This window comes from Ochotona princeps, chromosome 14 (genome assembly GCF_030435755.1).
Source record: "Ochotona princeps isolate mOchPri1 chromosome 14, mOchPri1.hap1, whole genome shotgun sequence".
Classification (NCBI taxonomy): Eukaryota; Metazoa; Chordata; class Mammalia; order Lagomorpha; family Ochotonidae; genus Ochotona; species Ochotona princeps.
Window position 1 is genome coordinate 30687618 of NC_080845.1, and position 121896 is coordinate 30809513.

Genomic DNA, 121896 nt, shown 5'->3' on the forward strand with positions numbered 1-121896 from the left:
TCCAGGGAGTTGGATCACCCCTGGGCCAAAGTGCCCACACTGGGGAGCTTGCTTCCAGTTTCAGGACAGTTTCCCTCTGGAGTGAGAAGGCCCTTGGTGAGAAGCCCACCACCATCCCTGCCCCGGGGGGCAAGAGGGGTTCTCCAGGAGCACTGCAGCGAGGGTACAGCCTGGCCAACATCCTGTGACATGATAGCCTTGGCCAGACAGCCCCAACAGGGCATGCGTGCCAAGCAGCTGTCTGACTCAACCACATCTGTGGTCCCTAGGAAAACAGAGACACCAGCCTCTCATCTGCAGCCAGACTCAGTACTCAAGAGGCAAGGTCAAGTGCCTGGCCCAGAGGAAATGCTTGGCCAAGCCTGCTAACAGAAGGAAGCAACGCAACAAGAGATGACAGAGGAAAGCCAACACTAACTGAGCACAGTTGGTGACAAGCTGCCACTCCCCGTTGGCCTTGAGCTTGCCTTGAACTTGCCTCCGCTCCCCCACCTCCCCCCAGAGCAGCAATCCAACTGCAGCTCAGGGAGGAAAGGCAGTGTGCCAGGGTCACATCAGACACAGAAGGGGCCATTGGGCCCCGCAGAGCCTGCACTGAGAGTGCCAAGCAGGCAGGTATGACTCTTGCTTGCTGCTATCTGCCAGTGCGCAGCATAGGCCCTGACCAGGAGGAAATGCCCTGTCGTGCTGAAAGGTTGTGGCTATAGTCATGATTGCCTCCCCAGGCCAGTAGCCTGGCAAGAATAGAAGACGAGGGCAGGCAAGTCCCAGACTTTGGGCCCCGGGCCAGGAGGGCTCTTGAGCCAGGGACCCTCTCTGTAGTTGCCTCTATCTCCCCACATTGCCCACACACACATACACCAAGAGATGCTGCCAGCAGCAGCAACCCCCCCCAGGTGGTTGGCAGAGGGCCCCCCACAAGGCAGGGCCCCCAGAGCCAGGCAAACTCTGAGGCCCCCAAAGTTTCTGCTTCCATAAAGTGCTCTGCTCTTGTCAAACTGCTACCAGAGGAGTCATAGCTGAGTGAACACTTGCCAGGTTCCGCAGCTCTCTTGAGAGCTGTCACCATCACCATCCATCATAATTGAAGTAGTCCACCTGCTCCGGGTCCGTCTTTCAACCACAATGATGACTGAACTGCGAGAGATGTGTCTTGCTGTCACCTTGACTTGTTTTGGAGAACACAGAGGTCAGCAGGGATCCTGGGGGTGGGTGCAGGGGCCATGAGCCCACCCTAGTGCAGGCCCCAATCCCTGGTGCCCCTCTCCTTGAGCGCCAGTCCTTAACACGACCATCTGCTTTGGGCCCCAAGCTGCCTCTCTCGAGCAGAGATCTGGAGATGACTGGGAGACAGACACGCTCCCAAGGGGCAACAGGGTTTGAGATAGGTGGGGGTGGGGAGGCATTGGCTTCCATGCCAGACAGACTTTGGGAATGACCTCAGAATAGAAACTCTGCCTCATGCCTCCCCTCAGCCCACACCTGTGGCTCTGACCTTGGCTCTGTTTTTCTGGGAGGAGAGATGGTTCTTGTTGACTGTCCCTCAATAGTGGGATTGTTAGTAAATAAAGTCATTCTCACAGACCCACTGTGGCCTGGTGGCTAAAGTCTCCACCTTGCATATACCAGCATCCCATATAACGTGGTGGTTTGTATCTTGGCTGCTCCACTTCCCATCCAGCTCCCTGCCTGTGGCATGGAAAAGCATTAGAGGACAGCCCAAAGCTTTGGGACCCTATACCCTATGAGAGACCTGGCAGAAGTTCCTGGCTCCCAGCTTTGGACCAGCTCAGCTCCAGCCATTGCAGCCACTTGGGGAGTAAATCAGCAAACAGAAGAGCTTTCTCTTTGTACCTCCTTCTCTCTGTATATCTGCCTTTCCAATAAAAATAAATAAATCTTTTTTTAAGTCATTCTTATTCATGACTTAATGACGTTGGGACACACAGTCCCTATTCTTCCTTCCTCCCAGGTTCATGAGAACTACTCAGCACAGCCCAAAGGAATGCTTCTTGTGTCCTTGGGACCAGATAAGAGCTGTGCACCTGTACCTTTGGGGGAGGAGTGGAGAAGCCGCACTGTCCATTGCTGCACACGTGGGCAGAGCTTGGGGCCCCTGGCATGGAAGGCACTGCAGGCCTGAGCAGAAATGTCTAAAACAAGAGTAGGAGACCAAAGACGACAGGTGGATGAGAAGGCGGCTTTCTGTAGGAATTTTTTTTTAAGATTTATTTATTTTTATTGGAAAGGTGGATATACAGAGAAGGAGGAGAGACAGAGAGGAAGATCTTCCATCTTACGACTCCCCAAGTGAGCGCTATGGCTGGTGCTGTGCCAATCCGGAGCCAGGAGCCAGGAGCCAGGAGCTCCTCCAGGTCTCCCATGCGGGTGCAGGGTCCCAAGGCCTTGGGCTGTCCTCAACTGCTTTCCCAGGCCACAAGCAGGGAGCTGGATGGGAAGCAGGGCCACTGGGATTAGAACCAGCAACCATATGGGATCCCGGCACGTGCAAGGCAAAGACCTTAACCACTACGCTATCACGCCAGGCCCTCTGTAGGAATTTTTAAAAATTTTTTTCATTTCAATTTTATTTGAAAGACAGAGACAGATAGTTTGTCTCTATGCTCAGTCCCACAAAAGCCCACAAGAGCCAGGGCTAGGCCAGGTTGAAGCCAGGGCCTGAAACTCCAGCCAGGTCTCCCCACCAGGTGGCAGGAACTAAAGCACTAGAGCAATCATCTGCTGCCCCCACTCCCCAGGCACCTGGGTCAGAAGCAGTAGTGACTTAGCCCGCTGGACAGATGCTCACTTGTCTACCCATATCAAGATGCCAAGCAGGCACCAGTGTCCAGTGAGAATGCTGAGTGCCACTCTCAGTAGGATCTGCGATTCTTCGAGATTGACTCTCTGGGCCATCCAGACTCCCTACCCCGAAAGGGGAAGCCCTGGTGGCAGCTCTCATCTCCTGCACTGCAACAGACGGAGCAGGGGCCAGCCCCCAGCTGCGTGGCTGGGGGTTAGGCCTCACCCTTTCTGCTGGCAGAGAGAACGGGTTGGGTGAGGGTGCACACTCCAGCTGGACTATCACCACCTGGCTGGCTTGAGATTCTTCCAAGCTTGCTTCCACTTCTGAGAGATACAGAGCTCAAGTCAAATCTGCAAGACTGTACTGATAACGAGACAACAGGTATTTCCCCAGTGGCAGACACAATGGGACTTCTTAAGTGACCAAGGCTTTGCGTGGGCCTCAGCTTCCTAGTCCCTGCAATGCAAGAACTGCCTTTCCCCAGCAGTTTTGTGAGGACTAAGTGATGATTCTTATGAAGGATTTAGTGTAGGGGCTGGCGGTGTGGCGTAACAGGTTAAGTTGCTGTCTGCAATGCCAACATCCCATACAGAAGCCGGTTCCAATCCTTGCTGCTTTACTTCCAACCCAGCTCTCTGCTAATGTGCCAGGCAAAGCAGCAGAGGATGGCCCAATGATTTATCTACTGCATGCACATGAGAGATCTGAATGAAGTTCTTGGCTTCAACCCAGCCCACCCCCAGCTGCTGTGGCCATTTGGGCAATAAGTTAGCAGATGGAAGAGACTCTCTTTCTCCCTGTATCTCCCTCTGTCTATAACTCTGCTTTTAAAATATATAAATTTTGGGGTGGCATGATTTAGGAAAAAATTATTTAGGGCAGGGCCTGGCTCCTAGAAGTGCCTAGCATATTTTCATCAACATTATCCACCCCATTTTAAAATTAGAGACACAGGGGCTGCAAGCCTTGTCTGAGGTTCCGTGGTGATTAGGTGGAGGAGCCAGAATTCAAGCCAGGTCTGATCTCAGCCCAACTGGTAGACGGTGTCGATGGTTCTTGGGGCAACAATTGCTTCTGGGCTGAGTCCTCCCCGGCTCGTGTGGGGAGAGGCCGGGGTGTGTGATAGGGAACAGGCTCCCCTGCTCTAAGGCCCTTCAGGCCTCTTTCACTTGATGCAGGTCGCAGTTGCTGCCTTGCTGCCTCTCCTACAGCCCGTGTTCCATGTGCCACCAGCCACCACCCAGAATGCACCTGCTGCCTCCCAGAGCACATCTGCCACCTCCCAGAATGCACTTACCACCTCCCAGAATGTACCTGCATCCTTATCTCTCTGTAAGTTAAGGACGCTCCTGGGGCATTGGGAGCCTGCACTTCTCAGCCGGGCTCTCAAGGCTCTGCATGGCCAATTTCCACCTGCCTCTTAACTCCTCTCCCCTACACCACCCTCCTCCCCTCTACTCAATTGAGCCCACCCCCATGACCTGCTTGGCTTAGCTGCTCTGCTTCCAGTTATTCCATTCCTCTGTCTCTTCTGGGAGCAACAGGAGGCTCCCTCCTGCTGGGAACTCCTTGTGCTGTCCAGCCCAGGGTAGGGCTGCGGGGAGGAGCGTGCTCCCTGTCTGGCTCCCCTACCCGCTCTTAGGGTGTAGCTGCTGCCTTTTCTGCAGTTTTGACTCCCTCCTACCTGGGCCCTTTGCTGGTGACCCTTCAAATACTGTTCCCAAGTGCTGGATGGAGACACCAAAGCTTGGGGCGGTAAAATCCCAACTCCCAGATGACACAGCTGAACAGGAGTGGCATCCGACTGGTAAATTCCACCAAGCAGGAGTGCAGTAGTTAGAAACCTTGGGGAAACCCCCGGGCATGGGCAAGTTACCTGATGGCTGTGATCTGGCAACTGTGACTCAAACTGTTCTTTAAGGAAACTAGGAAGTTGGTCCAGACTAGAGACCAGAGCCTGGACGTGGCCCCACACAGTTGAGAGCAGCAAGAAGAGATGGATATCTGTAGGAGGATGGCAGAGACCTCACATGCACATCTGCCAAGGTCAAGGCTTCACAGATGGCAGCTACGGTCAGCCACGATGATCTGTGACCAGGAAGTAGAATGTAATGCCGTCGCTAATGCCCGGTTCTTCCCTTGCTGCCTGCTGAGCCTTTGGTGCTTGTCTCAGCTAACTACATTCAGCCACATCGTGTGTGTGTGTGTGTGTGTGTGTGTGTGTGTGTGTGTGTGTGTGTGTGTGAGAGAGAGTGTGTGTAAAACCCTCTAAATTGCCCAGTGCCAGCCAGCTCATCCGAGGGCTCGGGGCCTGTTTCTTAATGATGATTGATGGCTTTGGAGCTGCAGCCGATCAATAGGGTCTGAATTCCTAAACTCTTGACAAGACCTGGAGAGAACTCACATCTCAATGCCTGCCACAGGAGAAGAGTGGGGGAGGGGAAGGCCTGCCCTGCCCCAACCCCCACCTGGAGAGATGGGGAGCCGTGGAGCCACTCAGAGAGATCATCATGGAGCCTGGTCCACAGGATGGTAGGTAGCTGCTTCGTTCATTCCACAACCAAATGTTGGGCCACCCTGTGTGTACAGGGTTGGGCTAGGCAACCAGGTTGAAGCAAGGAATTGGCAAGGAAGGTCTGCTGGCCGCTGTCCCAGGGGAACACAGTGTGGTGGAGGAGGAGGGAGAGTTACAGCCCCTCCCCAGTACAGAGTGGGACTCAGACTGGTCGCAGAGGCTGATATGGACTGTCCGCACGCATCTTTCCTTGGCACCTCAGGGAAACCTTGTGGGCAACCGTTAGCAATTCTAGAAGACTCAGAGAAGGTCATTGCCAAGGTCACAGACCCAGCAAGCATGTGGAGGTTGGGATAGAGCCCAGATCCTCCCTTTAGCACAGATTGGTAGTACCCTCTGGAGGGGAACATTGTCAGGGCCTGCAGCGGAGTAGGGAGGCAAGGAGAAAGAAGAGGTTGGGAGCCTGGTCTCTAAGGAAAAGACCAGACCTGGGAACAGAGAGAGGAGGCTGGGCTTGAGACACCCCACTGATAGCAGGAGGGCAGGGGGCAGCAGTGTCTGCAAGGGGCAGTGACCACATCCAGCTGGGCTGGCAGCAGGCATGCTCAGTGAAGCAAAGGCCCAAGGGGGCTGTTAGTGCATAGGTGTGCCCCATGAGCTTCTTGGCTCCCAGTCCTGTCTGCTAAGAAATCCCGTACCAGGGACTGGTGCCTGTCCCTCTGGGAACCTCCAGGCTGCTCCCACCCATGCGTGGGAGCTGGTGGAGAGAAGGGAGGTGCTGCCTTTGACTTTCTAAAGTTGTGATTATAGCTGCGGGAAGCTGCTGGGAAGGCCCCAGTCCTCCAGAAACAGCCAATTGTCTGCTCAGCAGCTGGGATTTCTCTTTTCTTTTCTTCTCTCTTATGGTTTCTCACCCACAAAGGTGTGGGGAGTGAGGGGGTGAAGATGGGAACAATTTCTGTCTGGGCTCAAAATCCAAGCCTTCTGATACCCCAGAAAGAGGAGGTTCACAGGTGCAAACCCAACTCCCCACACACAACACACATGCAGCACACAGCATGCTTGCAACTCTCAGCATACATACAACACAGTACATGTGTAACTCACAGCATGCAATACACAACACATATACAACACACAGTACATGTGCAGTTCACAGCATGCAGACACCGTGCAGCACACACAACACATACAGCACACATGCACCAACACAACACACATACAACATTATGTAACATGAATGCAACACACAGTACATGTGCAGCTCACAGTAAGCAGACAACAAACAGCACACAATCAATACACAATACGCAAACAACACATAGCATAGACGCAACACAGCACACATACAACACATATGCAACACGACACACCTACAACATGAATGTGCAACACAACATCGTAATACAATATGAACTGCACATGTACTGTGTGTTGTATATGTGTTGTGTATTGCATGTGTGCTGTATGTTGTCTGCATGCTGTGAGTTACACATGTACTGTGTTGCATGATGTGCACAGACAACAGCACTGTACAACACACACAGCACACACATACCACATACAAGCACAGTTTTTCTATCTGTGGGCAGTGTGTGCAAGCAGAGTTGAATCTCACACACTTTCATCAGATCTAGAAGAACCTCCAAGGGCATTATTAAATATGTGAAATACGCCAGAAATGTTCAAGCAATCCCCATTGGCCCTGAGAGGGAGGAAGAGAGGACTGGGAAAGTAATAAAGTGTGTTTATTTTTTAATCTAGATGACATGTTTTACATCATTAAAAAGGACAATTATTTTTTTAAAATCCGCCTGCACGCTTCGCTGCTCCGAGAGGCCCAGTGGTCAGAATCTGCCAGAATCACCCCTCTCCCCAGCCAGGCCTGGGTCCACTCTGAGAGCCACGTGGCCTTCTTATATGTTCAAAGCCCCGGAGGCCATGGTAAGTCCCTTTCAGGGCCCCAGTGGCCACCTGCTGAGCTCCAGGCTCCAAGAAGCCTTCCCACTTCAGGCAGTTTCAAAGCCTGATGGAAATCTAACCGGGCTCATGGTGGCCAAGCCTTTGCTGAACCACAAACATCTCCTACCAACCACTGTTTGTCATGCTGAGTGCCCTCCAGAGTAAGAGCGGCTCTTCTGAGTACTGTTCATAGTCCAGGGCCACAGCCTGTGAGTCTGGCAACCAGGACTTCGGCCTCGTCCTCCTAAGGTCAAGCCCAACACCTATCGCCCGCTACCCAGACTAGTCCCCAGCCTCATCTCAGCGCTCCTCGGTCTGCTGGGACCCAAGCCAGGAAGCTAGCGTCTGAAAAGATGGGATCTGCTCCCCTCTCCCAGCCCCTTCCCCCTGGACAGGCACCTCTCTGGGTGTAGCAGGTGGTTGTCCAGGAAGATCATTGAAAAAAAATATATATATATGCAAAACAATTCACATATTATCTGAAGATCAGGCTCTAGGATGTTCATCAGAGTGTTATTTATGTTCAGTGGAGTTATAGGAAACAGCCGTTTCTGGGGTCAAGTGCAAATGTGAAACATCTCATGTTGCTCAATGTGATAAAATGAGGTCACAAACAGCAAACCCTTGGAGAGATGGGCACTGAAGTGAAGTGGGGAGAGAGTCATGCCTCTTCCTGGGAGGTGAGGGAGGGATCCCAGGGAGGCAAGAGTGAGGTGCCCTGCCCTAAGTGCCATGGGTCAGGTAGAGCAGAAGTGCCTGTGGAGTGTGCCAGGCCCAGAGAGCATGGGGGAGCTGGAGTCACTCCCTATCACAGGATTTTCCTATGCACCTCAGTGGATTGCATCACTTTTAGAGACGTCAGCCTTGGGCATGAGGGGCAGCACAGCTGGAGCTGTGGCTGTCAGCCCCGATGGGTCTGTAGAAATAGGTCTCACCGGCCAGCAAGTTGGGGGTGTCTCCCAGAATATAGGCGGCCCTGGCTTTCTTTAAAAAAAAAAAAAAAAGCTGGGCCTGGCAGCATGGCCTAGTGGCTAAAGTCCTCACCTTGAACGCGCCGAGATCCCATATGGGTGCCGGTTCTAATCCTGCCAGCTCCACTTCCCATCCAGCTCCCTGCTTGTGGCCTGGGAAAGCAGTTGAGGATGGCCCAATGCACTGGGACCCTGCACCACCTGCGTGGGAGACCCGGAAGAGGTTCCTGGTTCCCGGCATCGGATCAGCGCAGCACCCGCCCGTTGTGGCTCACTTGGGGAGTGAGTCGTAAGATGGAAGATCTTCCTCTCTGTCTCTCCTCCTCTCTGTATATCTGACTTTGCAATAAAAAATAAATCTTTTTAAAAAATAAGAGAGGAAGATCTTCCATCCGATGATTCACTCCCCAAGTGAGCCACAACGGGTGGGTGCTGCGCTGATCCGATGCCGGGAACCAGGAACCTCTTCCGGGTCTCCCACGCAAGTGCAAAGTGCAGGGTTCCAAGGCCTTGGGCCATCCTCGACTGCTTTCCCAGGCCACAAGCAGGGGGCTGGATGGGAAGTGGAGCTGCCGGGATTAGAACTGGTGCCCATATGGGATCCTGGTGCATTCAAGGCGAGGACTTTAGCTGCTAGGCCACAGCACCGGGCCCAAGCCCTGGCTTTCTTTTGCCGAGATACTCAATGAGTCCCCCTTTCCTGAATTCAGATACAAACTGGTAGCTTTTGAGTAACCGGAATGGGGTGGGGGGTACTTAGAATGCCAGAGTTGCTACTCTCGCAAACCTGAGTGCATGACCTGAGACTAGAGGCAGACATGATGTTTCCCCCAAGCACCTGCTGCTGTGGCTTGGTGCCTCCTTGGGAGGATTCAGACAGTGGGTAGCAAGAGAGGGAGTTGCCAGGGGCTGACAGAGCCTGCAAGAGGCTGGCAGCATGTGGTGTGCCTGCTCACGGCTGCACAAGTCGGGGAGTAAATTCTGAGAGAAGCAGCTCATGGTCCATCCTGCAGAGCCAGAGGCAGGGCACAGCTCTCTCTAAGCCCCTCCCCTGGCACTGCAAGGAGCCATGAGACCAAAGGGGCAGAGTGGGGCCATGGCAGGTTGGATGGGCAGCCCCCAGGAGTGTGGTTGGGCTATCCCCAGAGTCCAGCAGCTGGAAAACGCAGCTGCTCACCAGCGCGCTGAGCTAGCTCGCCTCTGGCCATGTGTCCTGTTAATAATCGCGCTAACTGTCTCCACACGCGTCAGCACTAATCTCCCACACAGCCTTCTGGGGCCTGATTTATCAGAATGGAGGGCACGCTCTTAAAGGGTCACAGCCCACCGTGGGTCTTGGCTCTTTCAGTGGTAAGTGGCAGAACATATTTTCTCTGCTAACACTACTATATGTTACAGGATAGATTATTTTAAGAATCAAGACTAAATTGAAACAAGGCTGCCTTGATTTTTTCCCAGAACTGTGGAAGAGGGTCATCCATTAGAATAAGCCATGGGCCAAGGACCAGAGAGTGGTTCCAAGGCTGGCGTCCGTGCCAGCCCTCCTGTACCCAGGGCGACCTTGGGCAAGTCACTCACCCTCACAGAAGACCAGCTTCCTCATCAATGAAGTGGGGGGTGACTGCTGTGCATGTGCAGCGTGCTGCCTTACAAATGGCCAAGGCAAACACACAGCCACGAGGTATGGGGAAGGGGGACAACTGGAGATATTTTACCCAGGAAAAATGTCCAAGAGAAAAAGGTATTCAAAATCCTTGATTGCCTTAGAAACACAGCTGACACCAGTTGGTGACCAAATTGGCAAAGACACAAAGAAAGACTGAGGGGCTGATGCGCTAGCTCAACTGGCTAATGCTCACCCTGCAAGTGCCAACATCCCGCTTGGTGCTCGTTCAATTCCTGGTTGCCCCACTTCCAATCCTTGCTTATGGCCTAGGGAAACAGTTGAGGACAGCCCAAAGCCTTAGGATCTTGTACGCATGTGGGAGACCCAGATGAAACTCATGGCTCCTAGCTTTAGTTCAGCTCAGCTCCAGCCATTGCGGCCATTTGGGTGTGAACCAGTGGTTGGAAGACCTCCCTCTGTCTCTCCTTTTCTTCATAAATCTGCCTTTGCAATAAAAATAAAAAAAAATCTTAAGAAAGAAAAAAGAAACACACACAAAAAATGGAGAAAAGCCAATGATAGGGCACACTGGGCAACCCAGGCAGCCCCAAACACATGTAGAGACCAACAGAACAAGGCTAACTTTGTGGGGGCGGATGTGCTATTCGAATGACCTTGCCCTTCAACCCTGCAACTCCCAATGGAGGAGCTCCATTGGAGGAAATAACTGTGTGAAACAAAATACAAGGATTTCATTCCAGATTATTTGCAGTAACCGAAGGAAACAAAGCAGCTATCTGATCAAGAGGGGACTTGATGGAAGATTATGGAGCCAGTTTAACAATCAGTTTTAGGGCCCGGCGGCGTGGCCTAACGGCTAAAGTCCTCACCTTGAACACCCCGAGATCCCATATGGGCGCTGGTTCTAATCCCAGCAGCTCCACTTTCCATACAGCTCCCTGCTTGTGGCCTGGGAAAGCAGTCGAGGACTGTCCAAAGATTTGGGACACTACACCCACGTGGGAGACCCGGAAGAGGTTCCAGGTTCCCGGCTTCGGAATGGCGCAGCACCGGCCGTTGCAGCTCACCTGGGGAGTGAATCATCGGACAAAAGATCTTCCTCTCTGTCTCTCCTCTCTGTATATCTGCCTTTGTAATAAAAATAAATAAATCTTAAAAAACAAAAAAAAACAATCAGTTTTACAACAGCATCAATAACACAAAATTATTCATCGCTAAGTTTCCTGAAAAGCAGGCCAAGTAAAGGATGGGAAAAAAAAATTATAAGAAGGAAATTCACTGAAATGATGACCTTCAGGTCCTGAAAGCGACATCTAGGCAAAGGGATTCTAAGTGTTTGATTTTATTATTGTTTCTTCTTTTTTGCTTACATACATCTTTTGCATGTTATACGGAGATCACTACCTATTTATTTGATTGTTTCAGAGACAAAAATAGCTCCTATCTGCTATTTCACACCCCAAATGCCTGCAGTGGCCACAACCAAGTCAGAGCTAGAAACACAACCCAGGTTTCCCACATGGTGGTGAGACATCCTTGCTGCCTCCCAGGGTCTGCAGTGGCAGGAAGCTGGAATCTGGAGAGGCACCAGGACTTGAACTCATGGGATGTAGGTGTCCCAAACGGCATTTTAACTGTTAGACTTAGTACCTGCCCTTGAATTTTCAGTTATGAAATGGTGATTTATGGTAAAAGGTGAGAGTGAGGTTCAAGCTGAAGAAGCTGAGTCCCATTTGTTCTGCTTCCGACCCAGCTCCCTGCTGTTGCACCTGGGGAAGCAGCAGAAGATGGTCCAAGTGTTTGGAGTCCTGCTACTCACGTGGGAGACTGCATGGAGTTCCAGGCTCCTGGCTTCAGCCTGGCCCAGGCCTGGTGTTGTGAATGAAGGGATGGAAAATCTGTCTCTTCTTCTCTGAGTTTCAAATAAACATATAAATCTTTTTTTAAAAATAGACTTTTAGAAAGCTATTTTTAAAGAGAATGTTCGTGCAGGAAAACTGAGGAAAACAGAGTATTTAAAATATTTAAGGATTCTGTACACATAATGGTGGTTCCTGAGACGCACACTGATGAGCACTAATTAAAAATGAGACTTCGTGGCGTGGGCTTGAGTCTGGAGGACCAGAGTTCGAAGTCCCACAGAGGAGTACTTGGATTTGACCCACAGCTTCCTGCTAATGGGTACAGTGGGAGGCAGCAGGAGTGGCTCACGTGCTTGCCATCCTACTGGAGAGCTGGGCTGAGTTCCTGGTTCTAGCTTCAGACCCGGCCATTGCAGGCATCTGAGGAATCAATCAGCAGGAAGGTCTCTCTTTCCCTCTGAAATAACTTTTTAACATTAGACCTTAGAATTTTAAAAGAAATATGCTTATTTAAATTGTAGCTATACATAGATGTGTGTGTGAAGGTACTTCCAAAAGTTCATGGAAACTCAAAAGTTTATTATGAAACAAACAAAAGTATATACATGCAGTTTTTCCTTAATATGCAATTTCTGTGAAATTCTGGGAGACCCCTCATATGCATGATTTTCTTGTTCTGATGCAAAACAATCGTCTCATTCCACTCTCATGTGTGCACGTGTGTGTACCCTTGTACCTGGGCAACCGCAGTCCCTGCCTCGGGTCTGGGATTTGGGGCGTCTGCAGGTGCTGAACACAGCCAACACTGATGATGGAGAACATGGGCCATTTGCTGTTTCTCCCGTGCTCAATGCTGTACCAGCTAACACTGAACCTTGCCTTGGGTCGGACAACCCGCCTGCTCCCAGGAAATATAGTTCCCAGCTCTTCCCTTAATCTTCAAGACAAAGGGAACAGAATCCCAGAGCCCCAGGCCCATGCGGGCTGTGCTGCTGTTGACATCAGCCGCAGCTGCTGCTTCCGAGCTGGCACCGGGAAGATGGGAGCGGCGGGTGTGCTTCAGCGCGGAAGAGAAGACAAATTGATTTGTCAAATACTTCCTCTGAGATAGCGTGAAATGCAGTCTTTTCCCCTGGAACAATGGGACTTGTATCAAAGTGTCCATTTCTTCCTATCCTAATTTGTGGGGCTAGAGACACTCATTAATTAGCAGGACATCGGCGACGGCTGAAGAACACTTGGCCATAACAAACAATGCATTCTACTCTTAAATCTGTCTGTGTGCTGATCTGGACATACGAGGCTCCAAGCACAGCCACTACCAGCTCCTTACAGTGACAACCACATAGACCTTAACCCTTCAGCTAGAAGCGCATTTTAATATTCCTAATAATTAAATGCGGGCAAATGTTTAAAAACTAAATGCAAAATGTCAGCTTTATTGGAATGATTCTGATCTCATGTTACGTGGATGAGATATTTTTCATCTTTGTCAGTAATGTGGAATGTTTTAAAAGAAAAAATTACACTTTGGGAAAACTGATTTAGATATTAAATATTTGGGAGTCTCACTGTGCTGTGGCCCTGGGCCCCGCAAAGCTGAGAGTTGTGTTTGAAAAAACTTAGAGAAAATGCACCCTAATTTTAAAGGAGGTTGACTCTAGGTTGTGGGATGGCCATGAGTTTTGTTTTTTACTTTTGGCTTGGTAGTTTTCCAGATTTTATATAATGAAGTAATATCCAGCCAGGAAGGAAAAAAAAGAAAAACAGCAAGCATGTATTTCCGAGATCAGGCGCGTTCAGGGTGGTATGGCCATAGACGCAAGCATGTATGTTCAAGTGTCATAGCAACTTGCCAGCGCCCAGCCCCTCTCCTCCAACCTGGCATGACCCTCAGCCCCTGGGGAGCTACGGCAGCTCCTAATTCTGTCCCTGTGCTGCAGACACCCATGCTCTGAGCTTGGAGGTCTGTGCTCTGGCCTACAGCCATTCTTGGCCTCACCCAGTTGCAACCGCCACCCCCTCGCTCCCCGCCAACATTCTTCAGCCCTTGTCAGTTCCTAATCCCTCCTCCTGACCCTGAGGGAGCCAGCTGCCCTGTGGGCCTGTGCACTGTCCCCAGGACAGGGAAGAAGCCAGAACACCCCCAGCCCCCCATCTTCTAGGAGCCTCCTGCAGAGGATGACCAAGCACTCGGGGTAGAGAAGGCATTGTTGTGATTCTAGGCTAGGAACCAGCTCCAAGGGGTCCAACGGAACTTGATGGGGGATTTTCTTAAAAACCCTGTGCTGTTCAACCCCGGCCCTTCTCTTTTTCCTGCCCTGCTGATTCTGCCGCAGCCTCGGCTGCAGCTGCCCCTTCCCCACCCAGCCCTGCTCCTCAACAGTGGAGGAAAATGCAGAGTCCCTTGTGAGCAAATAGCAGAGGGGACAGAGCCAGCAAAGGAATCCAGGTTCCAGGACTGTCCCTGGTGCCCATTCTCTTGCTAACGGGTGTGTGCCCTGATGCCTGGAGCCTCTTGTGCAGCTACCCTCACCCTTCCCCCACAGCCATCACGTCACAAGTGGAGCCAAGAATGTTCCCTTCCAGCACACCACACAGCCCAGAACTTGCTGCACGTTTCACCAGAACGCAGGGCACCTGCCCCATTCTTCAAGGAGACAAGCAAGCAACTTTGAAAATTTCATAAACAGGCGGGCATATGGCCCAGCGGTCAGGACGCCTGCGTTCCAGACCTGGCCCCTGACTCCAGCCTCCTCCTGCTGCTGGAGACCCTGGAAGGCACAGTGATAGCCGACATGACTGAGTCCCAGCTAGCCACATGGGGTCAAAATCCCAGCTCCCAGCCAAGGCCTTGACCCTGGCCCAGTCACTCAGAGCGTTTAGCTTATGGATAGGACTCCATCAATCTAATTCTGCATATTCAATATTGTAAAGTCCATGGAAAGTGAGTATTTAGGAAAAACCTGTACAACAATTTTGAAAATGTGTGCACCAAAATAAATGAGCCCTTTAATTCCATCTTCCACAAACTTTTTGAGGTGCCCTTATACTTATGCTGTAGGGGATTTGGGGGAAGACTCCCTGCCCAGGAGCCTGCACCAAGTCACAAATGCAGCCAAAGTGAAGACTACAGGTGGACTCATTCACCACAGCGGCCTCACAGATTCCCCATTGCGTGGTCCTGGTCCCTTGATGCTAAGGTAAGCATTTGTTCACGCCCAAACATGCAATTTGGGAAACAACTTGTAATCAATCACAGGGGAAAGCATATACTGACAACACATCACAAATCAGTCATTGCGCAACAATCGATGCCTTCTGGGTTCAACGAAACATCACAAAATGCAGTCAATCGTGGCCCAATCCTACTTCCCAACTGAGTGGTGTGCCAAGCATTATGCTAAAGGTCCTACACATACCATCTCATTTCTTCCTCCCCAAAATTCTTTGATGGAGGAGGCACTATTATCCCCATGTTATACACGAGAAAATAAAAGCCAGGAACATTTGGGATCCTTGCCCAAGATGACACACAGTGAAGATGCAGCCAAGATTCAGCTCAGGGTGGGAGGAATTTCAGTGGGAATTACAGAAATTCAGCTTCGGGCATCAAGTCGCGTCATCAGGCAGACCAGTTCCTCACCCATCCCGGGCAGAAGGGAATCTTGGAGCATGGGGAACTAGGAATGCTCCTGAAATACCAGGATGCTCGGTCACCCTGTCTGCAAGAGACCTTCCTCCACTCCTCCTGCTCTCTCCCCACAGCCCCGCCGCCCCATCTCTCTGATGCCTCAACTCAGCCCTCAGGTCTCAGGCCTGGCCTGAAGATTCCTCCACATAAGCCATCTTTTGGCTTGTCAGTGTTGGCAGAGTGGCTGTCGCCCCTTCTTTTCTGTGGGTGCCAGGGGCAGGTGTGTGGGGGCCAGCTGGTGTTGGCTGACGTTCCACAGCAGAGGGGGCATCGGCCAGCCTCTCTTTGCTGTCTTGCTGTAGTTACCTTCTGGCCACAGCTCCTTGATCCCATTCACCTGCTGCATGAATTTCATGGAAATGCTCCTTTTTTTCAGGCTCTGGGGCATGGCTGAAGTAGATGAAAAGAAGCCATTCTCAAGACCAGCCCTGACAGAGGGTTATCCAGAAGGTTAAGCTAAGGGCTATCCAGAAGTCCCATGCTAGAGCTCTTGGCTACAATGCATGTTCCTGAGCCCTGGCCCAAACTTGCCCTCCTGCAGCTGAACCCTGAGACCCAATACTCCCACACTGGGACCCTTGGCCATAGCCCCTTCCTCCGGGGCTGTCCTTGTCATCCCACAGCTGCCAGGAGGATTTTAAAAGGTCTGTTCCCATGGGGCAGGGAGGTGTCTGGGATGAGCCTGTAGGTATAGTGCAGGATCCCAGCCTGGTAGCTCCTGGGCCGGGGCAGGGGTGGGGAGCCAACACACACACACACACACACACACACACACACTCCTTTGCTACCCCTCTGTGACCTGGCCTCCTACTGCCCTATCCCACCCACACCTGTCCCCCCCACATACTCTCCACTCTTCACCCAGGAGCACCCTGAATTCAAGGCTGTAATTAATTAATGTAATCAATCAATGGGTGGGCGTCACCCCAGCCTGATTATAATGCTATTATATTATATTATATTATATTATATTATATTATATTATATTATATTATATTGCCATGGTATGGATTTTTGCCATCCCTCCTATTCCCCATATCCCCAGAGCTTGGTCATTGAGGAACTTAATATGTCGCTAAGTGAGTACATGAAAGGGTGAGCAAATCCCCAAAGGTTCCTGTAGGACGGGGACTGTCATCCTCCCTGTGCTTCCAGAGGGAGAATTGAGGTCCAGCGAGGCTAAGGACTCGGCTCCCACGGCTCAGCTATTAACTTGGGGCAACAGAACTGGAACCCACCCTGTTGTGGCCAAGCTCCCCACGGCCATCACCTCTGGGAGCCCTTGGGAGCAGCAACCCAGGTCTGGCCAGATTGTCCTCCATCCGGACACGGGGCAGTGTCTCCCATGGCAAACGCCCCATCCTGTTTTCACTCTAGGCATCCATGTCTGCTTCCGCTTCCTGCTTTCTCAGACCTCTGCCTTCTGAGAGAGCCACAAAGACCGAGTGCGTCCTTAACAAGCGCCTTCTCAGGAAGGAAAAAAAAAGGTTGGATCATGGTGGAAACTGCCCAGGGGGCCACTAGCGCAGGTGAGTCAGGGAAAAAGAGGCAAAGATGTGTCTAAAAGAAAAGATGCTTTAAAAGTCTGTCTTCAACTGGTAAGAAATAGACCAAACAAAAAATAAAAACAGCCCCTTGAAGATAAAGAAAATAAGTATTTGGAAAACTTGGAAAAACAGAATAGTAATAACTGGAAACTGCCTTCCACTGTTCATAGAAATCCTGATGAGACACATCCTGAAGTGTAAACAGATTTAAACAATAAACTTATTGAACCATACACAATTATTTCTGGAAAGAAATGGATGAGTGGTTGGTTAGACAAATGGAAGAGATGTGAATGATTCTCAACACCCTGATCTGGCAAAATGGTCCTTGGAAATTAATGGAACAAAAAATTATACCGGGGATGGGAGGCATCATCAGGAGAAAGCACTAAACAGGAACCATGAAATGAGAATGCATTCTTATGAATAAGAGAATTAATGAAGTGAATTGGAGAAAAGGTCAAGTTGAAGAGTATCACATGGGCCGTGGCTTCACAAAATCCCCTCAATTTTCTGTAGCGTTTGACGCACAGAACTCCGGAAATGCCCAAGTTCCCTCAGAAATCATCATATATACTCTTGTGTAAGATGAGGGACCTCAGGCCCAGAGAAGGCGAGTGACTTGCCCAAGGCCACACAGTAAGATGATGCCATTGCTTGAGCTGCTTCCAGGCCACATGTGGCCTCCCATCTATTGTTTGCAATGACCACGCTTTGGTGATGAATGCTCTGCTTCATGTGGTCCCAAGAGGCGAGACGAAGGCCTAGAGGAGCTAACTCAAGAGTCTCAAAGCAGAGAACATACTCTCTAGGGTCAGAGACCCAGGTTCAAAGTTTGGCTCCCTGAGACCCTTACAAATCGCCCCCATGTTTCTGAGCCTCAGTCTTCTCATCAGTGAGATAGAGCCAACCCTGCTGCTTTGCAGAATAAGATGAAAATGTCTTAGGAAAGGGAGAAATTCAGGAAATAGTGTTAGTATTCAATTCATTGCCTTACAATTTTAAATGCTAAAACAAAAGGCAAGGACAATGAAATGCCACAGCCGAGTGAGAGAAGCAAAGCATAGAGAGCAGTGAAAACCGGGTGTCCTTTCTCTGAGAGGTCACCTTGCTCAGGGACATGAAAAGGGGCTCTGAGGGTGGGAGCCATCTATCCCCGCCTCACCCCTTTCTTGGCCTTCAAGCTACCTGTGGGGAGCAGGGCTGCCTTCCCCAAGCCCGGCCCCTGAACAAAATTCCATCTGCCCAGCAACTCCCTCCTTACTGGTGGTATTCCTTGTTGGGGCACGGTCCTGAGCCAGGTTCCCACCTGTCCAGGTGTGGTTCAGGAAACAGGCGGTTAGAAGGCCCCCTGAGGAAGTTTTCCCTCCTCATCCCAGGGAGACACCACCCTCCCCAGGCTGAGATGGTCAGAAAGTAGGATTTTATGGACACCACACTTGCTATCAGCAACGCAGTCTGCAGGGACCTGAGGGGACTCCATGCAGCAAGGCCCAGTTGTTCCAATTTCAAGGGAAATGAGAAGAGTGACTTGCTTCAGGGCTGGTTCTGTGGCATATCAGCATAAGCCTCTGTCTGCAGTGCCAGCATTCCATATGTATACCAGTTCAAGTACCCGCTGCTCTGTTTCTCATCCAGCTTCCTGCTAATGCATCTGTGAAAGCAGGGGAAGATGGCCCAAGTACTCAGGTCCCTGATATCCATGTAGGAGTCCTGGATGGAGTTACAATGTTCCTGGCTCCTGCCTTTGGCCTGGCCCAACCCCTGGCCATCATGACCATAAGGAAAAAGGAGTTAGTTCTTGTTCTATTCCTATTAGGAGTCAATGTATTTTTTAGCAGAACTTATTTCCACCAGAGAATACTATGAACAGTACACTAGCAAATCTCAAGCTCTGCATGGACATGACCCAGGATTCACCCCATCAGCAGAACCGACAGGCTCAGGCACACACTCCAAGGGAAAACCATCTGGTCGTGGTTCTGCCTGTTCGCCTGAAATCAACAACACAATAATGACACCCCAGTTCAGGTTCTGCCGTGTTCATGATGCCTTTTCAGCGCCCCACTAGAGTCCCTTTCTCTTCCCCAGTTCCTACTGCTCTAGCCCGTCTGTCACCCCTCTAAAAGGTAAGAGAAGACACGGCTACATGTCAGAAGACGGCATCCGAGCTCAGAGACTACCGTCTCTGCACCACCAACACCTTCAGTTTGCATCTGACTCAGGTTCTAGGACATGGCCAGGGCTCTGAGCATCCTTGGAATTAAATGAAGTGAAATAATTATGAGATATATGGAGCCAGGCCAAACAGCCACAAAGCCTGGGCTTTCCAATGGTGGCTTTTCATGTTTTTACATCCCTTTCTTTTGTTGGAGGAATCTGAGGCTGCTGCAAGTCCAGGATGTACAGCTAGGGATACTATACTCCACCCAGTCACAGGCTTGGCAGTTACTGGCCTCAGGGAAGGAAAACAGGCTTTCCTTTGGGAACGATGGATCCAGGTCCAGAATCTATCTCTGCTGCTTACTACTTCTGATGTCATTTTCCTTATCTGCAACAAGAAGACAGCTATATGCACTTTGGAGAACTGTAATGGGATTTAAACCTGACCATGTGTGAGGGGCAGGGGTGGCACAGTTGGTTAAGTCACTGTTTGGGACACCCAGCGTTCGTATGTGGGATCAAGTCCCATCTCCATTTCCCATCCAGCTTCCTGCTAATACATCTCAAGAGGCAGCAGGTAGTGGCCCAAGTATTTGGATCCCTGTCATGCCTGTAGGAGATCTGGGTGGAGTTCTGGGCTTGTGGTCTCAACCTGAGCCAGCCCCAGCTCTTACAGGCATTTGGAGAAGAAACCAGTAAATGAAAATCCTCTGTTTCTCCCTCTCCCTGTATAAATTAATACATTTTGTATAAATAAATACTTTTTTATACTGACAATGTGCACAACTCTTGGATCCCAGTAGGCCCACAAATACAGTAGTCTCATTCTTCTGTTATATTTTTAAAGAGACATAATAGGGTTAGGGTCCAGTGCAATGGCTCAGCCGAACTAAATCCTCACCTTGCAAGCACTGGGATCCCATATAGGTGCCACTTTGTGTCCCAGGTTCTCTACTTCCCATCCAGCTCCCTGCTTGTGGCCTGGGAAGGCAGCCGAGGATTGCCCAAGTCCTTGGGACTCTGCAGCCACACAGGAGATTTAGATAGAAAGGGCTATCTGGCTCCTGGCTCCATAGGCCCTCTATCTTAATATGCAATAAGAAGCATCTGGCTCCTGGCTTCGAATGAGCTGAGCTGTGACCTTTGCTGCCACTTGGGGAGTGAACCAATGGACAGAAGATCTTTGTTTCTGTCTCTTCTACTCTCTGTAAATTTGCTTTTCCAAAACAATAAATACATTTTTTAAAAAAAATGATGTGGTAGGATTAAAGAAGGACGCCATCTTCAGAGTCAGGCTGAGATGAGTTAGATTGAAAACTCCACGCTTCATATACCCTGTTTGACTTTGGACAAGATACTTGACATTTTACAGCCTCTATTTTGTTATCTATAAAATGAAAATTAAATTGCTTATTTGATATTGTTTGGGAGAATGGGTAAATCAGAATAAATGCTAAGGATGTTGCCCTGTATTTATATAGTTCTAAGGGCATGGGCACTGTTACGTTCATCCTTAGTCTGGGATGAGGCATCTACCAGTCCACAGCCAGGGTCAAGCCTTGGGTGGGCTGTATGTTTGGAGCTCTTACTCAGAAAGCCAGCCAAGATCAAGCCACGAAGGACCTGGCTGATGTTGGACAACGCCCATGGTTTCAGCACCATGGATAGCTCCATAGGCCCTCTATCTTAATATGCAAAACATTTCCAATAAAGTTTGACCATTTACGCCAAAACCTGCAGTTACATCCATCTTGTTTTTATAAAGTTTGTGTTACTAATGGTTGAAATTATAACTCAATCCAGAAGAATTTTTTAATACTTAGAGGATTATGGGCACAGGAAATAAAAATTCAATCTATATACTTTTTTATTGTTGAGAAGTATGATAGGAAAATCAATAAAAAACCTTCAAGCATAAAAATACATTACATTAAGATAAAATTCTATGGAGTAAACGGTTTATAAATACAATTTCCTACTGCTAAATAAAAGCTCATTTGTGTATTTTTTTTTAAAAGGATGGTGGTAGATATCAAATTTCTATGAAATCTGTTTATTATTGACTACATTTAAAATAATAATGTAAGAATTCTGCCTTATAATGTCTATATTTAAATATTCCAGATATTGTATACCCTGTAATTATTTAAATTTGTTATAGAACATCCTAGATATTTACCAAGTAGTCACCTCCCTTTGGGCTCCAACAATTTCCCTCTCTAGGGGATGAAGGGGTTCAATCAAGTCTCCTCCCATACAGACCCCAGAGGATTCCAATGAGAGCTTGGAACTATGGGTTCTTCCTCCCAAAGCATCTGACACCACACCTGGAACACAGTAGGTCCACACTAACTGTGACTAACCATTGGATAAGCTCAAGTTATATATAGAGTTCTGCCTTCTTCCTGGGGAAAAGATCAAAGCTTGCATGTATAAGATATCAGGAATCAAGATAATCAAAGGTCTATTTACACTATTTAATTAATTCACAATTTTCATTCCATATGGTTACTCATCTAAAATATACTAACATAACAACATAACAATTATAAGTCAGTGTTGGAAATTAAAATATGAATATAAAGCGCCAAGCCAATCGTAAATCTCTTCTAAAGCTCTGCCCCTTTTCTATGCTCACATTTCCTGCATGAGCCAAATCACACTCACTGTTCACATCCATCTTTGGGACTGGCATCTTTGTCATCACTAGAGCCACTTCTGAAGTCGTCTAACACAGCTTTCAAGAGCATATCATCTTCAATTCCGTCTCAGCCACTTAAGATACAGGATGTTTTACCTCTGTGGATGCTGCTGTCACTGGAAATTATACTCCTAGCCCCAAGTACCCATTCTCTATTCATGAGCTCTGCAAACTAACCACTTAGTGTATTGTTTTTTAAAAGGAATCTTTAAAAGGCTTGTTTATAATATCCAACACTTGCAATTATAGGAAAAAATGGCCAAGTCTGGGCTTGGTGTTTTTGTCTCCATTTTGGCCCAGGAAATAACCTTGGTAAGCACGTGAAACACGGATTTGATTGAAGTTGTTTTGGACTAACGTATCGTTCCTAAATACTGCTTAGCGGGTTAAAATTAAGTGATTGAGAGGAAGTCTTGTAACATGACAGATTTAGTAAGGATTTGAATGGAAAGTCAATCTTTCCTGAGAGATAAAGAGTATGTGAACGAACAGTCAGATGTCGGAGTCTTTAGCTAAATGCAACACTGGGGAAGCACCAGCTGTTGTAAGGGGTCCTCAGTGTTGGGATTTCCCTTAACCCTGGGGTCCAGTGAGTGCTGAGACTGCTGATCAGGGTTGTAACTCAACCCCGATCCATGAGAGGGCAGGTATTGAGCAGGTGTGCCCTCCGTACAACAACACATGGGCACCCTCTGCCACACCTGACACTCCCAGGAAACAGTGAGGTGGGTGTTTTCCCACCTTTAGCCACAAGGAAACTGAAGTGTTCTGTGTTTTTCACATTTATGGAGACATGAAAACCTGGTCAACAGTTCATGTCCCATGTGCTACCAAGCATCTGCCTGGTGGCTCTGAGCTAGCTTTAGAGTGAGACACTTGGGTTTCAATCCTTGATCTTCCTCTAAGGAGACAGAGAAGCAGTCCCGAGTCCTTTAACCTCCCTGGACATGCTGAGAATGCCTGTGCCCAAGGACTGTTGCATGGGTTTTAATAACGGTTCCCAGCCCAGGACCATGTCACTCATGTACACTCCTGTCAGAGCCTCAAACTGCCAGATCCAAGCTCTGAGGGCAAAGATAATTGAATAAAAGAGCCACTAGGTCCTGGAGACAGTGTGCAACCGTAGCACTTTTCTCTGCACCCAGACACAGTACCAGTGATGTTAGCAAAGGTCTCAACTGTGAAAAGCATTTTTGCAAATGCTCTTGACTTGTTTTTTTTTTTTTTTTTTTTTTAGGATACAAATGACTCAACTTCAGATTTGGGTAGCAGAAAGAACTTTCTTCAACTTGGAATTTTTATCATTTCAGAAAATGACATCATTAATGGTAACACCATGGCTTGAATCCCTAGTATCTTTTTCAGTCTATCCTTGTGGCTATCCCATGCAAGGCAGTTCCAAGGAGAGTTAATAATAATTTTTAGCTCCTTTTTTCAAAATAGCAGAGATAAGAGAGATTGTCATCAACCTTCATTTGGATGTTTGCTTCTTCTCTTAAATTCAAACATTCACAAGAAGCAGGTGCAAGCCTCTGAAGGCCCCATGATGCTTTTTCATGCACTTAGGACCAAACATCTGAACACTGAAAATGTATTATTGTATTAAAAGTGATTGCTTCTTAAGGGCTGGTGTCATAGCTTAACAGGTAAAATGGATTGTCTTTTATTTCTCCATTGTGTGACAGCTGCAATGTTATATTGATTTCTTTTGATTATGTGATTATGTGGACTACTGCATCTATGAATTTGATTTCAGATTGATACAGGAGAAGTTGGGAAAAACCATGCCTTTGGGTCAGCCTGTACCAAGAACCTAGGGCGCAATCTGCCTGATCCATGAAAACTAGCGTCAGGGCCTGGCGTGACCGGGTCACCACCATGGTCTGCCAGCACCCAGAAGAGCATCCAACAGGGAGCAGTTGAATGGAGAATGACAGGCACCATGGCAGGTGCATTGTAAACAGAGCCAAGTCTCAGGCAAATCGACAAAGGTCTGTTTCTGCCACCCCTGCCTCCAAGTCCTGCTTGGGGTGGGACCCCTGATGGGCCTGGCCGTGGCATGGCTTCAAAGAGATCCTGCCCAGAGCTGAAGACGGCTGGCACAGCGCCTGGCAGAGGGAGGTGAGTAAACGGTTGCCGCTGTTGTCATGATTAGACTTCTCAAGCAGTAAACATGAACTCTCCGTTTTCAGCGACTCCCCCTTCCTGTCCCCCAATCCAGCGACTATTGTTAATACATTTTCCTAAGTGCCTCCTGCTCCCATTTGTTTCCTTCCACCGCACCCCCCACCCAGGCCTGGGGGGCGGGGGAGGGGAACTCTTCAATAATCTCGCTCTAATTGGAAATCGGGCTTGTCAGGGTGACCTTCCTCTCCCCGCTCCACTTCTCACCTTGGTCCCTGTCCCTGACAGATGCAAACTCCTCCCCACATTTCCCAGCAGAAACCACAGGCCTGGAGCATGCCACGAGACTCCTGTGGGCCCCTGGCTGGCAGACCTGGGGGCACCCTCCTCCCCCCAAAACTTCAGCAGCCACTTGGGGAGCAAGCCTGGCCTCTCCACCGCTGCTCGCAGTGGGGTGGGAGAGGTGGGGGTACTGAAATGGCATCACCCCCAGGGGAGCCTCTTCAGCCTTCCACAGTGGCTGGAAGGAGGCAGGTTTATCACGCTGGCTGAGAGAAGACATAATCAATTCCCCAGCTGGCACTTTGCGCTGAATACCCACTTTTTCAGCTTGATAGCAGGACTAAATTAGTTATTTAGCAAGTAGGCCCTAATTTAGAGCGAGCGCAAGCCCTGACAAGGATCATTGTTCAAGGCCATCCCCTCTTTGCCTTCAGCTGGGAGGCCCACGAATCCCCAGAAGGTGATAAATAGACAATTAGAAAATAGATATATTTGGTTAGATCTACAAGGCTCCCCCAGCGCTGTCAGGCTCACAATGGAGGGGGCCGGGGTAAATTGGTGGCCACTGAACAGCAGCTGTACGGCCATTCGTCCTGCAGACACTCAGCCATATGCGGCCATTTACAGGCCATCCTGAAGAATAGAGCGGACCAATAAGACCAGAGGGAACTAAAAATACTTGACAAAGTTGGCTGCTCTTCATTTAACAAGAATAAAATATCTAATGGGGTGTAATGGAGACCATCAATCACCCGCTACCAGGGCCGACCGCCACATCACACTTTTTAACTATTAATGCAACTTTCTTTCTCTAATAAGTGGGACAGGAACGTCCGCTTTGTGCACAGGCTAGATGTTTGGGGAGTGAAAATGAATTGAAGATGCCAGAGAGTTGTGGCAGAGGATGAATTCCAGTCTGGGAAAAAAAATAGGACAGGGACAGTGGGAGTGGAAAAGCAAGTGACAGTCACAGAGAACAGTATGGTGGACAGCATCTTGCAATAGCAAAACCATAGAATCTCCACAACAATTCCACTCCCAGGTATTACACAAAAGTGAAAGTAAAGAACCAGACAGATGTTCAATCACCCATTGTTAGAGCCACATTATCCACGATGTATGAAAGGTAGAAACTATCCAAGGAACTCTGGATGTGTGACTGGAAAAATGAGATATGGTAGACATGTAGTGGAGTACTATACAGCCCTTAAAAGGAGGAGGTCTTCTCTGGGGTCACCACTGTGCAGCTGTGGTGCCGTGAGTGACCTGGACTCAGCGTGAGCTGGCCAGCCTTTGCAGCCCTTTCCCTTCAAGTCACCTGGAGAAGCACACCATGGAGAGGAGGACATGGAGGCTTTTGCCTTTCAGACCAAAATCACTCAACTGCTGTGTCTCACCACCAACAACTTCTGCTCCAACAAGGAAACCTTCCTACAGGAGTTGTACCCAATGACCCTGAAGCCTTGGGCAGGAATCTCTCTGAAATCTTGGATTCTTCCAAATTGGACAGTGAGAGCGAGCCGAAAACTGGCATCATCACAGTTCTCAGGGAGGCCCTCTGACTTGGGTGGGCACAGCATTTGCATGATCAATTTTGGTCATGTGAACACTTGGGAGTGTTCACCTACTAAAGCAGGTGTGGAGGCTCTTCAGGCTGAAACAAGCATCTCCAGGATTGGGCGATTTGGCATGTTACTGGTTATTCTGTCTACCCAGTGGCAGAGAACATGGCTGAAGTCACAGAACACAATGATGATAAGTGGTTGGCCTGGAAGTCTTCTGCTGGGTGAAGCTCCTTCACTGCATGTCCAAACCACACTGAGCTCATGGCACCAAAATAATCTCTTACGTCTGAAAGGACGGCAGGTGGATGTAGCTCCCACTGGTGTACATGAGGGCCTAGTGTGTGGTGGGCACGGGTGGGCCGGGCTGCAGCATCCATTGATTTGCATAAGAGATGAGGCTGGAGACAGAACTGACCTGAATTGCAACTGTCCCTGTGTATGTAGGCTGATGTGGACCCCGTACTGACTAGTACACCCAAGAATCATGTCTGGAATCACCTTGGATGAGGTTTCTTTGGAGATCCCCCCCAACTGAACCACTGGACTCAAGAACTCCAACCATGCAGAGGATGGCAGGATCTGTTGTCTGACCATTGAGTACATGTGTCAAAACTGGGCCTCCTCAGGGGCTAAGACTGAGCAGTGGACAGCACATGCACTGCACATGGAGGCTATGGCAGTCCATTGGGCCTGCAGGGGACATTGATACCATAGCAGAGGAAGGAGGGCAAAACAAATTGGTCAACTACCCCAGCAAAGTGTTGACAGAAAATACCTGGGTGAATGGAGACTCTGAGGTGGATTATGTCAGCCAATGGACCTTGGAAGGATTTACTCATCCTTGGAGCAACAAAATTAACAGCATTACAGAATTATCAAAACCACTTGAGCAGAATACTCAGAGCACACTTCACATTGGGGACCCTTGGATGACATCGGGTGACAGTCCCCATCCTGAGTACTGATGCAGTTGGGTTGCTAGAAGAGGCTTCTCTCATTCTCTTGTTCTCTCCCCCCAGATACAAGAAGAAGAAAAAGAAAAGTTGAAACAATGCTCTCATCCACTTTCCCCTAATCCTCAACCCTTCCCACCTAATCAGTGATTGGTGATCCACATGAGCATGTACCCTTCACAACTATGTGAATATCATCATAAATATATTTTTAAAAGTGGAATACTTGGAGGAGAGGTGGGTCCAAGAAGTGATGAAAAAGGCCAGCATAGTAGCTCAACAGGCTAATTCTCCATGTGCTAGCACTGAAATCCCACGAGGGTATCAGTTCATATCCTGGCTGCTCTACTTCTGACCCAGATCCCTGCTTATGTCCTGGGAAAGCAATGGAGAATGCCCAAAGTCTTGGGCCCTGACACCTGTGTGGGTGACCCAGAGGAGGTTCCTCCACCCTGTATGTGGAGAATGCGTGATAGCAGGAAGCCAGTGGTGATAAGGTGAGGAAGAGCAATAAGAGGAAGATAAGGATGATAAGAAGCCTAAGATTAAAGTCATGTGTGCGATCAGATGATGAGGATGATGGCATTAAGGATTAAGAAAAAAGAAAGCTAAAGAGATGGAAGGAAAAGACATCTATCAGGAAGAACTGAACAGCAGCAGGCTCATGGGACTAGAGACCCTGATGAGATCGCCCAGGAAGGACATGGTGATCCCTACAGGAGCCTAGGCAGTGGCTGGGAAAACCCTCAGCAGTCAAGCACTCCTCTGGGCCAAGTGAGCTGACATTCAGTGTGTTGCTACCCGTCTCTTGCCTTGCTTCCCTTGAGCTCTTAGAAAACATAGAGAAAAAGAGCAACATCAAACACTTTTCATCAGCTATGAAGTGTTGGTACCAGAGTATCACAAATTTATCCATGGAGTGATGGACTTTGAAGACCTGCACCCCAAAACACCTCCTGAAAAACAGTCCAGAAGAGGGAAAGATCTTAAAGATCATTTGAAAAGTATTAAGAAGTATCTTGAGGGCCTCCGCCTGTGGCACCAGTGTCCCACATAGGCACCGGTTTCTGTCTTAGTTGCTCCACTTCCCATCCAGTTCACTGTTAATGTACCTGGGAAAGCAGTGGAGGATGGCAGAATTGGACCCTGAATTCGGGGGAAGGCCTGGGAGAAGCTCCTGACTCCAAGATCTAAACTTGCCCAGCTCCAGCCATTGTAGTCATTTGGGGGAATGAACCAGTGGATGGAAGACCTCACTTTCTCTCTGTACCTCCTTCTCGCTATACCTCTGACTTTCCAATAAAAATAAAAAATTAAAAAAAAACAAAACTTTAAAAATTTATTTTAAAAAGTGCTTTGAATTCTTCTCTGAACCTGCAGAGGACAAGGAGAGCTACAAGGAGTTTTCCAAGGCATTCTCTGAATACTGGAGGCTTGGCCTCCACAAGGACCTCCCCAGCCACAGTCTCGCCTTTGAGCTGCAGACTCCAGCTCCCTCAGCGGGGGGCTGAGGCAGGCCACTGTCCGAACCCGCCTCACATGTGAGGGAGATGTGGTGCCCATATCATACCTCACTAGTGAGAGCAGAGAGCCCATTCATTCCCCAGATGGCCACAATGGCCAGTGATGAGCCTGTGGCAGGGTCTCAGTGAGGTGGTTAGGCTGGGCCAACAGGTGCTGCATGCTGAGCTGTCTTCAGGGACTGGGTTGTGTTTTGTGTTCTGCTCAGTGCTGGCTGTGCCCTCGTCGGTGCTAGTCAGGCAATGGACTGAAGACACAGCCTGCTGGAGATGACTGCTGTCTCATCCAGGACTTCTTCCATGAGCTTGCAGAGGTTCCCAAACCTTGCCTGGCTCTCTTCCACTTCCTTCTCCTCCCCCTCCTCATGTGGTGCCAGACCCTCCTGGGGAACTGACACCAGGCTGTTCCCATGAGGCTCCATGAGCTGCCACGCACAGTCCTTGTCGCCAGGCCCAGTCACTCCTGCGTGCTACTGCAAGGCTGGGCTTCCACATTTTGGCCACAAAAGCAGAATCGGCTCTGTGTTCTCACCAGCAACGTACATTCCATGCTTGTATGCCCCAAATTCTCTTTGTATATGCACGGTTTTTTCTTCTAAGAACACCTGTTTCTTGATAACAGCTCCCTTCTGACTCAATGCCTCTTCCAAGCCCCTCCCTGACCCCCATGGTCTGAAGTCCTGAGGGTAGGACTTCTGCACTTTGAGGAGAATCCCATCCAGTCACCATCACCAGATGAAGGACCTTTGACACGGCCTCCTATTCAAGTTGACATGGCTCAGGAGTAAGCCTCTATGGTGTTAGAGCCTTAAAGTTGGAGGGTTTGTGAAGCAGCCCATGTCATTAGCAGGCAACTGGACCAGAAGTGGAGCAGCTGGGTCTCAAACTGGCACTCACGGGATTCTGGCAATGCAGGTGATGCCTTCCCTGCTCCACCATAGTGCCAGTCCTTGCAAGGACAGTGTTTAAAGAGACCTGTAGAATATGAAGACTGGATGAGGTTTGTGGGATAGCTCCTTTGTTGAATGAGTGAAGACGGGGAGACCCAAGGACACCTGGACCAGAACAAGGGGACCTGAGCCACACCCCATGTGTGCCTGCCCCCCTACTGTACCTTGCAGCTCCTGGGGATCCCCTGGGAAGTGTGTGGGAACATGGACTCCCAGAGTCTGCTCCAGGCTTGCAACCTCCAGAAGAAGAGGATCTCAAAGTTCTGACAGTAAAGAAAAATTTCTTGAGTTTATTTTGGTTCAAAGAAGAATATCACATTTTTTCTTCTTTTTTAAAGATTTATTTTATTTTTTTATTGGAGATTCAGATATACAGAGAGGAGGAGAGACAGAGAAGAAAATCTTATTCCCCAGAGCAGCCGCAATGGCTGGAGCTGCACCAATCCAAAGCCAGGAGCCAGGAGCTTCTTCCAGGTCTCCCACATGGGAGCAAGGTCATCCTCAACTGCTTTCCCAGGCCACAAGCAGGGAGCTAGATGGGAAGAGCCACTGGGATTAGAACTGGAGCCCATATGGTATCCCAGCATGTGTGAGACAAGGACTTTAGTCACTGCGCAATTGTACCTGGCCCCACACTTTAATTTCTTGAAAAATACATCTTATAGTCTAATTTCCCTAAGAAAACATCATGAATTCATTTCATCCAGGGGAGATATTAAAAATATTTTTTTCTTTTCCATTTGAAAGGCAGAGTTAGAGAGAAGAGAGACAGAGAGAGAACTTCTAACCCCTGGCCTACTCCCCAGATGGCCACAACAGCTGGAGCTAAGCCAATGCAAAGCCAGGAGCCAGGAACTTCTTCCTGGTTTCCCACTTGAGTACAGGGGCCCCGGCACCTGGGTGATGCTCTGCTGCTTTCCCAGGCCATTAGCAGGGAGCTGGATCAGAAATGGAACAGCTGGGACTCGAACTGATGCCCACTTGGGATGCCGGCAGCACACATGGAGATCTAGTTCACTATGCCATGGAGCTGGCCTAGGGGGCACTTTTTAAAAGGCAACCCAGGAGGTCAGTCTTCTCTTGGGCAGCTCATATTTTGGAGGCCTCCATTTCCTTATCAGTAGAGAACCAATCCCTGTTTCCACCTCGCCAGCCACTGAAAGTCCACGTAAGAGAAGCAAGACAGGTGAATCCTTGGCAAACTATTCAGTTCGGTGCTCTAGGTTTTCTATCTGTACCACCTCCCATTGAAGGAAACAGGCTAAAGGTTCTTCATCCTTGGGGGGACTGAGCCATCAATCTGAGAGATTCTGGGGTTGCGCAGTCAGGTCCCCGCCGATGAAGACCAGACCCTGTCCTCAACCCCCGCCTACTTGGGGAACTTCCTACTCAGTCTCTGCTGCGTTCATGCATTATTCAGTCATGGGAGTCAGCCAACAGTGGCCTGTCGATGTCCTTCACACAGCCAGACCCGTGTCCCAAGGTAGGACAGACTGGGAATGAGACGCTGGATGACTTTGTGTGCACCTGCAGGATGCAGATGAGCCAGGTGCTTTGGCAGCATGGGACCGGATGCTGTGCGTGGGGAAGGCAGACGGGGTCTGGGCATCGGAGGGGACAATGACAGCTGCAGTACGTTCGCCATCAGCTTCTCAATAGTGCCTGTTCTTCTGCCTCCCCCCACCACCAATGCATATTTGGGATTATCATTACTGTAAAAAAAAATTATTTCTATTTTGGGTTTTAAGCACACTTGTCTCTCTTAACTCACGCAATGCTCCCAGCCACCTTGTGCATAAACAAACTGCAAGGCCCCTGCTGCTGAACTTGACTCATTCAGCATGAGTCCTGATTTACCAAGTCTGCATTGAGCTCCGTCTCTTAGCTCACTGTTTCCTGTGTGGTCCTGAACGCCAAGACCCTGAGGCCCCTTGCTTTGTTCATCTGATACTCAATAATGAACTCACTTAGCAAATTACATAAGGTAGGATTCACCAGGAACAGCAAATCAACTGAAAGGAAAAAGGAAAAGAGACTCTCCCGGAACCCAAGGACAGAAAACACAGCCAGGTTCTGGTTCCACCTGGAGCCCAAACTTTGCCAGGACACTCTCACATCTCTCTCTCTCTTCTCAGCTTCAGCAACCTTTGCTTCTTACGTTTCTATCTACTGGGAAGGAAGAAATATTTATTCAGTCTTCTTTCTAGTCCACATTTTATTCCTTTTTTCTTTTAAGGATTCATTTATTTTTGTTTGAAAGGCAGTTACCGAGTGAGAAGGAAGGATGGAGAGAGTTTCTATCTGCTGGTACACTGTCCAAATGGCTGCCATAGCTGGAGTTGACCTGATCCAAACCTGAGAGCCAGGAGCTTCTTCCTGATCTCCCACGTGGGTGTCAGGGCCCACAGACTTGAACCATTATTCACTGCTTTCACACACACATTAGCAGGGAGCTGGATAGAGCTGATGCTGGCATCCCAGACAGCAACTTAATCCACTGTGCCATAATAGCCACTGCCCCCACATCGCCAAAATGTATTTTAGAAACACAAGGCTGGTCAACACTCAAATTTTGTTTTTCCTGCAAAACTAGGAGATTTTTACATGCATGGTCCCGAGAGTCTCCAGAGAAATCCTCTTCCCAGTCAAAACAAGTCTTTATAAGTAGTATCTTCAAATGTGAGCACAAGTACCACACTGGCCAACTCTGGATTTGTGGCGTGTGAGCCACCTGCTCACAGATGTACAGATTGCTGATGTAACAACTGCTGACCTCACCGATGGCCATTTCTCTTCCTTTTGTCCTCGTGGGACACAGGTTGTAGCTGTCATGATTACCATGTTCCAGCCCCTTTCCAGTCCTGGAACCCCATGGAACATGTTACTACTACATGTGACTTCATCTTGAAGGCTTACGAGGAAGACTGGGCATCTGGCAGAAAGGCAAATAGCATATGTTCTCGCACAGGCTTCTTTCCTGCTTTGGAGCCTTGTGAAGAGCAGATGTGGTGTTGGAGTGACTGCAGTTACCTTGTGATCATGAGGGGGAGATTTCACAACCAATGTGATAAAGCATAAAGCAAGTAGAAATGCACTAGTCCTTGATTGCTCTGTTAAACCCCTGGGCCATTTCTGGAACCATAAACCTCTGAGTTTCTTGCTACAAATACTGACTTTCATGGGGTGTTTTACTGACATGGTTCTCAACCAATCTTTTAAAATACAGAGCTTCTTTTCCCTGTTTAACTTTTTCCTATATAAGGTCTCTTCATCTTAATGTCCAAATTTCTTTATTATTTTTTTTTTAATTTGAAAAGCAGATTTACAAAGAGAAAGATCTGGTGCTTGTTCATTCCCCAAGTGGCTACAATGGCTGGAGCTGTGCCAATCCGAAGTCAGGAGCTAGGAGCCTCTTCCAGGTCTCCCATGTGGATGCAGGGTCCCAAGGCTTTGGGCCATCCTCAACTGCTTTCCCAGGCCACAAGCAAGAAGCTGGATGGGAAGTGAAGCAGCTAAAAGAAGAACCAGCACCCATATGGGATCTTAGTGCTTTAAGGGGGGGATTAGACAATTGAGTCACCACGTCAAACCCTCATGTCCAAATTTCATGAAAGTTGTGCATCAATCAAACTATTATTTCAGTCAGTATTCATTGAGGAGAATTATATTTACATGCTTGCTTTAGCAGCACATATACTAAAATTGGAACGAGAATTGTACTTATGACACCAAAAACTCACCACGACATTCTGAACAAAACAATGCGGTAAGAGTCTGGAATGACAAGCCAACTTTGCAAGATGACCGGGACCAAGGTAATACTTTGAAGAGCTTGTTAGGAAATAAGAGGAAGACACAAATGAGGTACAGCTGGTCCCAAAAGAAGCCTTGTCCCCATCCACAACCCAGCAGCCCCAGTCGATCCTGGGACACATTCTGAGCCCCTCCTACAGTGGCTCATGCCATCTGTGAAGGTCTATCGCTGTATAGTACAACCGCGATAGAGACAAGCAGTTCAAGGGTCTGGGTTGATTATAGCACATATGTCTTCTTCCCATTCAAGATCACAGAAAGCAGGTTCCCAGGGAGCATATTTGAGTAGGCTGTGGAATTTTCCTAGAATAGATTTTACTGGAAGTGCAGACACCTGAAATGTCCAGTCTTCGCTGAAATACAGATCAATACTCCTCTTGTAGTAAGAATCAATGTGATAATTTGGTGGACTCAGAGCCTCTGTGTCTTCCCCACAGCAACAATCACTCATTTGTTTTGCGTAAATCACTGGACCTCGGTTGTGCCTTCCAACATTACCAAAGCACGTGCCCCACCCCAGGCAAATTCAAAGGGATCTCTAGGGGGAGGCTTGTGTGTCTGTATTTTTGAAACTGTCCAGATCATGTAGCCTTTGACAATCATTGTCCTAAACAGCACATTTCCCCAAGAACATAGGAATAGGACAACAAGAAAACAAAAACCCACTAATTTCCCTTTTGTCTTGGCTACCAGGAAGCTCAACCACAGGCTCTCATCCCTGGTTCTTATTTTCATTAACTCTCCTTTCTCCAGATGCCCACATGCTGCTACTTTTATCTCAATTTTCTAGTGCACAAGAAAAACCTCAAATTGCCCACATCCTACCATCAGACCACCCATCCATCCTGGCCAGCCCCTATTGTGTCCAGGCCAACACACCCACACAGACACACACACACACTCATAGACACAGCATGGATTAACTTTCAGGAAGTCACACTTCTGCTTCTGATGTTAACTGTGGTTTCCTTCTCCAAAAGTTTGGTGGCCTTAAACACGTTCAACAGTGATGAAAACCTTCACTTGTATGATAGTCTGTGCAAGAGATATCAAATATTACTGTCAATGTACTTCATGTGGCTAATATATATGTATATAGATAGATATGTGTGTGTATGTGAGTGTGTATAAGAAAGAAACATGTGGCCTCATGCAGGCCTGGTTCATCAATCAGTTAAAATTCCTTGTGTTGTTCTTTTCATCAACTCTGACAAAGTAAGATGGAATTAGACACCCTGTGAACTGTTTCTTTGCTCTAATGTGAGAGCCGCGCTTCACTAGAGGGGATAAAATAATCCACTGTCATTTCTGTTTTTATCATATTCATTTTTGGCAGAGAATTTATTCACTCTCCACCATATAGTTATTTATGTGCTCCGGGCTCACATTTTTGCATTCCCCAGAGAACGCACCATTAAAACTCTTAATGTGACACCTCATATTTTTAGTAGACTAGAAAATAGTTACAATTTTAATTTAAATTGAAATGACTATGTAATAGCTGGACAAATCAGTTTGAGCTCCCCAGAGCTCTTAATTGTAATTCTCCATTGTTTTCTATGCATAAATTTCTTTTCCAAAGTGCTCATTCTGAAATACTCACTCATTTTTTTCAGCTGTTCCATGCTCATTCCAAACTCACTTATTTAATAATTTTCTATGGTTAACAACTTCATGATTAAACTTTAATGTTAACTATAAATGGTTGAAATAATAAGCTTATGAGAGTGTTTAGAAAAGGAAGAGGAGCTGACATTTAAAGAATCATTAAGTTCAGGACCCATGAGAAGAAAAGGAGAGAACAAAGCAGACACGGCCTCGGCTGGCTGAAACACACTTGTTCGCTGCTATCTAGTGTACACGTGTTAGAGGTATACACAGCAGCTAGGGAGAGAGCAGTGTGGCCATGACGGAACTCAGGCCAGAAGGTGCTGTGAGAATATCTCCTGTCATCAACTCACTTTGCAAAGACAGTACCAAAGGTTCAGAAAAGGAAATAGCGCTCGCTCGCTCTCTCTCTCTCTGTCTCTCTCTCTCTCCTTTCAAAATCAGATGGTTTGGGCTTGATACAATGGCCTAGTGGCTAAATCCTTACCTTGCAAATCTGGGGTTTCATGAGTTCCGGCTCATGTCCCAACTGCTCCACTTCCCATCCAGCTCCCTGCTTGTGGCCTGGGAAAGCAGTCAAGGATGGCCCAAAGCCTTGGGACCCTGGACCAGCATGGAAGACCAGGAAGAAGCTCCTGGCTCCTGGTTTTTAACCAACTCAGCTCTGGCTGTTGTGGCCACTAGGAGAGTGAACCAGTGGACAGAAAATCTTTTTCTCTGTCTCTTCTCTCTGAAAATCTGCCTTTTCAATAAAAATAAATAAATCTCAAAAAAAAAAAAAAAAAAAACCCGGAGGGGGACAACGCCAGAGTCTGATGCATGGAATTAACATAAGGGAGGCAGACAGGAAGCACGGAGGGAGTAGCAGGAAGAACGGAAGCGGGCAAAGCAAAACAGGAACTCCTCCAAGGAGGAGGTGGCCAGAAGCCTGGAGGCATGGGCAGTCACTGCGTCCTATAGGCCAGTGGCAGGGAGTCCTCTCCACAGTCACAGGCTACAACACCCTTAGAGCAGATCCCCAACTCCTAAAGCTGCATGGAGTCTGCGCATCTGAGCGTGGAGATGACATTCAAACACCAAGTCCCATCATAGATCTATAAAGCCCTTTGCTAGTGCTTACATGCGGTACTGAAGTTCTCGCTTCTTTCCTGCTTCACACCTGTTTCCTTCACACCTGTTCTGCCTCTAGCACAACACAGGTTATCCTCATTTTCATCCTTTCTCCATTCTGCTTTCATTCTCCGTTCAATTTCCATTTCATTCCCATCTTAGGGCTTACTGATTTAGCCTCCAGGCTGCCCTGTTGTAGCGGCCAGGATGAGCCTGCGGCTTCCACTCTCCAGCTAGTCTCTGTCTTCCTGAGGTTGCGTTTTCCACTCCTGCTGCAACACAGCAGCCACGCCTGTGTCCTCCTGGACAGAGCCAGTGCTCTGCTCTCTTCCTTAGCCTGCTTGTCCTCCACCACCTCCTGGGCTTCCTCCGTCACACCTCTCCATCTTGCTGTCCACAATTCATCATTCATTCCCCCTCCCTGTCTCTTCAGCTCATCCACCCACTTCTGAGAGCCGTGGCTGGCAATGGGTGGAGTCCAGGCACAGCCTGCCTGGGGCTTGATGGGAGAGAACCTCAACTGCTACAGTGTAAATGGCACCTGATCTTTGGAACTCCTCCTCCAAAGGCCTGGTGAGGGGACCTGTCTGCCTCTGCGCCAAGCACTCAGGGACAGGCAGTTGGCAGTTCCAGGGCAGACAGCTGAGAGAAATGTCCTACCTCCCACCAGGCCAAACCTGCCTTTGTGTTAACACCTTGCCTTTGGTCTCTCTGCTCCCCTGGATGCACCCAGCAGAACTTGAGTCCCTCCGCGCTGTATCTTCTTCAGGGAGTTCTGACCACCTGCCGCATCAACTGCTGTGCGGTCTCTGCAAAGTCTGGACACCTCTGCTATTCCTGCATCCCTCACATCACACAGCTAGCGATGGTCTCGTGGTCCTGGCCCATATCCCTGGCTACAACCATTTCCCAGAGCATGAAATGTGTGTGTGCATCCGCACGTAGGGTAAGAGAATGAAAGGACTCTTTCCGTTTTCCTTGAAGTAGTTCATTTTTGCAAACACCAGGGACAATTTCCAAGAGGCAGCATGACATATGATGACATAGACACAAGGTTATCCAGAGCCCAGCGCATCAGACAGTCTGGAAAAACCCTTAAGTGAAGAATGCTTGTCTCCATGAAACCTTGGTAATTTAAAAGGGACAATGACCATCCGAAGCAGTCAAGGTCTCCGTTAAATCCGGTTAAGCCAGGAGAGTGTTGCTGGGGGGGGGGGAGGGGGCTCCTCACTCAAGGGGACCTTTTGGTCTTTAGCGACATCATTATCTGTGGGTTATTATCATTACTACAAATACTAATACACTTTTATTAAGCACTGGCAATGACCCAGGGCAAGTGAGTTTAAGTTCATATTATATCCATTTTCATTATCGAGAGAAAAGAGGAGAATGAACAAAGGACTATAATGTGAAATTCTAAAGGAGGAAAAATGAAAAAAGGTTAATTAAAAAAAAAAAGCCCACAGTGTAAAGAGAAAGGCTCCAACTGTTCGTGGTCAGGAGCCATGATAAATGGCAGATCTCGTCACCCTGGCCTTGTCCCTGTGATTTCTTTCCATCTCTCTAAAAAAATTCCTCCTCCCAGCTAAGGACACGGCAGGGACAGGCGAACTCGGGGAAGCCCAGGGAAGTAGGTGGCTCCAGAATTCTACAAATCAGTGCTTCCTAATTCCAATCCCTAGCCCCAAACAGCATCAAATTTAACATTAAGCATCCATTTAAAAGGGGGAAGTAAAGGGCCTAGCCTTGGGATACAGCAGGCTAAACCACTATTTGCAACACCCACGTCCCATAGGAGCACCAGTTTGAGTCCTAGATGTTCTGTTTCTGATCCAGTTCCTGCTAATGTGCCTGGAAAAGCAACAGAAGAGGGTTTGGGTACTGGTGCCCCCTGCCTCTCTAATAAATAAATAAATCTCTTTTTTAATATATGTAGAAATAAAAATATTGAAGCGGCATGGTGATATAGCTGGCTAATTCCCCGCATGAGGGACCGGTATCTCATGAGTGCTGGCCAGTGCCCTGGCTGCTTCACTTCTGATCCAGCTTCCTGCTTGTGGCTTGGGAAAGCCGTAGAGGATGGCCCAAGTGCTCAACTCCTGCTGTTGCGGCCATCTGGGGAGTGAACCAATGGATGAAAGATCGCTCTCCTGCTCTCTCACTCTTTCAAGTAAAATAAATAAAATTTTTAAAAAGAAATATAAAATATTAAATCCTGAGAGGTACTCACCTCTCTCAAATACATTGTTGAATCCATCGCTGTCCCTGGTTGGTGTCCCTTGTTCTGCCTGCTGACCAGTTTCCGTCTCTTGGGACGCCTAGGGGAGATGAAGCACCCAAGTTCTTGGAAAGTCTCTTAGGAAAGTGCCCCTCTCTGCTCTGTGTGACTCTGGGTTTTGTAACTTCTTGCATCAAAGGGATGCCTGGACGGAAGTGCAGAACACCAAGCAGGGCAGAAGGATGGACACCTAAATGTACAGGAGGTGTGTTGTCCAGGCTGGGGTGTCCGTGAAAGGAGTGCTGAACGGGGAGGTGTGTATGAAGTCACATAGTGAGGTTTATAGCCACCTGAGTTTAGTTTTCCCGGGAACAGGGCATGCGCAGCTGGCAACCCAAAGCTGTTAAGAAATCAAGCAATTGCTGCAAGCACCTTCCAGAGCTCCTAGCCTGACACTGCCATTATTTCAGATGTCTTGAACCTATATTAGCTGCCAATAATAGCAACTTCTCTTCCCCCCAGGACACTCCCACCACTGTGTGTTTTGTTACTGACACTACTAGATGTTCCAGACTTACCTTACCTATTTGCCGCCTTCCACCGTCAGCCAGCCATCTCTCCCAGGCGCTCTGTCTCCCTTTACTACAGAATGGTATCAGCAACAGAGACCTGATTACTTATCACACTTGGGCTGTCGTGTCATCCGTCAGCCAGCAGAGCGAAGGAATGGACAGAACAGCAGACGCCAGGGTATACACATCTCTAAATCCTGCTGTTAGTCATCAGCTGTGTCCATACTGATTTGAACATGTAGTCCCATGTTCACCTGTTACCACATGCATCACTCTATCCACCTTCCCTTACTTAACCATAGTTTTCAACTTTTTATGGTTTTTATGTGGGTATCAAATCAGTTAAGACCCACAAACATAAATATCAAATTGTATACCTAGATTATATGTAGCTTTGTTGCAAGCACGTTTTCCAAAGTGGATGGACTATTTTGTACTTCTGCTAACAAGGAAAAAGTTCCAACTGAAACACATTTTTGTCAGGCTTTGTGATACTTGATATTGTCGTGTTTTTCTGAATTTTAGCCTCTCTGCTATGTATGTAGGAGTAGCACATTGTTTACATTTGAAATTCTCTAAGGACAAGTGATGTTATACATCTTGTCCTGTGTTTATTTGCTATCCATATATATCAGGTAAGACATCTGTTCAGATCTTTTGCTTATTAAAGTTCATTTTGTTTTAAGAAGGATTTATTTGAAAGGAGTTTGAAAGTCAGGGTTATAGAGAGGTGGGAAAAATATATAAAATAGAAAATAACAAACAAACAAAAAACAGAAAACGAGCAAACAAAATAGAAAAAAGAGACGGAAGTGGGGAGAGAGATCTTCCACTCACTGGTTCTCTCCCCAGATGGCACCAATATCCAGGTCTGAACCAGACCAAAACCAAAAGCCAGGAGCTTCTTTCTGGTCTCCCATGTGGTTGCAGGGTCCTGTGTTCTGGTGTTATCTGGCACATTAGGAGGGAGCTGGATGGAAGCAGAGCAGCAGAGACTTGAGCCACTGCCCATATGGGATATCAGCATCCCAGGTGGTTGCTCAAACTGCTACCACACGATCCCGACCTCAGTCAGCTGAGATTTTGATAGGGGTGGCCTTGAATATGTAGAATAGTTTGGGAGTACTACCATGTTAACCACATTAAGTCTTCCAATCCATGAAAATGGACTGTCTCTCCATCCATTTGGGTCCTATCTCTCTTATTCTTGTTTGGCAGTTTTCAGTGTCCACATATTACAAGTCTAAGTATTATCTTCTTTTTGAATTGTTCCTGGACTTTTAAATTTCACTTTAAGATTTCTCATTGTCAGGCCTGGTGGCGTGGCCTAGCGGCTAAAGTCTTCACCTTGAATGTGCCAGGATCCCATATGGGTGCCAGTTCTAATCCCGGCAGCTCCACTTCCCAATCAGCTCCCTGCTTGTGACCTGGGAAAGCAGTGGAGGACGGCCCAAAGCTTTGGGACCCTGCACCCGCGTGGGAGACCTGGAAGAGGTTCCTGGCTCCTGGCTTCAGATCGGCGCAGCACCGGCCGTTGCGGCTCACTTGGGGAGTGAATCATCGGATGGAAGATCTTCCTCTCTGTCTCTCCTCCTCTCTATACATCTGACTTTGTAATAAAAAATAAATAAATCTTTAAAAAAAAAGATTTCTCATTGCCAATGTATAGGAACCCAATTGATTTTTACATATTGATTTGTTTTCCATAACTCTGTTGATTTCTTAGTCGTAATTCCATGTATACATGTGTTCCTTAGTGTTTTCTACAGACAAGATGAAGGGACCTGCAACTGAAGTTCCTAATTAGTCCTTTCCACTCGAGCAGCCTTTCATTTCTTCTTCTAGCCTAATTTCCCTGGATAGGTCCTCTAGCACAAGTTTGAGTAGATGTGGCAAACACACTACCTTTGGTTTGCACTTGATCCTGGGGAGAAAAGTGTAGCGTATGATCTTAACTTTGTGTGTGTGTGCGTGTTTATAGATGGCCTTTATTAGATTGACAAAGTTCCCTCTTACCCTAGTTTATGGAAAGCTTCTATTACAGGAAGGTGTTAGATTTTTTGTCAATGCTTTATCTGCAGCTCTCAAGATGAGCATGAGTTTTTTTCTCTTATTCTAATAAAATGGCATGGTACATAAATTTATCTTTGGATCTGAACCCAACTCCCAGGATATTTTTTTTTAATGTTTTAATTGATTTTATTTATTGAAAGGCAGAGAGGCATTGATCTCCCATCTGTGGATTCATTCCCCCAGATGCTCACAACTGCCACATCTGAGCCAAGAGCCCAAGCTGGGTCTCCCGTGAGGGTGGCAGAGACCCAGCTCCTGGAACCATCACCCACTGCTCCCAGGGCATGCATTAGCAGGAAACTTGAATTAATCTCTGAAGTGGAATACAGCTGTCCCAGTGCTGCTGCAGGCTGCACCAAATGCCACCCACCCCTCACGCCTGGGACCGTTCTCAAAACATTTACTTTGTATGAATCTCATACATGGCTTTGGGTCATTTAAAGGACATCCCAACACATTTTATTCTCCAGAAAATCGCTGCCTCATGGCACCACATTAAAGCAATTATAGAGCTAAAGATCTTCCTCAAGGACACATGACTAATGCTGGCAAGCACATCACACCCAGCTGGAACACTGGGTTACCTTCACCCTGTCACTTACCTCCACGCTCTTCACCCTCCGGGCCACAGCCAGATAAGTCCAAAGGCACAGAAGGCCCTGCAGGGCCAAGGGGCCTCCTGTCACTCAAGTCCTTTTTGCGCCACAGCTGACAACATCCAAGGGTTGATGGAGACACAAGTGGCTGCTGAACCCTCCTCGCAATTCTCTTCTACACATGAATTCCAGAGCCCCAGGTCATCCACCTGTCAGAAGTGTGAACTCTTGCCTTCGGCCCTGCTGCTCCCGGTTGTTCTGAAGATCAAGGCTGGTGAAGAATCAGTCTGGTCTTTGACAGTCAGTATTTGTGCCTGAATCCCAGATTATGTCCCTTTTACTTCCAACGCCTCCAGATGTGTTGCCTGCAGCCACACTGCACACAGCCACTCCTTGAATACTGATGAAGAACCTGATGGGTGAGTGTTGCCCTGAGGTGGGCACTAGGGCTCAATGGACTAATCCTCCATCCCCAAGTGCCAGCAGCCCCATATGGGCACTGGTCCGTGTCCCGGCTGCTCCACTTCCCATCCAGCTCCCTGCTTGTGGCCTGGGAAAGTAGCAGAGGATGAACCAAAGCCATGGGACCGTGCATTCGCATGGAGACTTGGAAGAAGCTCCTGGCTCCTGGCTTGAGATTGGCTCAGCTCCAGCCATTGCAGCCATTTGGGGAGTGAATCAGTGGATGGAAAATCTTTCTCTTTGTAGACCTGTCTTTTAAATAAAAATAAATAAATCTTTTTTAAAAAGAAAAAGCAAAAAAAAAGAGAGAAGAATGAAGGAAGGAAGAGAGGGAGGAAGGAAGAAGTGTACAGGGAAGAGGGGGCAAATATGCATCTCCCCATAACTTGGGGAGACGCACCCCACCTTCACTGTGGTCAGCATGAGCCCCCGCATGTGACAACAGGCACCACCTCTCTGTTCTGTTTAATAAAAAAAAAAAAATATGCAATAAGAATTAGTAATGCCACCACTTTCCACCCAAATATCTTGATCTCTTTTTATCTTTATGGTCTCTAAAAAGATCATTATATCCACCATCTATTTATAGGACAAAGATTTTTATTCCATCACAGAAATGAGAAAAGTGGTGGTTACAACAGAAGGAGAACTTACCCACAACTTGTACACAGTAAGTCTGGGTCTGAAGCCAAGTCTTCTGACTCCTTGCCCAGTGCTCTCCTGCTGTTTTCTGCTGAAGCTGCTCTTCGGCGTGGCTTCACCAGTTCCCATAGACCTGGAAATCCCTCAGCCCACAAGTACTCCCAAGCCAGTGATAATTATCTAATCATCAGTAGAGAGCATATTTTTCTTTTGCAAAGAGTAAAAAATTGTAACAAGTTGCATATTTTTCCTCAGGACATTTATGTGACAATTTAAATTAATGAATCCAGATACACTTAAAATACATAATGCTTTAAAAAATAACCTAAGTTGGGCCCAGCACAGTAGCCTAGCAGCTAAAGTCCTGGCCTTAAATGCACTGGGATCCCATATGGGCATCGGTTCATGTCCTGGCAGCCCCGCTTCCCATCCAGCTCCCTTGCTTGTGGCCTGGGAAAGCAGTCAAGAATGGCCCAAAGCCTTGGACCCTGCACCCACTTGAGTGAATCAGTGGACAGATCTTCCTCTCTGTCTCTCCTCCTTTTTGTATATCTGCCTTTCCAATGAAAAAAAATCTTAAAAAACAAAAAATAATCAGAACCCTAGGGCCAGCATTATGGCAAAGCAGTTGAGCCTCCATCTACGATGCTGGCATGTCATATGGGGTCTAGTTTGAGTCCTGGCTGCATCACTTCCAATCCAGCTCCCGGTTAATGGCCTGAGACAAAGCAGCAGAAGATGGCCCAAGTTCTTGGCCCCCTGCACCCATGGGGAAGACCCTGAAGAAGCTCCTGGCTCCAATTTCAGCCTGGCCCAGTCCTGGCTTTATAACTCTATCTTTCAAACAAGTAAAAATAAATCTTAAAAAAATTTCTCTGGGACCAGTGCAAGGGCTCAACAGGGTAATCCTCTACCTGCCAGCATCAGCATCCGATATGGGTGCTAGTTCATGTCCTGACTGCTCCACTTCCCACCCAGTTCCCTGCTTGTGGCCTGGAAAATCAGTGGAGATGGCCCAAAGCCTTGGAACTCTGCACCCATGTGGAAGACCTAGAAGAGATTCCTGGCTCCTGGCTTCAGATAGGCTCAGCTCCAGTTGCTGAAGCCACTTTGGGAACAAACCAGTGGGTCGAAGATTTTTCTCTTTGTTGTAAATCTGCCTTTCCAACAAAAATATTTTTATAAATGCATTTAAAAATTTTCCAAAAAAGAAAAAAAGGCCATGGACCAGCCTGTTGGACACTGTTGGACAATTCATGCTACAAATCCACCAGGGTACATAGTGTCTGGCATACTCTGGATGCTCACTACACAACAGGTAACATGATTGCTATTTTAGTTCACCCTAGTATAACCACTAATATGTTCCATCATTCCCAACCTTCAGACAACGCAAGACTGCCTAAACTCCTGGACTCACTCACTCCCAACACTCATACCCTGATCCAGCATCACCCATAGTGCTGCTGGCTCACAGATGCTAAGGGTGACAGGGGCTCGAGGACAACGGGTATTTCATTCAATGCCTGATACCCGCTATGACCCAACATGAAACACCACCTACACTGACAAGGAAACCCTGGATGGTTATGTAACCCTTCTTATCAGAGAGCCGTGAGTGTTTTTGAAATCACTTCACTGAGAACCTATGCTCAATGTGGTTCAACTTTCTAAGTATGCGACAAGTTCCTGCTATGTCCCAGACACTACTACCTGTGGGGAACACAGAGGAAGCCTCTGGCTTCTCACTGCAAGTACTGTGTCTGTTACTGTCACTCCCAATCAGTCCCATTCACGATCCCTCCTCATGACTGCTGTTGAAGTCTTCCCCAGGTTCTAAACACATGCAGGCTTAGTCTAAGGGCAACAACCGAAGTCATCTTTGCCTCTTAGGAACTAACCCAGCCTCATTTACTCAACTCACAGGGCTATCGCCTTTAATTTCCCAAGTGATCCTATAGAAATTGGAGCTAAGTGATAGATTTCAGATGATAATGGCAACCATTGACACTTTACTGTCCTTTTTCACAAAGCAAGATTCAGTAGAAACAGGCGCGCATCTCTTTCTATTTGATTCAGTCAAGTGGGTAGTAAAACAAATAACATTTCTAGTCCCAGTGGATGTTGCAAATAAATGCATAATATATATATATATGAAATATATAGTTGAATTCAAATCTTCTACATATCCACTAAAAAATAACAAATTCCCATCTCTGGCTCCTAGATCTCTCCCTCTCCCTCCCTCTCAGGTTTTAAATCAATGTTTTATTGCGTATCAGAAATGTCCGCCTGGCTATCACACCCGTACCGTTAAAGCAACATGTGCCAAAGTGAACTTAAGTCTTAACTCCTGAAAGCAGACCTCCTCCCTCTGTATTAATTACTCTGTATCTTAGACATTGGAGTACTCTTTAACTAGAGACATCGGAGTACTCTTTATTCTACCATCTCATTATCTCTGACAACCAACTCCTTCCTAAATCCTGATCATTCTACCCACTTCCTGTTCCCAGACAATAGCAGTAGCTAATCAGCTTCTTTCTCAGTACCAATATTTCCCCATTCCAGCCCAGCACATTATAAACTGCAGTTTGCACAACTCAATAGGGGGTCATAAAATAAATTTAGTAAGCTTCCACTTGTTCATTTACGAGTAAAGTAAGACTTCTGTTTCTCAAACTGGGATGGAATGGTGTGTGGCAAATCAATGCTCCTGCAAATGAGAAAAACTGGATTTACTTTGTGAAACAGAAATGGCACCAAGGATCTACAGACAAGATGAGACCAGGATTTACCCCAAAGAGGGGCACTGTCGAGGACCACAGACACAGCTGAGCATGGAGGCATGGCAAGGGCTCCAGTCAGAACTGCCGACATCACTGGCCCCAGCCCAGGGTCAGCTTCCCCTTTCAGACAACCTGCCCATTTGAAGCTTTAAATGGTGGAAGCAAAAAATGATGACAAAACTAACCTGTATCAAACAGTCTTTTAAGTACTGAGGAGACAAAACTGAAGATTGCTGGGCACGTGCTCCTGGGCGGCAGGCTTTTAGTGGAAAGCCCTGCTTCAAGTCACAAGATCAGCTCAGTCCTGTAGAATTCAGCGATCATCTTTGGCTGCCCCTCCCTGACACAGAAATCACTGAATCCCCCTTGACGAAGAGATCATTTAGAGCTTTGACATTAACATACAGTGTCTAGCACTCCACTAAAAACATTACCAGACATTTCTAGAAACATGGTGAAAAAAAACAGGAAAATACAGCACTGGTCAGTAAACCAGGAGTCAGGAATTCCGTCTGGTTCCATGGACAGCAGAGGCCAACTGTTTGGGTCAGCATCTGCTGCCTTTCCAGATGCATTAGCAAGGACCCAGATTGGAAGCTGAACAGCTGGGATTTGAACTGGCATCCATCTCATCCAGCTTCCCGCTAATGCATCCGGAAAAGTAGTGCTGGCCCAATGCCTTGGGCCCTGAACCCGTGGGAGAGCAGACAGCACTCCAGGCTCGTGGCTTCAGACTGGTATAGCTCCTGCCAATGCAGACATTTGAGGGGTGAACCAACAGACAGCCAATTCCTGCCTCTCCCTCTCTTTTTGTTTTCTTTCTTTCTTCTTCTTCTTCTTTTTTTTGTAAAGATTTATTTATTTTTATTGGAAAGCAGATTAGCTTTAGAGGGGAGAAACAGAAATATCTTTCATCCACTGGTTCAATCCCCAAATAGCTGCAACTCCTGGAGCTGAGCTGATCCGAATCCAGGAGCCAGGAGCTTCTTCCAGGTCTTCCACACAGGTGCAGGATTCCAAGGCTTTGGCCCATCCTCTACTGCCTTCCCAGGCCACAAGCAGGGAGCCAGATGGGAAGTGGAACAGCCGGGACATGAACCACCAATGCCCATATGGGTCCCCGGCACTTACAAGATGAGAATTCAGCCATTAAGCCATTATGCTGGGTCCTATAAGTCCACCTATCAAATAAATCTTCACATACATATCAAAATTTAATAAAAGCTGAACCCAAGAAAAAGGGGCCCAAAAACTTCATCAAAAAAATTACAATGAAAGCAAGTGTAGGAAAGATGTTCATGTTAGGAGTTGTTAGGGAAACGTAAATTAAAAACTGAGGTGAGATACTACTATACACCCTAGAGTGGGTAATGTTTTCATGAAACCGACAACAACATGCTGACAAGAACAGAATAATGGCAAATGGCAACTTCCACATCCTGCCTGGCAGTGGAGAAACAAAATGATACTATCACTCTGGCAAACATGCTGATGGGTTTTTAAAAGACAGTTTAGGTAGAATGATTTGCACTTTATTTTTAGAAAAGGTAACATATTTGTAAAGTTGCAAACTTAAAAGGGAATTTTAAGAAGAATATGCATTATATGGGGGAACCAGGAATAATCCTAACAACCTCTTAACAGGAGGTCATATGCAAAGAGCAGGGGGGACCCCAGAGTGGAGCAGGTGGACAGGAGGAGGTTTTTATCCCAACCCTGAAGACTCCCAGATACTCACCAAGGACTATCAGTACCAAGGAGCACCGAGGACTACATCCCTACTGCCATGGAGACCACGAGGAAATGGAGTGCCTTTGGAGACCAAGAACTCTGAGGTCAACCACCCCCATTTGAATCTACCACATGGGATGGAAGAAGCTCAAGTCCTGCCTTGCAGGATCCAAGGTCATCAGAACAACAACCAGGAACCCTGAGTGGTCCGCAGAAACAGAAGAACAGTAAACTTCCTTCGGGACTAGGGAGAGGAGCTTTCTCTGGTCCTTGCCTGCTTCCAACTTTGGGTTCCCACCCCCTCTCGTAATAACCATCAGGAGCACTCCAGAAACCCCTCAAAACAAACAAACAAACAAACCACACTAGAATAGATAGACGGAGAACAACAAGAAAAGCTTAGAAACAGACAGGAAACGGTCAGCGGGGATGCACTTATAACTCACTGGGTGGGACACAGATTAGTTACTCCTCACTGGGGTATGGAAGATTTCTCTGCACACCCCTCCTAAACATGCTCACCTAAACTGTTGACATATATCCTGTTAGACTTATAGAGTTAGACCACCTGAAAAACAGCCAGGTTCAGCGAAATCATGCTTCAATGCTATAAACTGCTAACGACTAAAATTAAAATAGGCATGACACAACTGAATAGCAATCTAAGTCATTTTAAGGTGTACAGAACACGGTTGAATGTAAACCAAAATTGAAATGTCTATGAAGAAGTCACAGGTTGTGGTTGAAAACCTGCATTTTCCTATTAACATATTGGTTAATCAATACCATGTCAATTAATGCCATAATGTCGTAAATGGTTGGAAATATTATGTTGGGGCTTTTAATTGATTGGGATGATACTCTGCCGGCTCTACCTTCAGACCACAGATGGTCTCACCAAGAAACCATTGAACTTACCAGGACAATAAGATGCTGGACTTTATGCTTGGTAGATGCTTCCAATGAAAGAATCTCAACTGAATTTGAACTATGGAAATGCAACAAGGTGGAGCAATCCACCATGGGGGGAGGGTTTGGGGAGGGGCGGGGGGAATCCCAGTGCATAAAAAAATGTATCACATAATGCAATGTGATTGATTTTTTAAAAAAGGAAATGCAATAAAAATAAATGTTTAAAAAAGAAGAATATGCATTAAAAAGACTAGTCTAATTCCTATGTCCCCAGAGCCCACTTCTGCTCCCCATTTCTATTACTGATTTGTGTGACAGCTCCATTCATGCCAACAATGACATGTCCACATTTGTATTTGTACTTTACAGAATCTCCCATATGGAAAGAGATCGCTAATTTTTAAAAGGCAAATTAGACTTCACCATCAGGAAGGTAAACAAAACCAAGCCAACACCATGCAGAGAATGGGAAAAACTTGCATATGTTTAATAATTATATATGTGATACATTATAATTAATAATGGATTTAAAGGTAGCCTATTCATGGAACTCCTAAAACTTAACACAGCATATTTGAAAATAGACAAAGGATCTGGGGTAGATTTCTCCAAATGAGATATATAAACAGTCAAAAAGCCCATGTCAATCAACACCACAATGAAATATCATTTCAACCCATTAAGATGGCCAAACAAAATAACAAGTCCTGAAGAGAATGCTAGACACCTCAGAAACTTAGACCTTACTGGTGGATCATAAAGTGGCATAGCAGCTTCAAATAAGAATTATTTGGTGATTCTTCAAAATGTTAAATAACGCAGAAATTTCACTCCTAGGTGTAAACACAACACACACCCCACATGTTTACATGCAAATGCTGAAAGCAGCAGTATTCATAATAGCCAATGTCCATCGAGTAATGAAGAAATGTAGCAGATCCACATACAGTGCTGTAAAATGGAATGAAGTACATTATAAATCTCTAAGGTCTACCTATTGTATGATCCCACTTGCGCAAAACATTCAGAATATTCAGTCCACAGAGACAAAAAAGAAATTATGTTGGGGCTTTTAATTGATTGGGATGATACTCTGCCGGCTGTGGTGTAGAGAACCAAGAGGTACCTCCTCCGGGGATGCTGGACAGATTCTAAAGCTGAGTTGGGTATTGGTTGCACTACCATAATTAGACCAAAAATCGGCCGCATTGAGTATGTTTTAAAGGGATGAATCTTACAGAACATAAAACATTAAGTGAAAACTTAAAACCTTTGAAAAATCTTCTTTGCCACAGCTCTTAGTTTGCTGCGGCTTTTAAGTTCCCTTCTGACTTCCAACTACGTTTTCAACCTGCTGTTTCTCACACCATCTTTGCTTCTACTCCAGACACTTGATGTTGATGCATAATTGATGATTCTGCACACACTGTTCTTACTGTTAAGGTGTAACACTCTCTTCTCTTGCTAATAAACTCCTACATATCCAAGAAGAACAAAGGTAGTTTCTCCCAAGAAATCATTCCTAACGCCAAAGTGGCTCCTCCCCTCTGCAGTATTGGTTTATGCGCCCCCCTACCACAACAGACCCAAACTCCCTGAGTTTACCAGAGTTCCATTTTACAGCCCCAGGCTCAATGCTTGTTAAATACTTAGTAAATGCTTACTGAATAAATGAATAACAAACCATTCCCTCACTACTGACCAGAAACAGTGCTATTTTTTTTTTCTTCCATGCAGTTTAATTGGTAAAATCCATACAAATACAACTTGAGTTCTGGCCTTCAGAGACCCATAAAATGAAATAAAAATACAAATTTGAGGCCAACATTGAGACTTAGGGAAATTACCATAGGGTAACATTTCATGTGGGTTCATAGTTGGGATACTTATCATTGTTGACCAAACACACTTACTGGAGTCAATACTCTTATTCAACATATTAAATGTGTTGTTTAACTCTGGTAACCACAGCTGTGACTTAGTTAACGATCTCAATAAATCCTACTTAAATCAGAGACAGGAAAAAATTATGCAAATGAATTCTTATCTGTTTTTCTGCCCAAGGCATATTTGATAACAGATAAAACATACTCCAAATAGTCTCTACTTAATAGTCAGGAAGCCATTTGAGGCTTTATTTGGATCAAAATCAAATACAACAAAAAGGCCTGCTATATTCACAAATGGCTTTATTTCAGAAAGAAATTGTATGTTAAAAGAAACAGTTAGGAGCTTACATTCACATACGGAAGAGAATCTAGGAAAGTCAGCAGTTATTAATATACGAAGTCCATGATTAGAAAAGACAGTAACAGATAATGACAGATGGGGTTGCCTTAGACTCAGCCACAAAATGCTATCTTTTGTTTAAAAGTAAAAAAATAATGGTCTTTAAAATAGCTCTTCAGAAACGAGTTTGTAGTTGCCATGAACTTTAAAATCAAACAATCACTCGGATCTCCATGTAGCCACTGTACCGCTTCCACACTCCTCTGGCAGGATGGAAGCCATCCATCAATTACACCTTGCAACTAGAAAGTATATCTTCTACTAATCTCTTGTAAACCCAGGCATCTCCCTTAAGACGCTGCCTCCGGATACCCACCACGTCGGGCTTTTGAAGCTGGCATACTTCTAGTTCAAACTGCATTGTCACTTTGCCAAAGTCCGACTGGGTTTGACATTTCAGTGTGTAGCTGCGAGAAACAAGAAGCCAGTTAGTGGGAGAATCATGAATATTCTGCTTATTACAAGGGGCTTCGGCCTCTAGGAAGACATTGGAGAAAACAAGCCATTATCTCACATGAAGCAATGTATTACTGCTTACAGTTTCCAAATGGCCATGTTACGCACTGGTGATAGAGTATGACTGGTGTTTTCCCAGAAGCTGAACCACGATCCCAAGAAAGAATAAGGATAAAGGGTTTTACCAGAATTCTCCCTTGCTCCAAAGAAAAGCACAGCTATGCGTGCCATTCTGGCATTCTCTATGTAACCTTTTCAACAGTATAATCCATGAACACTCAGCCATTTGCACAATGTTCACAATACAGGATAAGTGCAGAGAAGATTTAGAATATTTTGTGAGGTCAGGTCCAGGGCCTTGGAGGAGAGGAAGATGGACGCTTTCTGAACCCCATTTCACACACAGTTCACTGTTTGCATGTACTAGATGGACTGGCAAAGCAAGACCTTGCAGTTGCCAAGACAAGAGGAAAGAGGGTTTCCCTCTACTTCTCTGCCCAGACCTGGAGAGTGGAGGCTGCAGGCCATGCTCCCAGAATAGGACATGATCATCGCTGGAATACTGTCATTCAAGACATCTCTTTGTCAGTTCCCCTTTGCCCCCCTCCCTATGGACATGATTATGAAAAACAAAAAAAACTTAAAAAGGTCCAAGCCGTTTCCCTTAAAGCCAGTGGCTAGTCACACTCCACTTCCCTGCTTCTTCGAGGGACACTGCTTTCCTATCGCTTTAAACAAAGAATCTGTTACACTTGCACTTGTTTTTTCGCTTTTCATTTCTATACTAAGCTGAGAGAAGCCATAGAGATTCACCAATAACATTTCGTGCGTGTACCTCGTCAGAAACTTCTTTCATATAAATAAAACTGGAGCCTGTCAGAATAACACATGTTTTCTGAGGTTCTTCCTTTTTTTTAGGATTTATTTTATTTTTATTGGAAAGGCGGATATACAGAGGGGAAAGACAGAGAGGAAGATCTTCCGTCCAATGGTTCACTCCCCAAGCGGCCACAATGGCCAAAGCTGAGCCAATCCGAAGCCAGGAGCCTCTTCCTGGTCTCCCACGCGAGTGCAGGGTCCCAAGGCTTTGGGCTGTCCTCCACTGCTTTCCCAGGCCACAAGCAGGGAGCTGGATGGGAAGCAGGGCCGCTGGAATTAGAACCAGCAGCCATATGGGATCCTGGTGCGTACAAGGCGAGGACCTTACCCACTACGCCATCACACCGGGCCCTCTGAGGTTCTTCTAATACAGGATGAGAGACCCTGATCATCATGATACCTCATAGCAGAAAGAAAAGCAAAAGTGATCCCCAAAGAGACTGCACGTTTGCAGAGATGAAGCACAAGGCATTTCCAGCCAGGACTGCTGCATCACCTGCTCTGATGATGGCAAGCCACTCGGAGCCTTAAACTCACCTCAAGAACCTGAATTCATGTCAAGGATTTTCATAATTACAATTACATAATATTTAAGGGTTGCTTCTGCCATACAATGGAGCACTTACCGTGTATCTGTTAACATGTCCTGAAGTTTCAGAAAGTATCATCTTCTGTCTCACTAACTTAGCTATGTGTGTTGGGGAAGGAACTTGATCTGTTAAACAGTTGATATCAAAATACCAAAAGCACCGCAGCTGTAGGCAACTGCCTAGGCTACCTTGTACCTAGACAAGTGTTACAGTGCTGGGAGAAAGGCAGCCAGTAGCTGAAAGTCATTCTGAGCCTGGTTAATGCCAAATTTGTGTTAACTATACCAGTGTGCCAGCACAGCTGCCTATCCTATTTTTTTTTAATATGTGGGGAAGGCAGGGGACACCAGGCTGTGACATGCCACCCCAACCCCCATGTTGGGGGGCTGCAGATTGCCCAGTGAAGGGGGTTTGGGGAAATGTTGGAATGGGAGCAGCTGAGGGCATGTTTGACAGGAGAGGAATAACTTCTGGGGGCTTCCACACACTGTACTCACAAGTAGGCAAGGGAGCTGAAACAGTGCTTTAGAGGGGGGAACTGAAAGGCAAGACACCTGTCCATGTGGGAGACCTGGGCTGGGCTAAACAGCATCTAGTACCACCCTTCACATGTGCAAAAGCTGGTGTTGGAGGGCATATCTGGTTCGGCCAGGCCGCAGTATGCACTGTCACACACAAGAACCAGGTCATGGTATGGGCTGTGCCCGGCTGGGCTGGGATGCAACATTCTCCAGGAAGAGTTGAGATTGTGGATAGGCCACGTCAGGCTGGGTTGAAGCACCACCAGCATGTGCAAGATTTCGGGCTGGGAACAGGCCTGCTAGGTGGAACTCTAGGGTCTCCCCTGTTCAGCTGCAGCTCCCACTGGTGACTGCAACAACCCAGGGTGTGGGTGGACTGGACTGGACTGGCCAAGGCTACAGTGCCGCTGTCAGCATGCTGTAGTTAGGTCTGGGGGTGGGTCAGACCAGGCTAGGCTCTAACACGTGCTGACACTCATGATAGCCAGAATGAGTGTAGAACAGGCCAGGCTAGGCCACAGCACCTGCCGGGTCACATGAGAGCTGGGTCTGGGGGTGGACCAGACTCGTTTAGGGTGTAGCACCTATCAATGAGAACCAGACTGGGTGTGGGCTGGCTGGACTAGGCCCAAGAACCCACTGATGAATGCCAGAGCTAGTAGATGGTCATGTCAGACTGGGCTTTGGCAGCACCTACTGGCAAGTGCATGGTACACAGCATGTCAGGATGGAACACAGTACATCCTGGCAAGCGCAAGATCCAGGCTGCGAGTGGGCCCAGTAGGGGAACTATGGGCACTCCTTTGCTGGACAGCAACTCTCGTTGGTGTACATGAGAGCCAGGGCTAGGGATGGACCAGGCTGGTCAAGGCAGCAGCACCCACTGGCATATAAGTAAGCCAAGTCTGGCCCACCTGTGTGGTGGGGGCTGGGTCGATGAGCCCTAGGGGAGCAGAGTCTGACATGGCCCTGGTCACCTGGCTCGGGTCCTTGGCACACCTGCATGATGAGTCCTGGGTCTGTGAGCCCTGGGGGTTCGGAGTCTGGCATGGTCCTGATCGCCTGGTCTGGATCCTTGACCCACCTGTGTGGTAGATGCCGAGTCCATGAGCCCTGGGGGGTGGGGGGGGCAGTCTGGCAGGGCCCAGGTCATCTGGGTCCTTGACCCAACTGTGTAGTGGGTGCCAGCACCAGCAGCCACAGGGGTGGGGGGTCCGACAGGGCCCTGGTCGCCTGGCCTGGATCCTTGGCCCACCTGCACAGTGAGGGCCAGGTCCAAGAGCCTCAAAAGTTGGGGGTCCATTAGGGCCTGCATCACCTGGCTCAGGTCCTTGGCCTGTACAACTACCCCAGCCAAACAATGACAGCAAATATCTGGGCAAATGGGGACTCTGAGGTTGACTATGTCAGTCAATGGACATTGAAAAGGTTCCCTCATCCTTGGATCAGCAAGCTCAACGTAATTGCAGAACTATCAAAAACAGCTGGGCAGAACCCTCACAGTATGTACCACATTTAGACCCTGGCTTGATATCTAATGGCCACTCTTCATCCCTGAATACTGGAGAAGTTGGGAGGCTGGGTATGGCTTCTCCCCTTATCCCTCCACTACCCCCTGAAACAAGGAGAAACCGATATTTGGAGACAATGATCACACTTTTCTCTAACCCTTGATCCATCCCACTCTGGTCAACTATGTTATCATCATCTAAAATTAAAAATAAATTAAAAAAAAAAGTGGGCCAAGTCTGGGGTAGAGGGCGGGCTGAGCCAAGCTGCAGCATCCATGTGCGCATGAGAGCCCTGGCTCTCACAGGAAGCGACAGGCTAAGCTAAGCTACAGCACATGCTGGTACAAAGACTGAGGCTGTGCCCCGTGGTAATTATTTGGGGTCACTCCTACTAGGGCACAACACATAATGGTATGTGTGAAGACTGGGCCTGTGGTGGTGAACTGGGCTGGGCTAGGCCATAGCACCTGTCAGTTCATGTGAGAGATGAGACTGGGGTGGAGCTGACCAAGCAGTTGTATTCACTGGTATGTATACTGGCTGGTGCAGATGACAGACCAAATCTGACTCTGCACTAGTCAGTCAACCCAAGAGTCAAGTGTCAACCCAGGCAAGGTTTCTTGGGGAACTCCCCAACCAGAATGCTGGACTCAAATCCTGATGCAGCGAAACTCACAAGATATGTGATCATCCTTGGAATGCATGTATCAGGGCTGGGCCTCCTCAGTTGCTGACGCCTGTGCAGCGCACAGCATGCCCACATGCACATGGGGGACGTGACAGCCAGTTCACCTGGGCCGGCAGAGGACATCCAGCTCCTCGTCAAAGGATGGGGAGCATAACAGGATGGACAACTCTCCTGGCCAAGCTTTGCAGCAAGTGTCTGATACACACTGAGGCGGATTTGGTCAATCAACAGACCTTGGAAAGATCTGTCTCAATCCAGGTGCAACCAAGCCAACAATGTCTCAAAACTATCAAAACTACTCATGTAACACCCTCGGAACATTCTTCCCCACACTGGGGTCTCTAAGGTGTGATCAAATGACTGTCCCTCATCCCTGGGTGCTGATGTAGTTTGACAGCAAGGCGTGGTCCCTTTCCCTTCTCCCTCTGCGGTCACAGGAGAATAAAAAGAAAAGAACTGAAGTCCACCCACCTTCCCCTACACCTCGATCCTCCCCATCCTAATCAGAGGCCCACATGGATGTGCACCACTCTCAACTTTGTAAATAACAAAAATAAAAATCTTAAAAATAAAAATACCAAAAGCAGCACCCCACTGCAAGGATCTCTCCAGGAAGCTGGAGCATGGAACAGTTTAGTAAAATGGAAGATTAAAAGCAAGTCCCTTTGGGCCCGGCGGCGTGGCCTAGCGGCTAAAGTCCTCGCCTTGAAAGCCCCGGGATCCCATATGGGCGCCGGTTCTAATCCCGGCAGCTCCACTTCCCATCCAGCTCCCTGCTTGTGGCCTGGGAAAGCAGTTGAGGACGGCCCAATGCATTGGGACCCTGCACCCGCGTGGGAGACCCGGAAGAGGTTCCTGGTTCCCGGCTTCGGATCGGCGCGCACCGGCCCGTTGCGGCTCACTTGGGGAGTGAATCATCGGATGGAAGATCTTCCTCTCTGTCTCTCCTCCTCTGTGTATATCTGGCTGTAATAAAATGAATAAAATCTTTAAAAAAAAAAAAAAAAAAGCAAGTCCCTTTGATTGGGAAAAGATAATAATAAGTTATTAGAAACACCATTTCACCGACAAGCTGAACTTTCATCTTTTTGATTTTTCATAAACAATATAAAACAGAAAGGTAAGAATAGAAAGACTCCAGACCCAGACCTGTGGACAGAGCAGGAAGTGAGGATGAGGTGTTGATTAGCAGTTAGTGACGGACCATGTACTGAAGGGAAGATCATTGAAGGTCAGTGGCAGACCTGGCTGGAGGTTCTGGAACCAGAGATTAAGTCTCAAATACAAAAAAGAAGTCAGAGTGATACAGAGACATGTCCTAGCAAAGCCCAAAGAAGAAAATTTAGGGTTGTCAGTAATGCTGGCCAATATTCACAGACATTTGCAAGACAATGTTTCTTTCAACAGTATTGTACTGACTATTCTATATGCTGGTCTTCGGTAAATTTACTAGTGACCCTACACAACTGTTTTAACAAAAAAATTTTAGAGATTTAAATTGGTGGAAATACTAACAGGCACGGCTTGGGTAAGCAGAAGAGGTCAGACCATGAGATCACCACTAAAGAGCCTATTACAGCACTCACTCGGCAGCAGGGAAAGGTTAAGATGGAACATCCTCCTGACGCACGGAAACCCAATGCTGTGAGACAGAAAGCTGTCAACAGGATTCTACACCTTGCTCATTTAGATTACAATGTATAAATACTACTGCAAGTGGAAAATCAGAAGAAAGTAGAGGATTTAAAAGAACTTCAGATTTTCCTACTCTGAAGTGTCTAACCTTGAAAGTGGCAACAACATGGGCCCTTAAAAAAAACATTCGTTCACAGCTCATACAAAAGAGAATGAATTATGAAAACAGCACTACCATAATAGTTGTTTGTAACCAAGGGGGAAAAATATATAGACATATACACACACATATATATTTAAATGGTGAGGTGAAAGACAAGAAATCGACCCATGCTTTCTAGAATGTCTAGAAGACAGTAAGTAACACACACAAGAATCTCTAAGCGTGCGGCTTACCCCTTCTGTACAAAGTCAACATGCTTCTTTGGAAGAACAGCCATGATTTCACTCAGGAGTTGGTCTGGATTCACTAATCTGGTCGTCGTCACATTATAGTGAGGCTTAGAAAGAGAGAAAGGAATGAGAGGCAAACCTGTACATCAGCACAAAGAGCATCCTACCTGAGAGACTCAACACCCCTCAATATGGCACCTTTTCAAATGGAAATGTTTCAAGAAAAATAATGAAAGAATTTACAGCCAATTCTTGGCAAATTGGATTAAGACAGTCCTAGAAAAGCTTAAAGAAATGACATTTATTGGCAATGACATCCATATCATCCCCTCCGTAACTTTATTTTCCTTTCCTATTCATCTTTTTAAAGAAAGATAGTAAGTAGCAGTGGTCTGTTTGAGCTTTACCTTTTTATTCCTTCCTATACTGTGACAGACACATTAACTACCCTAAAGGTAAACTATGGGAAAATGAAGCAAATGCCCCAGAAGGCCACTCTGTAATAGTTGGATATATTTAATTCGTTATGGATTAAATAATAATAGAGAATTCCAGGACTTGATTCTAAGACAAATCTATGAGAGAATGAATATAACAGAATTGCTTCTAGAAAAGTAATGTTTGGGTTGTCTCACTGATTGAGAGCATAAGTCTAAGATGATTTTATTCTTGAGTGGTTTTCTTCTAGTCATTCAACAACTACTGGCTGCTTGCCATGTGCCAGGCACTGATTTTCTCAGTTCCAGAGAAAAGGCAAAAAATACTTCCTTCCTAGTAGCGTCTTCCTTGTCAAACTAGTCTAGCAGACAAACAGATGTCAATCACATAACGCAAGGAGGAGGAATACACGGAGGACACATTTATTAAGTGGTCTCCAAAGTGAAGATTGAGTAAGATCGTCAATTCTTTTAATGGAATAATTGTCAAGTATAAAAACATTTTTGTATTTAATTTGGTATACTCATTGAATGTTCTTTAAATGTATTTCACCATCAAAAAACAGTTTTGACACCTTTTAGATTTGAACTGATTCTTCAAAACCTGGAAAAATGGGCACGGTGCTGTAGTCTGGCTAAAGTCCTCGCCTTGCATGCCCCAGAATCCCATATGGGCACTGGTTTGTATCCCAGCTGCACCACTTGCCTTCCAGCTCCCTGCTTGTGGCCTGAAAAAGTAGTAGAGGACGGCCCAAAGCCTTGGGACCCTGCACCTATGTGAGAGACCTGGAAGAAGCTCCTGACTCCTGGCTTTGGATCGGCTCAGCTCAGGCCATTGCAGCCACATAGGGGTTGAACCAGCGGATGAAAGATCTTTCTCTCTGTAAATCTGACTCGCCAATAAAAATAAATAAGCCTCAAAAAAAATTAACAACACAGCAATTCCTTATTGAAAGATACATTCTGGTTCCAAGCAAATTCACAACTATCTTTAGAACATTTACCGTAGTGTTTGCTTACTGCTTAGCTTCTCAGTTATATATACATACAATGTGGATAAGTCTCCTTAATTCTATTTAGGGTTTTTCAGTTAAATGGTACTTATCATTTTCTTAATCCCAAAGATAGGATCTGAAATAATCTCAAACTATGAGAATACTTCCAAAAGTTCACAGAAAAAAATTAATTAGAAGGTAAATTTAGGGACAGGTGTTGTGGCACAGCACCTTAAGCCATTACTTGGGACACTGGCATGTCACAAGGGTATTAGTTTGAGACCCGGATGTTCTACATCCTACCCAGCTCCCTGCTAATATGTCTGAGAAGGCAGCAGAAGATGGTCCAAGTGCTTGGGGCACTGTCACCTACGAGAGATCAGGAAAGAGTATCTGGCTCCTGGCTTTGGCCTAACACAGACCTGATGCTTGCTGAATTGAGTACACCAGTAGGTGCAAGATTCTCTCTCTGTCCACTCCCAGACTGACACCTTGTCACTCTGCCTTTTAAGAAAATAAATAAAACTTAAAGAAGAAAAAGCAGTCCAGCCAGTAATCAGCTCCTGATATCCATGGAGAATTCACATTTATTTACCTTCAGCCTTCTTGGACCATCTTTGGTAGAGCCCTTCCTTTTGCTCCGGGTAAGCACAGTAATCACCTTGTCCAATCCTCTTTCAAGACTCCCGAACACTTTGGTTCCTTTTCTTCTTGGAGTATCCTCCATATGTGCTTGGTGCAGATCCAGTTCCACTGAACGGCACCTTAAAAATCCAAATACCAGAGCACGTGTGACACTGGGGTATCCTGCCTGCCAAGGCTCTCCAAGGGCTTGCCAAAGGGTCCCACACACATTAGGGTGCCAGGTATGCCAGGACCAGACCTCCAGTCAGCCACCTCCCACTGGAGAGGAGACATCACTCTTCTCAGCCAACTGCCCCTTGGGAAAAACTATCATTTCCTTTCCTTTTTGCTTGGACAATCAACAGGAGGGTGAAAGGCAAGGACTCAAGCCACTAGGCTACCATGCGGGGCCTGAAAATAAATAAATCTTTTAAAAAAATTAACGATTCTATAGTGTCATCTAATACCCAATTCATTCTCATTCCCCTCCGAAAATGACCTGCAAGGACCAGCACTGTGACATAGCAGGTAAATCTACCACCTGGTCACTGACATCCCATATGTTCACTGGTTTGAGACCCAGCTGCAACACTGCCCTTTAAAATGCCCTGGAAAAGCAGAGAGAGATGGCCCAAGTGCTTGGGGTCCTTGGGGCCCTGCACCTACCGTGGAGACCCAAAAAAAGCTCCAGACTTCTGGCATCTGCCTGACCCAGCCCCAGCAGTTGCAGCCATTTAGGAAACGAACCAGCAGATAGATCTCTGTCTCTTCCTCCTCCCTCTCTCTCTAATTCTGAATTTCAAACAAGTAAATCTTTAAAATTCTCTATGTATAAATCTTTCAAATAAATAAGTAAAACTTAAAAACAAAACTATAAAGAGGAGAGGTGGGGTTTCTCTGAAATGTCAGTATCTTTACATTTGGGAGGACACCTGTTAGTGGATGTACCCTGCAGAGGAGTAGGGAAGGACAAGGCCGACTACTTCTCAGTCCTACCGCTGCTCAGATCCATGATTTTATTCCCACGAGAGCTAGAGACAAGGGGCAGCGGATTCAGTAACGGCCGTACACTATCCTTGGACAGCAAGACATTCGTGCAGTCTCCACTAGAACCTATGGATGACTCACCTTAGGTTTACTGCATATGAAAAAAGCAAGCTGCTTGAATGACGGACTTAGGACAGCTCACCAAGGACTACTGGGGAAACCACTGGGGAGAGGGGTTTGGGGGAAGGGGCTCAGGGAAATCCCAGTGCCTATGGAATTGTATCATTAAAAAAATTTTTTAATAATAATAATAAAACTGTTTACACACACACACGCTAAAGATCAGTCTAAAAAAAGGGAACACTTACCGCCTCTCAGGGCTAATGACACCTGTTGTTAACTTGTCTGCTCCTGCTGCATTTGCTGGTGTTTTCACTGGAGTTCCCTTCAGGCACTGATTTCTAGCTACTAGAAAAAAACAAACACAAACCACATGTAGATGACAGAATACGGTTGCAAAATCAATAGTGCATAAATAACCTCATTCACTGACCCACAGATATTGTACAACTTGGCCAGGAATGTGAAAGAATACAATTCTTTAGGGAAATTTTCCCAGGCTGCTGTCAAGGCATAGGTTAAGCCTCCAGCACAGGACCAGCATCCCTATGGGAGCCAGTTCAAGACCCAGCTGCTCCACTTCCCATCCAGCTCCTTACTTGTGGCCTACGAAAACAGAGAAGCATAACCCAAAGCCTCGGGACCCTGCAGCTGCATGGGAGACCCAGAAGAAGCTCCCGGCTCCAGGCTTTGAATAGACAATTATGGTCACTGCGGCCATTTGGGGAGTGAACCGGTGGATGGGGAGTGAACACAGTGGATACAAGATCTGTCTCTCTGTGTCTCTCTTTCTCTCTTAGTAAATATGCCTTTCAAATAAAAAACCATGAATCCTTTTTAAAAATGTTCCCATGTGATTTATAACAAAAACAAAATTATTTGGCTTTGCATGTGTATGGTTTTTCTTTTCTTCATTGCAAACTAAAGCCATGTTTATAATTTAGTATATCATTTAAATATAGATTTCATGATTACTAATTCTTCTACAAACAAAAGTCAGCTTGTATTTATACAAGTACCCAGTGTAAGCCTTTATTTGTCACAGTATTGAAAGGCATTAACTGGATTCACAGTTTTACTGGACTGCTGATAGGCAAACAGTCTCCTGTGAGAGCCTGACAGAAATTATTACAGGTATGAGCTTTGTATTTTTTCATATTGCTTGTTCCAGAACTTTGTGTTCTACTTCAGGAAGGGCATTTATGTTCTAGATAGCTTGACAAAAATTTACAAGGCCAAACACAGCATCTTACTGTTTTTTTAAGGATTTATTTATTTTTATTGGAAAGGCAGATTTACAGAGAAGAGACAGAAAGATTGTCCATCCACTGGTTCAATCTCTAAATGGCTGCAACAGCCAGAGCTGAGCTGGGCCAATCCAAAGAAAGGAGTCAGGAGCTTCTTCCAGGTCTCCCACGCAGGTGCAAGGTCCCAAGGCTCTGAGCCATCCTCTGCTGCTTTCCCATGCCTTAAGCTGGGAGCTAGATGGGAAGTGAAACAGTCAGACACGAACAGTGTGCATATGGGATCCTGGCACTTGCAAGGTAAGGATTTAGCCATTGAGCCATGGCACCAGGCCAAAGACAGCATCTTATACTGGAGTCCATGGGTTCAAATCTCAGTTCCTCCCCTGATTAGCTTCCTGCTACTGTGCACCCTGCAGGGTAGCAAGGGATAAATCAAGCACCTGTGTCCCTGCCATCCACATGGGAGACAAGTTCTCAGCTCCTGACTTCAGCGTGGCCCAGCTCCCAACTCCTGTAGGCTTTTGGGGACTCAATCAGAAGAAAAAACATCTCTGTCTCTTTCTCTGCCTTTAAAACAAATCAGTGAAATTACCTGAACAGACGAATGAGTCACCACTGATTAGCTTTTACTCATAATCCTTTACATAGACTTTAGAGAGAATATTCAGTTTATGGTAACAAAGATATGACACGAGGCTTTAAAAAAGCAATTGGAGCATGGTTTTATGACTAACTTCATTATCACTACTTCCACAAGAAGAAAATACGTATAATCAAAAATAACTGAGAAAACAGTTTTTATTCTATCCTAGGAATCTCCAGGACGAAACAAGCTTGCCCCTCCCACTGTCACTAAATGGACTGTCACAGGAGTCGCAAACACAGAATCAATGGAATGTTTACATCAAAAGTAACTCACGGTGAAAGCAAAACGCTAAGTAGTAATAGAAGCTATGGATCATGGCTCCCCAAGGCAGCTTTTACATTTAAAGAAAACTGGCAATAAACACTTTGACCAACACAATCTCTCACAGAAGCAAGGTCTGTGAATGGATGATACTTCAAGACTACCAGGTGGGTCTCAGGACGGGGTGTCTCATGCTCGGATCCCTGACCAGCCACCGCGTGAATGTGGTGAGCTGTCCCCGGGGCAGTCAGTGTGCCATTAGGTGCCAGGCTCTGCCTGCTGGCCACCTGGCCAGAACCTCTGGGGTTTTGGTTCTTTGAATCGCTGTTTAGATAGCTCCAGGTTGAACCCACTGTGCTTCTGGGATGTGAATCAATCCTACAGATTCCCAATGACAGTAACTCTTCCTTTGAAGAACTTGTAATCACTGAACAATGCTGACCACCGAACACCAGGCCATGCAAAAGCTAAGGCTCGGGGCTTGTCCAGCAGGCTCATATCCTATTACCTGACATGATGATGGATCAGGAGAAGGGTCACATTATGCAGGGCCTTGACATTAACTAGCACTCGGAACCATATCCGGGGGTAGATTCTGTGGGGGATGTGTGGGCCAAATCCTATGGAAATTCTAGCCCCACTGGTTAGAGCTCAAGAGTTCGTGTGGTGATGGACTAAGCTGGGTGTGACCAAGGAGCCTGTCATCAATCACAGGTAAAAGAACCGACAACAATCTGGACTGGTCAAGGCAGTAGCACCCAAATGTGCATCCTGAATAGGGTGTGGGGTGGGCTGGGCTGCAACATTCACCAGCTCATACAAGGCCAAATGAAAGGCCGGACTTCACCAGAATCTGGCCTAAAACCCAATGGCATGTATGAGAACTGGGTCTGGGAGTGGATCAAGTGGAGGAACTTGGGAAATTCCCCTGGCGAGTCATAGCTCCCCCTGGTGAACATGTGGTCCAGACCTAGGGGTCGGATAAGCTGGGCAAAGTAGCTCCAATGGCTGGCGAATGTGTCAATTGGTAATGGAACGAGGTGTACTGGGCAGGACTGAGCAAACCTTATCCCACAAGCAAAACTAGAGACCAGAATGGAGCACAGGTTATGCCAAGCTAGGCTCTTGCACCTACTGGTCTGCATGAGCCAGGAACGCTAAGACATAGTGTCTAAGGCAGAGGCTGGGACAGGTGAGGGGCTGAGCCAAGCTGAGTAAGAGCAACCACTGGCATGCATGTGATCTATGGCTGGGAACAGGCCCGGTTGGGGAGCTAAGGGAACACCCTAGCTGGGTTGAGGTTCCCACCAAGCGGCGCATGGGCAAGAATGGGGGCTGTGTAGTCTCCCTTGGCACAAGTGTGGACTGGGATTGGACACACCGAGCTGGACCAGACTCCAACACCGTCTGGTGTCCTAGGGGGACTAGGCAAGGTCTCAACCCCTACTGAGCCACGTGTGAGCTGTACGTGGGTACGGACAAGCCGTGACTGGGCTGAAACATCCAACAGCAAGGACCAGTTTGGGTTGAAGGCCAGTCAAGAAAAGCCACTGTTCCTGCTAGGACAGGAGGTTGAGTAGGGCTGGCTCATGGACCCAGTGGTATGCGCAAAATCTGGCTTTGGGAGGAGTTCTGATGGAGGAGTCTGGGCAACTTCTCTGGGAGGACACAGTCTCTGCAGGTAAGTGCAAGAAACATGATAGGAAACAGCCCAGAACAGGCCATGGTAAGCTTCTCACTGGCATACATTTGGCATGGGTCGGGGGCAGACCAGGCTGACCAGTTCACGTCATCCACTGGCAAATCCGAGCACCAGAACAGTGTGGGTCGAGCCAGGTTCGGTCACGACAAAAACCAGTGCACATTACAGAATGCCAAGGTGAGGTTGCCTGTACCGGATGTGACCACAGCACCCAACCAGCACACATGAGAACCAGGAAAGGAGGGGGTGGAGCTGGTGGGGGAATGGGGGGGTTCCCTTGCTGCACAGCTACTCCCACTGGAGAGCATGAGCTGGGATGGGGCAGACCAGACTAAGCAGGGCTACAACACCTGTGCGCCTCATGTGGACTAGATCAGGGAAAAGCCAGGCTGGGCTGATTATTCCTACTGATGCAAACAAAATTAGAGTGGGTGAGGGCTGTTTGGGCTTAGCCACAGCATCAGCTGACAGAAGCTGGCACTAAGGGCTAATTCTGTCAAGTCAAACCACAGAACCACCTAGAGAGTGCATAATCCGGGAGTGAGAGAGGCCTGGGAGGGAAATAGTCGGCTCCTCCCTCTTCGGTTACCACTCCTACAGGAGGGCACAAAAACTAGGACAGGGGCTGGAGTGGCTAGACAGAGAGACACCCAACAGCATCGGTGTGGGCTGCATAGTGGAGCTGGTTAGATGGATCTAAGTTTTAATACCCATTCACGTGTACGAGAGCCGAATGGGATGTGGACAGACTGGACTAAACTGCTACACATACACATAGGGTAGGGGGCGGGTCTGGTGGGGGTTATTGTGGGTCACTCTGACTAAGCTACAGGTTTATGCAAGGGCCAAGTATGTGCTGGGCAGAACCAGGATGGACTGCAACACCCATGGGTTGCAGTGGAAGTCGGGCTGAAAACAGAACTAACCCAGCAATTGCAACCACCAGCTGACTGGGGCAATGGACTGTGCCGGGCCCTGTACTTGCTAGTACATACAAGAATCTGGTCTGGGAACACCTCAGACAAAGTTTCTTTGGGGATCCCCCCAATCGAAATGCCGGACTCAGAACCCTAACCAAGAAAAGACAAGACAGAACAGGTCAATCTACCACCTCAGCTATATGTTGGCAGCGAAATACTGGGCAAACAGAGACTCTATGATGGACTATGTCAATCAGTGGATTCTTCAACGACCTCATCATGCTTGGAGTGGCAAGACTGTCAGCGATTCATAACTAGTGAACTATCAAAACCACTTGAGCAAGAACCTTGGAGCATGCCCAACATCCGGGACCTGGGGTGGGTGGGAAACTGGGTGGGGCTCCTCCCTTAATATCCCCATTTAAACATGAAGGAAACTATATGGAAATAATAGTCTTACCCACCTTCATATAGCCCTTGAACCTTTTTACCCTAATTAACTATGTAAAGATTGTCAAAAATATAATAATAATAATAATATAAAAAATAATTATCCTCTGAAAAAAAAAGACTACAAAAAAATTCCAAACTACTCACTTTACATTCTTCAGAATTCCATAAAAAAAACCAGAAAATAATCAATACTAAAAAGAACTATAATGTCAAAATGTATGTGTGTGTATATGTTACTGTTGTTTCAAATCTTCAAATGATCTTAGGTAAGCTCTTAAGGTCCATCTTATCTCTCTGCCCAAACTGTGACTGTTTAAATACCTGTTGGTAATCAAAGCCAGGAGGACACCCAGCCCAGTGAGACTTCTGCCATCTGTACACGGCCCTCCTGGAAGAGCGTCCAGGCTGACCCTGACTGCAGGAAACGGGAAGTAACACGACAGGGCAGAACAGGACCAGGCCAGAACCAGAGAGCAGGTGGGTAGGAAGGACGTGGCAGAGACTGCAGCCGGAGTCATGAAGAGAACAGATGGGGGAATGGACACGCACGGTCTGACCTCAGGCATGTCACTTCAATGACGCTCTGAGTCTCAGGCTCCTAAGCTGTGGAGACCCGGGTTGAATTGGATGACCAACTGGATGACCGCTAACCTGACTTTCAGATTTGTTATTCTTTGACACTAAGATTCAATTTTGTAAATGTGCAAAAGCAAGGTATCATCTGAGAAAAACTAAGCGTTGACTAACATGCTTTTACTGAAGCCGATGTAAACAGCATTTGAATTAAGAAAAAAAAAAGGCAAGGGCAGGTGTGGTGACACAGCCGAGGTCAGGATCTCCACACTACACAGATGTGGGAGATCCAGAAGCTCCTGGCTACGGACAGGCTCAGCTCTGTTTGCTGGGGCCATGTAGGGAGTGAGCGAGTGAACGGAAGGAAGATCTCTCTTTCTCTAGGTCCCTCCCTCTCTCCCGCTCTTTCTGTCATTCCATCAAGTAAAATCAAATCTTCAAAAAAACCAGCAGCTTGACTTTGGGAAATTTCAGAGAACCATGCTGGTAGTTTCTAACAAACTACATGTTTATTTACCATGAAATAAAATGTTACGTTTTTCCACCTTTTTTAACTACCACTTAATCCACTTAGCAAATACCTTTTGAGGATGCAGAGTAATGATTTGGTGTAGTGAGGATTTCCCTTTTATGCTGGCTCTTACTAACTGGAGTCTTTGGCTCTGGATATGCAAAGTACTCCTCATTCCTCGCAGCAGGTTTAGGAGTACATACATTCTCTTTGTTCTTTAGTTTATTGGCAGATTCTCTGCATAATACTGGAGTTAATGATTTAGATTCCAGACCATTTGATTCTGTCCAATGCTTGGTAAACTGAAAAAAAAAAAAAATAGGAATAAAGCCTGCTGAAGACAAAAAGTCGGTACCTTTACAACATTCCCTAATCATCTGCAAATTACCTTGGACTATTTTTTATTAAAATTAAATAGTAACAAAAGAATATCTTTGGCAATACCAGGAAATTTAACAATGCATATTCAGGTCTCCTAAATACATACAGATTACTTAAGTCTGTTCTATTGACAGGTAATTTTCAACATATTTCAGGCTGGGCATTTAAACACACCTAGAATCCTAAGGCAACTCTGAGAACAGTCACAAATAAATCCCCAAGAAATGCTTTCTGTATCTGGGTTGCCTCTAATACAACCAAAAAGTAACAGTCACCCAGTCAATCAGCAGGAAAAAAAAAAAAAAACATGTTAAAGTAACAGAAATGCTGGATAATAAACATTTTCTAATCCTCTTAAATTTATGATTATATTTATCTTTTTAAAAAGTATGGAAAATCCTGAGGTCAAATTAAAAACTGGAGTGTGAATCCAGAGCTGGAATACTGTCTCTGATGACTCACAGTTTGGGTTGATCTGGTCACGGAGGCTTAGGCTTATGGAGGATGGTTAAGTCAGATCCAAACCCCCCTGGCCAAGTCAGGAGGGGCTATAATTAAAATGAAAAGGATGAATTAAATATAAATCTGTTCTTCAAAGGGAATCTGTCTTGGCCAAGTGAGAAGAAAAAAAGTTTCTTAATAAGTTGTAAACAGGAATGGGCATTTGCTGAAGCGGTTAAGACGCCCTTTGGGGAGCTCACATCCCATTATCAGAATGCCTCGCTCTGAGCTGGGGTTCTGCTCCCAGAGTCCAGCTCCCACTAATGGCCACCCAGAGAGGCAGCAGTGATGGCTCCTGACTTCAGCCTGGCCCAGCCCCGGCTATGCAGGGATTTGAGGAGTGAACCAGCAAATGGGAAACCTTTGCCTCTCTGAGTTTCAAATAAATAAAAAGTAAAACAATAATTTGTAAGTAAACACAAGACAATTTTCACATACCTAGACAGTCCTAAAAACCTCAAGCCTGCATTTTATTTAGCTTAATCCTAAACTGGTAGACGCAAACACAAATCCTACAAGAAAGGAAATTTTTATTCCAATCTACTTCAATCCCACAACTGTTAACCCAAGTTATCAGAATTTCCAGAGGGGCTAGCGCCCTAGAGGGTAAAACCATTGCCTACAGTGCTAGCATCCCATATGAACATCAGTTCCTGACCCAGCTGCTCTAATTTCGCTGCAGCTCCCTGCTAATGTGCCTGGGAAAGCAGTAGAACACAGCCTAAACCCTCGGGCCCACACGTTCAGACACGGAAGAAGCTCCTATCTCCTGGCTTCAGACTGGCCCAGGTCTGGCTGTTGTAGCCATTGGGGAGTGAGTCAATGACTGGAATATATTAATTCTCTCTCTCTCTCTCTCTCTGCCCCATCTCCTTCGTTCTCCCCTTGTAACTATGTCATTCAAATAAATAACTCTTTAAAAAAAAAATCCCTGTACCAGCATGGGAGACCCGGAATAAACTCCTGGATCAGCCCAGCTCCAGCCATTGTGGCCACTGGAGGAGGAAACTAGCACACAGAAGATCCTTCGCTCTGTCTCTCCTCCTCTCTGTAAATCTGCCTTTCCAGTAAAAATAAATAAATCTTCAAAAATAAAAACCCAGAATTTACATTTTTAAGCTTATCAATATTTATATATACATAAAAGACATAAACATCATAAGTTAGCAAAAAAATACTATGAGATCATAAAGATGTCAATATATCAAAATATAGAACATAAATGTATTCTTATATTTGAAAACTGAAGGAAATTAAAAAAAACTGAAGGAAATCAAAAAACTAAAAGGACACCAAGAAATTTCCAAAAATGTTCAGATTTTTAGAAAGAATAATGAGCAGGAGGCCAGAGTAGTGGTGTAGCAAAGTTAATCCCACAATTTGAGTGTGGCATCCCATATGGACACCGGTTTGAGTCCAGCTGCTCCACTTTCCATCCAGCTGCCTGCTTATGGTCTGGGAAAGCAGTGGAGGACAGCCCACAGCCTTAGGACCCTGGACCATGTGGAAGACCTAGAGGAAGGTCCTGGCTGCTAGCTAATGACCATTGCAGCCATTTGAGAAGTCAAACAGCAAGTAGGTTCTCTCATCTCTATAACTCTGACTTTTAAGTAAAATAAATAAATCTTTTTTAAAAAATGGACAGAACGCCCAGCGGCGTGGCCTAGCGTCTAAAAGTCCTCGCCTTGAAAGCCCCAGGATCCCATATGGGCGCCGGTTCTAGTCCCAGCAGCTCCACTTCCCATCCAGCTCCCTGCTTGTGGCCTGGGAAAGCAGTCGAGGACGGCCCGAGGCTTTGGGACCCTGTACCCGTGTGGGAGACCCGGAAGAGGTTCCTGGTTCCCGGCATCGGGATCGGGGCGTACCGGCCCGTTGCGGCTCACTTGGGGAGTGAATCATTGGACGGAAGATCTTCCTCTCTGTCTCTCCTCCTCTCTGTATATCTGACTTTGCAATAAAAATAAATAAATCTTTAAAAAAAAAAATGGACAGCATTGCGGGAATGTGGGTCAAGCCACTACTTAGAAACCCCACACATCATATCAAAGTGCCAGTTTTAAGTACCAGCTCCTTTATTTCCAATCCAGGAGCTCCTTGCTAATACACCTACTACTTAAGAAGGCAGAGGATAAGGCCCAAGCACCTAGGTGACTACTTCAACCTGGCCCAGCCCTGGCTATTATAGACACTTGCTTTGAATCCTGGCTGTTGTTTCCAATCCAGCTTACTGTTGATGCACAGAGACATCAGCAGTAGACAGGCCACGTGCTAGGGCCTCTGACACCCAGGTGGAAGACCCAGATGGTGCTGCTGGCTCCTGGCTACAGTCTGGTTTAGCCTCAGCTGCTTCGGCCATCTGGGGAGGGAACCAGTGGATGAAAGAGCTTAAGTCTCTCACTCTCTCTCTGTAACTTTGCCTTTCAAATAAATAAATTCATCTTAAGATGATAATAATAATAATGGCAAAATCTCTCCACATTTAAATTTCAAAGAAAGAAACAACATTAATCTATACATCCAAAGAGCTAAGCAAGCATGAAATGAGACGAACAGATCATCAAACGGAGAGAGAAACCAATCAGTTGCTGCCTAGAGTTGGAGGGGAGCTGCTCACAAAGGAGCAGGGAATTTGGGGGCAACAACAGAACTATTCAATATCTTACTTTTGGTTCTGGATACATGAGTGCATGCAGTTGTCAAAACTTAAAGAACTCCATGCTAGAAAGCATAAATTCACTTAAGTACATACAAATTATGTCATTAAACTAAGAAGGGAAGACACGGAAGGAAAAGAGTTAACAAATGTTCCAAAATGAAGTCTTGGCTTTCTTCAGCTTCGCTGTCTTCAACCTGATTTCTATTTTATTCATATTCCAACAATCTTGCATTATATTTTCAGTGGTTTACAAATCCATTAAATTTGTAAGCACCTACTTTATTTTATGCCTAAACATTTTTATAATTGAGTGAGTTTCCTTTAAATAACAATAAAAACTACCAACCTGTGGTGTTTGAGGAGTCGCCACACCTGTTGATGAACCGTCTTCACACCATTCACAGTCAGCTAATCCAGCCACACAATGTTCATCACTCATAATCATATCTTCCAGACTCAAGTTTTTTGACTATTAAATTGCAAAACAGAAGAGCAGATGATAATCTACACATTAAGAAAAACACACACACACACACTACATCCCAGGCACAGGCAAGGGGCTGTGGAAGCAGGAAAAATGAGTGACACTACTGAAGGAAATCATCACTCTGTGTGGAAAGCAGGAAATCAAAGTATTTTAGGTCAAACTATCAGATAGGAGAATCTCTGACTGAAATGTCCCGGAGGGCCTGGCATGATGGCGCAGTGGCTAAATACTCATTTTGCAAGCACCAAGATCCCATATGGGCACTGGTTCATGTCCTGGCTGCTCCACTTCCTATCCAGCTTCCTATTTATGACCTAGGAAAGGACTTGGGACTCTGTACCCACGTGGGAGGCCCAGAAGAAGCTGCTGGTTCCTGGTTTCAGATAGGCTCAGCTCTGACCATTGTGGTCATCTGGGGATTGAACCAGCATATGTAAGATTTTTCTTTCTGTCTTTTCTTCTCTTCATAAATTTGATCTGCCTTTCCAAAACTAAATAAATCTTTTTTTAAAAAAATTAAAAAGTCTTTAAATATTTTATGTAGAGGATGTACTAGTTACCTTATTATCTTCATACAACTGCTGTAATGCCTGGTAGCTCCTTTGCAAATTTACAAATAAGAAGCTCTGACAAAGCAGATGATGGAAAGCAAATGCCTTTGAATTACAGGCTTCTTATCTATGAGGACACACAGAGTAGTTAATCATTTTCACCAGGAATCAAGTAGACTTTTGAAAGATCTCCTGGGGACAGGACATTGGGATCCTGTTAACACCACCGTCACAGTAATTTATTTTTCTTCATTATCCTCCTTCAACAAATCATGGGTATATTAGATATATACAGAAGTCTAAGATCATGGGATATAGATATTTCTGTTTCTTCTTTCTTCCTTTTCCCTCAGCTTGTTAATCTGGCCAGGAAATCCTACTTGATTCTCTCCTGTATCATCCTTCTTTACCAAACCTGCTGTCCCTTTCCTAATTCAAAAATCCAAGAATAGTTTTGTAACTCAACTATTCAAACACATACTATGGTTTCTGCCACCAATCTTTCTACCTTCTCAACCAGAGTTACAGAGGTCCCCAGGACTGCCAATCATCATCATTCAGAACTGGCTGCATGGAGCAGCAGGATGAAAAAACTACAAAAATCTAAATCCAGGGTTGAGTTTCTGGCACAGCAGTTAAGTCATGCACATGCCATACCCGAGTGCAGGCTCTGTCTCAGCTCCGTTTCAATCCAGCTTCCTGCAACTGCACACCCCAGGAGACAGCAGGTGACAGTTTAAACAACTGGGTCCCTGCCACCTACATGGAAGACCAGCAGTGCTGGCTCTGGCCTGGTCCAGCCTTGGTGTTGTGGGCACTCAGCAAGGAACCAGGAGAGGGATGGTTTTTCTTTATCTCTGCCATCTGCTGCTTTCCAGGCATATTTCTAGGCAGAAGCAGAGTAGCTGGGACTCAAACCAGGCATTCTGAAATAAGATAGCCACATCCCACACAGTAGCCTGCTGTGCCACAATGCCTGTTCCACCCATGAACTTTTTTTTTTTTTTAAAGATTTTTATTATTATTGGAAAGCCGGATATACAGAGAGGAGGAGAGACAGAGAGGAAGATCTTCCATCCGATGTTTCACTCCCCAAGTGAGCCGCAACGGGCCGGTACGCGCCAATCTGATGCCGGGAACCAGGAACCTCTTCCTGGTCTCCCACGCGGGTACAGGGTCCCAAAGCTTTGGGCCGTCCTCAACTGCTTTCCCAGGCCACAAGCAGGGAGCTGGATGGGAAGTGGAGCTGCCGGGATTAGAACCGGCGCCCATATGGGATCCCAGGGCTTTCAAGGCGAGGACTTTTAGCCGCTAGGCCACGCCGCCGGGCCCCACCCATGAACTTTTTAAAGATTACACTCTCTACGAAGTCTATGTGCTATTTCAAGTCTTAATGATTTGCATAATATGAGAAAAGAACCCCAAATGTTATTCCTATTTAATTTCTTGTCAATAAAATATCTGTAACAGCTACCCAATTAACTGAATTATTAGGTATAAGCTCATCATACAGGAGATAAATAACAGCAATGATTTTACCAGAAATTTTGTACTCAGATACTTCAAAACTCATATAAACAGTGCACTTGAGGCCATGCCAATTCAGGTGGAAGAAAATCTAATGGGATGGGGGCTGGTGCTACAGCATAAAAGGTTAGGCCTTCACTGTGGTGTCAGCATCTCGTATGAGAACTGGTTCAAGCCCCAACTGGTCTACTTCTCATCCAGCTCCCTACTGGACATGGGAAAAGAAGGGAATATGGCTCATGTACCTGCACCCATGTAGGAGACCTAAAAGGAGCTCCTGGCTCCTGGCTTCAGCCCAATCCAGCCCTGGTCTTTGCAGCCATTTGGGAAAAGTGAACGAGCAGACAGAGGAGATACTCAATCCCTCTTTCTCTTGCTCTCTCTCGCTCTCTTCCTCCTTCCCTATCCCTCTGTTGCAAGTTTACCTTCCAAATATAAATAAATAAATAATGTAATGGCACAGAAAAATATCTCAGACCTCTTAACTTCTAAATCTAAACTTAAAGCTAAAATGATTATTTTAGGCAGTGACCATGATCAGAAGCAAAATTCATATTTTTGTGTCCTACTGGACCCAAATGAATACTAGAGTAGGAAAGCTTGAAAGGTTTGACAAGATGGCAGACAAGCTGACTCGTGGAGCCTATGGTTTAAAAAGCTCTACCTAAGCACGGTACAGTCCAGTGCAACTCTCTAAGAACAATCCAGAAAATTATTCCAGAAATAAAATGATCTCACCTCAGAAATTTCTTTATATAACAGCCACATGTACTGACTGTAGTTCTTAGCCTTGTCAAATAAATCTTTAAAAAAAAATTTGAATAGCATGACCTATAGCTGCTGCTCAAAATAATCTAAATCCTTATATATTGAAACATTTATTTATTTAAGATTTATTTATTTTTATTACAAAGTCAGATATACAGAGAGGAGAGACAGGAAGATCTTCTGTCCGATGATTCACTCCCCAAGTGAGCGCAACGGCCGGTGCTGCACTGACCCAAAGCCAGGAACCTGGAACCTCTTCCGGGTCTCCACATGGGTGCAGGGTCCCAAAGCTTTGGGCCGTCCTCGACTGCTTTCCCAGGTCACAAGCAGGGAGCTGATGGAAAGTGGAGCTGCCGGGATTAGAACCGGCTACTATATGGGATCCCAGGGCGTTCAAGGCTAGGACTTTAGCCACTAGGCCACGCCCCCGGGCCCTGAAACATTTATTTATTAAAATATCTCACACTCTGGGGAGTATAGTATATTCTGAATTCACTGGTCTTGTCCTCAACAATTTTTCAAATTGTTCTCTATAATTCAGTAATATTATGTCCACTGAAAGCATTTGTACATATGTAAATTATGTAAGTATACTAATAAAAACAATGGAAATATACAATAAGACTAACTGTATCATCTATAAGTAGTAGGTTTATAGGTAAATTCTATTTTGTATTTAGCTCTTCTATGGCTTAAGTTTCTTCTACAACAATCAGGAACTGCTTTCATGGAAAAGTTTTTCTAAAATGCACATTAGCATTCATGACTAGTGCTCAAGTTCACAACCTCCCATTTTTCCTATAAGTATGTTTGACTCGGGGGCAGGTGCTGGGATGCCAACACCGCTTCCTGGAGTGCCTCCACTCCTGATTCCAGCTTCGTGCTAATGCAGACCCTGGGAGGCAAAAGTAGGCAGGTCTCTGTCACCCACAGGGCAGACTGAGCTTCAGCCCTGCTTCAGCCCAACCCAGTCCTGGCCACTGTGAGCACTCGGGCGTGTGTGTGTGTGTGTGTGTGTGTGTGTGTGTGTGTGTGTGGGTGGTGTGTGTATATGCTTAAATCATAAAATACCTTATCTCTCACTCCTTGAAAACAGCAAGGTAATATTTCTAGTGGCATGTCAGTCATGAACAGAGCAAGCACGAGGCAAGACCAGCAGGTGTTCACACAAAAGGTCCAACACTCACCTTTGGGGTAGTACTGGCATATGTACAAGAAAAAGAAGGGTGTCTTAAACGGACTGGCTTTCCTCGAACTTTCTTGGCTAAAAGCAGAAGATACGTGGCTGTGAGGTGATCATACTGCCACTAGAGAAAAAGAAAATCAAGTTGTTTTGAAAACTAAAATTGCTTGTTATAATGATGTTCTCTTTTAAATGACTATTTTCCAGTAACACAAATGTTCAAAATTCAAAAAGTCAATAGCTTTACAAACACATGAGTAAAATAAACTGCAACCCCTGTGGTATGCCACCACCCGATTCCCACTCCCCAGGAAGAGCCACTACGAGCTATTTTTTTTTACTCATAATTCCTTACTGCTGAACTCACTGTTTATATGTTTACATTTTCCCACCTTTAGACATAATACACAGATGTTCTTTTATGGAACATAAGAATTTAGAGTTCTGGCGTTGTGGTTTGATGAGTAAAGCTGCCATCTGTGATGCTAGCACCCACTATGGGTGACAGTTCATGTCCCGTATGCTCCATTCCAGATCCAGCTCCTTGCAAACATACCTGGGCAGCCAGCAGAAGATGGCCCTGCCACCCACATGAGAGACCCAGAAGAGACCCCTGGCTGTTGCCTTCAGAACGGCCCAACCCCAGCTGCCATTTGGAAAGTAAACTAGTGGACAGAAGATCTCTATTCCTCAGCGTAACTCTGCCTTTCAAATACACATATCTTCAACACACACTCAAAAAAAAAAAAAAAAAGACTTTAGTTCTACTACACCTTACTGTAAAGCGTGCTTAATATGACACTCATAATAAATTCCTGGGAGTAGGTTAAGTTGCCAGTTGCTATAACCGCATCTAATTTTAGAGTGTCCCGAGTTTCACACCTATCTCTGTCTGGCTCCTGACTCTTCATGCTAATGCAAACCCTGGGAGGCAGTGTTGAAGCAATTAGGTTCCTGCCACCTATATAGGAGACCAGGATTGGATTCTAGGCCTCTGGTTTTTTCTTCTTTGCCCAATCCCAAGTGCTTTGGGTATCTAGGAGTTAAACAGTGGATGGAAAATCTCCCTCCTTCTGCCTTTCCTCTCCCAAATAAATTTAAAAAAAAAATTCCCTTCATGTCCCTTTCTCACTTAAAAGAACTATGCCTTTAGCAAAGCTTCTCTAAATAAAATAAAAATCTGGTTATGGATTCTACATGACAAGTTAGAGAATAGAAAGTGAAAGGTAGGTGATGAAAGATGCGTACTGGTCCAGGAGCAGAGCTGGGTTACGATCCTCAATTGTCACTGAGACAGTGATGCAGCGACGGCTCTCGGGGACAGGTGGGAAAGCACACGCCTCAGAACGAGAACGATCCAGCACCACACGTGGGTCATAAGCTTAGGAGTGACGTCACACCAAAGAGCTGCTTGAAGGCAAAAAGGAAGCTGCTTTGCGCTTACCTTATTTCCACAGCAGAGTCACAGCTCTAGGTCAGAGGACTAAAGTGACCAAAATTAGAACTGCCAGTTTCTACGGACTTGTTATATTTCTTACTTATTTTTTCCAATGGCTTAGGTGTTTCTTTTTTTAGAAGATTTATTTATCTTTATTTATCTTTATTTGAAAGGCAGAGTTACAGAGAAGGAAAGACAGAGAACAGTCTTCCATCTGCTGGTTCACTCCTCAGATGACTGCAACAACTGCCGCTGGGCAGGTTCGAAACCAGGAGCCGGGAGTTTCTTCCAGTTCTCCTCTGTGTGTGAAGAGGCCCAAAGCCTTGGGCTATTCTCTAATGCTTTCTCTGCAGCAGCCATAAGCAAGGAGCTGGATTGGAAGTGGGGCAGACAGGACTCAAACACAGCCCATATAGGATGCTGGTGCCGTAGGTGGAAGCTTAGCCTACTACACCATGGAACCAGCCCAAGAGTTTGTTTTTTTTTTACAAAGTAGACACACATCAGGCACCAAAACAGAACAAAATAAAAACCACACATAAACGTAAAACAAGCATTGATTGTATTTATATTCACAGCTCTAAAAAATGCTGCATAATTTCTAATATACTGTCAAGCAGAGTAAAACAAAAAATACTGCTAAACTCCTGTTATAATTCTTACCAACGAAATTAAATTCTCCATCGTTTGCCTGTTGTTTCTGTGATGTACAGAAAGTTCTGTGACACAATCATCATCCAGGTGAATAAACTATAAAAAAGAATTTAAGAAACTATCAACAAAATGATTACAAATATATTTATGATCTTGACATTTTAAAATGAGTATTTTATAAAGTTAAATGCTAATATGTAAAAACAGTACGAGTTTGTCAAGCTTTGAGTAAGAATCACCGTTCCTCATAACATCTGAAGATGAAAGTACAAGACAACAGCATTTTAAAATGAGCCCTTCTTGAGTTCTCCCCATGCCCATCAACCTCTGCTTGGCTGTTAAGAATCCAGGGTAGAGTCAAGCGACTATATCCGTAGCACCTCCTCCCTGTTCCCAGACCTGCACTGACCTTCATCAGGGAGCAGCCCTCCGAGCACCCAAGTCAGAGACCGCACAAGAGCCTGGCATGAGGGGCTTAAGCTCCAACTACACTGTATCTCAGGTTATGTTAATCCTTACCACAATTCCAGAGTCCCTGCATCAGTGTCATAGATGCTGCAAAACCATCAGTTTGCTCAAGGCAGTAGAACACATTTGCTTATTTTTAAGGTTAACTATCTATTTATTTATCTGAAAGTCAGAATGATAGAGCTCTGTGCCAACGCAGGTGCAGGGCTCATGGGTGCCCAGCAGGCCTGGGGGACGATAGGGGCGTGCGGGAATCTGGGGGCTCACACCTAAGCAGATGGAGCGAGCCTGGGGATTCCCCTATATGCCTGATCCTGGGCGGGGTGCAGGGAGCAGGGGAGAGCCCCAGGTTGGCATACTAGCTTGGTCTGCTGGTGGGCCAGGCTTGGGGAACTTTGAATGGACTTGGATCTTGGACAGGCAGAAGGCTAAGGTCCCAGACCAGCATATATGCCAGGAGCTTAAGACCCTAGTGGGCAAGAAGAGCTCCAAGCCAGCACACCACCCCACTGAAGACGGGGCTTCAGAACATAGGGCTGGGGAATCCATACGCTCCCAGAACAGGGACTGTGAATTGCCCACGAGGGAGGTAAAGGGATGTGTGAGCAGGACTGCTGAGGGAGTATGATGCAGGTAAGGAATGGCTTCTGAGGGGCTTCTGAGGGTCTTCCACAGCCAAGGTCACCGTGTCCGCAGGTAAGCGAGGGGGCTGAGACAGAGTGGTTGGAAGGGGGAAGCTAAAGGAACTTTCTAAGTAAGATTGATGCACACGCCCATGTGGCAGACCTGAGCTGGGTTAGTTAGCATAGACCACCACCAACCACCACTCACCACACACATTAAAGCTAGATTTGGGGTTCTAACTAATAAGGCTACATCACAGTACCCACCAGTAAATGTTGGAAAAGGGATGGGTGATGTTAGGGTAGGCCATGACACTAAGCAGCATGTGAGAAAACCAACTCTGGGAACAGATACAATGGGGAGTATGCGGGCTCAGCCCTGTGGAACTGCAATTTCCACTGGTTTGCTCAACAGCTGTGGGTAGTAAAGGGTGGCTGAGCTAGGCATAACAATGGAACACAACACTAATCATGGATACTGGGGTTGGGAACAGGCCAGGCTGGTCCAGGCTGCAGCATCGACAGCTACACCCAAGAAGAGGGTGTGGGGCAGGCCGAGCCGCAACATCTGACAGCTTATACAAAAGCTGAGACAGAAGGGGCAGACTATGCCAGGTAAGAGCCTAGTACCTGCTGGCACAGATCCGGGTCTGGGGGTGGACCTAGTGGGGAAACTTTAGAAACTGCCCTGATGGGCTGTAGCTCCCAGCGGTGAGCAGGAGGCTCAGACCTGGGTGTTGGTCAGGCCAGGCAAGGCAGCTCTACGAGTTAGCAAGAGTGTGGGTTGTGGGGTGGAGGCAGTGAGAAGGGGCAGACCAGGCAGGGTCAGGCTTCCTTAGCCCTCTGCCATGTGCAGGAGCCAGGCTGGAATGTGAATCAAGCCGCCAGGCTAGACTATCACACCTACCAGTTTGCATGAGTCAGGAATGGGAACAGACTGGGCATGGCTAGGCTGCAGCACCCACCAGTGAGAATTGGGACTGGGGCTGGGACTGGGGCCAGTAGTATCCAGGCTGTAGTATCCAATGGCAAAAGCCAAGACGGGGATGGGATATGCCGAGCTAGGTCAGAGCAATCACTGGCACTCACAAGAACTGTGGCAGCTAACAGGCCTGGTTGGGAAGCTCAGGGGATACCCCAGCTAGGTTGTGGTTTCCATTGGTGAGCATGAGAACTGGAATGGGGGGCAGCAATCTGGGCTGAATATGACTACAGTGTCCCTCAACATGGATGAGGACTGGATCTGGGGTATACCAGACTAGGACAGACTCTAGCACCCAGTGGCGCTCATGAGAGCCAAGCTGGTGCGGGATAGGCTGGGCTAGGTCTTGGCACCTGCTAAACCATGGAAGAGCTGTGTCTGGGTGTGGACCAGCTGTGGCTGGGCTTTAGAACCCAATAATAAGAATCAGAATTGGTGTGGGTCGGTTGGACAAAGCCACTGTTCCTGCCAAGACAGGAGATAGACCAAGTCAGGCTGGGCCAAGAAGCTACAGGTGTGTGTGGAATCTGCCCCCGGAGGAGACCTGAAAAAGGAGCTTGGAGAACTTCTTGTCAGGACGTAGTCACCACAGGTGAGAGCAAGAACCAAGGCTGGAAGAGAGCAGACCAGGCCAAAGTTAGTACCCAGCGGCATGCTTGTGGGTCAGGTCCGGGGGCAGGCCAGCTGGGCCAGTTCATAACACCTATTGGTAGCAGTGAGAACCAGAATGGGATGCAGGAAGCTAGGTTGGGCTGCAACACTAGCCAGTTCACATTAGTGCTGGGACTGAGGGCTGGCTCGGCTGTGCCAGGCTGCAGCACCCACCAGCATGAGCTGGAACCAGGTGCAGACCAAGCCAAGCCACACTACAGCACCCACCAACAAATTCCAAGGTGAGGCAGACCATGCCAGACTGGGCCACAGTACCCACCTGCACACACGAGACCTAGTGTGGTGGGACAAGCCCAAGAGAAGGGCAGCACGGGTTTCCCTCCTGGGCCACTGCTTCCACTGATGAGCATGAGAACTGGGCCTGGGGGCAGACCAAGCTGGGCAGAACTCCCATTCACCTGCATATGAACTGGGTGAGGAGAGCCAGGCTGGGCTACACAACTGTATCTACTAGAGCATGCATGAGCCTCACTAAGAGGAGGTTGGTTGGCCTTTGCCGCAGCATGAGCTGGCAAGTGCTGGGACTGGGAGCAAGTCCTGTCAGAGCAGACCACAGAACCTGGGAGTGGGCCCAGTCAGGAGATTGTGGGCACCTCTCTGATGGGCTGCAACTCCTACTGGTGAGCATGAGAAACAGAGCTATGTGTAGCCCTGGCCAGACAAGTGGTGGCACCTGCCAGCATGAGTGTGGGCTGGATAGTGAGGTCAGTTGGTTTGAGCTAGGCTCCAATGCCAATGGATGTGTATGAGAGCTGAATGGGATGTAGGACAGACTGGCCCCATCTGCTGCATATACTGACAAACACAGTAGTCACGGCTGGGGGTAGGCCTGATAGGGATTAATGGGGGGTCATTCTGACTAGGCAGCAGCTCCCACTGGTGTACCTGAGGGCCTAGTGTGTGGTGGGCAGGGCTGGACCGGGCTGAAGCATCCATTGGTTTGCATAAGAGATAGGGTTGAAGACAGAGATGACCCAGTAATTCCAACCACTCCTGTGTGTGTAGGCTGATGTGGGTGACAGACTGAGCTGGACCCCTTACTGGCTAGCACACACAAGAATAAGGTCTGGGATCACCTCAGATGAGGTTTCTTTGGGGATTCCCCCAACTGAGCACTGGACTCAATTCCAACCATGGGGAGGATGGCAGAATCTATGGTCTGACTGTGGAATGCATGTGTCAGAACTGGGCCTCCTCAGTGGCTGAAACAAAGCAATGGATGGCACGCCCAGATGCATCTGGAGAATATGGCAGTCCATTGGAGCCTGCAGAGGACATCTAGTACCATAGCAGAGGAAGCAGAGGAGAACAAATTGGACAACTACCCCAGTCAAGCGCTGACAGCAAATATCTGGGCGAATGGAGATTCTAATGTGGACTATGCCAGCCAATGGACCTTGGGGATTTTCTCATCCTTGGATTGGCAAGATCAACAGCATCTCAGAACTATGAAAACCACTTGAGCAGAACCCTTGGTGCATACTCCACATCGGGGACCCTGGAAGACACCGGGTGGCCATCCCCATTCCCTGATGTGGTTGGGTTGCTCAGAATGCTTCTCCCCTTCTCTCCTGTCTTACCCCAGATACAGGAAGAAAAAAAAGAAAATTTGAAACAATGGTCTCATTTACTTTCCCCTAATCCTTGACCCTTCTCACTCTAATTGGTGATTGGTAGTCCACATGGGCGTGCATCCTTCTCAACTATGTAAAAATTAATTAAAAGGAGCACGATCCAGGCGGGGGCCCAAGCAGCTTGGCCCCGGGCCGCCATGCGGCCCGGGTGCGAGGGTCCCTGCCACGATTCCAGCCTAACACAGCCAAGCTTTCCACCACCTGCGCAGGTACATGGGGTGCGAGGCTCTCGGGCGGCCAGTGCGCCATTTGGCGCCAGGCTTCGCCTGCTGGCCGCCCGGCCAGGAAGTTCTGGAATTTGGTTTCTGTGATATGCTGCATGAGACGCTCCGTGCTGAACCCACAATACTCTGAGAATATGTATTAGTCCTTAAGCTTTTCAAAGGCATTTAATCTTCCTCTGAAGAACCTGTAGTCACTTTATAGTGCCGATCGCCAACATCAGCTCACTTAAAAGGCAAAATTCCGGGCTTTTCCAGCAGGATGCCCCATTACCTGATAGGATGAGGGATCAGCAGAGGGGTCACAGAAGGCATTACTGTGACACTGACTGGCATTCAAGAACCATACTCGGGGCTAGAATGTGTAAGGCATACGTGGACCAATGCCCTGACACTCTGACCCCATTGGACGGTTTAGAAGGGCCGGTGGAGTCTATGCAGGAGGCATGACAGTCTATAGGACGTTCTGGGCTGACCAGAGCAACCTCTGGCATAGTTAACACTGGCTGGCAACAGGCCTGGTTGGAGAGCGTGGTGGAGGCCTTGGCTGCGTGGAGCCTACCACTAAGGGGCACAGGAACTGGAGGGAGGCTGAGTTCTGGTCGGGTCACAGTTGTAATCCCTTGGCACAAATATCAATTCGGCTTTGACGCACCATGCCGGATTAGACCACAGCACAGTTTGGTGCTCTGGAGGACCAGGATAGACGTTGGACGGGCTCGGCTAGGCCTCAACCCCATCTGAGCCATATATGAGATATGCGTGGGTATGGACGAGCCGTGGCTGGGCTGAAACTCTCAACAGCAGGAACCAGAATGGATTGAAGAGCGGAGCTGGCCGAAGGACTTGCTGGAATGCGTGAAGCCCGACACCATGAAGGAGTCGGAGGGAGGAACCTGAACAGATCCTCTGACAGGACACTGACTCTACAAATAAACGCAAGAAGCATGGAGGTAAATAACCCAGAAGAGGCTTTGGAATGTGACCCACTGGAATACACTTGGCTCAGGTTGGGGCAGACCAGGCTGAGTCAGTTCACGTCATCCACTGGCAAGCCCAAGTGCTGAAACTGTGTGGGGGCCTGGCCGGGTTTGGTTGCGGAAAAAAAAAAAAAAAAAAAAAAAAACAGTACAAAACACAAAATGCCAAGGTGAAATGGCCTGTGCTAGCAGGGAATGCAACACCCGACCAGCACTCCTCCCACTGGTTTAGGTGAGGGACAAGAGTGTGATGGGCAGAGCCGGGGAGAGATGCGATACTCATTGGTTCCAATAGAGGTCGGGGCTCAGAAGAGAACCAACCCAGGGGTTAAAACCATCAGCTGATCGGAGTGATGGACGGTGGCGGGCACTGTGCTTACTAGTAGTACATGTAGGAGCCTGGACTGGGAATGCCTCAAAGTTTTTTTTAGGGGGATTCCCCTGAACAAAATGGAGGAATCAAAGCATTAATCAAAAAAAGATGGAAAATGGAGTAGATGAATCAACCACCTCAGCTTTATGCTTGCAGCGGAAAACTGGACAAGGGGAAACCCTAAGACGGACTATGTCAATCAGTGGACTCTGCACCAGCCTCATCATACCTGGACTGTTGCTGATGATATGTTGGTGCTTCTAATTGATCGAGGTGACGCTCTGCTGGCTCTGCCTACAAACCTGAGAAGGCCTCCCTAAGAGGCGGTTGAACTTGAACTGGACAAGTGGGATGCTGGACTCTGTATGGTGTGAGCTTTTAATTAGGGAATCTCAACGGAACTTGAGCTGTGGTTATGCATCAAGGTGAAGGAATTCATGATGGGGGAAGGGTTTGGGGTGAAGGGGGGGGAATCCCAGTACCTATGAAATTGTGTCATGTAATGCAATGTAATTAATGAATAAATGAATATTTAAAAAAAAATTAATTAAAAGAGAGAGAAAAAGAATAAACAGTGACAGGGAGATAACATCATCTACTTGTTCACTCCCCAAAGGCCCATGACATCCAGGGGCTGGGCCACAGCAACTACAGGAGACAGAAATCCCATTTTGCTCTCCCACATGGGTGTCAGGAAACCAAGTGATTGGGCCATCAGCGGCTATCTTCCTGGTTGCATTAGCAGAAAGCTGGATTAGAAGTGGAGGGAACAGGTGCCCAGAGTGACAGCCTAGTGGATAAACCATGTCTTGCAACTGCTGGGATCATATATGGGCGCCAGTTTAGTGTCCCAACTGTTCCACTTCCCTTCCAGTTCCCTCTTGTAGCCTGGGAAAGCAGTAGAGGATGGCTCAAAGCCTCTGGACTCTGTACCTGTGTGGGAGACTCTGAAGAAGCTCCTGGCTCATGGTTCTAGATCGGCTCAGCTCCGGCCGTTAGTTACTTGGGGAGTGAACCAGCAGATGGAAGATCTTTCTCTCTTTCTGTCTCTCCTTCTCTCCGTAAATCTGACTTTCCAATAAAAATAAATAAAACCTTTAAAAAAAATGTGGAGGAGACAGGATTCAGAATGGCCCTCCAAAACAGGCGATCAGCATTCCAAGAGCAGCTGAACCACTACACCACCGTGCATTCCCCTTGAAACCATACTTTTAAAAATGAAAGTCTCTATACAAGTTTTGTTTTGATTAAAGATAAAAATTCTCCAGGTATTCATTATGGGATCTCATCAAAGGTGTGGCCAGAAATGAACTGAATAAGGGTTACTGAGAGAAAGGTAGGAATGTTCTGGACAGAAATTCAGGGATCACATGGGAGAATCAGCTGGAATGTGGTTTTAAAGTGTCTCCTTCCACACAAGTAAGAACGCTCTCCTAACAGCCCCGTAAGTGATGCTTTATGTAAAGTTCTCTCCTGGGAACCAGGACCTGGTGGAAAAGGTAGCTTCTCTCTCCTGCTGCCTGAGCTCTATCCACCATGAGTAAGTCCGTTTGCCCTAACAGCTAACGGGTCTGCAGTTAGACAGACCTGAGGTTTAACTGAGACGTCACTTAGTAATGAGGGCCCTTGAGCAAGTTACTACACCTTGCTAAGCCTCAGTTCCATAATCTATAGAAAGATAGCACAATGTCTGACAATACACACAACACAAGGAGAGCACCTGGTATGATGTCTACACAGAGTAGGGCCTCAAGACACGGACCACTAATTTTGCTAACAATCATACTCCACTTCTTTGATATAAAGGCCTCTCATGAACTTAAACATTCCTAAATATTCCTATTTATGCAACGTTTCCTCTCTGCCACCATTTTCATGATCTGCCCCTTTCTTTCTATCACATTCCTCAAACTGTCACTGTCATCAAACTTTGAGATGAGGTATTCAGACGTAACATGAGACGGAGGTTTGTCCAGCACAAGGTAAGACACCACACCTACAACGATGAAGAGAGACCCTAAAGAAAATAATCTTGCTATGGTCTGAATGTCTGTCTGCCTAAACATCCCTGTTGCAACTAATCACCATGTGATGGCATCAGAGCTTTTGGTAGGCGCTTACGTCATCTGTGAGCTCTGGTTCCTACATGGGAACACAACCCTCCACAAAGCAACGCCAGAGAGCTCCCTCACTTCCATGCAGCAGAAACACCGTCTGCAGTTCAGAACTCAAGCCCTCACCACACACCCATCTTCTCAGGCCTAGATCTTGAATTTTCCAGCCTCCAGAATCCTCAGATACAAACGTCTGAGGTTTCTAAGCCAACAGGCTATGGTATTTTGTTACAGCAGCTCAAAGGCACTGAGACAATATGCATCACTGGCTGGTACAGTCCAGCCTCCTGGGTTACAGAGGAAGTAGAGCACAAAGGTTTAGTGGTATGGTAACCACGCAAAGTGCTAAGGGCAAGCCTGCACTGTCTTGCTCTGGTTTTGGAAGCTCCCAAAAACGAAGATGCCCCTTCAGGATGGTCTCAATCTCAGAAGCTCAGACACTTTAACAGCCAGTCATTACTGCTCGAATGAACAGGGAAAGCTCCCTGAGGTCCCCCCACTGGTCTCCAATGACTGCCCTAAACCCTCCTCTCTCCCAGAGCCTGCTGCTCAGTGCCTTGACCACAAGATAGAGAAGAGCTGCTATCAATTCCCCCAGGCTTCTGAAGTGGAAAATATGAAAAGGGTGCCTTGGAAAAGACACCAAGGTCTGAAAAACATGGCTTATCTCAACGGCTGGATTTTCCAAAAAGGCTCAATACTTTGCCTCATGTGCTCTGAGTCTTCAGCCACACATACTCAATTAAGTACAAAAATACATACCAAAAAAACTAGCCAATTATTTTGGATTATCCGTGCCTGCTATATTTCCTGTTCACTAGGGCAGAAAATGGAACTGACTGTAACTTCTATTTGATACAATACTTGGATACTAGAACAGTGTAAAAAAAAATGGCAGGAGATCATGCATGCAGTTGCAGGATAGCATCTATATCTTAAAACTCCAAGTAAATCTGAATATTTTATACTTCATTCTTGATAAAATAGAATGAGGAACAAAAAGCAACAATAATTCTTTACACCTCTTCTGTATTTAACTCCCTGGATTCTGCAACAGCTCTGCAAAGCACGTAAAGGTCTCCATAAATGGCAAAACATATCCCAAATTTGCAAAAAAGACTGACATTAAAAAGTCATTCTGGGGGCCCAGCATGGTAGCCTAGTGGCTAAATCTTCATCTTAAATGCACCAGGATCTCATATGGGCACCAGTTTGTATACGGCTACTCCACTTCCCATCCAGCTCCCTGCTTGTGGCCTGGGAAAACAGTAGAGGATGGCCCAAAGCCTTGGGACCCTGCACTCATGTGGGAGACCCAGAAGAAGCTCCTGCCTTCAGATCAGCTCAGCTCCAGCCGTTACAGCTACTTGGATGTGAACCAGCGGATGGAAGATCTTTATCTCTGTCTTTCCTTCTCTCCGTAAATCTGACTTTCCAATAAAAATAAATAACTCTCTGAAAAAAAAAGTCATTCTGAGGGGGTCATCCCCGGGTACTGAGGTGGCTGGGGAGCCTGGGCATGTTTTCTTCCCCTTGTATCTCCTTTCCCAGATACAGGAAGTAAAAGAGAATATGTAAACAACGGTCTGGCCCACTTTTTCCCTATGCTCAACCCTTCCCAACCTGATCAACTATGTACACCTCATCAAACAAATAAATAAATATTAAAAAAAAAAAGTCATTCTGAGGGGGTGATAAAATGGAAGCTCAGAAGTTATTGTGATGCACCCAACACTGCTAGTTTTCACTCCTAACCCAAGGGTATTTTCCTACCACACCACCTTGCCATTCTCTGTGATCCCGCTGAAGGAAGATCACACAGCACAAACACTCCAGGCAGACAGGACACAAGCCTTGAGTTTACACCAGCTGCCCTGTCAGATCCTTTCCAGGTTGGAGCCTTTCGGTCTGGATTCAAATCCTGGTTCTATACTTGGTAGTTGTTCAACCTTGGGTGAGTCGCTTAACAATTCTATGCCAAATTGTAGCAATAATAGTACCTACTTCAGGGACTGGTGCTAGGAATAATAAGTTAAGCCTCAGCCTGTAGTGCCAGCATCCCAGATGGGAGCTCATTCAAATCCCAACTGCTCCACTTCTGATCCAGCTCCCGGCTAATGGCACCTAGGAAAAGCGGAAGATGGCCCAGGTCCTTGGGCCCCTGCATCCACATTGGACAGCTGGAAGAAGCTCCAAGCTTCTGACTTCAACCTGGTCCAGCTCTGGCCACTGCCCATCTGGGGAGTAAACCAGTGGGTAGAAAATCTGTCTCTCTTTCTCCCTCTGTAAATGTGCCTTTCAAATAAAAATAAAATAAATTAAAAAAAAAATAGTACCTTCTTCAGAAGGCTGGTGAGGATTAAATAAGTTAAGACATAAAAACTCACAGAAATGTACATCCTAAGAATTCTATATACATTACACTGTATCTTTTTAATCCATTATACACAAACAGCTCATATTATAGTGGCACAAGTATCTGTTAAATATTAGCAATTATTACATGAAGATATAAGGAAAACTGTACTGTTTTTGGAGCATTCAATTTTATATATTTCACTTTATACTGCAGCTAACATTGAAACAACTTTCTGGATTGTTTGATAACTGCTCTATTACAAATAGCAGCATATTCCATCCTACCAACTATGGCTGAGAAGCTAAGCAGAGCCTCCACACATGGAGAAATGATGACCCCCAATGGCTGAACGCAGGCATCTGTGCCTCCTACTCCCTCCACCTGCCAAGGGGCACATCCTGTTTCCCAGGGCCACCAGGTGCATGGCTTCAAGCACCTGTACGCTGTGCTGTTCTTAGGCTCTTGGTATTGGTAACACTAGAATTCACTTGTATTCAGTCAGCTGGTATCAAGATATCATGGAGGGCCAGAAAAATTTTGAATTGGTAGTCACAGGAAAATGAGGAGAGATTTTGGCTCAGCTTTCATGGCTTAAATAACGGGCAGAATAGGAGGAAAGGGTCTGAAGTAAATACCATCTATTTTTCCAAACATCAGAAGGCCACTGAGAAAAACATTTACAACTTTTGTGATTATTCAAGAAACTACATACCTCATTGACATACAGAAACTATATTGGGCTGAGTCTCAGGCACACCTCCAAACTATCCTGTTGCTCTATACACAAAGCCCAGCCCACTGCAAGTTTTTGTGAAATATCACAGTATACACTCAATTATCTTTTAAAAAGCTTTTAAAACTACTTTTCCATTTTCTAATTACACATCTGTGTGAAACTTTCTTCAAAAGCTCTAATCAAAACAACATTTCAAAAAAGGCTGAATGCAGAAGCAGGTAAATATTCAGATGTCTTAAGTCATCTTTCAAAAATATGCAAAGACATAAATTAATGCCACTCTTGCTGAATTAACTGAAATTTCTTTTCTTTTCTTTTCTTGGTTCCCATACCTAAACAGAGGAAAAGCATCACACTGACCCTGAACAGGACACCGTCTGTGCTGGCTCTGGGTTTTGCCATGTGGTTTGATTTGACCAATGAGACATCAGTAAGCACAATGCAGGGAAACGCTTACACGATGCTTGGATGTTAGGGTTTGCCATTGGAAAAAGGCCAGGCTAGTCCAGTGGACACAGGGAGGCCTACCAATCTTCTCAGTGAGATTTGGACTGCTTAGCCTAAATCCAAGTTTTGTTTTGTTTTTAGGATTTACTTATTTGATGGTCAGTTATGGTAGAGGAGGAGACAGATCTTCCATCCACTGGTTCACTTTCCAGATGGCCAAGCTGGAGCCAGGAGCCTGACCTAGCTGCTGCAGTTATCTAAGAAGTGATCCAGTGGACAGAGGATCTTTCTCTCTTCCCCAATCTCCATTTCAAATAAATAAATACATCTTTTTTCAAATTGCTTAAATTTGAATAGTACTTTGTATTTTTAAAATTACTATTGCATGTGTACATACTCACACTACACACACACACATACACATAGTACTGAATCTTAAAGTGTGATCTGTAGATCTCAGATAGTCTCCATTGTCAAAATGATTTCTAAAATATTCTTTCATCTTTCTCAGTGTTGACATTGTACTGCCAGTGATACAAAAGCAATGATGAACATAACTGCTGGTACCTCAGTCCAAATCAACACAGTGATTAATCAAAATGAGATATCCAAACAGATGGAACAGAGAAACGCATAACTAGATAAGTGTCTTCCACTACGCCTGACTTAAAAAAAAACTTGAAAAGATATAAAACAAACCACTCTTTTTGTTAAATTTATTTTTAAATGGTTATTTTTCATTAAAAAAAATCCCTAACAATATGTAACTACCATCACATTTAAAACAAAGAATAAATATTAAGAGGACAACGAGGTTCTCAGACTAAAAGTTTCAGAACAAATATATCCTTGTAACCACTCTGGAGAGAAAACAGGTTTAATCTACTTCTAACAGACAAGTCTAACAAAGTTAAATAACTTTTCCAAGATCAGAGCAAACTGAAACACCAGGAAACTCTGAGAGTTCCAGAATGAGGAGCAGCCATTTATTTTTTATTTATGTTCCAGGTGATTCTTATGTGTAGCCCATGTTAGGGAACCAATGTCCTAGCAATAAACAGGCAAATGTATAATCAGGTCTCAGGTCTCCCAAACACCAATAATAAATAAGTAAGCCTGCAAAATATATCTTCTTTTATAAACAGGCAATATTATTTTACTTACAGGATTCTTGCTTTGCCACTCAACAGGACAGTTGTAATCCTGCATGATCCAGGGATGGTTCAATAGATTTTTCACAGAAATCCGTTTCTTTGGGTCCACCTAGTGGCCATTAAGAAGTCACTAGAGATTAACGTTTCAAATACAGAACACCTTTCCTCCCAAGAACTCAAAATGCATCTGAACAGATGTAAACTTTATCATCACAAAAATACTGTCAAAGACCTTAAAATGGCCTTGGAATAAATTCTTTTTAAAAAGCCAATAGATGGGGGGAAAAAAAAACCACTATACCAACCAACAGAAGCTCAGAAGATGATAAGTGTTTAACAAACATGAACTTCATTGGTATGGACATTATTCATGAGGTTCAGTCAATCGATTGTATGATGTAATAGTCTTATGCTGGAAAACCTATTCATGGAAAATATTCACCAATTTAAGATTCAAGCAGCCACAATGCAGGGCACTCATACTAAACATGCAATCTCTACCTCTGATGTGCTTACAATCACACAGCACAAGTTGAAAAGCACACCTTTCTTTTCCATTTGTAATTTTCAAATGTGAGGAGAGAAAAATTAATCAACAAAAATTAAGTTTTTTTAAAGTCTAGAAGAAAGGCAGAGGGTTTTCAATCTTATTGTGGAGATTTGGTGGCCTGGCCCTACTTCATCGAGGTGGGTGAGCCCGAGGTAAATTCTGAATTAAAACTGGAGATGGCTTAATAGAGGGAAAAACTGGAAGATACTCTGAATACTTAAGGAAAACAACATTACATTAATAAGGTACTCAGATTTTCACATTCCTCTTATCAACCTCACTTTGTCCTCTTATGGCAAGTGAGGCCAGGCTCCAAATCCCTACCTTATGGGTCAGATCATGGAGGAGGCATGCCCACTGGCTGGAGGATGGGTACTTCAACACTCTTCTCTTCTTTCACCCTAAGATTTGCATTCCACTAAATCTGTCATTCTCAAAGTGTGGCCCCAAGAAGCAGCAGCAACAGCAGCAGGATATGGGGAGCTTTTTTGAAATGCAAATTCTTGGGGACAGTGTTGTGGCAGTATGGGTTAACGTACCACCTACAACAGCGGCATCTCATGAGTGCTGATTGAGACCTGGCTGCTCCATTTCCGATTCAGCTCCCTGCTAACGCACCTGGATCCCTACCATCCCTGTGGGAGACCTGAATGGAGTTCAGGCTTCAGGCTGTGACAGCCACTTGGGAATGTGAAGCAGTGGATGAAAGAGCTCTCTCCCCTTCCTCCACACCTCAACTCTGACTTTCAAATGAATGGATACATTTTTTTTTTAAAGAAAGGAAAAAAATAGAAATTCTTAGTTGTGTCCAGAACCTATTGAATGAGACGCTATGGGGGATGGGGCCCAACAAGCAGTCCATCCAGAAATTGTGGACAGATGCTAAAATATCAGAGTCACTGAACTCTCCCAGTGCCCCATCAATTATGCATCAGCTTATTCAAGCATTTATTCAGTATCTACTATATAACTAACGCGTATACTGGGAACAAGAAAATAGAAGACTGAAACACAAGCTGGCTAGACAAAATGGGCAAGACTCAAGGAAAAGGAAGAAAAAGAACATCAGCAAATACTAGAGATTTTTTTTTAATTCAATTTACAACATAAGGAAGGAACCAGTAGACAATATTTTCAAGGTAGATAGAATGAATGCAATCTTTTCTAATCTGTTAGGTAATGATAAATGTAGTGGGTATATCAATATTTTAAAAGTTGGATCAAACAATTTAATAATAGATTTGTAGTATGTAAACAATAAGTAACAAAGTTTACCTGTAGCATTTGTTGAAGAAGCAGAATGCTACTGGGAGAAAGCCACTTAGGAACCTCATATTTCCCCCTCTACAAAAAAATATAAATAAAAAAATAAAAATAAATAAATCTTTAAAAAATTACTAACAACATAAAGTAAAAAAAAAACAACATATTTCATCACATTAAAAGATCACACAAATCATTAAGATGTCACCACCACAAACCCGTTCTTCTCACCTTTCTCCAGCTCAGTAAATGGCAACTGCATTCTAAGAACTGATCAGTCCAAAACCCTTGGAGTCAGCTCTAAGTACTGTCACAACCAGATCTAATTCATCAACATCTACCGGCTCCACATTCAAGAAGGATCCAGAATTGCTCATCAATGTCTCCAACACCACCATCTTGATCCAAACTGCCTACAGGCTCCTAACTGGTTTTTCGGATTCCAACACTCCCCTGCCTCCACTCCCCACGCCCTACCGTCCCAGCCTGGTCTCTACTCACCACCATCGATTTCTTTTCTTTTTTTTGAAATCTCTCCTAGTCTACTCCCCAGATGACCACAGCAGCCATGACTGGGCCATGCTCAAGCCACAGGTCAGGATCCCTGCATGGGTGGCAGGGGTCCAGCTACTGAGGCTGTGACTTGTTGCCTCCCAGAGCCTACCTCCTCAGGAACTTCAACCAGGAGCCAGAGCCAAACAGCAAACGCAGGAACTAGGATGTGAGACACACCCCTCCAGACTGGCATCTTAACAACTGGGCCAAACACCGGCTGGCTTCGCCACCCCCACTGTTCTTTTAAAACATTAGGTCAAGTCATGTCATCTAACTAGTCAGAACCCTCCAGTGGCTTCCTATCACGCACAGAATCAAATCCGAAATTCTTTACCCTGGTTCCAAGGCCATATCCACATCGCTCCTTGGCATCTCATAAACTCACTTCCTCACTCCCCGTCACCCGCTAAATGAAAGGCACATGTGAAACAGGCCTTTAAGAAAAATGATTTCAGGGCCTGATGGCGTGGCCTAGGGGCTAAAAGCCCTAGCCTTGCACACGCCAGGATCCCATATGGATGACGGTTCTAATCCCGGCAGCTCCACTTCCCATCCAGATCCTTGCTTATGGCCTGGGAAAGCAGTCGAGGATGGCCCAAAGCTTTGGAACCATGCACCCGCGTGGGAGATCTGGAAGAGGTTCCTGGTTCCTGGCTTCGGATCAGCGCAGTACTGGCCGTTGCGCTCACTTGGGGAGTGAATCATCGGATGGAAGATCTTCCTCTCTGTCTCTCCTCCTCTCTGTGTATCTGACTTTGTAATAAAAATAAATAAATCTTTAAAAAAAAAAAAAGAAAAATAATTTCAGAGCAGTTTAAGTTAACATTGTGAAGTAATAACACGGAGTTCCCATTAAAACAGCTTTTATGGATATTAGAACAAGTATCAATGAAAGCGGGACTGGCACGATGGCATAGTGGTTAAAGTCCTCGCCTTGCACGCACCAAGATCCCATATGGGCGCCAGTTCTAATCCCAGCAGCCCTGCTTCCCATCCAGCTCCCTGCCTGTGGCCTGGGAAAGCAGTCGAGGACGGCCCAAAGCCTTGGGACCCTGCACCCGTGTGGGAGAACTGGAGGAGCTCCTGGCTCCTGGCTTCGGATCGGCTCAGCTCCGGCCATTGCGCTCACTTGGGGAGTGAATCAGTGGACGGAAGATCTTCCTCTCTGTCTTTCCTCCTTTCTGTATATCCGCCTTTCCAATAAAAAAAAAAAAAATCTTAAAAAAAAAATCAGTGAAAGAAAGCAAGCCAACAGCATGTGAAGGAAGTTAGCCCGAAGACTGGAGACAGGTAAGTGGATATGCTAAACAGCTCCAGCACTGGAGCTCTCTACTTATTCTTTGAAAAGATTTCTTATCTTTTAAAATTTTATTTTAGGGCCCAGCTCCATAGTGTAATGGTTAAGGTCCTCACCTTGAACGCACCGGGATCCCATATGGGCACCAGTTCTAATCCCGGAAGCTCCACTTCCCATCCAGCTCCCTGCTTGTGGCCTGGGAAAACAGGCAAGGATGGCCCAAAGCCTTGGGACCCTGCACCCGCGTGGGAGACCCGGAAAGAAGTTCCTGGCTCCTGGCTTCGGATTGGTGCAGCACCGGCCATTGCGGCCACTTGGGGAGTGAATCATTGGATGGAAGACCTTCCTCTCTGTCTCTCCTCCTCTCTGTACATCTGCCTTTCCAACAAAATAAACAAATCTTTAAAAAAAAAATAAAAGAATAAAATTTTATTTGAAAGACACAAAGAGAGACAGAGACAAAGAAGAAGAGATCTTCATCTGCTGATTCACTTCAAAAACGGCCCAACAAGATAACCCAGGGCGTCATGATGGCCTTGACACTGCTTCTTCAACAATGCCGCCAAAAGCCAACATCTCCACCACACAACCACAGTATAAAACTACAGTATCATAAAAAGACAACCTGCTCATTTTCTTTAAAATTTTCCTTTCAATCTACTCAGCTTCTATTTACTAAGTTATTTATACTACACTAATATTTGCATGCCAGAATTGGAGTACGGTCATGCCTGCCTTTGAATGAAGTGACGGCAAATGAATATAGGTGACATTAATAAGATTAATACCCCAGTCTATTAGTAATCATGCTGAAAATTGCAGTTGAGCATTTTGGTTAAAATAGTCAACAACTGGAAAAGATAAACGAAGTCTTCCTCTTAAACAAGAGTTACACACAGGATGTCAAATATTGCTGGGCTTTTCAATCAAACCAAGAACTGAGGGAAGTGTTATTCCCAAGTGAGGAATTTTAGAATATTCTAGGCAAAGATACATACTGCATGCAAGTGATACGACACCTTAATTAGATTCAACCAGCAGACTGTATTACACTGCGACTCGGAACAATAGTTCTGAGCGAAGATTACAATAAATTTCAAAATCTATAATGTGTGAAATTAAATTCCACAATAATGCATAAAAGTCCTAATTTGAATCAATTTTCAACTTGCAAATACACGAAAAACTAAAAATGTGACTCCGAGTAGGAGAAACAAAGACTATACATATATTAGTAAATAATAATAATCAGGAAAGCCAAATCTTCACTGAACAAGAATCAGACATTTCGCACCGCATTCGCTACATTGCAAACATAGCAGATTTGCCAAAATATCAGAGCTTGGATCTAACATCTACTATTAGGAAGTAACATTTGTATTATTTAAAGGTCAGCTCCTTTTCCACAAAGGATTAATTCAGGATCTTCCAGTGCACCTGAACAAATAAACAAAAGCAGAAAACACTGATGCCTGCGGGTTAGTATATTCATTTTGTATTGGTGAAGTAATATATTAATAATTAGCAGCATTCATTCCACCTATGACAGCGACAACCCTCATCAGCACAATTCATGTTCTAGCTGCCATGCTTCTGGCCCAATTCCCTGCCAGTGTGGCTGGGAAAGACCACCAATGTGGGAGACCTGGATGGAGTTGGTGACTCCAGAGTGCCTAACTTCACCATGGCCCAGATATCACTAAGGTGGTTACTTGGAAAGTGAACCAATGGTGCAAGATTCTCTCTCTCCTTTTCAAAATAATAAACAAATAAATAAATCTTCTTTTAAAAAAATCAGGAGCATCATGGACATAACACAGTTCAATTTCAGTAGAATACTAGTACAGTCACTTCTTTTGTCTTCAAGGATAATACAAAATATTGATTAGTGTGTCCAACTTTGACAAGAAACCAATACCCAAAACACATGGCAATGGTCCTCTTCTATTCAGATTTACTTATTGATTTATTCACAAGGCAGAGCAATAGAGAGACAGATCTTCCATTTGCAATACAAGACAAATCTGCCTCTCATACAAAAGTAGTAAGTATTTTTAAAGAAAGAAAGAAAAGAAAAGAAAAGAAAAGAAAAGAAAAGAAAAGAAAAGAAAAGAAGAGAAAAGAAAAACAATCATATCAGAATAGCCAGGAAAACTCTAGGGGGAAAACAGAATAAGAAAAGGTTAATTCTATGAGATATTAACTAAAGGATATAATTATAATACAGTAATTAATTAAAACAACTAAATGGAAATAAACATAGACCAAAAGATTAATGCAAAGGAATAAAGAGTCTGACGGCTGGCACTGCAGCACAGAAGGTAAGGCCACTGCCTACGACACCAGCTTCTGGTATGAGTAGTGGTTCAAACCCCAGCTGCTCCACTGGCCATACAGCAGTGGAGGACGGCCCAAAGCCTTGGGACCTTGCACCTGTGTAGGAGACCCAGAAGAAGCTAGCTCCTGGCTCCTGGTTTCGGATTGGCTCAATTCCAACCATTGTGGCCATTTGGGGAGTGAACCAGCAGATTGAAGACTTTTCTCTCTCTGTCTCTCCCTCCTTCACTCTGTAAATCTGACTTCCCAATTAAAACAAATAAATCTTAAAAAAAAAAAAAAGCCTGATAATGCTGCCTCCACGAGGAAATTAGTTCCCAGTAGACAATGGCCATGGTGCCTATCCATAACTTTCAATATATAATACAAAGCAAACATTCAGAAAATATTTGTTAAAATTGCATCAGGCAACATTACAGAAACAGCTCTGCAGGTCTGATTTCAGTTTGCTAGGGACCCCAATAAGATGCTCCTCCTTCTTCTTTGCATTATCTTCCTTTGCTAGCTTGCTTGAAACTTTGGAAAACAATTTTACCATTTGCCTTGCCATATATACTTTTTTAATCAAATACCATTCACTTGCTTTAAAATCCTTCTAAAGCACACAGTTCAGTGGACTAAAGCTATGTAATATTACTAGCTAGCTAATTCTGGAATGTTTTCATCAACTCCAAAAGAATTTCTCGCCCATTATCAGTACTCACCATCCCAACCCTCAACAAACCACAAATCTACTTGTCAAAGCTTAGAGTACTCTTAACTGTGCCTGTAAAGCCAAATGTTATCTTCTAAACAAATGGAGGGAGAGGGCCCGGTGGCCTAGCGGCTAAAGTCCTCGCCTTGAAAGCCCCGGGATCCCATATGGGCGCCGGTTCTAATCCCGGCAGCTCCACTTCCCATCCAGCTCCCTGCTTGTGGCCTGGGAAAGCAGTTGAGGACGGCCCAATGCATTGGGACACTGCACCCGCGTGGGAGACCCGGAAGAGGTTCCAGGTTCCCGGCTTCGGATTGGCGCGCACCGGCCCGTTGCGGCTCCTCCTCTTTGTATATCTGGCTGTAATAAAATGAATAAATCTTAAAAACAAAAAAAGAACAAATGGAGGGAGAGTCCTTAGATTGCCATTACTTAAGAGGAAAATGTGAATTAACATAGCAATTTACCATGTCGTTTAAAATTTCTTAGCAAGAAAATGACCTTACATGTTTACTCATCTAAGTTTAAGGGTGAGTAAATTACCCTTAGATATACAATACTTAATACAGAGAACTGTTTTTATTTTGTTAAGTTTTGTGGGTTTTTTCAAGTATAACACAGAGAGAGTATGTGAAGAGCATATCTTGATTGAGCTTTCAAAAACTCAATACCTAAGTATAACCAGCACCCAGATAAACACATGTGGAATCCCTACCACTCCCCACCTCAATCACACCCAAAGGAAACCTACTATCTTGGTTTCTGGCAGCACAGAATACTTTTGCCTGTTTTGTACTTTCATAAATGAAGACAATACAGTATGCAGCGCAGAAAAGTTTTACATTGCAATTCTATCCCCTATAACACTCACCATAATCTTTTTGTACAAAGCCATGACATTATCATCATCAAATGGCAGATATCCACACATAAGGACGTATAAGAGTATGCCCATGCTCCAAACATCTGCCTGAAAGAAAAGTGCATCAGTTTAAGTTCAAGTTCAGATCATCCACTTCTGATCCAGCTATTTGCTAACCAACCTGGGAAAACAGCAGGAGGCGGCCCAAGTGCATAGGCCTTTGTAGCCAGGTGGGAGACTAAATGGAGTTTCATGATCCTGGCTTGGGTCTGGCTCAGTTCTGGCCATTGTGGCTATTTGGATGGAAGATCTATCTATTTTCTCTCTCTACCCTCTCACTGTAATTCTGCCTTTCAAATAACTAATAAATCTTTTTTAAAAATTTGTAACACATTTCAGATGGCAGGACGCTTAACAGAAAACCACAGGACAATCACAAAGCTGGCAGAGCTCAGAGATCATCCATTTCAACCTGATCATCACACAGACAGGAAAATGGCATCCCAGAAGGGAAGGCTGTCCGCAGCCACTGGCCTGAGGGACTGGACTTCCAGGTCCATGCCCTCTCCTCCAGCTGAGCTCATAATAAGAAATCACTTCCAGCTGGCTCGGGCATGATAAAGAAATGAAGCCAGTTTTCTGATTCTGAAAGATAATTCTACAACGCTCCTGAGGGTTGGATTATATGAGGATTATGTAAACAGGCATGAGGATGTCAAAACAAGTCTTAAAATTTACTGATAATCTGCAAATGTGTATAAGCTGCACTGTAAAATCCCCTGTAGGTAGAGAAATCTGAATAAAATTTCATGATTAACTTTTTACATCGAGAGGATAGAAATTAGCCTGCCAGCACAAAAGAGCCCTACAATCTCCAAATCCAAAAAGGAGCTTAACCTTTAGATGAGCTCTCCGCGAGTCCCAAGAGTCCTGAGCAGTAACTATTTATTCAAGCAGTGCTTGGCTTTAGTCAACAATGACGACACCATTAGCTAAGCACAAGTCAGAGCTCCCACCCTCATTTGATCCATAGGAAAATTTTCAGAATTTTACTACTAAAGAGCAATGGGAGGTAGGGAGAGAAACAGAAAATGGAGTTAAAAATCACTCGAGCGCCATCATGAACCTACACAGTGCCTAGATGAGTAATAGGTAACCCAATTTGAATTCCTGGTCTCATCTACTGAGTTACATCAAGTTACAGGACTCTGCTGTAACGCCTCGGTTTAATTTGGCGCACAGCATACCTCTGATGGTTGTTTCAAGCTGTTTTTACTATCTGAGAAATGGGACATATTTAATGTATAAATGAAGGTGTGATGACGAGATACTCATGATCAGGGTGTTAAAGTCAAATCAACAAACAATTATGTCTGGGATAAAACTACAAACTGAAACTAACAGAAACATTCCCATAGAAATCTACCAAAGTCTGGAACAGAAAGCAAAACAAAACAAAATGTATTTTTTCAATTAACACATAAAAGCACCTTCATTTCATTTTCAAATTACATACAAAAATTAGTTAACCAAAATCATATGCCAAGTCAAACTGCAATCCATAGGCTATCCAATGCCAAATGAGAAATGAATAACTAGAAAGAAGAAGGTTTTAAGAAATGCCCTGGGCGGGCTTGGCAGCGTGGCCTGGTGGCTAAGGTCCTCGCCTTGATCCCATATGGCCGCTGGTTCTAATCCCGGCAGCTCCACTTTCTCTCTGTCTCTCCTCCTCTCAGTATATCTGACTTTGTAATAAAAATAAAATAAACCTTTAAAAAAAAAAAAAGAAAGAAAAGAAATGCCCTGGGCAATAGGGAGAGGCACCCTCTCTCTCCTTGACACAGAGGAAAGTAAAAACATTTCTCTCCCACCTTTTCCATCTGCCCATTCCTTCCTACATGCATTTCTGTGATTTCCTCCACCTTTTAGATAAACAAACTTCTTCGCAAGTTTGTTGCTAAACCTTACCAAAAAAAAAAAATAAAATTGTGGGGCCAGCACTGTGGCACAACAGGTTAAGTCGCTGCCTGTGCTGCTGGCATTCCATATTAGGGCCAGTTCAAATCCTGGCTACTCCATTTCTGATTCAGCTCCCTGCTTATGGCCTGGGAAAGCAGACGAAGATGAGCCAACTCCTAGGCCCTTGCATCCATGTGGGAGACCTGGAAAAAGCTCCTGGCTCCTGGCTTCTAGCTTCAGGCCGGCCCAGACCTGTCTGTCGCGGGCACTTAGGGAGTGAACAGGCCGACAGAAGACCTCTCTTTCTCCTCCTCTCTCTAACTCTGCCTTTTAAATAAATCAAAATAAATCTTAAACAAACAAACAAAAAATTCCTGCTCATACCCTTAAAAAAAAAAGTGCTGTGTGAGATTATTGAGGGAATTAGAGATACTTGTCATGGAACATGACGTTAGAGCATCATCTGGACCAAAAGTATCAGAATATTAAGTTGCGGATTTTATTTACCTATTTATTTGAGAGGCAGAGACAGACAGCTCCCATCCACTGGTTCACGCCCTAAATGCTCACAATAACCAGAGATGGGCCATGGCCAAAGCCAGGAGCTAGGAATTCCATCCGGGTCTCCCACGTGAGTGACAGCGGCCCAAAGCAGGGAGCCATCACCTACTGCCTTCCCCAGTGCGTTAGCAGGAAGCTGGAGTCAAAGCAAAATAGCCTAGACTTGAACAGGCACTCCAATACAGGATACAGACGACATTTGGTAGGGGACCTAGACATTCCAAGTGCTGGCTTACACTGCTTAAACTACAATGCCCACCTCAAGGATACAAGCATTTTAACGGTTAGGCTAAAGCACTCCTTAAAATGCTCATTCTTAAAGCCTCATTACCTTAAAAAACAACCCCCAAGGGAATGCTTGAGGGAACCATTCTGGAGGGAATGAGTCTCAGATGATTCCTAGTTATAATGTCCCTAAGACACTCTTCTGAAGGCTGGCACCGTGGACTAGCACATTAAACTGCCACCCACAACACTGGCATCTTATTTAGGAGCCAGTTCATGTCATCACTGCTCCACTTCCAAACCAGCTCCTTGCTTATGTGTCTGGGAAAAGTACAAGAGGATGCCATTGTACCCACGTGGGAGACCGAGATGAAGTACCCGATTCCTGGCTTTGGCCTGGCCCAGTCCTAGCTGCTGCGGCCATTGTTCTAGTCCTGGCTGCTCCACTTCCCATCCAGTTTCCTGCTAATGCACCCAGGAAAGCAGCGGAGGAGGGTCCAGGCACGTGGACTCCTGCACCCACATGGAAGACCCAGAAAAAGGTCCTGTTTCTTAGGTCCCAGCTTCAGATCAGCTCAGTTCTGGCCTCTGGAGCCATGTGGGGACTGGAAGCACATGGAAGACCTTTTTCTCTGCCTCTCTCTCTCTCTCTCTCTCTCCCTCCATAACTTTGCCTTTCAAATAAAAATAAAACAGATCTTGAAAAAAATTTTAATGCATTACGTGTTAGTATATTTGTCAGTTATTAATTCCTTTTGTTTACATATCTCACTCCCCAGAGTAAAGTCTGTGATAACTGAGATTTAGTATTTCACTGTTACATTCCCCAAAGCACAGTCCATGACTCACAAAGTCAAGAATAAATGTATGTTAACTATATACTAAATTCATCAAAGAGTAATTACCTCTGATCCAAGATATGATTTGCCTTGTATTAATTCAGGTGCCGCATAAGCAAGACTCCCACAGCATGTTTGTAGATGGTAATCCTTATTACCCTGCCACAAGATGAAAATGAATTAAACCTTGATAAACATTCTCTGAGCACAAGCAAAGAGAAACTAGAGGAAGAACTCTCCCCAAATAATAGGAGGCTTCTGCAGTAACCCAACACTCGGTGCCCACATGAGTGCCTGCACCCGTGGTTTCGGTATTTCTGAATTTTCAATACCACTACAAATTGGCACAAGCAGATTCCTTCCTCAGCCAAGTCAGGTTCATACTTCCCTAGACAGGTGTCTATTGGTATAATAATCAGTCTAGCACACAGCCACACACCCATCCTCCCACTCCCATATATTCATGCAAAAAGGATTAGTTCTTTATTGTACCTTAACTCCAATATCAAATCTTTACAAATGCAAAATAGCTGCTTTCTCCTTAGAGGGAAGAAAGCACCTGTTTTCTGGACTCAGCTGTATTCACTTGCAGAGCAACTAAAACAAGACATCCGCTCACTTTGCCCTGCTCCTCTCCCACAGAAAGTGCGAGAAATGACGAAAAGGAAGCTGCTGCACAGCACCTGTGCCGAGTCCTGCAGCTGGCAGAGGACTTCCCCGCCTGGCAGGCCTCGTTTACCACAGAGATGACAGGCTCAGGAGCCAGTCCCTGGTGGAGCGTGGGGCAGGCCCCACTGCTCTAGATGGTGTCTGTGTGGGATAGGTCCGTGGCAAGCATAAAGAAAGGCTAATAGAGTCTATCACAAACATTCTCCACTGCCTCCCATGAAGGACGTGACTTGAACCAGTCTCCCTGTGCAAAATGTTTTTCTCTTGATAGGCCTGTCAATCCCAACACCATCCCACCACCCCCCAAAAAAATCACCCTCAGCACTGGGTTTCTAGACCCAGGGCTCCACCAACAATCTGAGGAGGCCAGGGAAAGAGAGGAGAGTTGGAGAAAAATCAGCCCTTCTGCCATAGGGTGGTTCTTGCTAATTCTGAGTGGGAGCACCAAGGGCTGAGACAAGTCTGCAGTTTCAACATTCCTACTGAGTGGAGAACGTTCATTTTAGAGACTGAGCAGCATCATTAGAGACCTCAGGAGGAAGCCCCCAACAGGCACCTCACAGGAGACCTGCCGCAAAAGCAGAGCTGCAGGGTTCAAGGTCACCTCAAAGAGCACAGCAGCACCTCTGTGGAACGTAAACTAAGAAAACACATGAGAGTGTAAACACTCAAGCACAAGCTGCGGTCCAGAAGCAAAGCCAGACACTACCGCTGCTACCTACCAACACCACACAGGCTCTCAAAATAAGAGGGTCTCACAGAGCAAAACGTGCAAGAAGTAGCTCCCTCAATGCCACAAGAACACTGGACTGGGCCACAAACCACCCAAGGAGGCTGTGAAGGCATGAGAGCACATGTGTACAATGACAACAAATGCCCCCTCACCAGACACCTGGCCATCCCTGGGAGGACCCTGTCTGGCATGGTGACCAGGATGAAGACACAGAAGACCACTGTCATGTACTGGGACCACCTCCTCCACGAAATCGGCCAGACAGCAGCTTTGAGAGGTCCCACGAGAACATGACTGTGCACCTGTTCCCCCATTTCAGGGATGTCCGGTTCAGCGACATGGTCACGCTGGGCATCAGCCCCCAAGCAAGACAGTGCACTTCAACATGCTTGAGGTCTAGGCCAGCAGCACCAGGATCGAGTCCCAGAAGTTCTGTGACTGGACACCTACTAACTCTCATTCAAAATGTAATTAATTAAAAGGACACATGGACTTTTTTTTCTTTTTCTAAGGAAACGGGCTTATCTCTCACAATGTAACTGATAGTTATATAACCATGTGGATAACAAAGAACAGACTTGTAGTAAATTTCTAACTTGCACTTGCATTTGAACGAACAAAGGCATCATCTAGTGGCAACATATTCACACTGCAAGAGCACACTTCAGCACCGGAGCTGTGACCGTCTCAGGTCACAATGGCACCAGGAAATCTCTCCCAGCACACCCATGGGATCTGCAGCAAGATCAACCCTGGGCCTCGACCAGTGACTCTCAGTCTAAGCAACATACTAGAATGATCTAAAGAACCTACAAAAACCCCTGATGTCAGCAATGAATTAAACCTTCTCAACGGACACATCCTAACTTCATGAAGACTAAGGCCAGTGCAAACTAATATACCAAGGGGCACATTTACAAGGGAAATAAGTGTCTTTTATTTTTATACTTACCTTGGGTTTGGCACAGAGACCGAAGTCAATCAGCTTTAATCTATGATATTCATCAAATAATAAATTTTCCTAGAAAACAAAGATATTTTGGTATTTATATATTGACTTCCTTACAGCACATTCCACGTCTAGTCATTTCTAATGCTGATTTAAGGTTTACGTTAAAACCCTCAAAAAAAAAAATCCTGAATACTATAAAGTAAAAATCAACAAAGTTAATCAAAATGTAAGAAATACAGAAAGGGAAAAAGGAATGTTGGTAACTATAGCACTTCCCTTCAAGATACTTTATTTTTATTAAAGATTTATTTATTGGGCTTGACACAACAGCCTAGTGGCTAAAAAGTCCTCGCCTTGCATGTACCGGGATTCCATATGGGCGCCGGTTTGTATCCCAGCTGATTCACTTCCCATCCAGCTCCCTGCTTGTGGCCTGGGAAAGCAGTTGAGGACGGCCCAAAGCCTTGGGACCCTGCACCTGCGTGGGAGACCTGGAAGAAGCTTGTCTCCTGGCTTCAGACTGGCTTAGCTCCAGCTGTTGCGGCCACTAGGGGAGTGAACCAGCAGACAAAAAATTTTTTTCTCTGTCTCTCCTTTTCTCTGTAAATCTGCCTCTCCAATAAAAAATAAATAAACCCTTATTTAAAAAAGTTTATTTATTTAAAAAGCAGAGTTACACAGGGAGAGCAAGAGATCTTTCCCTCCCCAAATAGCCACAATGGTTGGAGATGGGCAAATTCAAAGTCAGAATCCAGGAGCTTCCTCACAGTCTCTCACATGCATGTACAGCCTTACACACTTGACTCCTCCACTGCTTTTCCAGACACATCAGTAGGGAACTGGATGAGAAGTGGTACAGCCAGGACTCGAACCAGTGCCCATATGGAATGCTGGTGCCACAGGTGGCAACTCCACCTGCTTTGCCATGGTACTAGCCCTAAGAAATGCCATTAGAATCCATTTTCTCCCTAGTATTGTAAAGATGAACTGCAAGTAAGCACAGCTTGTGTCAAAGGCAAATTTAACAAGAGTGAGCTAAAAGGGTTAGATTATAAATATAATAAGGAATTGATACTGCCATAACTTCTCAGACCAATTCTAAGTCCCTGACGCTGGTACCAAGTAATGCTAAGTCCATATTCCCCATTCCCCACACTCATCAGAGCCTGCAGACGTTAAGCATATTTACATTTTCGGGCCCGGCGGCGTGGCCTAGCGGCTGAAGTCCTCGCCTTGCACACACCAGGATCCCATATGGGCGCCGGTTCTAATCCCGGCAGCTCCACTTTGCATCCAGCTCCCTGCTTGTGGCCTGGGAAAGCAGTCGAGGAGGGCCCAAAGCTTTGGGACCCTGCACCCGCGTGGGAGACCCGGAAGAGGTTCCTGGTTCCCGGCTTCGGATTGGTGCAGCACCGGCCCGTTGCAGCTCACTTGGGGAGTGAATCATTGGATGGAAGATCTTCCTCTCTGTCTCTCCTCCTCTCTGTATATCTGACTTTGTAATAAAATAAATAAATCTTTAAAAAAAAAAAAGAATATTTACATTTTCATTCTGTCTTGCTATTAATTCATTGAACTGTTGGTTCCTTCTAAGGAATAACAGAATTAAAATGAAAAGAACACGGGATATGAACAGGGCACTGAAGGGAAAATACTTGATGATACAACATTCTCACAGAAAAAGCTCAATACTCTCAAAGACAGAATCCCGATTACACAGACATCTGCTATGTCACACACAATGAGCAAAGAGAATGCACAGCTGCCCCTACAGCCTATACCAAAAGTCAAAAGTGAAGGAGGAGGGGCTCGGCAGCGTGGCCTAGTGGCTAAGGTCCTCGCCTTGATCCCATATGGCTGCTGGTTCTAATCCTGGCAGCTCCACTTCCTCTCTATCTCTCCTCCTCTCAGTATATCTGACTTTGTAATAAAAATAAAATAAATCTTAAAAAAAAAAAAGTGAAGGAGGAAAAGATATGACAGATTCTGACTGAAACAGAAAAATAGCAGCAGCAAATCTAAGACAGATTCCTAAACAGAACATGCGGAAACCCAAATAACCGCAGACGAGCAATGCCGACCCCCTCGCGCAGCGACCCGGGCCACGGTCACTCACCGGTTTGAGGTCTCTGTGAGCATAGCCCTGGCTGTGCACATAGGCGACTGCCGACAGTATCTGGCGGAAGACAACTCGGGCCTCCTCCTCTGACAGGCGATCCTGGGAAATGATGTAGTCAAACAGCTCCCCTCCAGGGCAGTACTTCAACATCAAGAGTCAGAGACACCGTTAGCACTCAAAAATCCCCGCCGAGGAATTTAAGATAGAAAGTCAGATACAGCTCAGAAAAATTACTAATGCAACTTTAAAGACAAAGAAAGTGCATGAGGTACATTACTACACTCTCAGGATCAGACCAATCAGTAGTTAGTCCAGGAATGAGAACAGTAACTCTTTCTTCGAACATTTTTATTACCAATATTTTATTTAGAAGTTGAAGCAACCACCACTGTGATTCTAAAAAGCTCACTCAGGGATTTATGTATTTACAGCTAAGTACTAAAACCAATTCAGTCTTAATGAACTCACATTTAGTAAGCATACTTACCTGAAATTAAGAAAAGAAAAATCACAGCAGTAATTACTGTTACTCTAGTAATTATTATTGGTCACTGTCCAGAGACCAGCGAGTACCAGTCTGCATGGGAAGGAGCCCAGTTCCCGAGAGGGATCGCAGCGGCTATGAGAACAGAAGCCAGAGAACGGAGCTCCAGGCCCCTCAGCCCTCTGCAGAGAACCCCACTCTTCCATAATCTGGGTTCCCATTTAAGATTTCATTTCATTTCAACAGTTATCTATTAAAATTCAAAATGCATGTAGCATTTGGCTTTACGGTTCCACATTTACCAACTGTTCCTATAGAGGTACTCACATCAAAAATTAAAGATCACCAAACATTAAAGATCCTTCAGGGTCAGGCGTCTGGCCAAGAGTTACAATGCCAAAGCGAATGGCCATCTCTGGGTTCAAGTCCTGGCTCCTGATTTCAGTTTTTTGCTGGGAAAAACCCTGGGAAGCAGCAATAATGGCTGTAGGAGTTGGGCTCCCACCAACACAAAGCTACTGCCACCATGCAGACTCCGTTCCTGGCCCCCACATTGCAGGCAGCCCAGCTCCGGCTGTCACAGGCATTTGGAGTGCAAACCAGCAGATGGGAGCTCTTCCCCCCATCCTTTGTCCCCACGCATCTCCCTGCCCCTCATCTCAAAGTTTTATAGGAAAAGGGGGAAATTCATACAGAAACAGGCACACAGAGGAAAGCATCACTTCAAGAGGGAGGCACATCAAATGCCAAGGTGCCGGTGACCACCAGAAGCTAGCAGAGGGGCATGGGGCAGACTGTCCTTCAGAACCTCCAGAAGAGACCACCACTGCCCATAACTCGACTTTAGACCTCTGGCCACCAGGACTGTGAGATGACAAACTGCTACTGTTTTGTTTTTTTAAGCACAACATCCTAGGAAATCCATACTTACACCATGTAACACTAAAGTGAATCCTTCTGTCTGAGAACAAAGTTTAATTAATGAAACACCACCACCCTATTAAGAGTGAATCAGAAAAGAATAAATTTATCAATAATCTCTAGTTTATTATGTGCATCCACTTGGTCTAAATTGTTGGACATAGAACTCAGACAGGAACACTTCCCAACATTCAGTCTAACCTTTCAGGCGAAACATACTGTCTTAACACTTAACTTTCTCTTTACCAAATGACACAATGCTCTCAGCTCTGTGGAACATACCTCAAGGACCATGAATATTTTGTTGGCAGTCTCTAGCACGTGGTAGAGTTGACATATATGTTGATGTCTCAGGTTCTTCAAGGCATCGATCTCTGTTTTGACCCGGGGCAAATCACTCTGTGCCGAGACACAGTGAATGAACAAGGTACTTTGGGTAGTTTTCCAAGAATCGATAAACAGCTTTAATATCAAGTAGTAAAAGGCATCAACAGCCCCAAACTGTTCAATGCAGAAACATAGAGCAAAACTTATTTGTATGTATATAAACACTGTAAGGATTTGATGAAAAGCAAATTCTACGTCAGCCAACAGCACAATGACCAGAAAAATTAAAACAGTCTCCGACTCTTTTAGCAGGAGAGCTTTCCAAACAACATAAGTGACAGAGATGCTCCACTCGGTTACCAAGCCTGGAGGCGTGTCATGTTCAAGCTCAGCAACGCCTGCTAAGAAACCTGCAGCTAAGCTAAAATCCAGTAAATTTAGGTGAAAAGTATGTTGGTAACTTGCTGTCCCTGCCTTCTAACTTTTCTAGGCACTTGAAAATTTTCCAAATAAAGACTCAGTTGGGAGGCCAGCACCATGGCATAAGAGGTAAAACCTACATCTGTGGTACTGGCATTCCACGTGGGTACCAGTTTGTGTCCCAGCGGCCCCGCTTCCCATCCAGCTCCCTCCTTGTGCCCTGGGAAAGCAGTGGAGGACGGCCCAAAGTCTTGGAACCCTGAACCCATATGGGAGACCCAGAGGAAGTTGAAACTGGCTCAGATCTGACTATTGTGGCCATTTGAGGAGTGAGTCAGTGGATGGAAATCTCTCTGCCTCTTCCTCTCTCTGTTGATCTGCCTTCCAAATAAAAATAAATAAATATTAGGAAAAAAAATTTTTTTAAGGGGACTCAGTCTAATAATCCAGAGGGTCAAAATCCAGTTATTTAGGGCTATGCAGACAAATGTTAGATCTTGATCAACAATCAACTTCTAACAGGAAAATCTTCTGTCTTCTTTTTCGAGGGTAACAGAGATCTGTAAATTCCTGAAGGTAATCAAAATAACATTAAAATCCTGGCAGTAACTAAAATAAGCATAATAACAACACAAGACAGCAAAAAATAATAAGAAGTTGAGGCCAACACTGTAGCACAGCAGCCTGCAGTGTCAGCATCCAATCTGGCAATGGTTCAAGTCTTGGCTGTTTCACTTTCAATCCAACTCCCTGACAATGACCTAGGAAAGCAGTGGAAGACACTCAAGTGCCCCTGCACCTGCGTGGGCTCCAGACTGGACCAGCTCCAACTATTGTGGCAATCTGGGGAGAGAACTAACAGATGGAAGATGAATCTTTCTCCCTCTCTTACCCGCTCTCTGCCGTTCAAATAAATAAAATTGAAAAAAAAAAAGACAAAAGAAAAAAGTGTTTAGTATCAATGTAATATTGTTTGCTATCTAAGCATTTAGATGAATAATGAAACTAAAGCTATAACTTAAGTTTAAGTTACTACAGGAATTAGTCAAATTTGTAAACAATGTTGATTTTTAAAGAAAAATCTATTTGAATTTTTTTTATTGGATTGATAAATACAACAGCTCTGCCAGAAAACAATTTGATGGAAAGCCTGATTTGTCAACTGACAGGCTGCAAAAGACTTTTCAATACAGGCCACTGTGTGATTTTAGCATGTATTTTGCAAGAAATTTTGTTTTATAATTAAGAATATTCATAAAGTGTTTATGTTGCCTTACTCAATTATATACTCTAATAATTAAAATAATTACAATGCTAATTCTGCCTAAAAGAAAACCTTTTTTTCTTTCTCAACTTTTAGGGACTTATGATTATAGAAAAATGATTTTTAAGTCTTTAAAATTTCTAGATCTTTTGTTTTAATTATTTTTTTTTATTACAAAGTCAGATATACAGAGAGGAAGAGAGATAGAGAGGAAAATCTTCCATCCGATGTTTCACTCCCCAAATGACCGCAACGGCCGGTGCCGCGCCAATCCAAAGCCAGGAGCCAGGAACTTCCTCCAGGTCTCCCATGCGGGTGCAGGGTCCCAAGGCTTTGGGCTATCCTCGACTGCTTTCCCAGGCCACAAGCAGGGAGCTGGATGGGAAGTGGAGCTTCCGGGATTAGAACTGGTGCCCATATGGGATCCTAGACGTGCAAGGTGAGCACTTTAGCCACTAGGCTATGGCGCCAGGCCCTGAATAAATCAATATTTTTTAAAACTTTTAAAGCAAATAAAAACAAAATTTTAAAGCTATAAGAATGTTATTCTTAAAACAGCAGTAACTTAAAACATTTGAGCAAATTTGCATCTTAACTCACAAAATTGATCTACACAGAATATTTTTGCAATATTTTAAGCTTACCCCTAGTGCATTTTTATCCATGATTTTTATAGCTACCATTTCTCCAGTAAGGATGTGGCAGGCAAGTTTGACCTTCGCAAAGCCACCTAAGTACAGAAAAATACAGCATTAACAAACAAGCAAGAACAAGGCACGAATGCCACACTGAGCCACATATTTCTAGAATTTTGTGGACTCTTCCCTCCTGCCACTTCTACGGTGTCAGCCACGATTCTATTGTCTTTTCTCCCAGAGTCTAGCTGAAGACTCTTTTTCTTGACCATAGCAGTGTAGGACAGTCTTCCAGACATTCATGGATAATGTATCTTACAGAACATGTATGCACACACTTCCATTTTTTTTCATCAAAATAAATTTCTCCTTAATTCCACTTTCCACAAACTTTCTGAAGCATCCACGTGACAACAGAATTCACTCTTCAGATTTTGTTGCACAACTAACATTGCGATTAAAACTTGCTTCATTATTAAAATTCTGTGTGACTATTTATTGTCAGAATATAAAACTGCCAAGACAGAAGACAAACTACGTAAAACTTACATTCATTTTTAAAACTGTGAGGATAAGCAATTAAGTTCCAAAACTGGAGCAAAGGCTGCATAAATGTTGCTACTTCGGTACCTATGAGAAATCTCCAAAGTAATATTCCTGAGAAGTTTCAGCCAACCTGTGTGTCCTTCTCTCCTGTCCCTGTAGTTTGGAATCCCCCTATTTTACCAAAAAGCAATCCAGATGCTTGAGCCTGGAGGCATCCTTAAACCTCTTTCTCTGGTAACCAACCTAACAACAAATTCTGTGGCTGTCTTCAAACATATAATGGTTAGCTTGGGGAACAGGAGGCAGGCACTAATGATCGTAAATGGCTTTATGTCTTGACCTAAGCACAGAGTCTGTATCTAAAACTCCATGTGTATCTAAAATTCCATCAAGATTACTGCACTTGCCATCTGTATATAAAACTCCATCAAGATTAGTACACTTCGCATATTTTACTGTGTGCTCTATCCTAATTAAGAAAAAACATTTCCGTGTGTGTGTGAGCACACGTGCACTCACACTCAGAATCCCACCCTTCTCTACTTTACTACCTCCCTCCTCCAAGCCACCGTCACCTCCAACATCACACCCTGAGGCACTGCAACCACCTCTAACTCCTCAGTAACCCCCAATATCTCTTATTTAGAATAAAAGTTAAAGTCCTGGCAATGTCCTACACGGCTCCGCTACTATTCCTCGCTCCTTGGACTGCTTTTTCTTACAGATTTAGACAAACTCCTTTTTCAATGACACCAGTTAGACTAAAAAGCTCATGACAACCCAAATAGGCTATCCTCTAAATAGCTGATCCATCCTTTCTCTCCAGAAACAATGATAGTAATTACCTGTCCCAATGGTTTCATACAATTCATAGTGTTTAAGTAGTTCATCGTAATCTTTCATAGTCTACCTGGAAGTTATGCAAAATTTAAAAAAAAAACCTGTAAGACATAAGTAGTACATGATCAAGTCAGGAAATAAGACCAGATTATCTCTTCCACTTCGAAACTGCAAACATGAATGAATCTTAGCCACATAAATGAAACTGAACAAACAACAACAAAAACACATACATTTGATTCCATATAAAGACTTAAACATGCAGTATTTGGGGGGCCCGTATAGAGGTATAGCAACTAAAGCTCCTGCCTGTAATACCAGCATCCCCCTATGGACACTGGCTCATGTGAAAGCTGCTCCACTTTTTTTTTTTTTTCAGATTCATTTTTTATTAGAAAGGCAGATTCACAGACAGGAGAGACAGAGATTTTCTGTCTGCTGGGTCACTCCCCAGGTGACCACAATGGCCAGAGCTGAGCCAATCTGAAGCCAGGAGCTAAGAGCTTCATCCAGGTCTCCCAAATGGGTGCAGGGCCCCAAGCACTTGAGCCATCTTCTGCTTCTTTCTTACGCACATTAGCAGAGATCTGAATCAGAAGTAGAGCAACCAGGACTCAAACTGTATTCATACCTAACAGAATCCTGGCATTGGAGGCGGCAGCTTAACTCACCGTGCTACAACACTCGCCCCTAAGTAAATTTTCTAAAAGCACTCATACACATAAGTCAAACCCTAGGACTTGAGGGGCTTCAAAACGGAGCTCTATTAATAGTCAACATAAAGATGAAGCTCTCTGAAGCTACACAGAAATTATCTACCTCAACACTCTTCATCCTCAGAGCTAGGCTGACGGGGTAGAACTTAGGCACTCAACTTTGTAAACGGATGTCCCCACATCCCTTAGAAAGCCACACATGAGTCAAGAGGCCCAAAGACAAGTAAAGGTCACTTGGAGGACACTAAGAGAACCTCCCACGTGGTCCAGCACAGCAAACCAGGGAACTGGAGCTCAAAACAGATGCTAGTGATGCCCAGGCAGGAAGGAAACCTTTCTTCTCCTGGCCTGAGCCACAAACACAAACCTTTGGGGATGCAGCAGAGGATGGCTTAAAGCACAAGGTTCAAGACCCCAAGGTCCCACTCTAACACGTCAGCAGGCACAGGACAGGCAGAGCCAGTCCCACTTCACCAACAAGCCGAGATCCAGCAAGCTTGATGAAGGCTGAGATTTATGACATGGTGTTCACCAGTTCTGTGTCCCAGTCCTTCATCCTGCCCTCACCGCAACTGAGTGAAGAGCACGTTAAAAGTCTCAATGGTAACAATTTTGCAAGACTTACAGGGTAAGTATAATCTCAGGAATGTGGTAAATTATTCAGGAAAACAGTGAGGCAGGTGTTTGGCACAACAGTTAAAATGCTGTTTCTTACAGCCATATCCCAGGCCCTGCACAATGACTCAACAGCTAAACACTTGCCCTGCAAGCACCAGAATCCCATATGGGCATCAGTTTGTGTTCCAGCTGTTAACTTTCCATCCAGCTCCCTGCTTGTGGCCTGGGAGAGCAGTAGAGGCTGACCCAAAGCCTTGGAACTTTGCACCTGGCATGGGAGTCCCAGAAGAAGCTCCTGCCTTCGGATCAGCTCAGCTCCAGTCACTACAGCCATTCGGGGAATAAATCAGCAGATGGAAGATTTTTCTGTCTCTCCTCTCCATAAAAAAACCTACCTTTCCAATAAAAATAAAATACATCTTTTAAAAAAAGAACCATATCCCATACTGTAGTGCCTAGGCCTGGTTCAAGTCCCAGCTGCACTCCAATCCCAACTTGCTGCCAACGTGCACCTGTAAAGCAGTACACGGCAGACCTGGACTGAGTTCTGAGCCCTGGTTTCACTCCGGCCCAATCATGGCTGCTGTGGGCATTTGAGGGGTAAACCAGCAGATGCAAGGTATTTCTTTCTCTGCCTTTCCTAGAACATTAAATTTAAAAAAGAAAAAGAATAGTAACAGGCAGGCCCTTACTACACTGAGAATGGGTCATGTTCTAAACGAGCAAGAAAAAAAGTCCACATGAAATGACCAAAGCCCCAACAGCCAAAAAAGACTTTTTAAGAATGATTTATCTATTTGAAAGTCAGAGTTAGAAAGAGGGAGAGGCACAAAGAGAGAGGTCTCCCAAACACTGGTTCACTCCCCAAGTGGCCAAAATGGCCAGAGTCGGGCCAGGATGAAGCAAGGAGCCAGGAAATTCTGTGCCTCTCACATGGATGGGCAGAAGCCCAGACATTGGGGCCAACTTCTGCTATTTTCCCAGGCAAATGAGCACAGAGTTAAGTCAGAAGTGGAGCAGCCAGGACATAAATTGGTACCCACATGGCATCACAGACAGCAGCTTTACCCACTACGCCACAACGCTGACCCCACGAAAGATTTTTTTAAATATCTATAGGGCCCTGTGCAGTAGCCTAGCAGCTAAACTCCTCACCTTGCATGCATGGGATACCATATGGGCACCAGTTCTAATCCCAGCGGCCCCACTTCCCATCCAGCTCCCTGCTTGTGGCCTGGGAAAGCAGTTGAGGACGGCCCAACGCCTTGGGACCCTGCACCTGTGTGGGACCCCAGACGAGGCTCCTGGCTCCAGATCAGTTCAGCTCCAGCCGTTGTGGCCACTTGGGGAGTGACTCAGTGGACAGAAGATCTTCTCTGTCTCTCCTCTCTGTGTATTTGTCTTTCCAATAAAAATAAATAAATCTTTAAATATTATTTGTAAATGCCTAAAACACTTCTGTCTTAAATTGTTTTACCAGGATGGAAAATAATTATTAACAGCGAGTAAAACGAGTTTGAAATTTTGGTGAGAGGCTGGCACTATGCCACAGCCCGCAATGTCCATACAACATTTCACGTGGGCACTGGCTCAAGCCTCAGCTGTTCCACTTCCAACCCAATGTCTTATTAATGTGCCTGGAAGATGACCCAAGTGCTTGGGCCCTGCTACTACTGTAGAAAACCTGGGGAAACTCCTGGCTTCAGCTTGAAGAGACAGAGAAAAATCCATGTTTCATCCACTGGCTCCACTCCCCCAAATGCCTGCAACGGGCAGGACTAAGCCAGGTTGAAGCCAGGAGCCTGGAATTCAATGTCAAGCCTTCCTCATGGATGGCAAGGTCCCAACCTCTTGACTTCCTGGTGAACAGAGAACTGCACCAAGATAACATTAAAACGAGTAATACCAATGTGGACCCAGATTATTTCTGTAAAATTCAAGGAACCAGGGCGAGCACAGCAGCCTAGCAGCTAAAGTCCTCGCCTTGCACACGCTGGGATCCCATATGGGCACCAGTTCATATCCTGGCAGCCCCTCTTCCCATCCAGCTCCCTGCTTGCGGCCTGGGAAAGCAGTCGAGGACAGCCCAAAGCCTTGGGACCCTGCATCTGTGTGGGAGACCAGGAAGAAGCTCCTGGCTCCTGGCTTTGGATTGGCTCAGCTCCAGCTGTTGTGGCCAGTTGGAGAATGAATCAGTGGATGAATGATCTTTCTCTGTCTCTCCTCTCTGTAAATCTGACTTTCCAATAAAAAATAAATAAATCTTAAAATAATACAGAACACAACAAAGGCTTAAGACTGGAGTCAGTCAACTTCGTAACCGTCAAAGGAGGCACAGGTGTTGTCAGTCATTGTGGAAGAAGGACCAATGGAAGGACAACCCCAATCAGACCCAAGTGTCCTTCTGGGTGTGACTAAATAGAATTGGTGTCGTACAGGACTGAGGCCTGAAACTTCTCTAAGGCAACGAGGAACTGGCTGTGTAGTGGGAAGAGGTTTATGGTTCAATCTTAAGAACATGCTGCATCACCAACATATTCTCGAGGCTACGTTCTTCTCTGCTGCAAAACCGGTACATTTATCCTATCTGCTGAACCTGAGCAGACGGCGATGCTGAGGAGGGTTTCAAACCCTGAGTACAGAATGCCTTATAACGTTGGCTCCACAGTACATCCCATCAGCACCCCGCCTTCTTGCCCCCTCACAGAGGCCCCTGTGGTTGGGGGTCTTGGGGGTACCCAAAAGGGGTGTCCACCAGTAACGCAGGAGGAGATGGACGATTCACAGCAGCCAGGCAAAAGGGCACTCAGGGCGGCCTTTGTTCCTTCCACACCTCAGGGGAACGCAAGTCCAAACAGGAGCCAAAAGTGGGAAGACGAGCCAAACTCCAACACCCCTCCGACATGCACACCTTGCCCCCAGAGAAGCGCCAGCGTGAAGTTCACGGACCGCAGCGTGAACTGCAGGGGGCGGGGCGGCTCCCCTCTCAGGCCCCAGGTCCCTTGAGGGGCAACTTTTCCTCCAATAGGATCAGCTCCAAGCTCCCCCTTTTGAGTGTGAGCCTCTGAAGCCAGTACTCCTGGGGAGACGGGAAGGCGAAGTGTCTCCTCCAGGAACAGGTGGGGCTCCAGACAATTCGGCCACACTGGGTTCTCGGGTGGCCGCTCCCGGCACCGCAGCACAACCCAACGCCCCCAAACCTTCACCTACGGCTGCCGAGGGCAGGCCACTGACCTGAGGGGCAGGGGGCCGGGCGGGGAAGAGCCGGACAGAAGGACACACGAGCCTCCCAGCCGTCCCAGGCGCCGCGGTGTAGGAAAGGAGTCCCTCAGGATTCTTCTCGCAGGTCGCGTTTAAGCCGCTTCCGCCCGCCAAGGGAATCAAACTTCCCGAGGCGGAAGGGGCGGGCCACGGGCGCGCGCGCGACGGACGGGCGCGCGCGGCGGAGCCAGTTGCAGGTAGCAGCTTAGCTCACTGCCCACAATGCCAACCCCTACACTAGTTCTCTTTTTTAAATTAAACTTTGGAAAGATGTAGAATAGCTGGTTAAGTTGCTGCTTGGTAACACTCCCCCAGGTTACCCCATCCAGTATGTATTTCAAGTACCGACTGCCCTTCGCATCCTACTTTCCTGCTAATGCAACTTGCAGTGAAACAAGTGATAACCCCAGTGCCTGGAGCCCGGCCATCCACCTGGAGATCGCGGGCTCCTAGCTTCAGCCTGGCCTCACCCTAGCTGTTATGGAGAAAAAAAAAAAAAAAATATATATATATATATATATATATATATATGGATTTACTTATTTTTTTTTTTTATTGGAAAGGCAGATTTATAGAGAGGAGAAACAGAGAGCAAGATCTTGGTTTACTCCCCAAGTGGCCGCAATGGCCTGGGCTGGACTGAGTAGCATCACTTGCTGCCCACCAGCACTTGCAGAAAGTGGGGCCGAGGGACATGCCCTGCTGGACTAGGCCACAGGACCCACCTGCGAGTGTACCCAAAAGTCAGAACAAAGAGAGGCCCACAGCAGGCTGGGCCGCAGCATCTACCAGAACTCGAGAGAATGGGATCTGAAGGCAGATTCTGTAGAGCATTTGTGGGCTCAACCCTGTGGGACCGCAGCATCAATCAGTTTTCATGAGATCCAGGGATGGTAACAGGCTGGGTCAGGCTGGACTGTGGAACTTACAGCCAGGGCTAGGAAGAGGCCAGGCTGGATAACGCTGCAGCACCTGTCAGCCAGCACGTGGACCCAGTCTAGAGGCAAGCCAGGCTAGATAATGCTGCAGCACCTGTGAGCCAGCACGTGGACCCAGTCTACAGGCAAGCCAGGCTGGACAAGGTTGCCACACCTAGTGGCAAGTGCTGGGTCATGTCTGGTTGGACTTCAGTACCCCCTGGCAAGCACAAATCTGGGCCAGGGAGTAGGCCTGGCAGGGAAACTGTGGGCTCTACCCTATTAAGCTGCACCTCCTGCTGGTGAGCACGGGAGCATGAGAAACCAGGGCTGGGACCAGGCAAGGCAGCAGCACCCTTAGGCGTATGTGTGAGCCGGGTCTGGGGGTGTGTCAGGCTCAGCTAATCTTCAGCACCCATGGATATGCACTACAGAGGGAACGTGGGGCAGACGAAGCTAGGCTGCAGCACATCCTGGCACACACAAAAACCGGGGCTGGGGATGGTCCTGGTGGGGGCTTTGGGGGTTGCTTTGACTAGGCAAGGTCACCTGCTGGTGAGCAGGAAAACTGGGCCTGTGGCAAGCTGGGTTGGGCTAGGCCACAACACCTGTTAGTTCATGTCAGAGATAGGGTTGGGGGTAGAACTGACTAGGCAGCTACAGCCACTTGAATGTGTGTTGGCTGGTGCAGGTGACAGACCAAATCTGGCCCTGTACTGGCTGGTGCGCACAAGAGTCAAGTCTGAGGTCACCTCAGGCAAGGTTTGTAGGGCACTCCCCGGCTAGATCACTGGACTCAAACTCCTGCCATAGGGAAAGTCACAAGCTATGTGGTCTGAACTTGGAGAGCATGCATCAGGACTGGGCCTCCTCCGCTGCTGATGCCTGTGCAGTGGACAGCATGCCCAGATGCACACGGAGGACACGTCAGCTCATCTAGGCCAGCAGAGGACATGGAGTGCCTTGTCAGAGGAACAGGTTGGACCACTCGGACCAAACTTTGCAACAAAGCGTCTGAGTCTGCAGATGCACCAAGGTGGACTTGGCCAGCCAGTAGACCTGAGGAAGCTTCGCTCAACACTGATACAACAAAGGCAACACCATCTCAGAACTATCTAACCCCTCAAGTAACACCCTTGGAGCATTCTTCCCCACATCAGGGTCTCTGATGTATCATTTATTTATGTTTATACATATTTATAGGCATTATATCTTTAAATATTTATATTTATTATATATAAAGGTTACCATATATTATATAAATATACATTAATAAATATATGTCATTCTAAGTGTGATGGAAAGTCAACTTGCTCAATGGGGGAAGAACAAGATAGCTCCACTTTTAAAGGACAAGGGATGGGCAGTGTGGCACAGTGGGTTAAGCTTCAAATATTGCCACCCATATTGAAATGCCTAGTTTGAAGGGTTGGTATTGTGTTAATAAGTCTTCAAAAAAAGATAAATCTTTAAAAAAAGAAAAAAGCAATATTTTACTTATTTATTTATTTATTTATTTATTTTAAGACGTATTTTTTTTATTGGAAAGGCAGATGTACAGAGAGGAGGAGAGACAGAGAAGATCTTCCATTCACTGATTCACTCCCCAAGTGACCACAACGGCTGGAGCTGAGCCAATCCAAAGCCAGGGGCCAGGAGCTTCTTCCGGGTCTCCCACACGCGTGCAGGGTCCCAAGGGTTTGGGCCGTCCTCGACTGCTTTCCCAGGCAGGGAGCTGGATGGGAAGCAGGGCTTCCGGGATTAGAACCTGTGACAATACAGGATCCTGGCATGTTCAAGATGAGGACTTTAGCTCCTAGGCCATCATGCCGGGTCCTATTTTATTTATTTGAAAGGCAGAATTAAAGAATCTTCTCTTTGTGGATTGGCTCCCCAGAAGGCCACCATGGCCAAAAGTGGACAAGTTTGAAGCAAGGAGCTAGGGGTTCCTTCTGGCTCTCCCAGATGGCTGTAGGGGCCTACACAGTTGGGCCATCCTCTGCTGCTTTCCCAGGCACATTAGCTGGATTGGAAGTGGAGTGGCCAGGGCTACAGATCCAGTGAGGTGGAAAAACTCCTGGCTTTCCAGTCTCGCAGCAGAGCCTCCCTCTTGATTTATCGCTTGCACTGTGAGCTGTGGCATCCTGTGACCACTTGGAGGCAGCAAAACCCAGTCAGGGATCCCACTGTTAGGCGAGACCACTTTTATTTTTTTTATTTATTTTTTTTCAGTACCAACATTAACAATTTATTTTAACTTAGTATAATGATTCATAGTTTATATTTCTTTGGAGTATTCAGTAAAAACATTTTTAAACTGCATTTATTTCATTTTATGACAGTTTCATAGGCTCTGGGATTCCCCCAGCCCTCCCCCTACATTGAATTCCTCCACATTGTTACAGTAGTACAGATCATCACCAGTCAAGGTTCCTTCATTGCGGGCATGGACCAAGCAGAGAGTCCAGAATCTTATTGTCCAGATAAATTCAACAGTTTCATTGGGAAACCATCCCTGGTCTGAAAGTAGGGCTGGCAGAATATCATCCCCTCCAATGAAAAGCCCCTACACAATTCCAACAACAATTTACAACATCATGAAGTTAATTGACATGGTATTGAGTGACCAGTATATTAGAAAATGCAAGTTTTTAACCACATCCTGTGACTACTTCATTGACATCTCAATTATATTTTATACACAACCAGCTGCTATACACCTTAAAATAGTTATATGGTACTATTCAGCTGTCTCGTGTCTATTTTCATTTATATATTTAGCAGCTTAAAGTATTCAAGCATGATTTCTACTGAACTACACAAAATTTAGGATAGTCCAAAACAGGTTTATACCTTAAACAAACCATATGTTAACAATTGAGGAGCAGAACAGTTTTAGGAGGGTATGCAGAGAAATCTTCAATGCCTTAGTGAGGAGTAATTAATCTTTGTGTCCTACCTAGTTAGGTACATGGGCGTCCAAACTGTTTCCTGTCTGTTTTAAGCTTTCCTTATTGGCCTCTGTTTATCTGATCTAATTTGAGGGGTGGGGGTCCCCGAACGACCCTGATGGTCATTGCAAGAGAGGGTGGAGAGCCAAAGTTGGAACTGAATTAGGACCAGAGAAAGCTTCTCTCCCAAGTCCCAAAGGAAGTTTATTGTTCTGTTTCTGAGGACCACTCAGGGCTCCTGGCTGTTGTTCCGATGACATTAGATCCTGTGAGGAAGGATCTGGACTTCTTTCATCCCGTGTGGGAGATCCGATAGGGAATGGATGACCTCAGAGTTCTCGGCCTGCGAGAGCACTCCAATTCCCTGTGGAGACCACTTTTAAAAACACTGGGCAGGAACGTCTCCTGATGGCCGCACATAGCACCATCCATGGAGTCAATCTGCCAAAAAAGTTGAACCTGAATTGGTTAAAGCTATGGGTCCAAATACATATTTAGCAGAAACATGGGAGAAGAAAGGACATGTTACACATCGTTAGGATCTGGGGCCCCTATACTGCCTCTGCCTGGCCATGGCCTGACGTACTACCAGACTAGACCCAGGACCCTCACCAGCTTGACGGCTGTGGATTGTCCAGGGAAGAGTATTTGGAGATGTGTGAGATTGGGGACCACAGAGGAAGTACTTTACAGGTATAGAATAACTTCTGGGGGCTTCCACAGACTAGGCCACTGCACTCACAGGTAAACAAGCGGGCTGAGACCAGGAGGTTTGCAGAGGGAAACTGGAGGATATGTCTTGGTCAGACCAGTGCACCTGTCCACATGAGAGTCCTGGGCTGGGCTTGGTGGCATTGCCAACCACCTACCTGCACACAGCAAAGCTAAGGTTGGGGGTCCTGACAAGCAAGGCTAGGCCACAGTACCTGCCAGTGAGTGTCAGGGGAGGGGACAGGCTACACAAGATTAGACCATAACACCAAGCAGCACGCACATGAGAGAACCTGGTTGGGGCACAAATTCTGTAGGGGATTGTGAGCTCACCCCTGTGGGACTGCAGCACCACTAGTTTGCATATGAGTTGAGGTAGTGATGGGCCAAGGTAGGCATGATAATGGAACTAACTGACACTGATGGGTACTGGGTTTGGGAACAAACTGAGTTGGTCCAGGCTGTAGCACCCATAAGCGTACTCAAGAATTGGGTCCGTGGATGGACTGGGTTGCAGCACCCACGAACACATAAAAAGGCCAGGTCGGAGGTTGGACTATGCCAGGCGGGAGTCTAGCACTCACCAGCATGTGAGATCTAGATTTTGGAACAGGCCTGGTGCGAGAACTTGGGAAACTGCCCTACTAGATCATAGCTTGCGCTGATGAGCAAGACAACCAGGACTGAGTGTGGGCCAGGCCATGCAAGGCTGCACCACCCATCAGCATGTGTGTGGGTTTGCTCGGGGAAGGGGAGCATTGCAGGCTGGGCAGGGCCAGGCCACTTTCATGCATAGGAGGCAGGATGTGGGGTGGGCAGGGCCAAAGTAAGCGATCATACCTGCTAGTTCACACAAGAGTCAAAAATGGGGTTGGCTGGGTGATGCTAGGCTGTAGCACTACTGATGAGAATGGTGGTGGGCCAGGCCAGCCCAGGCAGCAGCATCCATTGATTAGTGCTAGAACTGACAGCAAGCCATGCAGGCTAAGTCAGAGCAACCACTGACATTTGCAAGAACCAGGGCTGGGAGTGGGCCTGATAGGGGAACAAAGGAGAATCCACTTCTAGGTAGCTATTCCCACTGGTAAGCATCAGAGCTGGGTCTGTGGGCAGACCTGACTGAACATGGCTGCAGCATTCTGCTACAGATGTATGGACTGGGTCTGGGGGCATGATAGACTGGGTTAGACCCTGATACCCACTGGCATTCACAGGAGCTAGAGTGGGTACAGGATGAGCTGGGATAAACCACAGCACCTATGGATGTGTACAAGAGCCGGATCGGATATGGGACAGGCAAGATAGTATACTGCACAAGTTGGCATACACAGGAACCATGGTTGGAGGTGGGCCTAATGGGAGTTATTGTGAGTCACCCTGACTCAGCTGCATTTCCTACTGGTGTGCTTAAGAACTGAGTTTGTCTACGCCATAGCACAGGTCTAGGAGATGGAGCTGGGGGAAGAACTAACCAGGTAACTCTATTCATAGGTGTGCATGGGCTGATCTGGGTTATGAACTGAACTGGACCCCACACTAGCTGCCCGCTCTAACAGTGCACACTAGAGTCAGGTCTAGGATCATCTCAGGTGAGCTTTTCTTGTAAGATTTACTTATTTTCATTAGGAAGGCAGATTTACAAAGAAAAGGAGAGACAAAAATATCTTCCATCTGCTGGTTCACTCCCCAAATGGCTGTAGCAGCAGAATCGATCTGAAGCCAGGAGCCAGGAGCTTCTTTCTGGTCTCAAATGAGGGTGCAGGGTCCCAGGGCTTTGGGCCATTCTCTGCTGCTTTCCCAGGCCAAAAGCAGAGAGCTGAATGGAAATGGGGCACAAACTGGAGCCTGGGACTGGCACTGTGGCATATCAGGTAAAGCCTCTGCCTGCAATGCTGGCTTTCTTTCATGGGTGCTGATTGGAATCTGGCAGCTCCACTTTTTTTTTCACTCATATTTTTATTGTAAATATGTGAAAGGAAAGAACACAGCAAAGTAAATATAGGAAAGAGATAATATGTACATTTTTAAAGCATAGTTTAAATGCACCTTTTATCACAACTATGTCTTCATCTAGAGCTGTGATTTTTCTTATCCCATAGACTTGCCTTTGCAGCTGTCTGCAGTCCTAATTGTGCAGGTTTGTGCCTTGTCCCCAAGAAATGCTGCAGGCTTTTCGTTTTTTACTGAAATTTTGAATGTTACAATCCTTTTAGATCACAATGATTTTTCTCCGCTAGGTTATCTGTCTCACTTTCGCAAACAATGGACGGTGAAGACTGAGCAAAGTGAAGGAAATGTATTGAAAAAAGGAGAGAACGCTCCAGTTGTCGTGAGGCTTCCTGATGAGGCAAGCCTGTTTGCTCCCCTTCTGATCCAGCTCCCTGCTAATGGCATGGGAAAAGCAGCGGAGGAGGGCTGGAGTACATGGTTCCTGGCTATCCATGTGGGAAACCAGGACAAAGCTCCTGGCTCCTGGCTATTGTGGGGAGTGAACCAGCACATTGAAGATGTTTGTATCTCTCCCCCCGTCTCTCTGTACTCTGCCTTTCAAATAA

General features: G+C 46.0%; 1 protein-coding gene across 5 annotated transcripts; it reads right to left on the reverse strand.

The window, feature by feature from the left end:
• Window positions 1-49940: 49940 nt before the first annotated feature.
• On the reverse strand, window positions 49941-114891 carry MELK (maternal embryonic leucine zipper kinase). 5 transcript variants are annotated; one of them, XM_004580981.3, is made up of 18 exons: window positions 114736-114891; window positions 110173-110268; window positions 108791-108876; window positions 106418-106534; window positions 104728-104871; window positions 102612-102680; window positions 100324-100416; window positions 96683-96781; window positions 90941-91009; window positions 89126-89224; window positions 76362-76448; window positions 74265-74384; window positions 70091-70213; window positions 66277-66508; window positions 60142-60238; window positions 58758-58926; window positions 56734-56837; window positions 49941-50464 (listed from the first exon to the last, which is right to left on the reverse strand). In XM_004580981.3, exons 2-18 carry the CDS (start codon window positions 110228-110230, stop codon window positions 50287-50289), a joined length of 1944 nt encoding a protein of 647 aa, XP_004581038.2. In that variant the 5' UTR covers window positions 110231-110268; window positions 114736-114891; the 3' UTR covers window positions 49941-50286. The 5 variants fall into 5 exon arrangements, with proteins under 5 accessions (XP_004581038.2, XP_058528627.1, XP_058528626.1 ...); XM_058672644.1 differs by having other exon boundaries at window positions 60142-60241; window positions 110173-110237; window positions 114736-114890; XM_058672643.1 differs by having other exon boundaries at window positions 60142-60241; window positions 114736-114890.
• Between the last annotated feature and the right edge of the window lie 7005 nt (window positions 114892-121896).

Coding starts and splice junctions, on each gene's coding strand:
- MELK (XM_058672644.1), bottom strand. CDS start 110,230: ATGAAAGATTACGATGAACTACTTAAACACTATGAATTGTATGAAACC. Junction 104,872..106,417: donor AAATATTCATGGTCCTTGAG/GTATGTTCCACA, acceptor TTGATGTTGAAG/TACTGCCCTGGAGGGGAGCT. Junction 56,838..58,757: donor ATGGTCCAAGAAGGCTGAAG/GTAAATAAATGT, acceptor TCTCTTTCTAAG/CCTCACTATAATGTGACGAC.